Here is a 124077-nt window from a genome sequence, read left to right as displayed (position 1 = left end):
CAGCCCTGTGCTAACATCTGCCAATCCTCCTCTTTTTTTGCCGAGGAAGACGGCCCTGGGCTAACATCCGTGCCCATCTTCCTCCACTTTATATGGGACGCCGCCACAGCATGGCCTGCCAAGGCAGTGCGTCGGTGCGCGCCCGGGATCCGAACCAGCGAACCCCGGGCCGCCGCAGCAGAGCGCGCGCACTTAATCGCTTGCACCACCGGGCCAGCCCCACTCTCTGGGTAATTCTCATGTGCGGCCACAGTTGAGAACAATTGCTCTAAAAGCAGTTTGGCAAAGTATTTTGCATAAGAATCACTTGGGGATCTTGTTAAACTGCAGGTTCTGATTCATAGGTCTGAGGTGGGAGCTGAGATTCTGCACGTCTGACAAGCGATGGGGCTGGTCCTGGGCCACACTGGGGAGCAGGGCTGTCACCCCGCCCTCTAACCTGTTCCCTTCCAGAACAGGGAGTACTCGCTCTGAGCCCAGTGGCATGACTGTTCTGGCTTTTAGAGTTTATATTCTAGTTGGAAAAGATTTAATAAGCATGTAAACAATTTCAAATAGCGATTAATGGTTTGAAGTAAATAAAATAGAGTAGTGGGATGAGGGGTGTGTGTGGCCACTCTAGCTTTCAGGAGGTAAATTTTTAGCTTTCGGCTTTAAGAGGCCTACACGGTGAAGATGTGGGGAAAACGTGCTCCCAGCGGAAGAGGGGACACCAAGGGTGAGGTTCTTGAGGCAAGAACAAGCCTGGCAGAGTAAGGAACGGGTGAACAGGGAAGTAAGAGAAGAACTGAGAGAACACTGATGGTCACAGTAAGGAGCTCAGATTTTAGTCTACCTGTAATTAAAAGCCACAGTAGGGCTACAGCAGGAGCGTGATGAATTCTGATTTACTCTGAAAAGATCACTCACTGCTGATCTAATTTTTTGATAGTTTTTCACAGCATCATTTAACTGCTAAGGTTTGGTCTCCTACACTTCCTTTGCTGACTTCCCCTCTCAGACTCTGAAAAGAAAGACAAAGATAGGTCTTTAGGTATAAGAAAAACCAAGGAATCATTTTTATTTAGAGGAAAGTCAAACTCAGAACTAAGCATTTCAGAGAAGCTAGGGTGGAGTCTCTGCCACGGTGAAAAGCAGGCAAGGGCTCGGGGATGCTTCCACTTCTCTGGAAGCTCCTATTGGACGACTTCGATGGATGGCGTCAGCAAACTTTAACCAACTTTCAATCTGTAAGATCCTAGGCAGCAATATGATCTATGATCTATCTATCAAGAAATAAAGGGCCGTGGGAGGAAAGAAGGAGCCCAGTGGCTCCTTTTCTACATAAAAGACCTGCCCAAATATGAGACTGCTTCTATGGGGTCAGTAAAAAACCAAGTCAGAGATCAGGATTCTGAGCTATTGCAAAGGAATGAGCCAACGTGAGACTTCATTTTTTCTTCTTTCTTGCATTAATACAATTCCAAAAAAATTTCAATCAACACCTTTAGCACAGGAATCTGTCAACCAAAGAACTCTTAAAATGTATATAAAAGGATATGAGCTGAACCTGACATGGGGCCTCATCAGGATATAGGGTTAATTAGCAGTTACTCCCATTAAGAAAATCTGAGGGAATATATGTACCCAAATGTTAACAGCAGTTACCTCTGGGAGCTAGGATTAGATGAGAGAGACAGAACATGGTACCTACTGCTTCTTAACCCTAAAAAGTAAATCAAGAGAGTAGTAGGGAAAAAAGACAACTTCAGGAGAATTTAGCTAGATGACACAATTTCTCCCAAATCAGAGGAAGGCTTGGCCTCTTGGTTAAGTCAATGTTTCCTTAAATGTGTTTTGCAGATAATATAAGAGTATATTATTACTCTTATAAGATGCTTCATTAAGAAATGAGGTTTTTGTTCAAGTAAATGTGTGCAATACAATAGCTGATAACATCCTGGAACCACGCTGGGTGTGGTAGGCCGAATAATGCTGCACCCAAATATATCCATGTCCTAATTCCCAGAACCTATAAATGTTACCTTATATTTGGCAAAAAGAGACTTTGCAGATATGAGTAACGTTCAGGATCTTGAGATGAGAGATTATTATGGACTATTCAGATGGGCCCTAAATACAATCGCAAGTGTCCTTATGGGGGGAAGAAAGCGAGGCTTGACTACATAGAGACAAAGAAGGCAGTGGAAGCAGAGAGAGATTTGAAGATGCTAAGGTATTGGCTTTAAAGATAGAGGAAGGGGCTGTGAGCCAAGGAATGCCGCTCTAGACGATGGAAAGGCAAGCGAAAGGATTCTCTCCTAGAGCCTCCGGCAGGCATGTGGCCCTGCCAACACCTTGGTTTCTGCTCAGTGAAACCATTTTGGACTCCTGACCTCCAGAACTGTAAGATAATAAACATGTCTTGTTTTCAAGTCACTAAGTTTGCGGTAAATTGTTACAGCAGTCACAGGAAACTAATACTCAGTTAAGTTCCAGGAACTAGGGAAGGATTGCAGAAAGCACAAGACTCAGAGTCCCACATACCTAGGTGGGAATGCTGCTCCTCAACTGACTGACTTGACTACGACCAAGAGTTCTCCATCTCTCTTTCTGCATCTGAAAACCAGGGCTAGTATCCTCCTTATGCTTAGTGTGAGTACTGAATGAGAAAGGATGTAGCAGTAGGAACACAGTGAGTATTCAAATGTTGGTTCCCTTTCCCCTGCTGTTTTCGCTTTAGCGGAATTGCCAGGAACTCATCTTCTCCCAGATAGCTGCCACCATTTAAGTCACACGAGGCTCCCCTAGACGTGGGTGAGACATTCTGTTGGCCTTGCTCAGTATCATATATGTGCCTTCTGCAAATAAACACCAAGAGAGGTTGATTCAATTGTTCTCATCATCTGAAACTATAGTATTTGCCCAACATAATACATAAATAGATGTAGGTCCAGTAACAAGAATCAACCCTTATAGCTGACTACTAAATTAGCTTCTGTGATGGTTAATTTTATGTGTCAACTTGACTGGGCTAAGGGATGCCCAGATAGCTGGTAAAACATGATTTCTGGGTGTGTCTGTGAGGGTGTTTCCATAAGTCATTAGCATTTGAATTGGTGAATTGAGGAAAGCAGACAGCCCTCCCCAATGCGGATGGGCATCATACAATTGGTTCAGGGACCAAATAGAACAAAAAGGCAGGGGAAGGGTGAATTCACTCTCTCCTTGAGCTGAGACATCCATCTTCACCTGCTCTGGGACATCAGCACTCCTAGTTCTTGGGCCCTAGGACTCAGACTTACACCACCGGCTCCCTGGTTCTCAGTCCTTCGGACTCAGACCAGATTACACTACCAGCTTTCCGTGGTCTCCAAGTGTGCAGGTGGCAGATTGTGGGCCTTCTCAGCCTCCATAGTCACGTGAGCCAATTCCTATAATCAATCTCTTCTTAGACACATCTATCTATCTGTCTGTCTATTTATCTATCTTTCTATCTATTCTATTGGTTCTGTTTCTCTGGAGAACCTTGACTAATACGGCTACTGATATAAACCATTGCCCTGAAAGGAAGAGAAGGGGCCAGAGTGTGGGCACAGCAACAGTCTGAAAAGTCACCGTGGTCTGACAGCTCCTCAAGGACAGGGTGCTTATAGGGTGAGCAAGAACATGGAGCCTAAACGTTTACATGCGCCATCAGAAGTTCATGGCAGCAACCAGAGCTCACTCTTGTGGAGTTATTGCAAAGAAGGTCAAGTCCTCTGCCTTGTATGTTTAACTTCAGCCCTATCCTGTGTCCTACTATAACCTTGAGATGTGTTTAGTTTCAAAACATCAAACTGAAAGGATTAACTGTGATTTATTTAACATCAGTATACTACAGTAGCCAACAAATAACGTGTACATTTAAAAGGTCACTGTTCTGTCACAAGAGAGCATGCTGTGGTTCAAGGACTGGAGACAGGCTTCCTCCCCCGCAGCACTGGATGGAAACCAAGTGCTCACTCTGACAAGTCAACATTCACACAGAGCTGACCCCGTCCACTATCTAATCCCCTCTATCCCAACAGTCGGCTTTCTCAATAGAATGACAAGGGGAGAAAGCTTAAAAAATGTCAGGGAGCAGAAATCATCTCTCCTGATTCCACCAGGGCCCTCTAAAGGAATAAGTTCTCTCAAGGAAGCTAGAGAATGAATGTCGTCAGTGGGTCAAATCTGTGGAAGAAGTATAATCCCGGTCCCTCTCTCTGTCCTCCAGAAATGTGTTACTGGCTCTTAAAGATTTCACAGAAATTTGCTTTGAGGAAAATCACAACTTTCTTGATTAGTATCTAAAAGGCACTTATGCACATTTTCAATTAGGAAGATGATTGAGCGATGAAGAATAACACTGAACCATTCTCTTAATCTGACTGACCAAAATTCTGGATTTAAAATGGCACGGATTTTAAATGGCACTGCCTCTGTCGAGAGCTGCTTCTCATTAGTCGACAGCCTGGCCATGTTGACTGGCTCCACTGCACGTTTTCAAAAAGCAGATTCCACATCACCCATCTCCACGCACACAGTCTTTAGTTGTGAGTAATATTCGATTGTGACATGGCCATTCTCTCTGCCAAACCCTGAAAGGAAGAGAAGGGGTCAGGATGAGCCACCACCGCCAATAGTCTGAAAAACCACCATGATCTTCAAAGACAGCCTTTGCTTCTCAGGGCTGGAGAAGAACACAGCACCCAAAAGTTTTGGGATAAAGGCCTCAATTGCATATATTATCTGTGGAATTAGAAATGGGAAAAGTGACCCTCTGGCTCTTGGGGATAGGGAGAGGGAAACATCCAGGTCTCATTTCTTAGCAATATGAATCTTAACTTCAGGTATTTACCACTCTAGGTTGAGGTCTGAACATGTTCAGACTTTCTTTTATAATTTTCTTTCTTTATTTATTTATTTCCCCCAAAGCCACAGTAGAGAGTTGTATGTCATAGCTGCACATCCTTCTAGTTGCTGTATGTGGGACGCGGCCTCAGCATGGCCAGACAAGCCGTGCGTCGGTGCGCGCCCGGGATCCGAACCCGGGCCGCCAGCAGCAGAGCACGCGCACTTAACCGCTAAGCCATGTCGCCGGCCCCAGATTTTCTTATCAAGCTTTAAAGCAGTCTCTACAACAATCAACCCGATGCCTTTGAAAGTTGGTGTTAACTTAAAACTTAACTCTACATAATAGGCTTATTAAGCTTGTCTTGCACTAAACCTGTAAGAGCAGCCTGCTACTCACACCCTGCCACTCACGCGGAGGAGGGACTGTGCAGGTCCCTGAGATTACTCCAAGTCCCAGACACTGCCCAAATGCTAGTCACATGTTGAAAGGACAGCATCTCATGCTTGGCCTCTCTTGTGCACCCTGCCCCAGGGTTAGGTAGGCTCCGCCTCTTCAGGGCAAGGCCCAGTCCCCAAAAAGGCATACCCCTAAGGAGCACCATTCAAAAGGTGACATGCACAAAGGTCGGGGCAAGGCCTCGTTGTCTTTTATTCCTTCCCAAGTCCTCTGACACAGAGCTGGCTGGGCATATTAGGCCAGGTACTGCTCTGCAGGTCTGGTCTTCTTTCTGTCTCTCTCTCATCCTGTGTAGCCATGTCTGTGAGCACGGACCTGAAGATTCAGATTTGAGGGAGGGGAAGCTGGCCGAGGAGGCCTCACCGAGGCCTAAGCTGCAGATTCTCAACAAAAATTCCCTGCACTGAGGGTTATGTGTTAATAGAACAGTGCCCTGGTTCCCACTCTGCATCTGGGCCTGTGTGTACAGCTCCTCTGGGTACCCAACAGGGACGAGGATGATCAGTGGAGTATGATTAGGGAATGCCAGGATAATACTAAACAATATACCAGATAATACTGCCACATTAACACCCACCATCTCATCAGCATTCATCAGGGTTTATATGTTTGCCAACACTGTGATGGTCACAAATATTTGCGAAGAGAGGTCTGACTCTTAGAATGGTGCCTCTACAAGGTCCAAACCAATTTCCATACAGAAGAGTATGAGAAATTAGTGAATACTGACAGGCAACAAACTCCAAAGAAAGAACCTCAAAGTAATGGCTATATTCCTGATGCTTCAAGTCTCCTCCTAATATGCTAGACTTATAAATTTGCCATATTTTGGTAACATGTCTGATTGTCATTACTGAACGAATGAAATGAATGGGCAGTGGCTTCAGGAAAACATTCCTACATGCCATCTAGTGTAATAATAATGACTATAATTGATTGTTGGATGTTAGATTAAAGGATTTTTACTAATTTGGCATAATAGAGAAAACAAATTAATATACCCTTTCTGAGATATTACTTTAGAGACACTTCACCTCAACTGAATCTACAAACTCCACAGTGGATGGTGATGAGCACCCTGGTATGGAACCTCTAGGAGTGGTTTTATGCTTACAATGATCACAGACTGAAGAAAAAGTAATCTGACCCACAAGATAAACCTTTTTGAGGTGTATATCAGCAGTTCACAAGCCAGGCTACACATGAGAACCTTCTGGAGAGCGTTTGAAAAAAAAAAAGATGCTTGGCTTCCATCCCCAGAGACTGATGCAGTGAGCCTGGGGAGGACCACGAACCTATATTATTTCCCCAGGTGATTCTGATATACAAACAGGTTTAGGAACCTGGTCTATAAGGACTGAATTATGACAAGTAACGCCAGAGACCCGGGTTTGCTTTGACAATTCCCATCTCCTCACCTGATTTCTTATATCCACCAAAAGGCAACTCCACTGGGCTGACATTATAGTTGTTAATGAAGCACGTTCCAGCCTGAAGCTCAGCCGCCACTCTATGAGCACGCTGGATGTCCCTATGAAGGAAAACAACTGTGTTGGTTATTCATAGTTTCTTTTGCAACTGCTTTAACAGGAAAAGTTAGACTGCCAGTTCTAAGGGTCTCAAAATATTGCCAAATTCTTATTTCTTCAAAATGTGTTTCAAAATCTTGTGCCATCCAGGCAAAATAGATAAGAATTTGAGTTTTACAATCTCACCCTACAAAATAAGCATCCACAAAATAAGTAGCAGTAATAGGATGCCAAAAAAATTTAATGGGGGAAAATAGTCTTTTCAACAAATAGTGCTAGAACAACTAAATATCCACATGCAAAAGAACAAAGGAAGATCCCTCTCTTACACCATATACAAAAATTAACTCAAGCAGAGCACAGACCTAAAATGTCAGAGTGAAAACCATAAAACTCTTCCAAGAAAACAGGAATAAATCTTTATGACCTTGGGTTAGACAAAGACTTCTTAGACATGACACCAAAAGTAACAGATAAAAGAAAAAAACAGAATAGACTTTATCAAAATTAAAAAAATTTGTGCTGCAAATGAGACTATCAAGAAAGTGAAAACAGAACTCACAGAAATGCAAATCAAAACTACGAGACACTACTTCACATGCCCTATGATGGCTAAAATCAAAAGGACAGACAATAACGAGTGCTGGCTAGGATGTGGAAAAACTGGAGCCCTCATATATTGCTGGTGGGAATGGAAAACGGTGCTCCCACTTTAGAAAACAGTTTAGCAGTTCCTCAAAAAGTTAAACACAAAGTTACTGGGACTGGCCTGGTGGCGTAGCGGTAAAGTGCGTGCTCTCCGCTTCTGGGGCCCAGGGTTCGCCAGTTCGGATCCCGGGCGCGCACCAACGCACCACTTGGCGAGCCATGCTCTGTCTCATATAAAGTTGAGGAAGATGGGCACGGGATGTTAGCCCAGGGCCAATCTTCCTCAGCAAAAAGAGGAGGATTGGCATGGATGTTAGCTCAGGGCAGATCTTCCTCACAAAAAAAACAAAAACAAAAAACATAGAGTTACCATAAGATCCAGCAATTCCACTCCAAGGTATATACCCAGCAGAAATGAAACATATATCCACATAAAGACTTACACTCAAACGCTCACAAGAGCAGTATTCATAATAGCCAAAAAGTAGAAACAATCCAAATGTCTATCAACAGGTGTAGCCAAAAAGTAGAAACAACCCAAATGTCTATCAACAGGTGAACAGACAGAAATGTAGTATTATTCATACAATGAAATATTACTCAGTAACAGAAAGGAGTAAAGTACCGATACACTACAACATAAATGAACCCTGAAAACATTATGCTAAGTGAAAGAAGCCAGTTGCAAAAGGTCACATACTGTATGATTCCATTTACATAAAATATTCAGAATAAGCAAATCTATAGAGACAGAAGGTAGATCAATGGTTGCCAGGGACTGGGGGTGGAGAGAATGGGGAGTGACTGTGAATGTTCTTGAGATGATGAAAATGTTCTAAAATTAGATTTGCTGCCAGCTGCACAACTCTGTAAATATACTAAAAACCACTGAATTGTACACTTTAAATGGGTGAATTGTATGATATGTGAATTATCCCAACAAAGCTGTTTAATACAACAGCAACAGCGTATGGGAGTTACCCTCCTTTGTGCTGGCCTTTGTCTGTATTTCAGTCGTAAAGCAAAGCAAAAGCAGAGACTTAACCCATTCAATCCTCAAATCTGAAAAGCAGCTCCCCACAGAGGATTTTTAGGGCAGTGAAACCACTCTGTAAGACACTATAATGGTGGATACATTTCATACATTTGTCCAAACCCACAGCATGTGCAACACCAAGAGTGAGCCCTGATATAAACTATACACTTTGGGTGGTTACGATGTGTCAATGTAGGTCATCAGTTGCAACAAATGTACCACTCTGGTGGGGGATGTTGATAGTAGGGGAGGCTATGCATGGGTAGGGGCAGGGGGGATATGGGAAATCTCTGCACCTTCTCCTCGATTTTGCAGTGAACCTCAAACTGCTCTGAAAAATAAAGTCCACTAAAAAAAAAAAAAGCAGCTCCTCAATCTTTGAGAAGCTACTACATCAAGTCCTTAAAGGAGGCTTGGGTCTTCCTTCCCCGGTTCCTGATCACAAAACTACAAAAAAATTTAACTCTGTATATCACCAAAGAAACAGCATAATCCCAAGGGTAAAGCAGTCTTAGAAAACTGCCTGCTACAGCCAAAGACTAATCCAAGTTTATAAATAATCAAGCCATCTGCAATCATTTTCAAAGAAATTTCGCTCCCAAATCACTTTCTGCTTTTATTATAGTGGTTAAAGTTTATGTACAAACACATTACTTACAATAATTAAAATCGGAAACAGCACCCTAAATATACAACAATAGATAAGAGGCCTACATGTGTTATAATGCATTCCAACTAAGAACTACTATAAAGCCACTAACAATCAAGTTTTTGAAGAATACTACCCAGTATTTATATGCTTACAGGTTTCTAAATTCCTTGCCAGGTATGTTTGTAATAGGCAACAACTCGATACTCTACATAGATTAGAATCTTAAATAGTTATCCAATGAAGAATGAAAAAAGGTAGACTTTTCATCAATAAAGTTTATACTTCAATTTAAACTCAATAGCAGTGTTCTCTGGCCATTCAGGGCTAACTAGAAAATGCTACTTTGGCATCTTCTGACTTGACTGAAGCAAACAGAAAATGCAGTGAGGCAAACTCCAGTGAGGGAACCAGATAAACTAAATATCCAAGCAGATCCTGCAGCCCCATTTCTTCAAAGCTGCTTGGGGTGTCCTTCCCCACATACCTGGTGAAGACACCAGCTGCTAGTCCAAAAGTGGTATCATTGGCTCTTTCCAGAACCTCAGCTTCAGTGTCAAATGATAAAATGGACATCACTGGTCCAAAGATCTCTTCTTTCACACAGGTCATGTCATCTCTGCAATTAGCTGCAAACATCATAAAAAACCAAACATCAGTGAAGGAATTATTCTTCCCGGCACTTGAAAATGTCATCTTGTTCATAGCAAACAGTGAAACACACAGCTTTAAAGAAATGTCCATATGACATTGCCAGTGTGAATATAAACTGGAATATCCTTTCTACATGGCAATTTAACATGTATTTAACATGTATTACAGAGCCATAGCCATTCTGTGGCTTAAATCCACTTTTCTGAATTTATCATAAGGAAATAGCTAACCGGGTAAACAGGGATGTATATACAAGGACTTGCATCACAATATTACCTATAATAGTGAAAACTAGCAGCAACAAACTAAACATTCAAAATAAATGGATGATCACATGAATCATATATATCTCAATGATGAACTTTTATGAAGCCTCTAAAAGTAATGTTTTTGAAGAAAATTTAATAAGTAAATGCTCATGATAAAACATTCACTGAAAAAGATACAAGCTGCATATGATATTGCCCCAATTTCTGTTAAAATGTTACACGATTAATATTTTTACACTTTTCCACATTTTCTTAATAACTCTGTGATATGATTAGAATTAGAAACAATATTATAAAAAAAGAAAATCCAATATTTAAACACAAACAGAAATAATTGAGGGGGTGTTCACTTTTTACGAAAATGTACTTAAGTTTCTTTAAGTGGCTAATTCCCTAAAATGATTTAATTCACACTTGACATTTTAAAATATGCGTATCTAAAGAAGCTCTTATATGTCGATGTCCAATACCGAGCCCCAGTGATTCTCAAGGGAGTGGTGCATTTATTTGCACTGCAGCTGAAAGACAGCTTATCTCAAAGCTGGCAATCACTGCACCGAGTGAGACACGTTGCCTGTGAGGTTGTTATACACGTAAACAACGTGGAGGCAGAAAAACAGCTTGCGACCCTGCCGTCAACACCAGCTCTATATTAGCTGAAGTCTACAAACCAGCTACCCACATATTTACCAAGATGACGAGTCTAAAATCTCTTGAGCTTGTGTACACAAAGTAAGAATAGCACACTGGTCACCCATGTGTTATTTGGGGACATCTAAATTAAATTTAATTAATTAATTAATACCTAAATTAATATTAAGTAATTCTTAGGTTGTGTTTAAGGACAGTGCCTTATGTTCCAATTCTTTGAAAACCAGTAATCCACATATAATTTTTAGGAAAACCGTTAGCCAGAATGTTAAATTACTCAAGACAATTCATTACCCAATTAGTCCCTGAAAATATTTTATTATCTTATACCAGTTGATGATACCATATGGCTCTGTGTGCAGTGAGTTCTAGGTTGGAGAGTCAAATGAGACGAGGGGATAAAGTAGCAGCAGACATGAGAACAGGAAAGGCTCCTGCCTGACACAGAACACTCACTGTATTTTAGGCCCCAAATTTCAACTAAATGAAAGATCTAAAGATCTAGACTCTGAAGTCATTTCCAAACTTTAATGTGCATAAAAATGAATTGGGGACCTTTTAAAATGCAGATCTCGGGCCAGCCCCGTGGCTTAGCGGTTAAGTGCGTGCGCTCCGCTGCTGGCGGCCCGGGTTGGGATCCCGGGTGCGCACCGACGCACCGCTTCTCCGGCCATGCTGAGGCCGTGTCCCACATACAGCAACTAGAAGGATGTGCAGCTATGACATACAACTATCTACTGGGGCTTTGGGGGGAGAAAAAAAAAAAAGGAGGAGGATTGGCAATAGATGTTAGCTCAGGGCAGGTCTTCCTCACAAATAAATAAATAAATAAATAAGTAAGTAAATAAATAAATAAATAAATAAATAAATAAAATGCCGATCTCTTGGTCCCATCCCCTGAGAGTTACACTGAGGGGTCTAGGGCAGGGACCAGGAATGTGCCTTTTTAACAGGTTTTCCAAGTGATATTGACACCATAGACCACAAAGCAGGCTTTCAGACTCACTAGAATAAAGTTAAGGTGGTTAGCTCTCTGTTCTTTGCCTCAAGTCACAGCTTGTTTAAAAATAACTTGTTTTCCTAATTGTAAAACACATGTTCTCTGCAGAAAATCTGTAATATTCAGAAATGCACAAAGTACAATAAAAATCATCTTTAATCTCAGCATCCAGTGAAATCTACTATTAATATTATGATGCATGCTCCATTCTTTCTTTTTACTATGCACATATTTGATTTTTAATAGATTTAGGATAATTTGATATAATTATTGTTTGACCTATATTTTTTATTTAAAAATATATTGTAACCTTTCCTATTCATCTAGTAACTACAAGCTAATCCATAGTATGGGTGGTGGGTTCTCGGCTTTTCAACCTTAGTGGATCTTTCCTTGGCAAGGGGTAAAGGCCAAACTGCATCAAATATCAAGTGTTGAAAACTGACACATTTATCAGCGTAGGGACAAAAATCAGCTAAATCTACCTTCACGATAAGATAAGGTGTAAGGAATTATACAACATAATTCAATCTATATATAGTTTTCTTCTATAATTAATAACCATTGTTTTAATTTTATAATAGTAATTATAATAATTTTATAAATATTATAGTATAAGTGTATAATTTAAAGATTTTTTTTTTTTTTTTTTTTTTTATTTTTCCCCCAAAGCCCCAGCAGATAGTTGTCTGTCATAGCTGCACATCCTTCTAGTTGCCGTATGTGGGACGCGGCCCCAGCATGGCCAGAGGAGCGGTGCGTCGGTGCGCACCCGGGATCCGAACCCGGGCCGCTGGCAGCACAGTGCGCGCACTTAACCGCCAAGCCAGGGGGCCGGCCCTAAGTGTATAATTTAAAACTATAGTTTTTTAAGCCTACAAAACTACAGTATTTTATAGGGGTACTAACATACATTATAAAATGATGGAGAAAAGCACGAGAATGACAACAACCATGTCTAGAACAGTAGTCCCCCCTGAGGTAGGAGTGAAGCAAACGCGTTTGAGGACAGAAGGATGACCATATACTTGATTGTTCAAATTGGGAGATTTTTAAGATTGAAAGGAGGTGCTAAAAATTATTAAATTACATAATTTTTAAAAATATTAACATTGACAAATTATTATTATATAGGTGACCTATGGCTCAAAGAAAAACACGTTCTTTACTAACTTTCTTAAGAAATGAAATTCATGACAATTTTTTTTTTCTGGTGAGGAAGATTGGCCCTGAGCTAACAGACTTTGCCGATATTCCTCTTTTCTTTTCTTTTTTTTTTTTTTTGCTGAGGAAGATTAGCCCTAAGTTAACATCTATGCCTATCTTCCTCCATTTTGTATGTGGGACACCGCCACAGCATGGCTTGATGAGTGGTACGTAGGCCTGCACCCAGCGTCCGAACCCGTGAACCATGGGCCGCCGAAGTGGAGCATGCAAACCCAACCACTGCACTGCTCGACCAGCCCCCATGACTTAATTTTTAATCAAACACGCACTTTCATTTTTTTGAGCTCCTTGCTTCCAAAAAAACAGGTGAATACCCAATGAGTCCCAGGTAAACTAACACACATTGTCATCCAAGGGGAGGGGCGGGCACACAGGAGGCTTCAAAGGTAATGGAGGTACCTTTGAAGGTAATTTCTACCTCTTAAATCTGGGTAGTGGGGACACACAGTTTGCCAACCCTTGCTTTACACATATACATAGTTTATAAATATTCTTTCATATCTGACATTTAATTCAAACTGTTTAAAAGCAAACAAGAGAGGGGCCGGCCCGCTGGCACAAGTGGTTAAGTGCATGTGCTCCACTTCGGTGGCCCGGGGTTTGCCAGTTCGGATCCCGGGTGCACAATGACACACTGCTTGGCAAGCCATGCTGTGGCAGCATACCATATAAAGTGGAGGAAGATGGGCACGGATGTTAGCCCAGGGCCAGTCTTCCTCAGCCAAAAAAAAAAGGAGGATTGGCAGATGTTAGCACAGGGCTGATCTCCTCACAAAAAAATAAATAAATAAATAAAATAAAAGCAAACAAGAGGAGGACATACTTAATATACAAGGTCTCATGTAATATCCATCCTTTAATTTGGGATCTTCAGGTACATACAGGTCTCCACCACACAACACTTTAGCACCCTGTCAAAAAACAAAAAAATGTAAGAAAAATATGATGTATATTTTATGTTAAACATACAACCCTCAAATGCATTTCTGAAATGTTAAGTGTGTCCTGAACAAATGCATATAGCAGTCCTCCCTTATTTGTGGTTTCACTTTCCTTGATTTCAGTTACCCGCAGTCAACTGAGGTCCAAAAATATTAAATAGAAAATTCCAGAAATAAATAATTCATAAGTTTTAAATTGCACACCATTCCGAGCAGCATGATGAAATCTCACACGGTCCTGCTCCATCCCACCCAGGACGTGAATCATCCCTTTGTCCAGAGTATCCACTGTATACGCTACCTGTTCATCAGTCACATAGTAGCCCTCCCGGTTATCAGACCGACTGTCACAGTATAGCAGTGCTTGTGTTCAAGTAACCCTTATTTTACTTAATAATGGCCCCAAAGCACAAATGTAGTGATGATGGAAATTCTGATATACCAAAGAGAAGCCACGAGGTGCTTCTTTTAAGTGAAAAGGTAAAAGTTCTTGACTTCATAAGGAAAGAAAAAAATCACATACTGACGTTGCTAAGATCTATGGTAAGAACGAATGTCCTATCTGTGAAATTATGAAAACGGAAAAAGAAATTCATGCTAGTTGTGCTGTTGCAACTCAGGTATATATAGGAAAAAACTCAGCATTCATAGGGTTTGATACTATCCGCAGTTTCAGGCATCCACTGGGGGTCTCAGAACGTATCCCCCGCGGATAAGGGGAGACTACTGTACTTAGTCTCTCCAGTGCAAATATAAAGCAGAACACTGCTTAGCACACAGAGAGCCAAGTGGATATTAACATGAAAAGGGCATACTGCAAGGAACTTAGGAGGATTTACCCCAGCTCCTCGCCCCATCCCATCTCCACTTTCTCACCTGCTCCTTTGCCACTTTAATAAATCCAAGGACTCGCTCCAGGTGTGGTCGGTTGATCAGGGGACCCATCCTCGTATCTTCCAGAAGGGGATCTCCAATTTTTATCCTTTGGGTCTGTTTCACCACTTCCTCCGTAAACTTATCAAGAATTTCCTTTTGCACAAATACCCTTGTGCCATTACAACAAACCTAAAGGACAGACAAAAATTTATATGTGTGTAAGGAGGAAAAATGGGAAAGGGGGAAAAACCCAATAGCTTTAAATTTAAAAGAGACAGTATACTTTTTTAAAAGGTTAGTCCCATTTCTCAAAATTATCCCCATACTGAATAGGACCACACGTGTAATTGTGGACTTACCACTCTGCAATCACAAACTGTCTGCCCTTTGAGATAAAAGTTATATCTTTTTGTTTGGTTAAATTTTCTTAAGGCCATTAATAGATCCATATGACCCACAGGACTTCTCCTAGTTCCTCATATCAGCTGCTCAATTTGGCTGCATATTTAGGAGTAGGAAGTGAGAGTGGGAGGGGAGTGAAGCGTAAAAATAGATTAAAAACTGACGGCTTGAGCCTAATAAAAACCCGAAGCACTTCAGAGTCAATGTCTGTCTCTAAAATCACAAATTATGACTATTTAGACCCTTTCATAAACATGAACATAAATACTGTTCAAATGCTATCAGAACAGTAGAATAGAAAAGAAAATCCAGAAATAGATCCAAGAACGCATGGACATTCAGTTTACGGTTAAGGTAGAATCTCAAACCACTGGAGCAAAGATGAACTAGTAACAAATGGTGCTAGAACAACTGGCGGAAAATAAGATACAAATCTCACATCAAACACAAGAATAAACTCTAAATGTTTCAGACATCTAAATACAGAATATCAAACCAGACAATTACCGAAAGAAAATACAGGTGAATTCCTCTATAACCTAGGGGCAGGAAAAGGTTTTCTAACTAGTACTCAAAATCTAGATGCAATGAAAGAAAAAGAATGATGAATTTGACGAAATAAAATCAAAAATCTTTTGCCTGACAAAAACACCCTAAACGAAGCCAAGACAATTGACAAACTGGAAGAAAATATTTGCAATGTGCATCACAGATAAAGGGTAGTATCAGTAATATTTAAATAACTTACAAAAATAGAGGGAAAGTCAAAAATAATAGTATAATACATCAAAAAGTGAACTTTACTATATGTGAACAAGAAAAAGAAAACTTTAAAAAATTGAGAGAAATGACCAGATGTTCAATATAAAACTGGACAAAAAGTATGGACAATGTACATACATACACACACGTAAGTCGTCCTTACACCTAGAAAAGATGTTCAATCTCATTCATAATTACAGAATTGAAATTAAAACTACAATGAAATACCATTTCTTACCTCGCGAGGAAATAGGCACACATATATTGTTAACAGGCAGGAACACAAATTGGTCCAACCCATTTGGAGGAGCATTTGGCACAATCTTACAAAATTACATATGCACTCAATGTCAGTAATCATTAGGGAAATACAAATCACAACCACAGTGAGACACCATTTCACATCCACTATGACAGCTACTATCAAAAAAACAGAAAATAACAAATATTGGCAAGGATGTGGAGAAACAGGAACCCTTGTGCATTGCTGGTGGTAATGTAAAATGATATAGCTGCTGTAGAAAACAGTACAGCAGTTTTTAAAAAAATTAAACACAGAATTACCATATTATCTAGCAATTCCACTTCTGGGTATACAGCCCAAAGTAGTGAAAGCAGGGACTTGAACAGATATTTGTACCCCAATGTTCCTGGCAGCATTATTCACAACAGCTGAAAGACATAATAGCCTAAAATGCCCACTGGTGGATGAATGGATAAAGAAAATGTAGTACACACACACAACCGAATACTATTCTGTCTTAAAACGGAAGGAAATTCTGCTACATGCTACAACATAGATGGACCTTAAAGACATACTGCTAAGTGAAATAAGCCAGACACAAAAGGACAAACACTGTATTATTCCACTTATATGAGGTACCTAGCACAGTCAAATTTATATAGACAGAAAGCAGAATAGTGGTTACCAGCGACTGGGAGAAAGGGAGAACGGGGTTATTGTTTAATGGGTACAGAGTTTCGATCCCGTAGGATGACGAGTTCTGGAGATGTATGGTAGTGATGGCTGCACAACACTGTGAATGTACTTAATACCACGGAACTGTACACTTAAAAATGGTTAACATGGTCAATTTTATGTTATGTATATTTTACGACAAAAAATGGCCACAAAAAATTACATATACATTTACCACTTCTAGGAATTTACTCTGAAAGTATATCGCCAACAATATGAAAATACACATGCATGAGGTTATTCACTGCAGCACTGTTTGTAATCACAAAATACTGGAAACAGCCTCAATGCCCACACAAAAGAGTAGTTGGATAAATTATAACAGCTGCACAATGAATTATACCATGCAGCTGTAAAAAAGAATGAAGAAGTTTTCTACGAAATGAAATGGAGTGATTTACAGGATACAGTAGGTGAAGAAAGCAAAGCACAAAAGAGTGCCTCTAATAGCTATCTTTTGTGAGTAAGAAAGAGGGGAAATAAGAAATATACAAGTACTTGCTCATTTGTGTAAAAAGAAACTCAGGCAGGAAAATCAGAAACAAATTAGGTTGGCTACGTACAGGACGTGGATAGGAATGGTGAGAAGAAAGAGAATGGGATTGGGGTAGAAGGAATGGGGAGGACTGCCATTTCTGTGTGCCTTTTTTGTAAAATTCTGACATTTAGAACCATGTTAGTATTTCACCTAATCAACATAAATAAATTTTTAAAATAAGCCAGGATGGGGGAAAATAAACCCAAAATGAAATACACATAGAAACAAATTTGTTATTTAAAATGAATATCATAACCATATTGCAGGGGTGGCAAAAGAAGAACTAACCCAAGTAACTTATGAACGTAGAATTTTAACTATAGTCATTCACCACATGATGATGTTTCGGTCAACGACAGACCACACATACGACAGTGGTCCCATAAGATTAGTACCATATAGCCCAGGTGTGTAGCAGGCTATACCATCTAGGTTTGTGTAAGGACACTCTATGATGTTCACACAATGATGAAATCACCTAACGATGCATTTCTCAGAACGTATCCTCGTCGTTAAGCAACGTATGACTGTATACCCCTCAGACTAAAGACAAAAAGAACTGAAAGTCTTTGAACTCTAGTCAGAAGGCTTATTTTTCACAGAGGTGTAGGTTCACAAATCTGAAACTATTATAAATGGGATTGAGCAATTAAATACATATATTGTGGATAATGGAAGCCAAATTTCTGTCAGAGAAGGAAATTATAAACGTGAAAGGGAGGAGGCTAAAATAAACTCTGTAGTATTGGAATGATTGGAAATATCTGTATGAACTTGAGGTTATTAATATAGACAGATACAGAAATAGATGTGTATGGGGGGGTGTGTGTGTGTGTGTTTATCCACGTACATACACATATGCAAACGTATTTCCTAGCTCTGGCCTTTGAGAGGGCCTAGAAGCAGTGATACTCCAGTAGCAATGAATATACCTGGCACCCAGATCTTGGTTTTGAAATACTGTTTACCACCAAATGGAACCAGGGCTCCTTAGAGAAATGGCTGATTCCGAGCTTGGCCAGGAAGAGTACAAGATGTGTCTAGAATACCTTGCTGTTCTAGACATGTGCCAGGAAGTAAAAAAGTGCTCAAAGAATAACGATATATCAAAAGGTCACAGAAAGGCGCTCCCACTAGCAAAATCTGCAATTATTTGAGCATCAAAATAAATAATGATAGTAATGGGTTATAACCCACAGAATAAAATAGGAATCTATGGGTCCATACTGACATAAATAAACTAATGAAAAACAAACAGGGAGAAGGGAAAGTTCTTTCTTACAATAGATAGTGAAATAAATAAATGTAGAAGGAATAACAGAATTGCAAAATCACCATTTGGTGACCACCATAATAAAAACTGTTTCCAGCAAAAATCATCAAAGGATGTTAAAAGTGGTGGGTGAAAGTTTGATGAGAACAGGATAGTCTCGCACTATCTCCATGATACTTATTAACCACAAAGGAAGAAACAGTAACTTTGCAGTCAAGACACAACCTAAGCAAGTGATCAAAGTTAACACAGACAAAACACTGCTTTTGTGCTGTTTTTGCCAAAAATGCATAACCTGAATCTAATCAAAAGGAAATACCAGACAGACCCAAAATGAGGGATATTCCACAAAATAAATGACCTGTACTCTTCAAAAATTGTCAAGGTTCTGAAAGATAAGAATGACTGAAGAATTGTTCCAGAGTAAAAGAGATTTAAAGAGACATGACACTAAATGTACTGTATCTTCCTGGATTAGATCTCGGACCAGAAAAAAAAACTGTTCTCTCTACTAAATGATATTAGTCAAGCAAATAGGAAAATGTGAATAAGGACTGTGGATTGAGTAATATTACTATGTTAAGTTATTGATTTTACTGAGTGTATTGTGCTTATGTACGAGAATGCGCCTGTTTTCAGGGAATACACATAAGTATTTCAAGGTTAGGAATCTTATGCCTGCAACTTTCAAACAGTTCAGAAAAAATTTAATATGCATGTGTACACATAGACAGATAAACAGAAAGACAAAGTGAATGTGACGAAATGTTAACATTTGAGGAACCTGGTTCAAAGGTTCAAAGGGAATTCACTGTATTATTTGTGCAACTTTTCTGTAAGTCTGCAATTATTTCTAAATAAAAAACTTTAAAACAGGCTGTTGGATGAATGGGTGGAGATTCTTTTTAAACTATTTCCCCAGACAAGTACACACCTCGCCTTGTGTGAGGAAGTTGGCCATCAGTGCCCCCTTCACAGCATTCTCCATATCACAGTCTGAGAAGATGATCAGTGGAGATTTGCCTCCAAGTTCCAAGGTGACAGGCTTGATTCCTTTAGCTGACATCTCTATGATCTTATAGAACAAGAACAAAAGCATTCAGAAGAAGTTTAACACAAATGAGATGACATGCTAGGTTAACTAGACCCTGAGCTTCCACAGTCATCTTGAATTATGAAGCCTTGTTCTTCTCAATACACTCTGCCCTTCGTCTATTTAAAATATTCTTGGGCCGGCCCCGTGGCTTAGCGGTTAAGTGCACACACTCCACTGCTGGCAGCCCGGGTTCGGATCCCGGGCATGCACCAACGCACCGCTTCTCCGGCCATGCTGAGGCCGCGTCCCACATACAGCAACTAGAAGGATGTGCAGCTATGACGTATATACAACTATCTACTGGGGCTTTGGGGGAAAAAAAATAAGAAAAAAATAAATAAATTAATTAATTAATTAAAATATTCTTTTCTGGGACACTAAAGAGAGTCCACAGAACTGCACTTGACATTCTGAAGAGGGAATTCATTTTAAAAATACTGTCAATTCACCTGACAGTCATGGGCAGAAACTCTTTTGAATTACTGTTCCTGTGTTCAAGGCTGCCAGTGCTCAGAGCACAAATTAAGATCAAAACAATGAATCTGAAATAAACTGAGAAAACACTCTTCTTTCTGAGGTGGCTGCTATAGATGAGGTAAGTCATCAAACAAAAGAAGTGGCCGCCTGGGCCCTGCACTCTCAGACACAGGGAGGAAATGATGACTTCCATCCCCACCGGGCCTAACACCAGTCTGCTGCGCCAATCATCCCCAGTGTGTTCCCCTCCCCCCTTCACACTTTTAAAGTACACTTCAGCCCTTTGCCCAATAATACCTATAGACCCCTCCCAGAACAAGGTAGGTAAGATCAGAAGATAAGCCTCCAACACATACTCTGGGTAGGCCTGACACTGCCGTATCTAGATGCCATTTGTGTTAACCTATACTGGGTTTATCTTCACCTTTGTGCCAGTGGGCACACTTCCAGTGAAGGAGACTTTGGCCACATCATGATGCTGACACAGAAACTGGCCTGTGGCAGCCCCTCCTTGCACCACGTTGAAGAGCCCAGGAGGCACACCAGCCTCGGTATAGATTCCAGCCAGCAGCAGTGCAGACACAGGCGTGAAGGGAGAAGGTTTAAAGACCATGGCGTTACCTGGATAAACCCAAGACACAAACACAGAAAGACTTTCTAAGACTGGTGATCCCCTGAGGACAGAGCTAGAGGACAAGTCAAGAACAACTCCAACTGTTTCCTGTCCCCCCATCAAATCCTGGGCCAAAAATGTTACTAATAAGTGAAGGTATCTTGTTCTTCCCACCTTGGTTTCTCTCATTAAACAGACCCCAAGCCACACACTTGCCCGGTCTCAACCACTGACACCTTATGCTTGCACATCTAGACCTTTTCACATGGATCATCCCATTTGGCACTCGCCACAGCAGTATGAAGAAGGTGTGATTAGCCCCATTTTATAAAAGTTGAAACTGAAGACCAGAAAAGTTAACTAATTTGATGAGAGTCCCCAAAGCTAGTGACTTAATTCTACCTCTCCTCTATCACACAGGAATATGCAAAACGAAGAAGAACATGAAGTGGCAAAAAGAAAAAAGCTACGTTTCAGTACAGTGTCATAATAGTAATGCTTTTTTAACCTTACAGTTTTTTTCTGAGATATAATAAATCATCTTTTCCCACAGATTCTTCTCTTTAAATAGGATGAGAAAACTTTTTAAGTCAATCAACCAAAGCTTCTCTGATGGAAATCTTGTTCATCATCTCTCTTAAGACACAAATGAGGGAGGAAGTTTGTCTTCTGCTTTCTAAGAGTCAAACTTCTGGGCTACCTCTACACGGAAGTTCATGTCCAGAATTCTTGCCCAGAAAGGAAGAGAACTTACGAGTAGCACAAATCTAATTCGATTTGACAGTAAAAAAAATAAGACCTCCAATATCAAAATTAATGTTCTCCTCTCCACAAACAAAAATAAATTAGATAAATAAAAACAGGAATATACAGACATGATCTGTGTGCATGACCTACACAGTAAGCTTCCTAAGGGGCAGGGCAGGAATGAAACCATGCCCTCTGAGGCTCTGTATGGCCAACGCAGGCCCCTTCTGATGTGAAATATACGTGTCGGGGGAGAGGGAGGTGAGGGAAGGAGAATGGATGGCTCACCAGTGGAGGAATAATTCATTCTTACCACAAGCTAAAGCTGGAGCAGACTTCCAGCAGGCAATCTGGAAGGGGTAGTTCCACGCTCCTATGCCCACACACACGCCGAGTGGTTCTCTTCTGGTATAACCAAAGGATCCGCCTGGGAGCTGGATATGTTCACCTAAGGGGAAGAGAGGAGTCAAGAAGAATGCAGTACTGCTTTCCTAAGACTTCACCAACCCCTGTACTCCAGTCGAGCAGCCTCCTTGCTGCTCCCAGTACAGCAGGCTCCCCTCGTCTCCACTCTCTTGTTCATTCTAGTCATTCTCACACTGCTTCTGCACATTCTCTCCACATAAAGAATCCTATCTAGCCTTCAAACCCATGTCCATTCAACTTAATATAATTTTCCAAAAATCTACTGAGCGTCCAATAGGTAACCTAGATGAAATGAAATGGAAATGATGGGAGACTCAATAGCAGAAGAGTCTGAGGACCCCAAAACCTCAGACTTCTGGCTCCCCACAGCCCTCCTGGACCCTGCTAAGCCATCCAACATGAACTGTTGTAAACTTCATAAATAGTCAAAGAAAATTTCTTGCTAAATAGGTAAAACTAGTAAATATGATGCACTCACTGATTCTTACAAGAACTGGTTTCTCAACAACTTGGTCTAAAGCTCAGGTACCAGGCTAGGTGCTTCATATACCTTATCTCATTTAAGCCTTATAATAATCAAGGAGATAGGGATTACTATCTCCATTAAATAGGAAAGATAAAGTAACTCCCAGGGTCACCCAAGCAGAGAGTGATGAACCTAGAATTTTAATCCAGGCCTGTCTTAAACCCAAATCTTTACCCTTCACCATTAGGCTTTGCTCTTCTGCCTCCTTGTCAGCTGCTCACAGAAGGCCAGGCGAGGGCTTACCAGCCATGGATCCAGCCAAGCCTGCATAGTACTCCAGGCACTGCCAGGAAACGTCAATGTCCAGGCGGGCCTCGAAGATGGACTTGCCATTGTTGATGGTCTCCATGGTGGCGATGTCATCCCTCCGTTCCTTTGGGTAAAACAGAAGACTAGATTTAAGACGTATTACCATACACCTCAACATATTCAACACTCAAACAGAATACACTGCCCAATTTTAAAAACAGAAACAGCCTGCATTTTAAATGAAAATAAAAGAAATGGTAGGGTTACACTTGGAAGAGAGATAAAAGCTTATTGCTAAACAGCAGCCCTGTTCTCCCTCTCATGTTAATTGTCACGGATTTAAGACCAATACCTCATTTCAAGGTCCGTTAGAAAAGGCGAGTTTTGAGAAATGAATATTATATATGTATATGTGTATAAATATGCATATATATGTGCACATATGCTTTCATGTATACAGTAAGAAAGCACAGTCCTTAGGGAAATTACACACAATAGCCAAACAATTAGCATTTAAGAGCTTATATACATGCATGGCTTTAACTCACCCAAAGAAAAGTCATCACTAAGCAATTTTAATTATCTCAAAATCATAAGATAATTATTTTCTAATGCTCATCAATTCTCTTTTCAAATACTGTTTCCGACTGTAGCCTACACAACTTAGAGACGCTAGAGATGGTCCAGGGAACAACGAAAGGGTTTAGGAAATTAGACCTAAAAGAAAAGCTAAGTAATGCCTCTTTTACCAACGACGACGAAAGAATTGAATGTAAAGAATTAAATATATAAGAAATAGATATTTGCTCTTATGGATCTAATTTAAAATAAATATTAGGGTCAATATCTGAACATACATATAAGATGAATCAAACAATTGACAGGAAGAAGCATTCTCTTCTTAAAACCGATAAGCAGCAAGGCTGACCAGAAGCAAAATGAAATGGCAACAGAAATTAACACAAGCATCTACCCACAGTACAAATCTCAGAAAAGACGGGAGTAGGCAGATAAAAATCAATATGAACTATAGGCAAGGACAGTTTGATAGTGACATTTGGAGATGCTCTATTTCTACAAAGACCAGAGGTATAAAGTGCTTTGATTCATTCATTCCACATTCATTACTAAGGAAAAAAAGTATAGAGCCAGTCTCTGCCTTCAAAGAATTTACTTCTAAAACAGGAAGTTAGTAAGTTCTAAATAAATTACTAAATAGTCATGTTCCTTCAGAAAGGATAATTTTTTCACATTCAAAAGGGGTCTAGGGCCAGCCCCGTGGCTTAGCGGTTAAGTGCGCGCACTCGGCCCGGGTTCGGATCCCGGGTGCGCACCGACGCACCGCTTCTCCGGCCATGCTGAGGCCGCGTCCCACATACAGCAACTAGAAGGATGTTCAACTAGATGTGCAACTATCTACCGGGGCTTTGGGGGGAAGAATAAATAAATAAATAACAGAAAAAAACAAAAGGGGTCTAAATTAAATTGTCTTTTAAACTCAACTCACTTTGTCTTTCCCTGATTCTATACTCACCAAAACAACCCTTTAACAATTAACTTGTTTCCCAGTTATACTGATACCGGAAACAGGGTACTTAGAGGGGAAACAAGCATCAGTTCTTAAACCAGGTATAAATTCTTCCCCATCCTTGAATTTGTTGAGTACGATTAACATGAAACAGTTTTCCAAAGGCGGGATCAACCATGAGCGGCTTAAACTTCATTTCTAGAATGCAAGAGGGGAACTAGAGCCTAAAGAGGAAGTAAGTACCGATTCATTAACCGGCATGAAGAAATTCATGGAACAGTATACTGCATTCCAAACACACGAAGAAATATTAAACTGGCAAAAGTGAAACGCTGCTGGCTTCCATGTGACACAAGATGAAGACAGGAAGTAACAAGTGAGGATCACTGCAAAACCTTGGACTATTTACTAAGAATAGGAAGTTTTATTTTCTTGAGATTTTTTTTTTTCCCTTGGTAAACAATGGATAGGCAATTAGCTTTGAGGACTATTTCAAGGTTTCAACTCTCAGAGAAAATTCAATTGACTGGCTGGTCTCTTGAGATTTTTCCTGTCTCATTCTATCATCCTTTACCTTCACAGAAAAGGTCTTTTGATATATCATAAAAAGATCATTAAAAATGTCCCTGACAAAAACTAACAAGGAGTCCAAGTGGGTCTCTACCAAGTTAATATTGCTTTAGGGAAAATGGGATTCCTTTACCCTCCTGGAATTAGGAGGGCAGAGGGAGAAGGGGTAAAAAATATACATTTCCTGCCCTAATACTACAAGAGCAATCACAGAATAAGATTGTCCACCACACCACGTAGTGCTACAAGTATTTCTTGGGAAACACGTGCCTTGTGTCTAACCCTGTCCTCCTCTATACCACCCTCCTTCACAACGTGACCCAAGCAGGTGTCCACCTGGATAAAAGACAAGAAACAAAGGGCAGGCGCCTGGCCTCCCGCCTTCACTTCACACCCCTCAGCAGGCCCAGTGTCTAGTTTTTATAAGATAGCCATATGAGCAAAGACACACTCATCAGAACCCTGACAAGCCCTAAGCCCCTGCTTGCTTCAAGAGGCAGAGCTGAGTAAGAAAGTCACAGGCTTCAAAGCCTAACAGACCAGCTCTTACACTTCCTAGTGACATAATACCTTAGACAAGCTATTTAACCTTTCTGAGTTTGCTTCCTCATTTGTCAGCTAAGTAAAATAACAGCTACATTTCAAGATGTTTTTGATAATTAAATACAATTATGTATGAAAAGCACTTTGCACATAGCAGAAATTTTTTTAAAAAGGTAACCCACTTGTATTCAGTACTAACTGCATAAAGCCTTACACCTGCTTACAAGCAATGGACAAGCGTTTGTTTCACCTTTGATAACTTCACAACCTTCACTAAGATCCTTTACTCTGGTCTCCCCACCGTCCTGAAGTGTGCTACACATTCTCCTTATATCTAACTCATTTTCCCCTTCGCCCTCAGAGGAGCAACGTGCTATTGGGAGAGAAATAGGGAAAATAATTGTTTTATGGGAGTAATGCTAAATTTCAACAAAGGAGAAAGGTTATCATCAATTATAGTCTAAGGCTCACATCCAACATAATCAATGGAGATTTCAAAAACGAAAAAAGGGAGAGAGGGAGGAAAGAAAGAAGGAAGAAAGGAAGACAGCCAGGCAGGCCATTTGCTCAGGGACATTAAGAGTCTGAAGGGCAAAGAAAGCAACAAACCAATAATAACAATACAACCTATTAAATGCTACAGATATAAGTTTGTGGGGCAAGAGAAACAAAGGAAAAGCACCAAACTCAGCCTAGGAAGGTGAGGGAAAGTTGGCTAAGGATGATGAAGCTGGAGAACCCTCCAAGGAGCACAGTATCACAGCACGTACAAAAGTCTGGGATGTGAGGGAACACACACGGCAGAGGAAGAGGAGCCGGTGGTGCAGGACCACTAGGGCTCATGGTGTGCGAGGAGGTGAAGGAGACGAGGCTGAAGAAACAAGGGTCTGATCCAGAAGGGCCTGATGGGCCATGTAAGGAGGGGTGGGCCATCGGCAGTTTTACCCAGGGAGTGCCGCGATCAAATGTGCACTTTTAGGAAGATCCCTCTGGTGGTGGAGTAAAGACGGACTGACCCAGGGTAGGGCTGAAGGCAAGTGGATATTCTACACACACAATCTTTTCTTTATGTAAATAGTGTTGTCATAGTTTTAAATAACATCTTCTCTCTCCTTTTAAGCCAAACAATAGCTACTCTCATAAGGAGACTCCAAGGGAGAAATGATCGGGGCCTGCCAGTAAGATCTTTATAATCTGGCAAAAGTACCAAAAGACTCAGAGTAAAAAGGAGAACATAAGACTAAAGAACATACAAAAAAAATGTTCATTTTCACTAGGAATCAATGGGCTTCCAGCTAAGGTGGAGTAACAGGGACCAGATTTACCCTGTGCTGTAAGCTACTGAAAACACCAAATACAATACATGAAACAACAATTTTCAGACACTGGACATCAGGCAGCTCAGGACAGTGATCCCTGAAGGAAATAAATGAAGCGAGCCTTACAACTGCTCCATCTTACTGCCTGGAAAGGTCACAGAGCAGCGAGGAAGCCTTAGGTGGGGTGCAGCAGACACCCTGCATTGAGGAGACAGGTTGGGAGATTGGGGAGTGTATGATCATGACAGTCTGCAAGGCTGAGCATGGGGAAGAAGAGAGTTGCACAGAAAGAGAACCGCAGAGGTCCCCGTACTGATCAGCGTGAGGAAACTACCCAAGGCCAAGAAAAGAACTAACCAAGAAGAGAAGGTGAAAAAAGTCCCCAGAACTCACATAGGGCCAGGAATAGTTCATGTTCCACCAGCCAGGTAGAGAAAAACCTCACTAATACACAGAGCATCGGATTAAGTATTCAGAAGGGTACTCAGTAGTGGGGCAAAATTAGCTGCTCTGGGCACACCTAATAAAGGATAAAAAGCAAGCCTCACAAGGATCACACTGATTCCAAGTAACTTCACTGTGTCCCAGAACACAGCTTAAGAATATTTTTTAGGGGCCAGCCCGATGGTGCAGTGATTAAGTTCACATGCTTCACTGAGGGCAGCCCAGGGTTCGCAGGTTCGGATCCCGGGCATGGACCAACACACTGCTTGTCAAGCCATGCTGTGGCGGCATCCCATACAAAGTAGAGGAAGATGGGCACAGATGTTAGCCTAGGGCCAATCTTCCTCAGCAAAAAGAAGAGGACAGGCAATGGATGTTAGCTCAGGGCTAATCTTCCTCACACACACACACAAAAAAAAAACAGAGGAAGATTGGCACAGATGTCAGCTCAGCGAAAATCTTCCTCAAGCAAAAAGAGGAAGACTGGCAACAGATGTTAGCTCAGGGCCAATCTTCCTCACCAAAAACCAAAAAGAATATTTTTTAAAGTACAAGAATATTCAGCAACCAATAACATAAAATTCACGATATCTAGTGATCAAAAATTATCAGGCATGCAAAAAGTAGGAAAGTTATATAACAATTAACCAGGAGGAAAAACAAATCAATAGAAACAGATCCAGAAATGACAGATGACAGAATTAGTATACAAGAAGATTAAACGTTATTATAACTACATTCCATGTGTTCAAGGAGGCAGAGGAAAACCTGAGCATGTTAAGCAGAGACATGGAAGATATAAAAAAAACACAGAAAGACCCAAGGTGAACTTCTAGAGATGAAAAATACACTGGATGGGATTAACAGCAGATTGGACACTTTGAAGAAAAGACTGGTGAACTTGGGGCATAACAATGGAAATTATACAAAACAAAACAGAGGGAAAAAAACTTGAAAAAAAAAAAAATGAACAGATGGGGCTGGCCTAATGGTACAGTGGTTAAGTTTGCACACTCCACTTTGGCGGCCCAGGGTTCTCGGGTTTGGATCCACGTGGACCTACACACCGCTCATCAAGCCATGCTGTGGTGGCATCCCACACACAAAACAAAGGAAGATCGGCAAGATGTTAGCTCAGGGCCAATCTTCCTCAAGCAAAAAGAGGAAGACTGGCAAGAGATGTTAGCTCAGGGCAATCTTCCTCACCAAAAAAAAAAAAAAAAAAAATGAACAGAGCTGGGCCGACCCCGTGGCTTAGCGGTTAAGTGTGCGCGCTCCGCTGCTGGCGGCCCGGGGTTCGGATCCCGGGTGCGCACCGACGCACCGCTTCTCCGGCCGTGTTGAGGCCGCGTCCCACATACATCACCTAGAAGAATGTGCAGCTATGACAAACAACTATCTACTGGGGCTTTGGGGGGAAAATAAATAAATAAATAAAATCTTTAAAAAAAAAAAAAAAAAGAACAGAGCATCAGTGAGCTGTAGGATAGCTTCAAGCAGTTCATTATCTGTGTAATTGGAGGTCCTGAGGGAGAAGAGATAGAAGAGGGGGCAGAAAAAATATCTGAAGAAATAATGGCAAAATTTTTTCCAAATTTAATGAAGCTATAAATTTACAGATTCAAGAAGATCAATAAACCACAAACAAAACAAATGTGAGAAAAACTGCATCAAAAGACATAATAATGAAATTGCTTAAAACCAGTGATAAGAAAAGTCTTAAAAGCAGCCAGAGGGGAAAAACACATTACATACAGAGGAACGAAAATAAGAATGACAGGAGACTTCTCTTCTGAAACAACACAAGCCAGAAGACAGCAGCATAACATCTTTAAAGTACCGAAAGAAAAACTGTCAACCTAGAATTCTATACCTAGAATCCTTTGAAAAATGAAAGCAAAAGACTTTTCTGACATACGAAAGCTGAAAGAACATGCTGAAGAAATTTCTTCAAGCAGCAAAAAAAATGATACTAGATGGAAATCTGGGTCTACTCAGAGAAATGAGGAGCAGTAGAAATGGTAAAAATGTGGGGAAATCTAAAATATTTTTACCTTATTTTAAAATTCTTTAAAAAAAATAATTGCCTGTGTATAGTAAAAAAAATAAAAATAAAAAAATAAAAAGGAAGAGGTAAAGAACTGTAGATCTTGATTAACTAGAAAAATCACTAAAAGAAATACCTGAGGGCTATGACTGTAGGTTGTGGTCAGAGGATGGGATTTGCTCATTATGGAATAATTTTGGGTGAAGGCAGAGCCAGGGCATGAGTATCAGACAGCAGCTTTACAGAAAGGTAGTAATACACCTTTGACTAATAAAATAATATATAGATCTTAAAGGAAATGGGGAGGGGCGAATTAAAAGGAAAAGAAAATATCAGACAGAATCCATTTCAGAGCAAAAAAAATTATTAGATATTATTCAGGATAAAAAAGTCATTTCAGGGCTGGCCCGGTGACGCAAGCGGTTAAGCGCGAGCGCTCTGCCACAGCAGCCCGGTGTTCGCCGGTTCGGATCCCAGGCATGCACCGATGCACCACTTGTCAAGCCATGCTGTGGCGGCGTCCCATATAAAGTGGAGGAAGATGGGCATGGATGTTAGCCCAGGGCCAGTCTTCCTCAGCAAAAAGAGGAGGATTGGCAGATGTTAGCTCAGGGCTGATCTTCCTCACACACACACACACAAAAAGTCATTTTATAATCATAAAGGGGCCAATTCTTAAGAAGAGACAACAACTCTAAATGCTTATGCACTAGGAAAAAGTAAAAGACAAAATCAAAATAAATTATCAGCTTTGTTATCACTTTTGGTCTATCAAATTAAAAATAAATTTTTAACAATAGAGGAAAACGCTTCGTTGGGAGAAAATTCTCCATGTATACTTTGACATTTCTGCGTGATCCAGGCTTTCGAAGCAAAGGACACTGGCAAGCTGATTGAAAAGCAAAGGCCTTAGAAGGCAGAGCTAGTGTCTCCCCATCGATAGAGACTCGGGAGAGATGTGGACATATAAAGCTCTCTTCTTCCCATCCTGGAGACATTTGCTTACATTCCAGGGTAATATACCTAGTGACACCTTCCCCCCTAACCCTGGAAGAGATTTGCTTCATGAGTAATCTCTCTCTCCAGAGGAAAGGATGGGCAGATGTGACAGCACCTCCTATATAGCCTGAGTCTCGTAATTTTAGGGCTCCTCTCCTGCTGTGCAACCCACAGTGTGCAACAGGGTAACACTTGGCTCTTACTGCATCACCCCGTTAGGACTGGGGCTCAGAAAACTAGTGCCAAGGTATTGCTCTGGCTGCTGCATCGTGCTGTGAGTAATAAACCATCTCTTTCTCTAATCTAGAAAGCCTCATGTCTCCTGTCAGAATACAGATACACCTTTGCAAGTAGGGTAACTCTCACTCTTCACAGTTTCTGATTTAACACTTATGAGAAAAAAAATCACCACAGTCCCACCATCAGAGATATTCATGATTCATCTTTTGGTGTATATCCTTCCAAATTTTCTAATTTTTTGTAATAAGCATCTAACACTTTTTGCTTTTTTTTTTTTTATAATTTTATTTATTTTTTCCCCCAAAGCCCCAGTAGATAGTTGTATGTCATAGCTGCACATCCTTCTAGTTGCTGTATGTGGGACGACGCCTCAGCATGGCCAGAGAAGCAGTGCGTTGGTGCACGCCCGGGGTCCGAACCCGGGCCACCAGCAGCAGAGCACGCGCACTTAACCGCTAAGCCACGGGGCCGGCCCTACTTTCGCTTTTTAAAACTGCAAAAAGTTTAACTTTGTTTTTTAAGAGGGATACATCTAAGAATCTATGAAATCTTCCCAGGCAACTAAGGTACAAAATAAACCTGAAAAAGAAAGACAAGAGTCATCAGAGAAAAAATAAAAAGAAACAAGGACGAATAGTTAAAAAGAAAAGGAGACAAGCTACAAAGGATACATTATAAGTCAGACAAAGATGGAAAAGAAAAACCGCCAAGGTGAGGTCACCAAGAGCCAAGATCCAGACGGGAATTACTGAATGAAATGTTTTATATACCAAGGTGAGCACATGGAAACGTTTTTTGATTTCATTAGGTATAACCTAATAGTGCATAAAGTGTAACTGCAAGTAATCACCAAGAACCCTCAGAGCAATGCAAGAGGACTCTGCTGGAAGAGAATAAATTAAAACATACCCTTATTATCCTGGCAGCCTCCAAGAGGACTCGACAACGCTCCATGCCAGATTTTTGACTCCATATTTTAAAGGCAGCCTTTGCCTCTTGAACAGCCAAATTTACTTCCTTTTCTCCAGAACAGGTGAAAGTAGCTATCACTCGGCCTGTAAGGATGGGGAAAGTCAGTTTTCTCAAACTGTTGCCACACACTAAAGTATTTCGTATCCAAATTTCCTTTTAGTAATCCCCTTCTTGTTTCTAAGTATGGTTTGATTTAGTAACCACCCCTATACCAGCAGTTCTTAACTCTATTTTGGGGTCATTGACCCCTTTAAGAATCTAATAAAAGTTGCACACTTCTCTCCAGAAAAATGTAGTTAACCATATCACAGAATTACAGAGAGATCATGTTCCTTGCCCTAAGCACACCATGAACTTCGAGTTAAGAATCCGTGACCTCATCTATTTTATTTACAGCTGGGTTTACTAACATTAACTTCCTATCAATTATTTTCCAACTTTCCTTAACAATGTTTGAGAACGTCAGGAGTCTTGCAAAATCAAAGTTGAAAGTACTCAGTCTCCTGGGTTATGAACTCTGACTTTTAATCCCTGGTCAATGTTCTATATAGGCTATATCAGACTACTAGTACTCGATGAATATTGGCTAATAAACAGCAATATCAGGAAAACATATCCTAAAAGCAAGAAAAATTTTTTCTCAAATATAAAAAAAAATCCAGTCTCTCCTTTTCTTACTCCAACCTTATTCCCTATCCCTATTCTGTGGCAAAATATGAAATGATCAGGTCTTCTAGACCTGAGAGTTGTGACTGACTCTACCAACAAAAACTCCTTAAGTATGTAAAGTCAGCAGTCCCTTTCCCCCTCCCACAACAACTCCTGGGGCTCTGCATTTTCCAGAGAGATTTCACAAACCTGCAACTTCTGTTACAAACTTGAAGAGCCAGTTGGTAAAGGCAGTGGCTAAGGATCACACACATTGTAGGTAATTAAAATAAACAGCATTTTTTCTTTCTCTTGTATCAGTATGCGGCTGGGAGACAAAGAGACTGTCTCCTCCTCAAGGAGAGCGGGGAGATCTCTGAGGCCCTGCCTGCTCTGACAAGTGACTGCTCTCTGGTTTAGTATGATGGGTCAATCCTAAATTCTCCAGTTCTGGTTTGCACAAAACATTTACATTTTTCTCCCCACAAATATTCCATAAAACTCTGCAAAACAAACACAAAACCAAATCAAAACAAAAACCACTTTCTCCTTAGCTTTGTGATCTTCAGAGTTCCCAGAGCAGATCCAGGGCCTAGGGTGCTTGGCACACACTAAGCACTGGATAAAAGTAGGGTTTCTTTTCCCTTTCCCAATTCTGATTCATGTACAGAAATATTTTAACACTAGGGGACGGCAACAAAGCCTCATTCCTGCTCATTAGAATCTTCTGTGTGCGCTCCTCCGTTCTCAGCACAATGTTTATTTTCACCCGCGTCCTTCTGGAAATCCTCTTCCACGCACACGGTTGAAGACATTACTGCAGTCCTAGCTTTAAAAAGTAATAATTAACAAAGGCACAACTTCATGCACCAGAGCTTTGCGGACTCGCTGTTAAGGCCGTTGTAAAATTACCCATAACGCCACCACGCAACTCACTAGCTTTTCCAGTTTTCTACGACTTCCTTCTGGTCCCTGTCCACACGCATCGGTGCTTGCACAGAATCGTCAGCTGCCTACGCAGACAACTTGACACTCTACACGGCCACTTACCTGCGTTCAAGAAACGTCTGCTGAACGCACCACACGAAGGTTCAGGGCGGAGAATACGCGCACCACTGCGGCGGGGGAGCATCCAGCCGCGCCCGCCCCCGCCCCTACCCCGGCGCCCCGCCGCGTCCCCCGCCCCGCCGCCCCGGCCCCGCCGCCTGGTCTCCGTCCCGTTACCGGTTGCCGGCTCGAACGCCTTCTCGGTGCCGGAGGAGTCCACCGGATCCACGCGGCCCCCGCCGCGGTAATTGAGCGGCTGCGACACGACGAACGTGCCAGTTCTCATGGCGGCGACAGGAGCAGACCGAAGAGCGTGGAGAAGCGGGGAGAGCACAGCCCCACCAGCGCGGAGAAACATGAAGAGCCAAACGCGAGCCGAGATGCAGGGGCCGCGGGGAGGGGAGGGGCCGGCGGAGGGGAGGGGAGGGGGAGGGGGAGGGGCGGGGCCGGCGGAGGGGAGGGGCGGGGCCGGCGAGGTGGGAGGAGGGGAGGGGAGGGGAGGGGCGGGGCCGGCGAGGTGGGAGGGAGGAGGGGAGGGGAGGGGAGGGGAGGAGGAGGGGAGGGGCGGGGCCGGCGAGGTGGGAGGGAGGGAGGGAGGGGAGCGGAGGGGAGAGGGAGGGAGGGGGAGGGGAGGGGGAGGGAGGGGGAGGGAGGGGAGGGAGGGGAGGGGAGGGGCAGGGCCGGCGAGGTGGGAGGGAGGGGAGGGGGAGCGGAGGGGAGAGGGAGGGAGGGGGAGGGGAGGGGAGGAGGGGAGGGGGAGGGGCAGGGCCGGCGGGCCGGCAGTGCCAACGGCGAGCTGCGGAGCGCGGAGCTGTGGGGCCAGAGTTAAGGGGCCTCCAGGCCAGGGCGAGGCCTTCCGAGGCGGGGTCTGGCAGACTTTGGGGGCGGTCACTCGGCTCCTCCGCGGTTCTGGCCAGGCCCTCGCTTAGCCAGAAGGATGGGGCGACACCCCGGGTCACACACACACACACACACACACACACACACACACACACACGCGCGCGCTCTCTGGTTCGATCCCCTGCATTCTCTCTCTCCCCTCCCCCCCCCCTCCCCCGGGGCGGGGAGGAAGGGGTTGACACTTTCTTCTTCCAGATCTAGTTGCATAGTACTTTACAAGAGTTTTCGGGTACATCATTGCATGTAATCATCTTAGGATCCTACTCTTGATCCTACCTCCTAAAGAAAGCAGAGGATTAGAGTGCCAGGAATATTACTTTGGGGGTTACTTCTCTCTTAAGCTACCATTTCTTCATATGTATAATAATACTTTTAAAAGGTTACTGTAAAGATCAAGGGAAAGACTGTCAAGGAGACATAACGATATTGTGATGTGAAACTGCTTTTTAATTCTAAAAGAGCTATGTAAATGCTATTAGTGACAAATAGTGGCACCAACAGAAGCCTACGGTACAGGGTATAAAGAGCAAAGTCTTCGTGAAAAGGTGTGAGGAAGAAAGGCCTTCTGTACCGCCACTTGGAGGCATCCCAAGGTCCTGGTCAGCTAAAGGAGCTTGCACAAAAGCAGTCTTGTTCATTTTTCTAACTGAACTCTCATGCATCTGTAGCAGAGACTTTTATGAACAGAAATTAATTGGCAATTTGGACATTCTGTTATTTCCTGCAGGCTTATTTCTCTTTCTCAATGTTCCTTCCTTTACCTGCCAGCACAGTACGAGGGATGTGATTTTCAAGTTTAGAATAGAAATAAACTACTCTGGTCAGCTTTTCCAGCATCCTATACCAATTTGTTAGCCCTCTCAATGCTACTGAGATTTGTGGGTCTTAATCCTCAAATGGAAACAGCAGTTCTCAAACTCAGAACACCTGGGGCCAAACTCGGCTACTTACGTTTGTTATTATCAGCGATTGGAAACAGAATTGAAACATATTAGGAGTTGGTGACCAGCCCTGTAGATCTCCAGGATCATTGGAGCAAGAATGGTCATTTATGTGTACAGAGACCATACATCGCAGATTTTGGGGGGCAGTTCCTATTTATAATGATCTGCCCCAACAAATGCATTTTGTCAAATCATGACTCCTGATGTTTGTTTAAAAATGTGGTCATGATGTGTGTTGATATAATTAACAGATTATAAAAATGACAAACCTCCTCCAAAATATCTAGCTGTTCCTCTTACTTATCTGTACTTTTATTATTAGTGTTATTAGTATATTACTATTAGCAAAACACAATGGTACCCAGCCAGGTTCATTTTTGCCTGTGGCCCAGAAAGCTGATGAACGAGATTGCAGCAGAGAGAGGATTTAATCATAAGGCAGCCGAGTGAGGAAACGGAAGAACAAGTCTCAAATCCGCCTCCTCAAAAATGGGGACTCAGGGATATTTATAGGGTAGGGGGGCAAGGTAGTCTGAAACGGAGATAGATGATTAGAGGCGAGGAGAGGTGAGGTAATTGATGATCTGCACAAGTGTAGTCAACCTTCATGCCTCTTCATAGGACGCATGTTCACAAAATAGTGGCGTTAGTGTGATCTGAGGGTGGAGTTTTTAGCCTCTTGATGTCAAAAAGGTCACTTGTCCAGCATTTGCACAGGCCCAGTTGATGGGTTGGTGGTCTGAACCAGCCTGAACTGGACAAGGGGTCCTAATTCCTGAAAAACAGCTCAAACATCCATTACAATAGTGACCTGGGTGCCAGGGAGATGTTATCTGTAGGAACCTAGTGGGAGTCAGAGAGTATATTGCCTAAGCAGCACAGTTAATGATGGATGGGTAAACAACTAAAAGCTATAATTAGTAACTGCAAAAAAAAATTTAGTTATTAACTACCTAATCATCACTGGCTAACTGTTTACCAGTTTCACCAACATGTAGAGAGAGCTTTATAGGTTGCAAAGCCCTTTCACACTTCTTTTCTCACTTAATGCTCATAATAACCCTGTGAGAGAAAAGGAGACTGACACAGTCTGAGGTAGGAGTAACCATGTGGCCCTTTCATAAATATCTCAGTGGCAATTCTGCAAGATAGGTTTCATCATTCTGTGTGCAGTTGAGGAAACTAGCCCCGAAAGGTTACGTGCTCCCCCACAGAGGACCTGGGATTGGAGTCCAGCTCTGTGCAAGTCTAAAGCAAATTTCTTCTTACTACAACCAGGCCTAGATGTTGTCCCCATGAAGGTTGCCATAAAAATTCACTCTTATTTGGGTGGTCATTTATCAAAGAAAAGGGGGGTTTGAAACTCATAAAGCTGGCCCTGGAGAGAAGATTTAAAGGATTTTAAGTTTCCTGGGAGGAGCTTGTTAGCAATCCTCCCAAAGTTGCTGAGAAGATGCAGAGGGTGTGGGCCAGGTGTCTAAGTTCAGGGTGAAAATTCAGAGACAAAATGGGCCACGAGGAGTGGAAAGAGTGTGAAAGAGAAGCGCACCTGAGAGGGGTGCATGTTGGAGGGCAGAGGGGGGAGAAAGGCATCAAAAGGAAGGAGTGGATCATTGCTACAGGGGGAGGAGAAGCTAAAGAAAAACTGCCTACCTCACAATTTGCTTAAAGCCAAGCTTGGGTGCCACTAAAAGCCCTTCCATTTCCTTCCCCAAAGAATGGAGGTGAAGAAGAAAAGCAGGGGCCGGCCCTCTGGCATAGCGGTTAAGTGTGCCCGCTCCACTGCTGGAAGCCCGGGTTCGGATCCCAGGCGTACACTGATGCACTGCTTGTCAGGCCATGCTGTGGTGGCATCCCATATAAAGTGGAGGAAGATGGGCATGGATGTTAGCCCAGGGCCAGTCTTCCTCAGCAAAAAAGAGGAGGATTGGCACAGATGTTAGCTCAGAGCTGATCTTCCTCACAAAAAAAAAAAAAAGAAGAAGAAGAAAAGCAACTGGAGGGGCCAGCCCCGTGGCTTAGCGGTTCAGTGCACGCACTCTGTTGCTGGCAGCCTGGGTTCAGATCCCGGGTGCGCACTGACGCACCGCTTGTCCGGCCATGCTGAGGCAGGGTCCTACGTACAGCAACTAGCAGGATGTGCAACTACGACATACAACTATCTACTGGGGCTTTGGGGAAAAAAAGGAGGAGGATTGGCAATAGATGTTAGCTCAGGGCTGGTCTTCCTCAGCAAAAAAAGAGGAGGATTAGCATGGATGTTAGCTCAGGGCTGATCTTCCTCACAAAAAAAAGAAAAGCAACTGGATCCTCTTCCTCCATCTCCAGGCCTCTCAAAGGAGGGAGCCCTTGGGAACCCATCCAGGGCCCTTCACTCCCCCCTCACCCCCAGACTTCCAGCGGCCAGACTGTTGCTTTGGTTTAGATTCATCATTAGTAGTACTCGATTCTTGGATACATCTTCCAGAAGGAAAAGAAAATGTCTTTAGGGAATAGTCAGCTCTTAGTCCATCTTCTAGAACTACACTAAACATACACACACACATTTTTATTTCCTGGATACAACAATATGTCTATTACTCTTATAATTCCTTCAATGAGGAAACAGAAAACCATCCACACAAAAAGACAGAAAGAGGAAAAATTATTCAGAATCCTGTTCTTGCCCATATATTTTTTGTGTGTGTGTGTGAGGAGATCAGCCCTGAGCTAACATCTGCCAATCCTCCTCTTTTTTTGCTGAGGAAGACTGGCCCTGGGCTAACATCTGTGCCCATCTTCCTCCACTTTATATGGGACGCCGCCACAGCGTGGCTTGCCAAGCAGTGCGTCGGTGTGCACCCGGGATCCAAAACAGTGAACCCCGGGCCGCCGCAGCGGAGCACGCACACTTAACCGCTTGCGCCACTGGGCCGGCCCCATGTTCCCACCCATATTTACAGGGACTTTCTTTTATAATAATTTACAGATTGCATTCCATTTTAAGTCATTCTTCATATATAGAATATAATTTTCTCACTCAAGGTCTAACAGGTTTCCTGATCCAGGCACCCTGACATTAGGATTAGGTCTTTAAGGAATATTTGTTGAATGAACAAATGAAGAGTAATTGAGTCGGTGTTATAGATCTGGATTTGGACATCATCACCCTGATGAGGATGTCCCCTGAAGCTAATTAGGTATGTCTACTTGGAGAATCCAGTCTTTTTCATTTTCAACATATTTTTCAGGGTGCAATAGTCATATTTTCAAAAATAGGTTTCATTTATAAATCTCAAATAGTATGAAACAGAGTAAGTGAAAGTGGTCTAAAAATTGGAAAGCACTATACAATTGTTATCATTATAACCATAATAATACGTTCATAGTTTGCAGTGCCTTACTGTTTTATTCAAATGCAAATCACAGTCATTGACTTTGGAATTTGTCCTTGGAGCTAATAATCCCAGGAAATGGAAGACTACTTATTGCCAGAAAACAGCAACCTTGTCACTGTAGCCGAGTCATTGAACACAATGACAAGGGATTCAGGAAAAGAAAGAGTAATTTTTAATTTTGCGGGGAAAATGAGGCTGTGGTGGGCTTGTGCCACAAAACCCACAGTCTTCCTGAACTGCTAATAGCTAGGGTTTTTAAATGGAAATCCATGAGAAAGAATGTGTTGTATAAGGTTTTAGATAGGGGAGGGGGAGCTGTGGCTTTGTAGGTCGGAGCCTTTTTATCAGCCTGCCTTTTTATCAGCCTGCGTTTGGCCTTATGAGGCTGTTTGCTGTTTGCAGGGCGGAGGATGGTGAGATAGGGCAAACTGCAGCAGACTTGTCTGTCTCCATGATGAATGGTGGATTTTGGCACCAGGAAGCCAAGGAGTTGGGATCTGGGTAGCCTCATCTTCTTGATATTCTCTGGATATCAGTTTCCCTGTAACAAAACTTCTAAGGAACCATAACTGGCCAAACTTCAGTGTGAGCCCCAGCATGAGGCCACCTGGGCTTTAACAATTTGTAACTTCTATTTGCTTGTGAAACTCAGGGATACAAAGGTTAAAAAAAAACAATATTTACATGTGAATGTAACTTAGAGAAGCAGGGAAGGGAGATGAGTGCTTTTGGTTTTAACCCCATATGTGCTGGGTTTAACATAGAGGAACTAATATCAGGGCTGGCATCATACTGACCTTAGAGAAAAATTTAGAACCTATTTGTATCTAAGAGACCAGAGTTATATAGGAATTGGGTCAATTCTTTTAGATGTATAAGATGTATCAGTTGTTGTGTTAAGTGTTTTTTGCTAGAACATAATAGAACTTTGATTATCTGCATGTATATAATATGTAGTCACTTAAAAACAAAATTTAAAAGCTATGGGGACGGCACCATGGCATAGTGGTTAAGTTTGTCGCATTCCACTTGGGCAGCCTGGGTTCATGGGTTCAGATCCTGGGCACGGACCTACACCACTTGTTAGCTATGCTGTGGCGGCGACCCACATATAAAGTAGAGGAAGATTGGCGCAGATGTTAGCTCAGGGCTAATCTTCCTCAGCAGGAAAAAAAAAAAAAGCTTAAACAAGGACATCTCTGTACTATTTTTCCAATTTCTTGAGAGTTTATAGTATTTCAAAATAAGTAGTTTAAAAAATTAAACAAGGGGGGCCGGCCTGGTGGCGCAAGCAGTTAAGTGCACCTGCTCCGCTGCAGTGGCCCGGGGTTCGCCGGTTCGGATCCCAGGCGCACACCGACGTACTGCTTGTCAAGCCATGCTGTGGCAGCATCCCATATAAAGTGGAGGAAGATGAGCATGGATGTTAGCCCAGGGCCAGTCTTCCTCAGCAAAAAGAGGAGGATTGGCAGATGTTAGGTCAGGGCCGATCTTCCTCACACACACACAAAAAAATTAAACAAGGGAGGACCAGCCCAGTAGCATCGTGGTTGAGTTCGCGTGCTCCACTCCGGCAGCCCAGAGTTCGCAGGTTCGGATCCCGGACATGGACCTACACCCTGCTCATCAAGCCATGCTGTGGCAGCATCCCACACACAAAATACAGGAAGATTGGTACAGATGTTAGCTCAGGGGCAATCTTCCTCAAGCAACAAGAGGAAGATTGGCAACAGATGTTAGCTCAGGGTCAATCTTCCTCACCAAAAAAAAGAAAAACAAAAAACAAGGAACACATGCTCATTATTAAAAAAATTAAAAGTAGAGATTTTTTTAAAAAGAAAATTAAAACAATTATTTTACTACCGAGAAATAATGTTAATAGCTAGCCACCTATTGCATATTACTGTTATACTTTACTATGTTTTACTTTATATTATCTCATTTATTCCTCCAAATGAGGTAGGAACTATTAACCCCATTTTACAAATAAGGAAACTGAGGTTTGGCAAGATTAAGTAATTTGCCAGAGGTTAGATAGTAAGAGATAGAGCTGAATTTGCTCACGTGGCTTAATTGTTTTCTCATGACAGAATCCTAGAAGTGGAATTGCTAGGTCTAAGGAAATGTTGTAAATCTTTTGAAACCAATTTACAGGCAGCTTTTTTTTTTTAAGTTAGAGGTATTGAGGTATAGTTTACAATAAAATGCCCTCATTTTAAGGGGACAGTTCAATAGTTTTAACAAAGGTGTACACCCTTATAACCATCACCTCACTCAAGATATGTGGGCAGTTTATTTTTTATTATGAGAATGTGTAAATATTAGTCACCATTGAGCCAAGTAGCATATTTTAATTACATTTGCTTTATTGTACAATTTTTTTGTTTTTCCTGGAGTTTATAATTGCTTCTAATTTTCATTTGTTTACTTTTCTGTAAACACTTGACTAAATCCTTCCACACCCTCTAGCAGTTCTGTAAAACAATGCTCCATGCAATTTCTACATGGTCAAACCTATTAGACAGTGTGTTTGTTTTGGTTTCCCTTGAAGATATCCGTGTTGAAGCCTTCTGACCTCATTACCTACTCTGGACTGCTTGTCCTCTCAACCTGCTGCCCTGCTGTTGCCCTAGGACTCCCTTTGCTGTCATCCTAAGCATCCATTCCCTGTGCCTCTGCCCTGTGGTATCCTGTTTCCTGTCTTCCATGTCTTCCTCTTTCTTGGTGTACTTCCTTATTTTAACAAAGACATCTTTGAGTAGTAACTTCTTGAGAAAGGATACAGGGAAGGTAGATTTTTTGAGATTGCCTGACTGAAAAATATTCATTCTCACCTCATACATGATTGATGATCTGGGTAGTATAGGTAAGTCTAGAATTCTAAGTTGAAAATAACTTTCACTTAGAATTTTTAAGGTAATACTCTATTATCTTCTAGTTTACAATGTTGCTATGAAAAAGTCCGATATGCAGGCCATTTTTCATCTGCCTTTCTTTTTTTTTTTTTTTTTTTTGGTGAGGAAGATCAGCCCTGAGCTAACATCCATGCCAATCCTCCTCTTTTTGCTGAGGAAGACTGACCCTGGGCTAACATCTGTGCCCATCTTCCTCCACGTTATATGAGACGCCGCCACAGCGTGGCCTGACAAGCAGTGCGTTGGTGCGTGCCCGGGATCCAAACCCGGGCTGTCAGCAGCGGAGCGTGTGCACTTAACTGCTACAACACAGGGCGGGCCCCTCATCTGCCTTTCTAACAAGCATTTTTGGAGGACCTGCTATGCACTAGATATTGAATTAGATGTTGGGAGTATACAACAAATAAATCGGAATAAGTCTTACTTATTCAGTAAGTACTTATAGTAGTCCTGAATATATAAGATAGTATTATCTTATATAGTAAGAACTTAGTCAGTAGCTGTTTGTGTAGCCATCTCCAAGATGGCCTCAGATAATCCCTGCCTCCTGGTATTTACACTTTTGTGAAGTCTCCTCTCAACCTGTACCAGGGTTGGTCTCTGTGACCAATAGAATATGGCAGAAGTAGTGGTATGTCACTTCAGGGATTAAGTTATAAACGACATTCCTCCTGGCCACTTTCTCTCTCTGATCACTTTCTGGAGGATGCCAGCTGACATGTTGTGAGGTTGCTCTGGAGAGGCCCACGTGGCGAGGAACTGAGGCCTCTTGCCAACAGCCACACTAGTGAGTTTGGAAGCAGACCCTCCAGCCCCAGCCTTCAGATGATGCCAGCTCCAGCCAACAGCTGGACTGCAACCTCCTGATAGACACTGAGCCAGAACCACCCAGATAAGCTGCTCCTGGATTTCTGACTGAACAAAGCTGTGTGAAATAATAAATGTTTGTTGTTGTCAGCTGTTAAGTGTTGGGGTAATTTTTTTTGCAGCAAAAGATAACTAATATACTATTGAATTAATTGAGGTCTTTATGGTTCTCTGCCTTCAAAAAAATCATATCTGTGGCTTTTTTACAAGGTAAATACATTTAATAATAGTTTATTTCAACCTTTATGTTAGTCAATGTCCTTTAGAAATCCATTTCAAAAGTTCTATTCATCTGTTCATTTAACAGAATTTTATTGTATGCCAAGCGTGAAGTTAATAGTGATGAATGAAACAAACGAAGTCCCTGTGCTCAGGAAACTGAGATTTGAGTAGGGTAAGATAGATAATAAACAGGTAAACAAATAAGTAAATATGCAATTACAAATTTGGAAAATGCCACCTGATATTTATGGAAGTAAATGAACAGAGCAGTCTGGCAGAGGAGGTGATGATTAAGCTGAAATTGGAAGCAAAAGAAGAAATTAGGCAAGGAAAGTGTTGAGGGCAGAGCATTCATGACAGAGAGGACTGAATGCATGAAAGTTCTCAGATGAAGAAGAGCTGAGCATGGTCTAGAAACTACTAAGAATCCAGGGTGAGTGAAGCATAGCCAGGATGGATGAGAGTAGCTCAAGGCAAAGCTGGAGGATAAACATGCCAGCCATGGAGAGGAGTCTGGATTTTATCTTCAAAGCAATGAGACAGTCATCAAAAAATTTAGCAGGGTAGTGACATGATCCAACATAAATCTTTAAAAGCTTACTCTGCCTGCTGTGTGGATAATACATTGGAGGGGGCAAGGCAGGAAGGGAGCAGAGTAGGGACCTGATTAGGAGGGGTTTTGCAGCCATCTGCAAAGAGGTGATGGTATCCTGGACAGACTGGAGTAGCAGAGAAGTGAATGAATCCAGGATATATTTTAAAAGTAGAAATGGTAAGATGATAATGGATTGGATGTGGGGGATTTAGTGTTGGATAGGGTAGAATAAAAAAGGTTATATATTGTGATTTATGTTAGAAATTTTCCAAAGCACTTTCACTCAACCTCTGCAGAAGAAAGACAAGAAACCAGATTAAAATTTCAAACACCAGAAATTTCAGTGCAAGTTTTATAGTGTTGTATAAAAGATTAATTCTAATGGACAATAATTTTGTAAAATAGGATTCATTTTCCAGTTTTACCTGAAGTTACTAACAATAGGTACTATTTATAAATTATCAACATCTTCTATCTGGCATGTTATAACTTTCTTTGATTATCTAACATGCATCTCCCAAACCTTGATCTCCATACAGATAATAAGGTTTACATTTCAGACAGGTAACAAAGGCTTTGTAGTAAAACACTTACTTTGAAAAGAGAGTCCTTATCTTTTATACCTTGAATAGCAGAAAAACATAACTGAAACATCTATCCCTTTTGATAAACAACAGAGAACAATTAATCTCACCATGATTAGGCAGAAAATAAATTCTATGTTTCTCTCTGAATTAATTAGATTTCAGGTTTGGTTGCATCACCAAAGCAAAAATAGCAGTGGCTTATATAAGAAAGACATTTATGTCTCTCTCATATAACAGCCCATGCTAAGCAGTCCAGGGATAATATGGTGGCCCTAAAGTGTTAAGGACCCAGACACCCTCTGTCCTATGCTCTGACATCCTCACATGTTAACTTCTCCATGCTCCTTCAAAGGCCATTCTCATTTAGCTTCTGATAGAAGAGCTTCTGACATACTGAGACATAGCTACCATCTTTCATATCAATAACAGGCATCCCAGGTGATTCTAATACAAGCGTCCTTGGACCACACTCAAAACAACTAAGCACTATTTCCCAAATTATGTCTCTCAGAACATTGATTTTTCAAGATGCTCCATATAAAAAAGGATTACTATATCCTCCTCTTGGAAATCACAATGATCGTGGGCACATTTAGAGCTCAAATAAATGCTGCAGTAGAGAAATCTGTGCAATGTTATAACCCATGATTTTCCAATTTATTTGAATGCAGCACTGTTTTTTTCAGGTGACACCCATTAACCACACTGGGAAATACTGTTTTAGAGTCAAAAGACTAGACTGTTTTGGGAGACTAGACTGTTCAAGTTTATCAAGTAAGGGAATCTTTAAATACAGCAATCTCAGTTGAACAGTGAGAAGAAGCTAGACTATAAGTTATAGAATGAACCAGAGGTGGAGTGGACACAGTGGATGTACAACTATACTTTCAAGAAGTATAGTGAAAGGAAGAAAGGTTCAATATAATTTCAGGAAGAGGGAGAGCTTGCAAATCCAAGAGAAAGAAGGAATAATTGATGGAAAGTCCCAAAGGAAGCAAAAAAAGAAGTGGCACCAAGAGAATAAGTAAAGATGTGAAGAGAAGTAATACTGGTCTTCTTTTCTCAAAAAAAGAGAAAAGGTAAAAATATGGGTGTAGATATATATGTTTGGAAGTGAAGGAGTGTAGCTGAAAGGGAGCTGTTTTTCTCTGTGAAGTAGGAAACAAAATCACCTGCTAAAAATGAGGAGAAAATAAAAGGGTTTTAAGCTTCAGATGGGAGATAGTTACAGGAAATCAGAAACATTGCTAACTAAGAATTAGTAAAAAGGTATTGAGCAGAACTCAATTCTGAGTTGCGTATTGAATAGATCTTTCTCCATCCTGACTCAGTGGCCCAGGAGCGGAGAAAGCAAGTGTTTGGATTCATCTAGGGTTAAGGATTGATGGGGCAGGTAAAGAGGAACCAGGGAAGGAAGGCCCTTGTGAGAGTGTTATTGAGTGATAACTTTACTGGGTTGGTAAGAAAAGGAAACTAGAAAAAGAAAACCACGGGGAAAGATTAAGGTTTGAGGTTTCTAAGATGAGGAAGAGCGGAAAGGATAATAGGGTGTGTTCAAATGAGAGTTCTCTGTGCAACATTTCAAAGTTTTAAGTGGTGATTAGATCGATTCATGGGAACGAATTGCTGGAGTGAACCGGAGGCAAAGGTTGCTGCAGGAGAGGATATCTAGGAATTGTAAAGCTAATTGACAGGATGTATGATGTAGTAAAATGAGCAATAGTTATCCTCAAATTTTGTTCTGTCCCTTAATAACAAATGAATTTGAACAAGTTGCTTCACCCACTCAGCCTCTGTTTCCTTATTTTTTTTTTTAAAAAAAGGGAGAAAATAATACTTATCTTGTAGGAGCAATATGAGAAGACAACATATGTAAAGTATCTGGCACAGTGGGCTCAATAAGTGGCAGCTGTTATTATTGGGTTGGACAGCTATGAGGATTTTATAGATGCCTGGAATGATGGCAGAAACAGGATAAAGAAGACAAGAATAGGGCAGGTGATGATGTCCTCCCTGAAGCCGAGGAACTGACTTGTAGGTTGTTAAAGGAGAGTGTCAGGATCTGAGAGACTGCTGAAGGGGTGGATTTTAGGAGTTCTCACCACATGCGCACGCACACACACGAAAAGAAAATGGTAACTGTGAGGTGATGCATATATTCACAATTATTTCACAATGTACATGTATATCAAAATATCAAGTCATACACCTTAAATGTGTACAATTTTTATTTGTCAACTATACCTCAATAAAGGTGAGGAAAAAATATTTGAGAGAACCCAGCCAATGTTAAGTCCCAGACTGTGGTACTTTCTTATGCACTCTCCTCCATAACCTCATCTGAAGTGGGTGTTGAGACTTCTGCTTCCAATGATGATGGAATAACTAGGACAAGATATACCTTCCTGCCTTAAAAAACTAGGAAACTGGGCAAAATATAGGAAACAACAATTTACAGATATTGGACAACAAGTAACACAGGACGGTGACCTCTGAGAGAAGAGAACCAAAGTGAGCCCTTCAAGTTTCTCAGCTGTCTACCTAAAAAGAGTTTCCAGGCCACAGCACAGGAAGAGGAAACCCGAAGAGAGCCCAGCCACCTTTCTGAACTGAGGAGACGTAATTCAGAGTTCAAGAAGGTCAAGGGGGCTAGAAGGGAAGGAGCTATACAGAGAGAGCTTTGGAGATCTGCAGGGAGTCCTGTGATTTGAAGGCTGAGTACTGATCTATAGTACTCAGTAGTGAGGAAACTCGTCAGCACTGAGGGAAAACCCATCAGAAAAGAATAAGCAGAAAAATCCGTTGAGCTCACATACGACTGGGAATTGTTTGTGTTCCCACCAGCCAGAGTGGAAAGACCTTGTAATACAGGGCACTATGTAGGGTCCTCAGACGGGTATTGCCTCAATAGTGGGGCCAAATCAGCCCCAGGCTAGTGGCTGCTCTGTGTCTGTCATAACAAAGCTTAACAGCAAGCCTCAGAAGGATCAAATCAATTCCTGTGCCCCAGAAGAAAACCTCCCAAATATTTAAAAGAATACAACAAAGTTCAGCACCTAACAAAGTAAATTCACAACGCCAATCAAAAATTATCATGCATGCAAAGAACCAGGAGGAAAATCAGTCAAAAGAAAGACCAGAAACCACATAGATAATAGAATTAATAGACAGGGATGTTAAAATAGTTATTATAAAGGTACTCTGTAGGCTTAAGAAGGTAGAGGAAAGCATGAACATAATGAGGAGGAAAATAGAAGATATATAAAAGACCCATATCAAACTTCCAGAGATTAAAAACATATCTGAAATTTAAAAATACACTGTATGGGATTAACAGATTAGATACTATAGAAGAAAAGATTAGCGGATTGAAGACATAGCAGTAGAAACTCTTAAAATGAAACACACAGAGAAAAAAGCCTGAAAAAGACAATGAACAGAGCATTAGTGGGCTGTGGGGCAATATCTAGCGACCTAACATATGTGTAACTGGAGCCTCAAAAGTGGTGGGATTGAGAGGTGGAAAAGACATAATGGTCAACATTTTTCCAAATTTCATGAAAACTATAAATTTACCAATCCAAGAAGTTCAATGAACTTCAAGCAGATGATACTTTAAGAAAACTACACTAAAACACATCCTAACTGAAATACTAAAAACCTGTGATAAATAGAAATTCTAAAGTAGGTACTAAGGAGTATGCCTTCTTCAAGGACGATTCAGCTTTTACAGCCTGATGACTGCAAGTCTGGGAGCCCAAGATTTGTTTTATTTTAACAAAGACTTTTTTTAGACCAGGCTTCCTATGGTTTCTTCAGGAATACTCTCACTTCAAAAACTTACAAGGCATTTAATCTATTTGCTTCTATCCAGTTCCACATGCCAGGGGCCACACCCAGAGTTCTCTTCTGGACAGAGTCCTTAAGCCTGTTTCATTACTTTGCTTCCTTGCCCCGAAGCTTCTCTTTCTCAATTTAGTGGCAGCTGCCTTGAAACCATCTGAAACAATTGGGCAAGACTGAGATGAGATCTTTGTCTGCCTGAGATGTCTTAATGCGAGGCTTCTGAGCTACAAGTCTTGTCTCTTGCTATTGATGCTATTGAAGCAGTTGGCTTTTCAGTATCTAGAAGGTCCCAAGTTTCTGGTCTCTTTATTCCCTTCTTATGCTTGCAAACCAGCAGATTCTGGTCTGAGCTCGTCTCTTTCTTGTAATACCTAGCTAAAAACAGCAAGCAGCAGCCAACTCATATATGCTGGCTTGTTCCAACCACCATCCCTAGCACAATAGGAATTGTGCCTGCCTTTCAAATTACCACAGCAACAGTTCTACCAAATGTTCTGCCATGGCATAAGAGGAGACTCCACTTTTCAGCCAGGGATATCAGTTCCTAACCTCTTTCTATGCATCTACTAAGCCAATACCTATATTGTAGGTGTTTGTGTTAAATAGCACTCTACTTCAAGGTACCGAGTTCTGTATTAGTCAGAGTACGTTAAACTAGTTTATTAAACAAATCCAAAATGTAATAGCTTGAACACAATAGAAATTTATTTACTACTTACCTAACAGTCCAGGGGCATCTAGGTTAGGATGCTCAAGATCTGTGGGACCAGGGGCAGGGAGGAGAGTGCTCTGCTCCACGTAGTTACTGACGGGCTTGGGATGTCATCTTCAACACATGGTTCCAGGGATGCTCTTGGTGTCACCCTTCCAATCATCCAGAAAAGAAAAGGCGCAAAAAGATGTAATGGGTCGAGCATGGAAGTGGCTCATATCACTTCTCTTCCTGTACCAGTAGAAAGAACTTAGTTGTATGGCCACACTGCATCGCGACTTATAGTTAGTTAACTAGGAGAGCTAGTATGGATTTTGAAAGACAGCTCTCCATCTCCACCACAGATATTCTAATAGTGTTCTCCAGAGAAACAGAATCAATGGGATATATTTATATAGACAGAGAGAGTGAGAACGAGAGAGAGAGTTCAAGGAATTGGTTTACACAATTGTTGGGGCTGGCAAGTCTGAAGTCCTTGGGGCCGGCTGGCAGGGGGAAATTCAGGTAAGAGTTGATGTTGCAGTCTTGAATCCAAATTCTGCAGGGCAGCAAGCTGGAAACTCAGGCAGGGTTTCCATTTTGCTGTCTTGAGGAAAATTCCTTCTTATTCGGGAAACCTGTCTTTGCTCTTCAGGCCTTCGACTGCTTGCATGAGGCTCCAGCCACATCATGGAGGGTCATCTGCTTTACTCAAAGTCTCCTGATTGTAAATGTTTATCACATCTAAAAAATACCTGCACATAAACATCTAGAATGGTGTTTGACCAAACAACTGAGCACCATAGCCTAGCCAAGCTGCCACATAAAATAAACCATCACAGACACTCGCATATTAACGGTGGCTATTTTGGAATAGGCAGTAAAGGAAGGAGTAGGAGGACAGCATGAGGGAGAGAAGCATAGATTTTTGCTTTTTTTTTTTTGTGAGGCGGACTAGCCCTGAGCTAACATCTGATGCCAATCCTCCCCTTTTTTCTTGAGGAAGATTGGCCCTGAGCTAACATCCGTGCCCATCTTCCTCTACTTTATATGGGACACCACCACAGCATGGCTTGACAAGCGGTGCGTCGGTGCGCGCCCGGGTTCCGAACCTGCGAACCCTGAGCCGCCACAGCAGAGCGCACGCACTTAACCACTTGCACCACCTAGCCAGCCCCAGATTTTTGCTTTTTTTATACCCTTATAAATATTTATACTTTTACCATGTGTATATATTACTTTTGTGTGTGTGTGTGTGAGGATGATTAGTCCTGAGCTAACATCTGATGCCAATCCTCCTCTTTTTGCTGAGGAAGACTGGCCCTGGGCTACCATCTGTGCCCATCTTCCTCCACTTTTATGTGGGATGCCACCACAGCATGGCTTGACAAGCCGTGCGTCGGTGCACACCCAGGATCCAAACCGCAGGCTGCCGCAGCAGAGAGCGCATGCTTAACCACCACACCACCAGGTCGGTGTATATTACTTTCTTTTAAAAAAAAAATTGTTATTCTTAAGAAAGGAGATAAAATTTTCTAGACTGATGATATAAAAGAAGAGAGCCTTTTTGAAAAACAGAGGATGAGGCAATGGGTGGCTAAGAACGTGTCAACCCTGCCTCTTTGCTCTCAGATAGACTTCCCTCAGAGAGTCAGGAAAAGGCAGCCTCTACTCAAGAGGGTTGTGAATTACCATGTATTATCAGATATACTTGTGTAACTGTATCTATATTTCCCTCATGTGAAAGTCACGTGTTTAGTTAAAGTGGCAGGAATATTCTGTGATAAAATTGAGGATGTAGCAAAATCTCAGCAAAGACCAGGGGCTGCAGAGGACTCAGTGGAGAGAACTAAACCCCAGAGGAAAGGTGCAGCAGGGAGGAGGGATGGCTGGGCTGGATGGAGATGTACAATAACAGGAAGGACAATGGTGAGGTGACCAGCAGGATAAGGGGCACAAGAGGGTCGAAAGGTATGCTAGAGAGACCCTCCTGTGTCCACCTGCTCTCTTGCTCTTCTATTTTTAAGGTTAGTTGCCATGTTAAGAGGGAAACAAATCTTTTTGATTGTTGTTTTTCATGAAAGGATATTGAGAGGCTTGAGGAGTGGCAGAAGGAGAGTCTAGGAATAGAAAAATGTAATAATACCTGCTGTGCGTTTATGAGGTCTGTGTCTTCATGCTCAACCACAGGGAACCTCCCGTTGGCCCTATTAGAGTACCCATTCTAGAATCTTCTCAGTGTGTGGTCCACTCTCCCTGCCTCCCTTCCCCTGTACAAGTGGCTCTAAGAACAAAGCGCTTCATTCCCCTAAGGAATGGGCAGGGCTGATTATCATCACTAGGTGGCACACGCACGTAAGCAGTGGGTCGAGTGGGCTGGAGAATAAAGTTAGAAAGCTAGAATAAGCAAACCCATACTACAAAGAAGGAATTCAAGAATGAAGTCCACAGATTCCAATATCTATTGCATTTTTTAAATCTTTACCACCAAGTTGCCTTTTCTCGTGCCCCAATACTTGAGGCTGGATACTTGGTCATGACAGAAAGAAATATCCTTGCACCAGGTGGCAGCAAATAGCAAGATACAGAATAAGAGAGGCTGCCGACCCACCAAGGGCCTGATTGCCCCCTGAGGCAGCCCATTTCTACCTTGAATGTCCTCTCTAAATCATGGTCCATACCCCTTAATATTTGTATCCTACCCAAAAGCCATTTCTCCTTTTCCCAGGCTTGCAGAGCCCCGATTTTGCTGCAGTGTCTAATTCCCCCTATATAACCATAAATCATGAGTAGACTAAGCCACCCAGGGTTGTCTTATTCCCCTTGGCACTGAATGGGTTTTGGGTTGGGCATGTGACCCAGATCCAGCCAATGAGCACTGGAGAGGCTGGGCATCTGCTGGGAAAAGATTTCCTCGCTCTTAAAAAAAAGCCCCAATAAAATAAGAGCCTTCAATCGTTTTCCCACCAGTGGGGAAAATAGGTTTGCCTATTTTCTATGGGCAAACCTATTTTCTATTTTCTATGCCTATCTTCCTTGCCTAGCAAGGAAGAGTTTCATCAGAAAGTTAGGGAGGGAAGGAAGAGTATCCTTTTTTCTCAATGGGTCGGGGAAGTGGTGAAAAATATGTGGATGCTCCTAAGTGTGGATAAGCTGCCCTGAAGCCCCCATGCAGCTTCAGAACTGAGTCTGAGTAGTGGCTGATGCCCTCTTCTCGCTCCTTCCTCCTCTATTCTCCCAGTCTCTCCTAAGGTGGGTAGTGGGGAGGATGCTGCAAGGGCCCCAGGCAGCCTCAGTACTGACTCAGAGGAGGCTGAGCAGGGGCCAAGCCCGAAAGAGCTCTCCTTGCCCCTCCCCTTTTCTAGTCTCTTCTAAGGTGCACAGTACGGAGAGACCCAGCTGTGCGGCCCCAGGTAATCCATGGGCCCAGATACCAGAAATTAGCTCACTGACTTACTTAAGCTACTTCTTTAGCCTTTAAACAAATCCAAGTTCCTCTCATCTAAAAATAACAGTTCCTTTCCGCTCTACTCACACCTTCCTCTAGCTGCAGACCTATATCTTTCCTTCCTTTAGAACCAGGCTGTTAGGAAAATAGCATATCTGCTGTCTATACTCCTTCAACTCACTTTCACTCCCTAACCCATCGTAATCTCTCTACCACTCTAATGAAACTGCTTTGGATAAGGATATTAATAAGCTCCATATCGCCAAATCCAATGGATACTTTTCTGACTCATTTTAAGTTTTTTTGGTGGCATTTCACACTGTTCACCATTCATTCATGTGTTCAACAAATATTTATTAAGCCTCTACTATACACCAGGCATTGTTTTAGGTGCCTCAGATACATTAATGAATAAAATAGTCTCAAATATCTGTCTTCATGAAGCATATACAGTCATACATGCTTACCAACAGGAATACGTTCCGAGAAATGCACCGTTAGGTGATTTTGTCGTTGTGTGAACATCACAGAGTGTACTTACACAAACCTAGATGGCAGAACCTACTGCACACCTAGGCTATGTGGTACCAATCTTATGGGACCTCTGTTTTATATGTGGTCCGTTGTTGACCGAAACATCATTATGCAGCACATGACTGTAGTGTAGTGGGAAGAGACAGAAAAAAAAGTAAATTAATAAGAAAACTATATGGTACATCAGAGTGTGTTAAGAGAAAGTGTTATGCTACATCAGAAGGTGTTATAGAGAAAAGTAAAGCAAGAAAGATAGAGTGCTAGAATGATCTGAATGTGGAGTGTTTTAAATAAAGGGGCCAGGGAAGGCCTTGCTGACATGACCTTTAAGCCAAGGCCTGAAGGAGATGATGGAGAGATCCATGCAGAAATCTAGGGGGAAGACTTTTCCAGGCAGAGGGAAAAGTAAGTGCAAAGGCCCTGAGGTAGACTGTGCTTGGTGTACTAGAGGAACAGCCTGGAAGTCCCTTGTGTTGGGATGAGTGAATGGCAGAGAGAGAATAGTAGGGGATGCTGTCAGAGAGTAAAGAGGGGAGGAAGGCATGGGGGAATAAGCACATCTTACAGGGTCTTGTAAATTCTTAGAAAAGACCTTGGGTTTTTCTCTGAGTTGGGAAGTGTTATGGGTTGAATTGTGTCGCCCTGAAGAAAGATATGTTGGAGTCCTAACCCGCAGTACCTCAGAATGTGACCTTATTTAAAGATAGGGTCTTTACAGAGATATTCCAGTAAAAATGAGGTCATTAGGGTGGGTCCTAATCCAATATGACTGTGTCCTTGTAAAAAGGAGAAATTTAGATACAAAAACAGACAGGCACGCAGGAGTACGCCACATGAACACTGGAGTTATGCTGCCATAAGCCAAGAAACTATCAGAAGTTAGGAGAAAGTCCTAGAACAGATACTTCCCTAGCATCTTCAGAGGGATCATGGCCCAGCCGACACTTTGATCTCAGATTTCTAGCCTCCAGCACTGTAAGACAATAAATTTCTGGCGTTTGAGCCACTCAGTTTGTGGTACTTTATTACGGCAGCCCTGGCAAACCAATACGGGGAGCCAATGGAGAGTTCTGAGCAGGAGAGTTACACAATCTGGCTCACTTTTTAAAGGAATCATACATCCTTGCTGTGTGAAGAAAAGAGCGGCATCAAATGGACCAGTTAGGATGCTAATGCCATAACCTAGGTGAGAGGTGATGGTAGGTCAAGGTGGTAGTCTAGATAGAGGTGATGAGAAAAGCAAAGCCAACAGAATGTGCTGATAGATTGGGTATGGGGAGTGTGTGTGAGAGAAAGAAGAACCAAGAGTGCCCACATCTTGAAACGTTATTCATCTTCAGCTCACGTAGCCTCCTTTTCTCCTGGGTTTTCTCACTATTTCACGGAGGCATCTCTGCCTCTATTTTTCCTTTAAATCCTAACATTCCCCAGGATTTGGTCTCCTTCCTTCACAATCTGTAGCTTCTCCTTGTAGATCACAGCCAAACCTATGACTTCAACTTTCACTTGTAGTCTGATGACTCCCAAAAGCATAACTCCATCTTTCATTTCCCTTTGAGCACCAGAAACATATATCCAGGAACCCCTTTAGGCATTCCCACCTAGCTATCCCATAAAAGCTTCTTATATTTCCTTCATTTTTTCTAAAATTGGTCTCATTATTTTTTCCTCAAAGCATGTTCCTCTCCTCCTGCAGTGTACCTGGAAAGTCCAAAGGTGGCTTCAGCTGCAGGCATAGTTAGATCTAGGGGCTTAAACCATGTTGTCAAAGCCCTCTTTCTCTCTGCTCTACTTCCATATGTTCATTGGATTCATTCGCTGGTTCTCCACATTTATCAGGAAAGATGGTTAATGGTTCAAGCTTATATGTTTATGACTCTTAATACAAAAGGATGAGGGGCTGGCCTGGCATGGTGGTTAAGTTTGCATGCTCCGCTTTGCTTTGGTGGCCCGGAGTTCGCAGGTTCGGATCCCAGGCACAGACATATGCACCGCTTATCAAGCCATGCTGTGGCAGGCGTCCCACATATAGAGGAAGATGGGCACAAATGTTAGCCCAGGGCCAATCTTCCTCAGCAAAAAGAGGAGGATTGGCAATGGATGTTAGCTCAGGGCTAAGCTTCCTCACCAAAAAAAAAAAAAAAAAAAGGATGAGAGGCCCTCTTTTTCCTAGCATCCACATCTCAAATATCAGAGTAGTTTTGTTTGACCCTATACCCAGCCTGGAGTCCGATCACTGGAGCCAGGAGGGCAGAGCATTCTAATTGGCTAGCCTTGGTTATATGCCCATCTTAGGAAGAAGAGACAATGTGATATGATACACCACATGGAGTTGGGGAGGTATGGCTCCCTAAAGGAAACTGCTTTCAGAAGGAAGAAGGTATGTTGGGCAGCCAGTAACAGCAGAGATATACTACAGTCACAGTCAGATTCTCTCACAATGATTATTTAGAATACTTAATTTTTGTAATTATGTGTTCATTTGACCATTTGTTTGACATCTACTTCCCCCACCAGACTGGAACTCTGTGAAAGTGTAATTATGTATATTTTTGGTGACCACAGCATCCCCCGGCACACCGTAGGTGCTTAATAAATATTTGATGAACTAATGGCCTCCTAACCTGTCCAAACGCTCGCCTTTTCTAATCTATGTCCACTGTGCCACCAGAGTGACCTTAAAATGTAAATCTGATCATGCAACTTCTCTGCTTGTATCAGTGGCTTCTTGGAGATTTCAAACTAAACCCCTTAGCATGAATAGGCCTCATCACTTGCCCATTCCTCACGTGTCTCCAATCATCCTAAACTACCTAGTATTGCTTGCCTCCTTACTTTTTTGTATGTTATTCTTTGTCTCCAATGCTTTTCTTCCAACTTTTTCTCAGTCAACCCCAATAATCTGGCTCTTGTCACGTCTTCCAGAAACCCTGATTGGATTCTGTTAGATATACTCTTCTATGCTCTTATAACACATTATGTTCATCTCTACTTACCATCCTTTGTTGATTCATTCAAACGCTGCCCCATCTATACTTTAAGCTTCTTGAAAGCAAGGGTTTTGTTTTACTCATTTTTGCTGACCAGTACCCCAATGCTCCCCAAACAGAATCAACGGTCTCTTTCTGTGTAGCTACCTCTACTGCAATATACACCACAGTCATTAATGTTGCTCATCCTTCTCCTAGAGGATATTGACTATGTATTATTAATCCCTGTGCCCAGCCGGGTGCTGTTGAGTTGCTCTGACGTGACTGAGAAGAATCATGATGGGGAGGGGATATTCATACTGTTAGAACTTGAAAGGATTTAGTCTTACCAGAATTATGGAGATTATGACCTCTATATCTGTAGCCATGTAATTTTTTGAAAGCAGACACGATAGTACTTCATGTTATTTTGAAGTCTTCTGGGTGCTTTTTAATCTTCATTGTGCATCAATAAATCCTATCTACTGAGATAAGCAGGAAATAGATTTATTATTTATTTTTCATTGGAAGAGAAGATATGATTTTTAATTAAATTATCTAGTGGACATGGGGTACAACCAGGACTAGAAGAAAACGAAATTTGTTCATCTGTTAAGTCTAGCACTTTATCAGCAAGATTTTACTAGACAAAGTTAAAGCTTTCAGACAAACGAACTTTAGAAAAATAATCTTCTAGATACAACCTAGAGTCATTACAAATTGACGATCTGGGTTCTTCCTGGTTCTGCCACTTACTGGCGTTTGATCTTGGACACACCACTTAAAATCTCAGAACCTGATTTATCATATGTAAAATCAGGATAATAAGAAAAAAAAATCCTATCTACCTTATAGGATTGCTGTGTTTTAAAACGATCAAATGCTTTCAGTATGCCAGGTATAGTATCAATTGCTCGATATAATCCGTCAAAAACACTACGAGGGAAAAACCAATTTAGCTTATGTGACTGGAACCAGTAATTTGCAGGTTAATTTGAAAAGTCAATTACAGAGTAGAATCAAGAAAAAAACATTCATATGTATTCAAATTCATAATCAAATTCAAATACAAAGTATTCAGATACTTTTAACTTAAAACATACAAATATAGACCCACTTTTGATGTAGGGCAAAGGCTTTTTCCTTGAGTATGAGTCTACTGTTCAGAGTCCCACTGGTTTTTTTCCACACTAAACCCAAACTCTATCACTTCTTTTTCTTTTTCCCTTGATTTATCATAACTGGCTCATTTATTCTAAAGAATTCTTATCTTTATTTTGTTTTCCATGCATACTGTTTAGCAGTAATACAACAGAATCAAACATTAGCAACTCAAAGCTTTCAAAAATTGGAAGAATTTAAACAGAATTTGTGGTGATGAAAATTCCATGTTTCATGGTGGATGCCTTCCTAAAATAAAATTTTTTTTTAAATCAAAATTAAAATTTAAAACCAAAATCTGATTTTCAGTTTTGGTTTCTTTAATGTGGAATGTGAACTAAAACACTAAGAAAGAAGATGAGTGCTGAATCTTTCTAAATTTTTATTACTTTTTTCAGTCTGTTATTTCACCCACATATAAGTCAAAGCAATTATTTTTAGCAACTTGCTTTTGTCATTCCAAACCATTCAAATTAGTTTTTATAGAAGAAATTCTTTTTGCATTCATATTCCATTAATTTACATAACACTTAGTCAATTTATATAATTAAAATTAACAAGTAAAACAAGTAATGTTATATAGGCCACTGGTGGGAGATGCAAGTGCATAAGCATGGCCGAGAGCATTCAGTGTGCTGTGGGCATGAGTCAGCATGCTTTTCAGAGGGAACTGAGAGAATCCATCTGAAGACTCGGATAAGTGGATGTTGGATAAGGGAATTCTGGCTGGAGTATTAATCCCATTTTCCAGATGAGGCAATGGAGGCTTAGAAAGTTAAGAGACTTACCCATTTTTAATAAGTGACATATATGAAAAGCTCAAACAGATATACAGGGAGGAGAATCTACATCCAGGCATGTAAAGGTCAGAGAAAACTTTATGAGGAAGTGATGCTTGAGCTGAGTCGAGAAGGTAATAGGACTAAATCAGGCAAACAAGAGGAAGAATATTCCAGGCAGAGAAAACAAAGGTAGTAAAGTCCAAAAAGAATGTGAAAAATACAGAATTTAAAAAGTAAAGCTGCCTGTCTAGAGCCTGAGATTATAGGGGGTGGGGGTGGAGAGAGGCTGGAGGTCTAGACTGGGATGATTTTCTATGCTAAAAAGTTTAAATTTACTTAAGGGCTACTGGGAGCCACAGCACAACTTTTCTTGGAGGAGCAACAAAATTAGACTTATATTTTAGAAAGATTATTGCCATAAGAGGATGGGTGATGGACCAGAGTAAAGAAGACTACTGGGAGGCTATTGCAGGGAAATTAAGAGGACAGTGATGAGGAACTGAATGAGTTGGTTTCAGTGATGTGATGTCCCCACCAACTCATGTGGTATTCTCTTCCCACTGGGTCTTCTCCCTTTATCCAACAAATGTGGAGAAGAATAAAGGAACAATGTCACTTTCTGCCATCCCCAATATTGGCTTAAAATAAAATTGTTTCTGGTAATATTCTGTACCTGCCCATCTTTCCATACATTTTGGTGCTTATGAGTGGGGTTACACCTATAAAAGAAGTGTGATAATAGGTAGTCAGGTGCCCACTGTAGGTTAAATATGCCTTTGTGGGCTAACCTAGAAACCCATTAAAACATTATGTCATTTTTATAATTATAAAGTAAAATTAAAGAGCATGCCCTAAAAATTGAAAACAAAATCAAACAAATGTAAATGTATAACCAGTTGGTGGCATAAACTCAAAGAAGAAACTATTCCAGGTAACTTGACATCTCAGTAATTTGTGAACCCAGAATGGGATGTATCTTAAAGAATACAAAAAAAAAACCCCCCAAAACCCTTAAACTATTTTCGGCAATCATTTTGTTGGTAGAAATGTTGGTATTGCTATTCTGAGGCTTTTGGGTTCATATTGTGGGATTATGTCATATTCTATTTCTATCATTCCTGGTACTGAAAACCGGAACTCTTAGCATGGGATAAAAGAGACACAGATCAAAGAAATTAAATAAAAATTTTGTGGCCCTGAATTTAAGTGTGGAGTAACTGGTATAAATTCATGATGTATTTTATCTTAAAACCACAACAGCAGCAAAACACATTACCTATCTTAATCTACAAAAAAGGCCTGGAAACTTAGTAAGCCGTCTCAGTGAGCATCCTTAGTGCTCTGACTGCAGTCTCCAAATACCATTTTCCCAGTAAACAGAACCAGGCCTCCTTGGAGAAAGTGTTGCTTTCAGGTCAGGTAGGAAATATGAGATGGCCCTGGAACATCTTGTCATATCACTTAGCAAGGATGTTACCAATGACAACTAGGGTCATGTCAAATGGACCTGGGAGCCAACTTAAAGAGCCTCTCACTGGCTAAAAATGGGACAATTTGAGCATCTACAAGAAAAATAATATCAGTGAATTGAAGTGAATCATGTTTAAATCTATGAACTGCCAGCACACACACACACACACACATTGTTCACCATTAGAGGATACTAGTGAACAATTCATTATTTTGAAAACCAGACAATCAAGCATTTATTCTGCCTTTCCTAAAAAATTTACCACTCTGTAACCAAACAGTACATGGAGGGGAAGTTTCTATCTATAGTGGTATTTTACCTAATAAATGAAGAGATACTAGAATTGGCGTATCATCATTTTTCAATCCCTAATTAATTAATGGATCAAAAGCTGCTAACATTACAAAAAGAGACAATGAACAGTATGTAAAACAGGCATGCAGTCAGCAAAATCCAAACTGAGGGAAACTCTACAGGGTAAACAATGCAGTTTCTTCAACAAATAAATTGCAAGGGAAGAAATGAGAGAGAGATGGTCGGGAACTGAAACAGTGGCCTCCAAACCAGCAGCATTAGCATCACCTTGGAACTTAGAAGTGCAAATTCTCAAGCTCCCCACAGACTTAGAAACTGGGGTGGAGCCCAGCTGTGTTTTAACAAGACTTTTAGGTGATTATGATGCACTCTAGTTTGAGAACCACTACAACTGATCAGAAGAGATTTACAATGCTTATCAACCAACTGCAATATATGGTTGTCTTATTTGGCTCCTGATTAAAAAAAAAATGTAAAAAACTTTGACATTTATAGACAATTGATGATATCAAGGAATTGTCAATTTCTTTAGGTGTGTAAATGGTATTGAGATTATATATATGTTTGAAAGCCCTGAAATATTTACAGATAAAAGATATGATGCCCAGAATTTGCTTCAAAGTAATATAGGAGGGATAGAAGCAGGCAGGGGTAGTCATAAGATTGGCCAGGAGCTGATAATTGTTGAAGCTGAATAATGGGTATCTGGATGTTCTTTATACTATACTTTTTAAAACTACCATTTATTTTTGAGATTTTTTTCCATTCTAAAAAGTTTAAAAACTCAAATAAAGAAGTAAACTAAAACAAAATAAAGGATTGCAACTTAAGCAGAATTAATCCAGAAAAGGAGAAAGTATATGGTACTTTTACTTACATTGAAGGGCAGTATTGAAATACACAAAATAAGTAAGTATATTGAGAAAATCCTCCTACATACTAGTATGTGGCAAAATGAACTTGATTGGGATGTGAGAGAATTCTGGATGTTCATCAAGGGTCACTGTAAGTCCCTGACCCCACTGAAAAGGATGACTTACACGGGAGACGAGGGACCTCAGTGTGGTCAAGGGCATATGAGTACCCACCCACATCTGCTTTCCAGTTTCCAAACTGGTTTAGATTTTGGAATGCTATCTGTTAATAAATTCAAGTTTACATGCATTTTTAACAAGTTTACTACTTTAGCATATTATGAGTGCCACCTGAGTAGCCTAATGCAGATATTAATAATGCTTGCTTTTTTTTTTTTAAACTAGAAAGGGGACAATCTATCTTTTACATAGGCAAAGTAGCCAAATCACGTGTTTTGAGAGATGTTCAGACACTTCTCTGGCTTGAAATGTCACCTCCAATGATTCAGTGATGGTCTGGATGTAGGGTGTCGTCCAAATAAATTGTCTTGAAAACTTTTCAGGGCAAGTAAATAAAAAAAAACCAAAAGTAACTGTGAGGCTGCATAGCCCTTAACATCTCCTTGAATTTACATTCTTGTGATGTGATAGCTTTATTTATTCTGTAATACATCCTTGCTATTGTGCCCTTTTAGGAATAGGGTGAATAGATGTTCTCTCTCCTCCTTCCTTCTCCCTTTTTACTCCTCCCTCTTATTCACCTTCTTCCATTGAAACACACCTTATGAAGATCTAGTCTAAAAAAAATCTGATTAGAAAGCACTAGCTTCAAAACCTAAGGGGGGGCCAGCCCCATGGCTTGGCGGTTGGGTACGTGCTCTGCTGCTCCACTTGGGTTCGGATCCCGGGCTCGCACCAATGCACCGCTTCCCCGGCCATGCTGAGGCTGCGTCCCACATACAGCAACTAGAAGGATGTGCAACTATGACATACAACTATCTACTGGGGCTTTGGGGAACAAAAAGGAGGAGGATCAGCAATAGATGTTAGCTCAGGGCTGGTCTTCCTCGGCAAAAAGAGGAGGATTAGCATGGACGTTAGCTCAGGGCTGATCTTCCTCACAAAAAAAAAAAACCTAAGGGGCTGGGTGGTAGGATGGACCATAAATCCTCACTTTACAAAGGTAATGACAGAATTTTGAGTGTGGTTCCTTCTCTTTTTATGCTTTATTTTAGCTATTCCAACATTTCTGTCATCATTGTTACCATGATTGTCATTTTCCTCATTAACATCTTTAATTATCATTTTGCCTGGAATAGTCAATGACATGGAGAAAAGACCATTAGAAATCATCACCATCCATGATCAGGCATCCTTTCTGATAAAAGTACCCTTGAAATAGGGATTTCTGTTCCATTTCATCTGTTTTTATTGAGCTTTGCTGTGTTCCCACCCATGTGACTGTTTTGAGGAAACAAGAACAAAAACTAAGACCAAGCCCCAACTTTAGAGTTCACATACTCGAGCTGAGGAGATAAGGGAAGGTGATGGGAAGAGAATCACCACATACCTATGGGGAGGCTGTAATATGACATAGCATTTGAGAGCCTGGATTACGTGACTTTAGACTGCTTGGGTTCAAATCCTGACTTTGCCACTCACTAGCTAAGTGATGTTGAACAAGTTACTTAACCTCTCTTGCCTCAGTTTCTTCATCTTTTAAATGAGGGTAAGAACAGTAATTACCTTATGGAGTTGTCTTAAGATAATTCTTAAACTAGAGAATCCATAAAACACTTAAATTTATCCATATATTTTATCAATTTCTGTGTTGACCACTCTTTCTTATATCCCCTTGGAATTCATTTTTGTCTCTGACATATATCCTTTAATAATTCAATTACCTTGGATTTTGTAGCTCTGAAAATACTGCCCCCAGTTTTGCCCCAATCGTATACTTTACCTGTGCATAAAATTCTAGGTTGATAATTATTTTCCTCAGCTTTGAAGATATTATCCATCCCGCTGTCTTCTGGACTTTATGCCACTGAGAAGTTTGCTGTCAGTTTAACTGGCTTATTCTGCAAATAATGTGTCTTTTCTCACTGGTAGAATACACGCACCTAAGACTACTGATAAATATCTATATTTATTATGAGAGTTACCACTCCAAGTACACAGGATTTCCAATTCCATGGACGAGGGGGGAAGATCATGGTATAGGTATCCTCTCATCCTTTACAAAGGGGCATGGCAGGGACTGAAGGCCATTGTGATTAAAAGGAAGCTCCACAAGATTAATCATATATAACTCTAACCTTGCCTTCAGGGGAGAACTAAGAGTGCCTTTGCAAGAATCCAAAAGATTGTCCTAAGGTATGAAGGGAACTGCTGGAAGACCCTCATTTTTATACTCCACTGAGTTACTACTTTCCTTTTCTCTCACACTTTCCAATTCCTATAACAGAACAACTCTGTATTTTGAGTATATGAGGCAAATATGATAAAACAGTACATTAAAAACTTTTATTTTAGCTCTTCCTGGCCAATGTTTACCCTTATGTTCATATTACTAAAAGCATGTATCTAGAAATACAGCAAAACAAAACAGATCTCTCCTTGTAGATGAAATAGCTAAAATGTTGGCCTCTTTATTGATCTCAGGTCATATATTTGGCTTGAAGAAAAACACACAACAAATAGTTCCAATTAATAGTTACAGAAACTAAATTTTTCTTCCAGATCTCTAAATACTCATGGAGAACCACTTCCATGGTACATGGCACACAGCACAGACTTGAGAGGCGGTCCCACAGAAAATATTCATGTAAGCGAAACAAGAAAGATGCTATTTGTTTCTCATTACATAAATATCAACTGAACTTATCTAATCAAGACACTTATTTTAAAAAAATTAATCTGTGATCCAAAGCACTATCATGTTTGTTGGGTGCCATCCTTATGTGAATCACATCCAAAAAGTCTAGAGATAACTCAAAACTAGAAAGTCACCCATGTGCTAAGGCTGCCTATGGCTCTTGCTACAAAGTAATTGCCAGTCTGATTTGAATGGCTAAAAAGAATGACAGGAATTATGGGTTTCTTCTTGATTTCAAGAGAACTTTCCAGAAGGAGGTGGAGGACCAAGAAATCCACCTGCCTGCTTGGTGGCTGCTCGCGAAGGGGCAAGGCCAAGAATCTTCTGGATGTTCTGTGAAAGAAAACACAATAAGAGTTGGGTTTTAACATGAGATATAGGGAAGAATGTTTTACCTTAATCTCATATGAAGAAAAGCCATACAAATTAAAAGCATCATTATGACCAAAATAGGATGATTACTACTAGGTTATTTTTTAAAAGGCCTACAACATTACAAAGATCACAGAGCAGTAAAAGCCCTCTTACCTGATGGGACATTGGTCTATTAACCAAAGAAGCTGATTTTTTTAAGTGGAGAATCATAATAAGTAGGTAACCTTTTGGGGCCACCACTTGTCAGGCCATGCTGTGGCGGTGTCCCACATAAAGTAGAGGAAGATGGGCATGGATGTTAGCTCAGGGCCAGTCATCCTGAGCAAAAAGAGGAGGATTGGCATGGATGTTAGCTCAGGGCTGATCTTCCTAACCAAAAAAAAAAAAAAAAAAAAAAGAGGTAACCTTTTATTTTAATACAAAGCATATAAAGTACATTCAGTAGCTATTTCTTGTAGCAAGGCCTTTTCTTTGAGTATGGTACCATAATTTAGTCATTATGGTACCATCTGAGGCTGCAACTGAAATATTCAGTTTCAATGTCTTCAAAGTGGTGAGAGAACAACTTAGGCTCCTGCAAAGCAATCTGAGTCCAGAATCCTCCTAGATTTTTAACACCTCTCCTCGTCTTTTTCAGTTGTCTCACTTATATCTAATTCAGTAGTTTTTTTTTTTTTTTTAGAAACTCACCTTTATTAAACTAGTTTTCATAATACAACTATTTTTATACTCAGATTTCATCAGTTACTATAAATTAAATTAAATTACATAAATACAACAACAAGTAGAACTAGCATAAACAGTTTGGAGATAAACACAATCGGCTCTTGGAAGGCAATGACTCAACTGGCGGGAGCAGACAGGTGTAGGCATACTAAAGAGCAGTCGTGAGGGGACAGTGTGATGTGGGGATTAATCGGTATGCTTTAAAGAGGGAAGGGAAAGGGTTTATGAATGTGGAGAGGTTACGTAAAGGTCAGTTGTTAAGATTTTGTCCAGCATTTAGAAGAAGGAAAAACCTTAAAGATCATCTAACTATTCTTGTTCAATTACTTCACTTTATATTTGAGGAATTCCAATTAAAATTCAGAAAAGTATGACGGCGTGTCCAAAATCAAAAAGTTAAATGAAGAGCAGAGTTAGAATTAAAACCCATGTGTTTTGATTCTTGATCTAATGGGTTCTCTTACACTGTACTTCCTATGTTAAAGCTCTGGTCTTCAGAACAAACTCCCCCCATGGTAGGCAGCTTAGCATGTATGCATCCATTCATTCAACAGTTATTGAGTACCTATTGTATATAAGGCACTATGAAAATACTCATATTCAGGCTTCTCTGAAGTATACACTGCCCCGATCCTTCATCATTAAGAATGATGACTGCCACAGATGTGAGTGTTTATATTTCTGAGATAACACTCTGTCAGAATATAACAGAACATTTAAATATGAAGACACAACTATAAGAACTCATTTAACTTATATTTACCATAAAATACTTTATTTATTTACATTTGTTTATTAATTCATTCACTTACAAAACTATAGCTCAAGCTTTACTTTAGAAAGAAATCTGAAAACAAGTAGACAAATCAATCATTAGTAGATCAGGCTACCTCTCCTTAGTAAAGCTGAAGAATGTATTACTTTTATAATAAAAGTAGCTCCTTCTTGCCCACCTCTAAAAATCCACTGCACAAAGCAAGAAGACGACCAAATAATATAATGTCACTAATTTCCAATTTCTTTTATATAATCAGTAAGTATTTCCCGACCACCTACAATGGTATCCAGCATTAAGCAAGGCATATGGGAAACTGCTTTAAAGATAAAATTTTAAATAATAAGACATTACAGAATTAGCTGCTGATAAATACATTTGTCTAGTTAACAAATACAATAATACAGTCTAGACAAAATATACAAGGGATCCTTGCTCCGTTATTTTGTAGAGACAGGGGTCAATTAAGTGAGCCCTTATCATTTTAGATAAAGACCAGTGTAAAAACTTCTGATGCCATTTAAATTACAGGTTTACTGTGACTTTAAAAAGACATCTGAAAAAAATAGGAACTGTTTTGAAGGGCAGACTGTTGACAGTCTCATTTATGAATTAAAAACATATAAACGACTACTGAACACAAGCCACTGCTCTAGATGGGAAACAGCTCTAACAGCAACAACCACACCAGCAACACAAATGTTAAAACGGAGGCACTTTAGTAGCCAAGGCCGAAGTCCATGGAAATCCAGGCAACTCTACACTTTGTTCTCCTTGTCACAGGCTCCTTTTGGGAACATTAAATTAAGTTTAACAAAGTTATATTACTCAAGTATTTCTATTTTAATAAAAATATTCTGCATTTACTGCATGCAATCTTATCCTTTAGTGAAATTCTAAACAATCTGTTTAAATTTCTGTAGTCTCACAAATGAACCCAGGTCTTATGACGGTTTTTCTTAGATAAAATTTCCCCTGCTTCCCTGTCAGTGAAGTCTTTTCCTCTAAAACACATGGAGGAACTAACTGATGGTCTCAAGATGCAAAAGACCTAGGTAAAGGACTAGCGGTCACTATTCTGTCCACAGTAGTAATAACATCCTACATTTCTATGCACTTTAAACTTTGCAAATAGTTCTAAGGATCAGATATCTCCTTAGTTATCCTCGCTTTTCAGATGAGAAAGTTGAGGCAGAGAGAGATTACAAGTCAGGACGTGAACTGACATATAACTCAAAGTACAGTTTTCCTCTATTAAACCACATCTCTCTAACAGATCTTTATCTCAGGAGTAAAAAATTGTGTAGCAGGCCTGGCCTATAAAAAAGACGACTGTGTAAGCACACCACAGAAAAATAGATAAGTTATATTGCTAAGTGAATAAATACATATAAATCAAAACCCACAGAAGGTACAACCCAAAGAGTGAACCTTGGGGCACAGTGGTTAAGTCTGCATGCTCCACTTCTGCAGCCCGGGGTTTGCAGGTTCAGACCCTGCGCGTGGACCTATACACTTATAAAGCCATGCGGTGGCAGGCGTCCCACTTATAAAGTAGAGGAAGATAGGCACGGATGTTAGCCCAGGGCCCATCTTCTTCAGCAAAAAGAGGAGGATTGGTGACAGATGTTAGCTCAGGGCTAATCTTCACCGCAAAAAAAAAAAAAAAAAAAAAAAAGAGTGAACCCTAATGTAAATTATGGACTTTTGATGATAATGATGTTGTCAGTGTAGGTCCACTGATTGTAACAAATGTACCACTCTGGTGCAGGGTGTTGATAGATGGGGAGGCTGTGCATATGTGGGGCATAGGAGGTAGGCGGAGGATAGGGGATATGTGGGAAATCTCTGTACCTTCCATTCAATTTTGCTGTGAACCTAAAACTACTCTAAACAATAAAGTTGACAAAAAATACATATAAAGGCTGTAAGAATATATGGAAAAATAATGTTGTATTAATGATAGTTGTATACTCTTTTCTCATTCACTGCCTCCAACTTTTTGAAATATTGCTAAACAGGATAATTTAAAGACAAATATTTTCGTCAGTGGTACCTCAAAGTGCTAGGTATTGTTCTAGCACTTTACATATATATTCTCATTAAATCCTCACAACAACAATGAAGCAGGCTTATTATTATTCTTATATGCAGATAAGGAAAAGGAGATCCAACTGTCAGGCTTAATTCAACAAATACTTGCTGAGCATCACACTGTGTAGCAAGTACTTTTATATAATATATTATCTCCTTTCTAGCTTTCAATAACCTCATCCATTAAACTTGAACTGGCTGCTTTCCTATACTCTCTTAATTCTCCTCCAATTTTTGAGGTCTACTTAATTAGCAAGATTTAGTTTAGAAATGCAGGCATACCTTGTTTTATTGTGCATTGCTTTATTGCTTGTCACAGATACTGTGTTTTTGACAAGACCCTCCACCAGCAAAAAGACTATGACTCACTGAAGGCTTGGATGATGGTTAGCATTTTTTAGCAATAAAGTATTTTTTAATTAAGGTATGTACATTGTATTTTTAGACATCATGCTCTTGCACACTTAGACTACAGTATAGTGTAAACATAACTTTTATATGCACTGGGAAACCAAAAAATTTGTGTGACTTGCTTTAATGCAATATTTGCTTTATTGTGGTGGTCTGGAACTAAACCCACAATATCTCCAAGGTATGCCTGTATGTATTTTGCTGAAAGACAGGAGTTTTAATATATTATAAAAATGATATGGAAGAACAAAATATAAATGCAAAATATAATAAGATGTGGTAAGGTTTTGGAAAAATATAAAACAATTATTTTGAATTTCTGTTCAGTCCTATGTAATGGGGTAAAAACTGAAGAGTGTATGTCAGAAGGGAAAAACAAAGGAAAAACATTTTCCCATAATCATGCCTTCTATTGGCAGGAAACCCAAAAAAATACAACTACAGGATTTGCGTTCCTTCCTCTTTGGGAAGGATAAGAACCGGTGATCAAGAAAAGGAAGTTGTTGGTTGCTAACCAGATATTTTGGGAAGACCCAGGTCACTGGTAATAAACACATTCTGCTAAATTTTATCCCTTAGTCATTTAGCTAAAATAACTCAGCCATGGCAATCAGTTCACTCTTTGTTAGTTTCTCTGGCATCTGGCAGCCAGCCTTCGCTTCCAACTGATTACAACTTCTCGTCAAGTTCTCATAACATAATCTTTACTATATCCATAAAGCTATGTGTAAAATCCAAACACCTCAGATGGCCCCATCCAACAGTCCCAGGGTTTTCACATTACATCTGAATAGGCTGTTTGGGAGAATGATGTAGATATTAAATATTTACCGAAAAAAATGACAGTACAAGACTGGTGGAGCTGAAATATTACTGGATTAGCAATCAGAAGATTTGAGTTCCAGTACTGGCAAAGTAGGCAAAGGGACAATAGGCAATGTCCTTTCACTTTACCAAATCTCAATTTACTTACACTTGAAAGAAGGGGGCTCATTAGATCAATTGTTTTCAGACTCTTTAAGCCACAGAATCCTTTCTTGAAATAAAATCCCTGGGCCAGCCCCGTGGCTTAGCGGTTAAGCGCATGCGCTCCGCTACTGGCAGCTCGGGTTCAGATCCCGGGCGCGCACCAACGCACCGCTTCTCCGGCCACTCTGAGGCCGCGTCCCACATACAGCAACTAGAAGGATGTGCAACTATGACATACAGCTATCTACTGGGGCTTTGGGGAAAAAAAAAAAAAGAGGAGGATTGGCAATAGATGTTAGCTCAGAGCCAGTCTTCCTCAGCAAAAAAAAAAGGAGGAGGATTAGCATGGATGTTAGCTCAGGGCTGATCTTCCTCACAAAACAAAAACAAACAAACAAAAAACAACAAAATCTCATGTGAAAACCCAATACAGAAAACAGATAAAATAGGGTTGGGGACCTGACGCCCCCTGCCGGGGGGGCCGTGCTTCAAGCTTTCCCACCAAACACCTTCAAGGAGCCACAAGTCCCCTCCAACATTTTAGAATGTGTCTATGTTGTAACAAATTATATTGCAGACTCCAACACATATCTCCAAAGTGGAAATCAAGGATTAGCACATCAAATTCGTACCAGAGAACCCATACAAGGCATATCAAAATACTTTGCCCTCAGAAAGCCAAAAGTGTGAAAGAAAATAAAATCTACCTATTTTTATCACTGTCCTGAGCACATATACAGGTGAAGGAGACAATGACAAATTCTCACTGATACTTTTTCAGATTATAGTCATACATACATTAAGTTATACATTAAGATGTAGGTGATGAAAGAATAAAAAGATAAGAAACTCTTTCTTCCACTTTTCCTCAGAACCACTAATCCTTTTTGCTGTCAAAGAAAAGAGAATTCTGTTCATAGCTTTTACAGTCATATAAATTTATAAGAATAAACCATTTTCCCCTTAGATTTAGAGCACTTTATACAGAGGAGACCATCATTTACTCAATCTACCAACTGACTCATAATAAGGGAAAAAAAAAAGCAAAAACCTTAATTTTAGGAGTTCAGGAAATTTCCTTTTATTCTTGAATTCCATCACTACCCTGGACTAATTTAACACCTCTGATGGAAGCTGGCAGACCTGCCATTTCCGCTGCTACAAATTCACACAAAGCAAACAGTTGTGATGTGAAGGTCAAGGCAACTAATCATTTATCACTAAACATTAAGGAAGTAAACAAAAGGAGAAAGATAAAAATGAGAAAAGGTAATTAGATTTATTTTCAGTTGATATGACCTATCACCATGTGTCAATCTGTGAAAAGAAACTTTGTCCTAAATTGGGCTGGGAAACAAATATTAGTTTTAAAAATACTCCAAAGTGGCGGGGGAGGTTAACAGATTTTTTAAAAAGCGTCACCTTAAGAACAACTGCTAACATTCTATATCATTGTCATCTGATAATCATAACATGATGAGGTTGTGCACTAAACCCCATTTCACATCTGTGAAAACTGAGACTCAGAGAGGTTATATGACTTTCCCAAGGACACTCAGCCAGTAAGTGGCAACAAGATTCAAACTTCAATGTTTTACCTCCTAATACTATATTTCTTCAACCTTACAATGCATTCTACCTCTCTCCCCAGCATTTAAAGTTTCTGAAGGAGGAATGTGTCTTCAAATCTATTATATGATCAGTATAGCATTATTTCTGCTTTTCCTTGAAAACTCTTAAGTCAATGGTGAATCATATAATCAATAACATCCCAGAATGGGAAAAAATATGTAATAGATGAAAACCAGACTCACAAATACTTATATGAACTAGTAATATGTCATAAAACTGCCTTCGTTTAGGTTTAAGTTTAATTTTTGTTCGCTCTGCTTCTACTCTGAATGATCAGTATAATAGAAATAATTTTAAATGTACTTCTACACCTTCATATTTAATAACGATTTTTTTAAGTGAAGCTATAGGTGGGGAAATTAACTTTTTTATTTAAAAAGAAACATAAGTTTCATGAGGGCAAAAACCATTAGATGTCAGTTTTGTTTACAACTGTATATGAGCACACAGCACAGAGCCTGATACAGATACGTGCTCAATTTTGTTGAAGGAATAAATGAACAGATGAGTCTACCAAGGAATTATTAATAATGTGATAATCAGTTCTCTTAAGGAGGGGGGAAAAATGCCTGAAACAGATAGATACCCTTAACTCAATCTAATATTAAACGTCCACCATAATAAGGGGGCATTATTGTCATGAAGTGACAGAGCTAGCTGGTTTAATTACACCATCACTCACATTTAGTAAAGGAAGTGGATTCTGGTAAATACTATTGAGATGTTATTAACACTTACATATGTACATGTAGTCATGCTCTTTCACAAATAAAAGACTTTAAAAACATAAACTCAGGAAACCAAGTGATAAAATACCTAATCACTTCACAGCAATTAAACTGGTGAGACTTTAAAGACACTAATAACAGAGATGTTTCTCATTCTCCTAGATGCTATCTTCTAATTTACTATAAGAAGACTTCCTCATTAAAGCAAACAAGGCCACCCTCATTGCTGGAGGTAACTTGCGTAAAATGTACATTGTTTTTACACGTCTAGCATGAACACTAAACCTCAGTGAATGAAATTATGGTTTTCAATCACTGAAACAAAAACATGAGAAATTACTTGTATCCTTTAAAAAATGATCCCAAGCTTGGGGCTGGCCCCGTGGCACAGCGGTTAAGTGCGCGCACTCCACTGCTGGCAGCCCGGGTTTGGATCCTAGGCGCACATCGACGCACCACTTGTCAAGCCATGCTGCGGTGGCGATCCACATAAAGTGGAAGAAGATGGGCATGGATGTTAGCTCAGAGCCAGTCTTCCCCAGCAAAAAGAGGAGGATTGGCATGGATGTTAGCTCAGGGCTGATCTTCCTCACACACACAAAAAATAAATGATCTCAAGCTGGTAGTGAATTGAAGCCTTAAGATTAACAGTAGCAGGTAAAATGGTGGAGTCACTGTGGAAAATGGTGTAGTGACTCCTCAAAAAATTAAACATAAAATTACCATATGATCCAGCAATACCATTTCTGGGCATATAACCCAAAAAAGTGAAAACGGGAACTCGAACACATATTTATACACTCATCTTCATAGCAGCAATATTCCTAATAGCCAAAAGGTGGAGGCAACCCAAGTGTCCATCAATGGATGAATGGATAAAAAAATGTGGTATATACCTACATTGAAATATTATTCCGTCTTAAAAAAGGAAGGAAATTCTGACACATGCTACAACATGGATGAACCTTGAAGACATTATGCTAAGTAAAATGTGCCAGTCACAAAAGGACAAATATTGTATGATTCTTCTTATATGAAGTCAAATTCACAAATATGAGTAGTCAAATTCACAGATACAGAAAGTAGAATGGTTGTCAGGGACTGAGGTGAGGGGAAAATAGAGAATTAGTATTTACTAGGTACAGATTTTCAGTTTGGGAAGATAAAAAAGTTCTAGAGATGAACAGTGGTGATAGATGCACAACAATGTGAATGCACTTAATGTCACAGAACTGTACTGTTAAAAATGGTTAAAATAATAAATTTTATGTTATGCCTATTTTACCATAATAAACAAAAAAGATTAATAGCACTGGAATTACCAAATACAGGAAACCAGAAAGTAGCTTTTGGGCATAAGAGAGGATTGGCTTGAGAATTCCTGAGGAAAACTGTTACAATGGGCAGTGGCACTCCAAGTTTAAACCCTTGAGACTGTCTAGGTATAACATATATGTTCTGACCCACTCCTCCATATTCTTTTACTCCAGGCGTTCAGATCACATTGCTTAGCCCACTCTATGACACCAGCACATGCCAAAAGACCTGACTATCTAAACAAGGTGTGAGGAAAGGAAGAATGCCCCCAGTCAAACCCTTGTCACTGCAATCTGACCAGACTTTCAAATTTCAAAGACGAATTTAGGTAGGCACTCCAGAGAAAATATTAATACTAGGCTACTGACAGGGTTTCATCGTATTCAAACACACACCAGACTCAAGAACAATCATTCAGCTCATTGCATTCTTTCAACTCTCTGGCTTCTTAGTCTTTGAAAAAAGGGGCAGGCAACCTGTGATCTTAAATGAATCCATGTTTTCCTGTTTTCTCTCCTAAAACATCACATAATAGTTGGCAAAGTAGAGGAGGGTAAAGAAAGAGTAAATAAGGTACACCAGCATAAACTCCAAGTGAATTGACCTATGGTTTAAATGTAAAGAATGAAACCACAAAAGTATTAGAAGAAAACAAGGATGAATTTCTTTATAACTTGGGAGTGGAGAAGACATATCTAACCATAACTCAAAATCAAAAAGCCATAAAAGACTGATAAATTTGAGGGGAAAAAACCCCCTAGTAAACAAATAAAATTTTGCATGGAAAAAACCATTGTAAGTAAATCTGAAACACAAATGACAAGTTGGAAAAATTATTTGCAACTTACAGCACACAGAGAGGGGCTAATCTCCCTAAATAGGGCTAAAAAATAAGAAAAGGACTAACAACTCAATAAAGAAATAGGCAAAAGCATATACAGTCTCTCATTTAACAATGAAAGAAAAAATATATAAATAGCTCTTAGACAAATAGAGATGCTCAATCCAAATGCAAATTAAAACTACAATGAGATAGCAATTCCTACTTATCAGATTGATAAACACCCAAAAGATTGACAATTTCCACTGGTGAGGCTAGGGTAAACATGTACTTGCATACATTGGTCTTAGGAGGAAAAAATGGTATAACCCCAATTTGCCAAGTTTATAAGTTTATATTTCGGTATCTACTACTTGTTTAACACGTGCTTTCCAGGCGCATACTACGTACATACAAAGGTACTTTAAAGTATATAAAGACAATTACAAAATCACTACCTTCAAAGAGCTGGAGAGGACAGGAGAAGAATAGAGACAAAAACAACAAACAGATAAAAACAAATTTTAAAAATCCTGTAATATTAGGCAGAATATGACCAATCATAACGAAAACTTGAATCATTCTATTTTACTCTCCTCATCACTCATTCAACTTTACAACCGAAAACAAAGAAAACAATTCTTTGTGTTCTCTTAAAATTACTTTACGCTACAGTGCATATCTGAAACCAAGTGGCCTATTTCTTTGAATAAAAATGGCCTTGGGGGCTGGCCCAGTGGCAAAGTGGTTAAGTTCCTGCGCTCTACTTTGGCAGCCCAGGGTTGGCAGGTTCAGATCCTGGGCACAAACCTACACACCGCTCATTAAGCCATGCTGTGGCAGCATCCCACATACAAAGTAGAGGGAGACTGGCACAGATGTTAGCTCAAGGACAATTTTCCTCAAGCAAAAAGAGGAAGATTGGCGACAGTTGTCAGCTCAGGGCCATTCTTCCTCACAACAAAAAGAAAAAAAGAATGGCCTCAATAGGGAAATCATAGTATAGTCTATAGTTTGAGTTTCTGAAAGCCTCATATTTTATGACTGCTCATTTCATAGGCATCTACATATTCAACTCTCATGTAACCTAAGATCCTAAAAAGCAAATAAACAACAAAACATGGAAATTACAGGCTAACAAGCATTTTAATTCAAAGAAAAAAGCATATACTCCATAGTTAACACTTCAAACGTTAAGGTATTTCAGAGTAGATATAAATTCATAATCCTCCAGTACATAAGCTAACAATCAATGAGGAACAGGACAGAAACCATTTGCAGTTAGTAAAATAAAAATTATAAAAGTAGGCCATTTCAAAAAAAGTAGGTGATTTTTCGAAGATTGTGAATATCTTGGAATACTTTGTTTAGAATTTGAATAATATAATTATCTGCCCAAGATAACCATCATTCAGGATGCTGCAACAAGTTAGAACTCAACATTGACCTTGGGGAAGATAACCGTATACCAAAAGAATAAATCTTTCAAATACAACAGTTTTACATAGCTATGCAATACTATAGCTCTTATATACATTTTTCCTATTAATATCAGTGCATAGAACTGGACACATGGAAATCAAATATATAAGTATACATTCTCCTTGGCTCACAACAAACACATTGATTTTTTTTTTTTTTTGCTGCCCCCCTCTTTTGTATATTCAATAAGCAATTATTTCATTAAGCTGTACCACTTTAGGATCTGTATATGTCCCTATTTTTAACATATTGTACACTCTGGCTCTCAGGGGATAGCATACCATGGCTGGCCCACTGCCTATTTTTGTAAATAAAATTTTGCTGGAACACAGACACACTCATTCATTTACATATTGTCTATGGCTGTTTTCATATTATAATGGCAGAGTTGAGTAGTTGTGACTGAGACTGTATGATCCAAAAAGTAAATACAAAAATATTTATTATCTAGACATTTACAGAAAAAGTTTGCTTACCACAACGAAACAAAACAACAATCATTATGTTCTCTTAAATTTACTTTATGCTACAGTGTGTATCTGAAACCAAGTGGCCTATTTCTTCGCATAAGAATGGCCTCAATGGGGAAATCATAGTACAGTCTATAATGTGAGTTTCTGAAAGCCTCATATTTTATGACTGCTCATATCACAGGCATCTACGTGTTCAACTGTCATGTTACCTAAGATCCTAAAAAGCAAATAAAACAACAAAAAAAAACAAAATAGGGAAAATAAGCATTGCATTCCTGATAAAATTAACTGCTAGACATATACCTTACTACACTTTTCTGAAATAACCGAAAGGAGTTTAAAGACCAGCTTGGGCTGAACTTCCTCAATGACCATTCTTAATGTTTATTTCATTGTTAAAAATCTACAGTTTCAGATGGTGATTTCTAGGTAGCAAGTCCAGGTAGCAGTACAAATGTTGTCTCTAAAATGACTACTGTGAGCCATCATAAATGAAGTAGTAACATGTGCACCTAATTAAAACAGAATTGCCTTTGTGGCTTAAAGTAGAATGTATACATCACTGTGTTTTATTAACATTCTGACTCAAGCTACAATTTAAACATTTCAGAATTAGACAATTAAATTTAAGAGCAATATTCTATAGAGATCAATGGACCTCTGCTAAACCAACAAAGAGATCTGTGTTGTCATTGTCTTGGCTTTCACCTTTGGATAAACCGAAATGCTTCATGACAGAGACATTTGCAAAAGGTATAGTATACACCTCAGCTCCACAAGAATACAACTTCCTGGTGGACATATGCACTTAGCTATTCCACAAACAACTCAAATAGCACGTCTTCTAACCAAGCTACTCTTCTTTGTTTTATTCTCATCCTCACAGTGAAATACTCTGCATTTGGTTACTAAAGCCAGAAATCTGGGAGTCACCTTAGTCTCTCCTTTGTCCCCTCACATTAAATCAATCACTAAGTTCTCCTGGTTTTCCTCTATGTATTTCTCAACTCTGTTGCCTGCTTTTCATTCTTCATATCATTGTAATTGTTTAGAACATGATATTTTGCTGGACAATTGTAACAGTCTTAGTACTTCTGCATCTAGTCATGCCTCTCATTACATCTATCCTTCAAAATACAGTGTCAGAAAATGATTCCAGGAAGCCTTGAAACTTCGTTGCATTTAATACGCAAAAGGAGGAGGTGGGAGGCATTCAGATAGAAGGAAGAGCATTCACAAAAAGTAAATCTGGGTGAGTGGAATATGGAAACAGTCAGGCAAGCAGAATGGTCAGAGTGTTGTATTAGTGGGGATGAGATGAGAGATGAGGTGGGGAAAGCATTAAGCAGTAAGATCATGAAGATCTTTGTGAGCTTCAAACTATAATTCCATTTCCTACGGATTCTCACCTGCCAGGCTAACCAAAAACCTGCTGCCATAGACAGTATTCAAAAGAAGTAAGACAAATCTGAAAGAATCACTTATGTAACAAATAGTGAAAGAATCATGTTCACCTTTACTGCATGTGCCAACCTCCTTACTGCAATGCCTGCTGAATGTTCAAAAACTGAATAATGCCCTGAAATATAAAGATTCTTGAGCCAGAGACTTAATGAACTTTCTTAAAGGCCCATCTCAAAAGCCACTTCATTCTCTAAAGCTTTGTGCCTGAATCTTCTCCCACTAATTGAATGTTATGTCTCTCTTCCAGGCTCTCACAACCCTCAGCTCTCACTTTTTTTCACTATGAATGTCTGATCATTATGTTGGCCAAATGTAAATCCCATAACCCAGATTTTATCTCCATTGTGAATAACTTAAAATCCCCAAATTATTACATGTACTTGTGTTCCTGAAGTGCCAAAAGGCACTGGTGTACACTAAAGAAGAAATGGTACTGGGAAGACCAAACCCACTCTTTACTTTTGTACCTTTAGATAGCTGCAATGAAAAAGGAACCCTAGAGCTCTAAGAATGGGATGTGGAAACCATGTTTGGTTTCATGGCTACTTTCCATCCCTAAGGATCAGTAATCTAGACCTATACACATTTAAAACAGCTTTAGACGATACACTGGAATTCTAAAATGAGCAACTGAAAGATTTCAGTAGCAACAGATAGACACTTCCAGTATTACAGAAGTAAAAGCTAATTTAGGGTATGAGAGCAAGGAAGGATATACATATTAAATAGCAGAAGTGGTCACTCACCTGTCGAATCGACATGGTACACAGAATATACAGGAAGATGAAGGAACAGTCAGTGGTGTCATCCCCCAGCAGATTTCGATGAGACAGCCCTTGGATATAGGAAAGGGGGGTGAAAGGGAGCTTTGCCACCACTCTACCATCAAATCTAAAAAGGAAAAAACAAAGAATTGTTATTTTTGGAAGACTGACAAGATTCTTAGTTCCAGAGATGAAATCTGGGACAGAAATAGAACGTTAAGTCTCTTGATCTCTAAAAAACAAAGAAAGGATGATATTCTAAAAAGAGACCTGAAGTACAAGGATGTAAGGAAAGGCCTAGATTTTTCCATCAATCTTTTTCTAAACCGGTGATTCTTAATTTTTTCAGTATCAGGACCCCTTAACACTCTGAAAAATTACTGAGGACCCTAAAAAGTTTTTGTTTAGAGGTCATATCTATCAATATTTACTGTTCTATAAATTAAAACTGAGAAATGTTAAAATACATACTAAATCATTTAAAAGGTAACAATAAATTCATTATATGTTAAATATTTTTAGGGAAAATATACTTTCTAAAACAAAAAAGAAATTAGTGAGAAGAAAGGCTTTGTTTTTTCTCATCTCTTTAATGTTTTATTTAACAGAAAACTGCTGGATTCTCATAGCTGCTTCAGTATTCAGGCTGTTACAATACTACACATCATGAAGCCCCTGGAAAATTCCACTGTACATTCATGAGAGAATGAGAGTAAAAAAGGCAAATGATGTCTTAGAATTATTATGACAATAATTTTGACCTCAAGGACCTCCTCAGAGTCTCTGAGACCTCCAGTATCTCCAGTTCTAAAACCACTGTTCTAAACCATGACACCAACAAGATATGATAAACCCTCTCTTCCAAGACTCAAAGATTCCCAATATACACATTGAACAGGATAAATGTTTCTGAATAGAAATTCATGGAAAATATAGTAGTGAATAAAAAAAGTAGATTACTAAATTGTATACACAATATACTGAGATAACTTTTAACATACTTTTAGTGTTCGAAAGTAATTCCTGTAATTTTTTCTAAAAAAAAAAAAAGAGATGTTTCTAAAAGAGAAAAGCTTACAAAAAAGCTAGAAGAAAATACATATCAGTGTGTATATTGAGATGCTAGGGATATAAGCTTCTTTTATACTTTTCTACGAATAAGTTATAAAATCAGACAATAATAAAAATTAATGTGATTACAGATAGTGATACTTTAACCATAATACTAGAGACTTATATAACAGTATCGACTAAATTACCCAAATAAAGCCTTCAGTTCCAGTTAAAATGGCTAGAAAATTCCCTCTTAGAAAAGCACTTGGTATTTAGAATGTTTCTAAGGAGGGAGAGAGAAAAGAGAGGTAGCAATACCATCTTTGTCTCTGGGAAAAAAATTCCAAAATATCCAGATTAACTACTGTGGTTCTAAAGAGCTTTTTATACAACTGTACTCCAAAGAATATAGGATAGAATGAATCTGACATCTTCTATATGTATGATTGTCCACTTACTACTTCCAATTGCCTTCCTAGTTTATATTTACACAGGCAAAGGGCTCAATCATGAAGTGACTTTACCTGTATATGACAAATATATTTAAAGATCTGCTTGAAGTAATCATTGCCATTCTTTTCTACTAACCCAACAAAAGCAAAACAAAAGTAGTAATTTTTCCAGGAGGAGATATTTCCATTGACTCACAAGAAGTATTAAATGCAGTTGTCCAAATATTTTCTAGTTATATGCCATATACAGTATGCTGTTCAGGTCTGCCACTCAGACTATCCTTTTGTAGAGTTAAACTGTGAGAAGAAGGGATGGAAAAGATATAGTCCAAGATATTTACTCCCTCTTACTGCTAACGTACACAACCAACAAATTCATCTTATGTAGTCATTTTATTTTTTGTTATTTTCAACTTGAAATTGTAACCAAAAAGAAAATCTTTTAGAACTAATAAACCAATTCAGTCAAGTTTCAGGATACAAAATCAACATACAAAAATCAGTTGCATTTCTATACACTAACAATGAACTATCTGGAAGAGAAATAAAGAAAATAATCCCATCGACAATAGCATCAAAAGGAATAAAATACCTAAGAATAAATGTAACCAAAGAGGTGAAAGATCTATACACAGAAAACTATAAGACACTGATGAAAGAAATTGAAGAAGACAAAAATAAATGAAAATATATCCATGTTCGTAGATTGGAAGAGTTAATATTGTTAAAAAGTCTATCCTACCCAAAGCCATCTATAGATTCAATATAATCTCTATCAAAATTCCAATGGCATTTTTCACAGAAATAGAAAAAACAATCCTAAAATTCATATGGAACCATAAAAAACTCCTAATAGCTAAAGCAATCTCAAAAGGACCAAGCTAGAGGCATCACATTTACTGATATCAAATTATATTACAAAGTTACAGTAATCAAAAGTATGGTACTGGCGTAAAAACATACACGTAGAGGGGCCGGCCCCGTGGTGTAGCCCTTAAGTGCGCACGCTCCGCTGCTGGCGGCCCAGGTTAGGATCCCGGGCGCACATCGACCCACCACTTGTCAGGCCATGCTGTGGCGGCGTCCCACATAAAGTGGAGGAAGATGGGGCACGATGTTAACTCAGGGCCAGTCTTCCTCAGCAAAAAGAGGAGCATTGGCATGGATGTTAGCTCAGGGCTGATATTCCTCACAAAAAAAAAAAAGAAAAAAAAACCAGACACGTAGACCAATGGAAAAGAACAGAGAGCCCAGAAATAAACCCACACATATATGGTGAACTAATATTTGACAAGGGAGCCAAGAATACTCAACAGAGAAAGGATAGTCTTGTCAATAAATGGTGCTGGGAAAACTGGATATTCACATGCAAAAGAATGATATTGGATCTGTATCTCACACCACTCACAAAAATTAATTCAAAATGAATTCAAGACTTAAACGTCAGTCCTGAAACTATAAAACTCCTAGAAGAAAACATAGGGGAAAAGCTCCTTACACTGGTCTTGGCAATGATTTTTTGGATATGACACCAAAAGCACAAGCAACAAAAATCAACGAATGGGACTACATCAAACTAAAAAGCTTCAGCACAGCAAAAGAAACAATCAACAAAATGAAAGGCAAACTATGGAATGGCAGAAAATATTTGCAAACCATATAATCTGATAAGAGGTTAATACCCAAGAGCTATAAAAAACTCATACAACTCAAAAGCAATAATAATAACAATCTGATTAAAAAGTAGGCAGAGGATCTGAATAGACATTTTTCCAAACAAGACACACAAACGGCCAAGAAGTACATGAAAAGGTGCTCAACATCATTAACCATCAGGGAAACGCAAATCAAAACCACAATGAGATATCATCTCACACTTATGAGAATAGCTATAACAAATGCTGGCAAGGATATGGAGAAAAGGAAACCCACATGCACTGTTGGTGGAATGTAAATTGGTACAGCCACTATGGAAAATGGAATGAAAGTTCCTCAAAAAATTAAAATAGAACTACCATATGATGCAGCAATCCCACTTCTGGGTATATATCCAAAGGAAATGACATAAATTATTATCTCAAAGAGATATCTGCACCTCCATGTTCAAAAGCATTATTCACAATAGCCAAGACATGGAAACAAACTAAGCATCCACTGACAGATGAATGGATAAAGAAAATGTGAGACAGACATATTTGCATGTACACAATGGAATATTACTTAGCCATAAAAAAAAATCCTGCCATTTGTGACAACATGGATGAAACTTGAGGGCATTATGCTAAGTGAAATAAGTCAGAGAAAGACAAACACTGTATGATATCACTTATATGTGGAATCTAAAAAAGCTGTACTCATAGAAATAGAGAGCTAGATCGGTGGTTGCCAGGGGCTGGGGGGGTGGTGGGGGTGGTGGGAGAAATGGGGAGATGCTGGCCAAAGGGTACAAACTTCCAGTTATAAGATGAAAAATTTCTGGGGAATCTAATGTACAGCATGATGATTATAGTTAACAATACTCTATTATAAACTTGAAGTTGCTAAGAGAGTAAATCTTAAATGTTCTCACCCACACCACCACAGCAACAAAATGACAATTATGTGAGGTGAAGGATGTGTTAACCAACCTTATTGTGGTAATCATTTCACAATATATACACTGTACACCTTAGACATACACAATGTTATATGTCAATTATATTTCAATAAAACTGAAAAAAAAGATTAAAAAAAAAGGAAACCCTTTATGTCCTGTAAGTTATTCATTTATGTGAAACTGAACATCTATTACGCATGAGACCTTAAACCAGCCACAAATATGAAAAAAAAAGAAACTTTTGAATATTCTTACTTTTAATGAATTAATTACACTAATTCATTCAGTTAGTCTCCAGTTCTAAGAGACTAGAATTTTCATTAATTAATTCAGTTGGTCTTCAGTTCCAGGAGACTAGAAGTTTGTCATAGGAATAGCTAAGTGAATTGGTGTCTAGCTTAATAAAGAAAAGACTTAGGGAGAACAGGAGAAAGGTGGGAAGAGAGAAAGAGCTTATAATAGGTAAATTATTTAAGTGCACTTACTCCCTGTGATTCCAGAGGACAGGAACACAACTGATGAGTAGAAGTACAGGGAGGCATATTTTGGCCCAGTAAAAGGAATTACTTTTAAGTCTTAAAAAACTACTCAATAAAAGTATGTTATCTCAGAAATGATCAAGCTCCTCATTGGTGAAAATAATTAAACAGACGATGGAAAATTATCTACTAGAGGTATTATTGAGAGGATTTCTGTATTTGGACAGAAGTTACATGTTAAATGACTTTCAAAGTCTCTTCTAATTCTAAGATTATAATGTTTCAGCTTAGGGAAATGATCCAGAAAAGAAAACAAAGAGAAATAAATAGCTAAATCCAGTGCCTCCTATTGCTTCTCTGGCAATCTGGGACCTAAGTCCTTCCCATTTTAGTCGAATCTTAGGCATTTTTCTTAAAATCTGCTGGCTGTCAACAAATTTTAAGACTAAATGGGATATTAGAGATAGCTGGGGTGGTGGAGGAGAAAAGGGATGAACAGGCAGAGCACAGAGGATTTTTAGGGCACTGAAAGTATTCTGTATGTACTATAATGGTGGACACATGTCATTATACATCTGTCCAAACCCACAGAATGTACACCAAGAGTGAACCCTAATGTAAACTATGGACTTTGGGTGGTTATGATGTGTCAATATAGGTTCACCAATTGTAACAAATGTACCACGTTGTTGGGGGATGTTGATAATGGGGGAGGCTATGCATGTGTGGGAGCAGGAGGTATACAGGAAATCTCTGTACATTCCTCTCAATTTTGTTGTAAACCTACAACTGCTCTAAAAAAATAAAGTCTTAAAAAATGAATATAGCACTTGAATATATAGTAAAACACATATTACATGAACCTCCACCAGTATTGTAAAACAAAACAAGCAAAAAGCTACTGATTGCCAATGTTCTGAATAAGAAAGTTGACAAAAAGAAAATAGTATACTCAAGAACAAAGAACAGCCTTCCTTCCCGCCAAGAGTAGAATTTTATAAGAAGCCTGAATATAATGAAGCTTTTCATACCATTTTCCTCCTGAAGATACTATATTTGATTTCTTTGACTTCTATAGCTTGGAAAACCTATACTATAAGAAAAAACATCTAATAACATTTTATCTTGTACTGATGAACTGCATAAATAGGCATTCCAATATTGGTCTAAGGCCCAATAACTTAATCACCAAATATTTGTTGAGTACTTAATTATATGGTACATGCTTATAAGAAAATGGCCCTTGACTAAAGAGCTTTAAGAACTAAAAAATAAAATGAAAATACATTAGACATTCAGTGCTAGATGGTTTATGCAAGTGATAACAGTATGAAAATTCAGCAGAGAAAACATATGGGGGCTCTGCTGACTAGGAAAGTTAATTTGGTTCCCCACATTCTCTTGTACATATTTTTGAAAACCTCAGTCCTCTAAAAATTCCATAAACATCAAAGTAGTAATAAAGGCATTCTCTTCATCTTGTTCCCATCTTTATTGAATTATCTTTAATATTTTGTTATTAAGTATTTAACCCTCTTCTGGTTGTTCTAATTCAATTCAGGTTAGAACTAGAGGCAAGTGGGAGAAGAAGGGAGAGAGAGAAGGAAGGAGGGGGAAATTTGGGAAGAATGAGACAAATTATTTGTCTCTTCATATGATTATCTATCTAGAAAACCAGAGAATCAAACTAAAACCCACTACAACCTCTTAAGAGTTCAGCAAGATGGTCCGTTAGAAAATAAAATCACAAAAATTGGTAACCTATTTACATATCAGTAGTAATGAGCTAGAAAATATAAGATCTACGCAATACTTATTTGAAAAGAAACTAAAAAGTAGATAAAATAGACTCAGCAGAAATATTATGTGCCCGGATAAGAATATTAAAAATTATAAAGGTGTATAATATTTCAAAATTAATGTATAAATTTAGTAAAATTTCAATCAAAACTCAAAAGGAATTATTTTAGAGGAACTTGACAAACAAGTGATACTAAAATTCATGTGAAAGAATAAGTATCTCAGGAACAGCGCACAGTGCTGTTAGAACAGAACAATTAGTAGACAGTGATAAAAAATAAAGTTTAAAAGACAGGCTGTGCCAGAGCATGGAATGCCATGAAAACCAACTTAAGGAGTTTGGACTTAAATCAGTATTCAGAGTGGCAGATGGTAAGTATGGACTTTAGAGTTAGACAAGGGTTAAATCCTAGCTTAAAGTTAACTAGCTTTGAGACCTTGGGCAAGTTAAATAACTTGGAGTCTCAAAGCCTCATCAGTAAAATAAAGATTATAATCCTTATCTCAGAAGGCTGTTAAGATGAAAAGGGTAACATATGTAAAGGGTTTAGTATAGTGCCCAACACACAGTTACTATTCAATCAGTAGCAGACGTTATTAGGCAATGAGTAACATGCTTTTGAGGCTGGTTGACTTAATATTGTTGTGACAGGAGATGCTTGAAGGAGGGAAAGCAGTTAGGAAGCTACTGTGATACCCAAGGTTAAGAAGCAATAGCAGAGGGGAAAAAAGGAAATGAGCTGAAACTAGGATGGAAGCTGGTGCTAGGATGGATGACAAAGGGAGAGAGAGGAGGGAGGAAGAGAGGGAAGGAAGGAGGGCAGGCAGGCTGGCTGGCTGGGTGACTAGACAGATAAAGAAAGGTAAACAGGAACTGTTAACTGATGTAACAGAGTGTTGATAGTGTTGATAACTCAGTGTTTAGCAATAAACTTGGGACAGGGTGGATACACTATAAATGTTTGCTGAAAGAAAGGAAGGAGGCGGGGAACAATAAAGATTTCAATTCCAGATGACTAGAATTGACTACCACTGAAAGACACACACATATCAGGAGGAGTGCTGCTTTGGCAGAGAATATGATGGATTCCAAGTGAGTTTCAAAAACAATTTAAAGAGAAATAAGCCTCTCCAAGGTCCAAAGATAGGCTGTTCTGCAACCCAAGAAAAAGGTAAAATATAGCTGAGGTAGGGTGTTATTGCGACAGAATCCCCCCTACCACCCTTTTTAGAGAGCTCTCTATAATGGACCTTCTACAAATTACAACAGCCCCTATATAGAAAAGAATAGTAAAATTTTAACTGGCAGATCAATACTTCCTATATAGATGTCTAGTCTATTCTAAGGCAATAAGCAACTTGAGGGCTTAGACTGGGCAAGTTTCTTCTGCCTCCACACAGTGTGAGGCACCAAATAATGGCATCCAGCTTTTTGAACTGAATAAATATTTTTAAAAAACAGTTGAAATATTCATGTCTTATATTCACAGAAAATTGAAAACTGGAGGGAGAAAATCAAAGGAAGAAAGGCAAATGAGAATCATTATTAACTCAAGGGGTAAAAAAACACATGAAATATATTATATTTTGTGGTTGTGTGATTCCATGATTATAATCAAATATATTAGCTTCATTTAATAACTAAACCAACTAGAGATTCAAATCAAAATTATACGCCAAGGTCTTGTTTTAACCACAAGAAAGTATCGAAGAGCTGGCAAATTCTACAAAGGTGATCTAACATTAACTCCTACTATAAGTAATGAACATAAGCCAAGATGATTCATTTCCATGTTTCACAACTTAGTTTACAAGTCCAGACCTCTCCCTACTCAAATATAATGTCAACACTCTCTTGTATTGAGATCATAGTCTTCGAAAATTAGATTTATATTACTGACCTGTCAAAAGGATATACACAATTTTGTATTATTTTTTATGAATACTGTCAATAGGTTATTTAATACTGAAATAACCAGACTCGCAATATTTTTTGCTGGGATTAGCCTGTCTTATTACGAGACCCTCTGAGCTATCGTGGGTTAAAATAAAATACGTCCTAAGAATCTTTAGAAGACATTTTCATCAACTAGACTCAGACTCTCATAGTTTGAAACTTTGGTTTCACTGCAGTTGGTTCACTAGTATTTTCATAAATGAACCACTGGTATCTTGGAAATCAATAATTGTCACTCTCAACTTTTTGATTCATGTTTCAAATGAGATCAAATTCTTACTTCAGAATAGTACAGATATCCTGACAGAGGGGAGAGGGTTGTGTATCTATAAATATTTATTTACTTAATAAATATCTATCTATGCCGTGAACCCTAAGGATATAAAAACTATTACGTGTAAGTACTATGAGGAATTTATAGTCTATTAGAGGGACACATAGATAATAAGTTTGGTAAAAGAAGAATCAGGAAAAGTTTCATAAGGAAGTAACCCTTAACCTGAGTTTTGAATGATAAAAAAGTATTCCCCAGGTAGGGGGAGAGAAACTCACAGATATTAAAGTGTGAAATAACCTGGGCTTGGAGTCAAAAAGGACTTTTCAGCAAGAAATGAATCAGAAAATGTAGACAGGTCAAAACCAGGGAAAGTTGAGACCTACTCCTAGTGGTCAGTGGTTTTCCAATGGGGTTGGGCATCAGAATCAATTGTGAGGCTTTTAATTCAGAAGCCTAGGCCACAACCTAATCTTATTGAGTCAGAATCTTTAAGTGTGGGGTCTGGGCCTGAGTATTATGTTTTTAATTGTGGTAAAAAGAAAAGTAGTATAAACGTTTCCATTTTAACCATTTTTTTTTTCATAATCATCCTTGCATCATACTATTGTTGTGAAGCTTAAATGAGATAAGGATTGGTTATTTTAATTATAAAAGTATTGTTTTTTCCTACTCGAAGTATTCCTTTTCTACGTGACAACTTCTAACTCATGTTTTTTTTTTTTATTATTATTTTTTTATTGATGTTTTAATAGTTTTTAACATTGTGAAATTTTGGGTTGTACATTTTTCTTTGTCCATCACCATATATATGACTCCCCTCACCCCTTGTGCCCACCCCCCACCCCCATTGCCCCTGGTAAAAAAAAATAAACATTTTAACCATTTTTAAGTGTCCAGTACAGCAGTGTTAACTATAGGCACATTGTTGTGCAACAGATCTGTAGAACTTTCATCTTGCCAAAATGAAACTCTATACCTATTGAGCAACAACTTTCCATTGTGCTCCTGAGGATTTTTTTAAAGCTCCAGAATGGTTAAAAAAACTTAAAAGCAATCTACATATTCAACAATAGGGAAATAGTTAAATAGAATATGGTAATCCATGCCATGGGATACTATACACCAGCTAAATAGAATGGAATAGATTTGGAAGTACTGATAAAGATTTCTAAACCTAAAGTTAAATAAAAAGCAAGATGCAGGGCCGGCCCCATGGCTTAGCGGTTGGGTGCGCCGCTCCGCTGCTGGGGGCCTGGGTTCGGGATCATGGGTGCGCACCCGCTGATGCACCACTTCTCTGGCCATGCTGGGGCCGCGTCCCACATACAGCGGCTGGAGGGATGTGCAGCTGTGGCATGCAACTATCTACCGGGGCTTTGGGGGAAAAAAAAAAGGAGGAGGATTGGCGATGGATGTTGGCTCGGAGCTGGTCTTCCTTGGCAAAAAGAGGAGGATTAGCATGGATGTTAGCTCAGGACTGATCTTCCTCACAAAAAAAAAAAAAAAAAAAGCAAGATGCAGAACAAGACATAGAGTATGATATCGCTTAAGTAAAAAAAACACAAGACTTAGAAGGACAGATTACCTGTTAACATTTGTTTCTTTTTTTATAAAGAGAGGACTATTAGAGTTTGGAGAAAGGCAAAAGGTCACTTTCACTTTTTTTTATTATATGCATCTTTAATTGTTTATTAAAAATATGACACTATTTTTTTTTTTTTTTGTGAGGAAGATCAGCCCTGTGCTAACATCTGCCAATCCTCCTCCTTTTTTCGCGGAGGAAGACTGGCCCTGGGCTAACATCCGTGCCCATCTTCCTCCACTTTATATGGAACGCTGCCACAGCATGGCTTGCCAAGCAGTGTGTCGGTGTGCACCCGGGATCTGAACCAGCGAACCCTGGGCCACCGCAGCGGAGCGTGCGCACTTAACAGGATGCACCACCGGGCCGGCCCCCTGACACTGTATTAATATTCCCATTTTAAGTGGAGAAATTAGAAGGTTATACTATAAATAACTTGTAGAAGGTCACCCATTTAGTAAATGGGGGAGAAGCCTGGAATTTTAACCCTTATCATCTTAAGTCCATCCTTTTTTTTCTTTTTTTGTGAGGAGATCAGCCCTGTGCTAACATATGCCAATCCTCCTTTTTTTTTTTTTTTTTTTTTTTTTTTGCTGAGGAAGACTGGCCCTGGGCTAACACCCATGCCTACCTTCCTCCACTTTATATGGGACGCTGACACAGCATGGCTTGCCAAGCAGTGCGTCGGTGCACGCCCGGGATCCGAACCAGCGAACCCTGGGCCACCGCAGCAGAGCATGCGCACTTAACAGGATGCACCACCGGGCCGACCCCCTGACACTGTATTAATATTCCCATTTTAAGTGGAGAAATTAGAAGGTTATACTATAAATAACTTGTAGAAGGTTACCCATTTAGTAAATGGGGGAGAAGCCTGGAATTTTAACCCTTATCATCTTAAGTCCATCCTTTTTTTCCTTTTTTGTGAGGAGATCAGCCCTGTGCTAACATATGCCAATCCTCTTTTTTTTTTTTTTTTTTTTTTGCTGAGGAAGACTGGCCCTGGGCTAACACCCATGCCTACCTTCCTCCACTTTATATGGGACGCTGCCACAGCATGGCTTGCCAAGCAGTGCGTCAGTGCGTGCCCGGGATCCGAACCAGCGAACCCTGGGCTGCCGCAGCGGAGCGCGTGCACTTAACTGCTTGCGCCACTGGGCCGGCCCCCATCCTTTCTTTTTAATAGACTTTATTTTTTAGAATAGTTTTAGGTTTACAGCAAAACTGAACTGAAAGGACAGAGTTCTCATATACTTCATACCCCCAAACAGCCTCCTAAACAATCAATATCCCCCACCAGAACAGCACGTTAATTACAACTGATGCACCTACACTGACACACCATTATCACCCAAAGTCCATGGTTTACATTAGGGTTCACTCTTGGTGTAGTACATTCCATGGGTTTTAATAAATATATGACACATATCACCATTAAGTATCATACAGAATAGTTTTACAGCTCTAAAAATTCTCTGTGCTCTGCTTATTCATCTCTCCCTCACCCCTCTCCCTAACGCCTGACAACTGCTGATCTTTTTACTGTCTCTATAGTTTTGCCTTTTCTAGAATGTTATACAGTTTGAATCATATGGTATGTAGCCTTTTCAGATGGGCTTCTTTCACTTAGTAATACGCGTTTAAGGTTCTTCCATGTCTTTTCACAGCCAGTAGCCCACTTCTTTTAGCACTGAATAATATTTCATTGTCTGGATGTACTACAGTTTATTTAGCCATTTACATCTTGGTTGCTTCCAAATTTTGGCAATTAAGAATAAAGCTGCTACAAACATCTGCGTGCAGGTTTCTGTGTGAACATAAGTGTTCAACTCATTTGGGTTCACTTTCACTTTCTATTCTCTATTATTCTGTATTGTTTGAATTTTTGAGTAGCGTTTGTGTTTCACTAGTGTAAGAAAATTATTTTAAAAAGCTCCATATTTGATTCTGATGCACACTCTTGGTTAAAACTTACGGCATAAGCTTTGGGAAGCTACTGATATAGGATAAGTAAGTCATTTCTAATTATCAGGGAGAATATTGTTTATTCACTATCTGGTATTGACAATGGCTAAGAACTTGATAAAACTGGAAACCAAACACCAAAATAATTACAGATGAAACAAGATTTAAATATAAAAATAGGAGAGAGAAAAAAATTCTATAATCTGGTATGAGGCAGCAAAGAGTTAACAGATTTGACATAAAAGTTAATATTTTCCATATATTTCCAAAAAGAGAGATTAATAGCCTCAACAGATGAAGAATTCTTGAAATAATGAAATAAAAACAGGGAGAGAAGGAAGACATGAAGTAGAAATTTAGCAATGGAAAAATATAAATACATGAAAAGATGCTAAACTTTACAAGTAATCAAAGAAATGCAAATTTTAAAAAGAAATATTTCCCAACTATTAGATTGGCAATTATTAAAGACACATAATTACCAGTGATGACAGATAAATGGAGAAAGACCACTCACAAGTACTGATGGCAATAATACAAAAATATAAATTAATGACACCTTTCTAGATAACAATTTGTATCAAAATTTTACCCAAGCAATACTTCTGGGATATACCTTGAGGAAAAAATAAGTATACACTGGTGTACACACTATCTGTGAATATTCTATATAAAGACTAATAGAAGATTAGTTAAATAAATCAGGGCACATTCATTCAATGGAATACTTACAGACTTTAAAAAAGAATATGTTAGAGCTATATATATTGTATTTTAAAAATTATCACAGGGAAATACAGCAAGTTACAAAACAACAATCTTTGTGTATAAAGATTTATATATACAAATATCTAAATGCTCATATACATATAGAAAAAGTACAAATCTTGAAGGATGTGCATTATATTTGAGGAAGGCAGAGTCACTTTTACTTTATATTTTATATATTTATGTATTATTGGAATTTTTCCAGTGAGAATGTATTACTTTAATAATTAAAGAAAAAATGTAATAAAGGAGAGGTTCCACCTTTGGGGAAAAAGATGGCACTGGGAGAAAAATTATACTTGAAGCAGATGCCTTCCCAAAGAGCAGCCTTTCAGACTTAGTGTGTGTGTGTATGTGGGTGGGTGTGTGCATGCTGGGGGAGATTAGAAGATTGTTTATCATAATATGTTCATAAACAATATTATGAAAGAGAATCACATGAATATAAAGCAGCATTATTACTGGCAGAAACGGCCACAGTTATTTCTTAGGCTATTTCATTAGAATTCAACTGTATATAAGACTAACGAATAAAATAAAATGCTGAACTTTAAGCAAAGCAGTAATCACACAATAAAGCCAAGGCCAACCAGAATAGCTACACACACACACACACACACACACACACACACAACACTAACCTATAAAAATATTATTTAAAAAACCAGAAGTATGAAAAAAATTAAGTAGAGATGAGTACTTAGCCAGCTCTATACTGTCCAAAATGCGACAATTTAAGAATCCTTGAGTATTTGAGTTGCACCAAGGAAGCTTACTAGTTAACTATAAAACCTTTCAGTGTTTGGTTTGCCTGCTAATTCACAGTGAATATGTACCCAAGAAATGAGAGAAGGCATGGCAGAGTGAAAAAGAGTATTGAGTTTAAAATTATAAGACATGGGCCGGCCCTGTGGCTTGGTGGTTAAGTGCGCGCGCTGCGATGCTGGTGGCCCGGGTTCGGATCCCGGGTGCGCATCGAGGCACCACTTCTCCGTTCATCCTGAGGCCGAGTCCCGCAAACAGCAACTAGAAGGATGTGCAGCTACGACATACAACTATCCACTGGGGCTTTGGGGGGAAAAAATAAAATAAATAAAATTAAAAAAAAAAAATTATAAGACAGAAATCATGAGACTTCTAGATATCTTGGGCAAGTTATTTAATCTTCAAAAAGTCCCTTTCAGCTCTAAAGGTCTGTGATTTTAGTAATCATTAGTTAGGTGGAAATTCTGTATTAAAACCATTTTGGACAACCCCCTCTAGTCCCTCACCTAAGTAAAAATAACCACTCACTTCTGTCCCCCTTCTGTACCTCATGTACACAGATTTCTATTATAACATCCATCAATGTATTTATCTGTCTTTTCGTCATGTCATTTTCTTTATAATTTTTTGATATTACTGAGGGCAGGGGCCACATCTTGTTATATTCCGAAATCTAGCACAATGTCTGGCACAAAGTAGGCACTGAACATGTGGGGAGGGAAGAACTGACTGGAGCTAGAGGGGAGGTTCAGGGAGAGGGAGAGAGACAGAAATGGAGCCGGGGAGGAAGAGTAGGAGAAAGAGAAGGAAAAGAGGAAGTGAGGGAAATTCTAACTCGTGTAGGATGGTTTAGGTGAGCTTTGAAAGACAATAAATGACTGCTTGTCACCTTTGGATACTTTCCCAGCTTCTGTCAAAAGCAATTCCACAATTACTCAGGCCTGCTATATGCTAGTTTAGACAACAGTAACTTACCATATGATTAAACAAGATTATAGTTGCTAAGACTCTATTTTAGGAGTCGAAACATCTCTATACGACTACCTTCATTTTGAAGCAGAATGCTAGTAAGCAACTTAAAAATACAGGAAACATATTAAATTCTTTTTAGAGGCCCCATAATACCTTAGTCTTTGTGTTGTACATAAAATATCCTCACTGTTAAGAGGGTGAAAAAGTTATATAATTGTATTTTATCAAAATTAAATGTCCTTGATTTTGGTAACTGGATTGAGGTTATGTAAGAGAATGTCCATATTCTAAGGAAACACACATTCTAGTAATTATGGGTAAAGGGGCATGAAGCCTACAACATACTCTCGAACGACTGAGAAAAATACATAAATCCTGTATATGTGAGTACATATACGATATGGAGAGACAGAGAAAAAGAGAAAGCAAATGGGGCAAAATGTTAACAATTGTGAATCTGGATAATAGATATACTATTCTTGTAACTTTTCCATAAATTTGAAATATCAAAATAAAATATTATCAAAAAAGTTAATTGCTCACACATAGACTCACATAGAGCAATAGTTAGGTAAAATCACATAAAAGGATACTCACATGGAATTGAACATTCCCATTAGGGCAGTAAAACAAAAGCCAATTGCAAACATGGATTTCATTCGAACCTATGAGGAGACCAACAAATTGTAATTTCACATTAAAGAAAAATCACCACTAAAACACACCCCAAAAGTTTTGGTTTCATGTCATTTTTAAAAGGCGCTCCTTAGCAAAAAGCTGTTTATTGGCTAACCCACCCTCCATCTCCACGACCTCTTCTCTTGCTGCCTTCTGATGAATAATATTGGGGTGGCCATGTAACCCAATTCTGGCCAATGAGTTATAAGGACAAGTACTGAACGGACTTCTAAAAGGGACAAACTTGGCCATATTGCTCATTCTTCTTGCCTGAAGGTAAAGCGCCATCAAATGACCAAAAACCTTAAACGAAGGATGATTACCCTAAATCCTTGATGACATTACTGAGCAGCCACACCAGCCAAGGACTACTAACCTCTGGACTTCTTTAGCAGATAAAAAAAACTTTATCTGTTTATGCCATTATTAGTTAGGTATTCTGTTACTTGCAGCTATCTTCTTTATTAATTACATATGCCGTAAAAGTGTAAATACACAAAAGATTATAAAGATATAAGATTAACATTGTTATATCTGGATGATAGGTTTATGGGCAATTTTTCTTTTCTTCTTTCTGTCGTTTCCAAATTTGCTACGGTGAACACGTAATAATTGTATGACAGAAAAGAAAAGCTATTTTCAAAAAAATGCACTTCTAAATTATAATCTTTCTAATTAATAAGAATTTCACGAAACAGGAGATAGAGAAATATAGCAAAGGTCTCTCGGTAAGCAAAAGACAACTGTTGTACAGTTTAGATGTCCTATATGAAATATACAGAAATTAAGTAGAGAAATTAGTCAAGCCTTATCATTAGCCTATCTATGCCTTAGAAAGACATTCTTGAACAAACTCTACTCTTTACAAACAATGAGTAAATGGGTAATGAAATCACTTTCCCTTACACTTTATGGTTAATGCCTGATACTCACAACAAAAGGCCTCTTAAAGAACAAAAGACAACAAAGGCCATCCATAATGCTCCAGCTTCTATATTGGGATTACCCAGGTCACCATAAACCCAAAGATTTAGCCTTAACATAAGGAAGAAAAGAAAATAAACATAAGGGAGAAGCTAATCAAGAACTGTGTGAAAAGGACAAATTATGACCTTTGAGACAGCCTAAAAAAGCTATTCCTGTTACTAAAATGAAGTTTAAGCCCAGTAGCATATTTTCCGTTTGGTCCAGGAACAGTCATTTATTATTATTTATTTTTTATAGCCTGCATAGACTATAAATTTCTGAAAAGGTAAGTGCAGTGTACTTTATGCAAATCAGGATCTTTTGCTAAAAAACATTATGTGGTTTACCATGAGCTTATATTTAGGACTCTTACCATTGACAGATCTCTGTTATTATTCTTCAATTTCTCTTCTTGCCTCTCTGAAAAGAATTAATAAAATGGTTAATATACACAGTGCTGAGCAAAAGGCAGATGTTAAACTGTTATGATTGGTGACTATAAAAGCACTTCTGTCTCAGTATCATTTAACAAGATGAGCTGATTACCTGACATATCGTAGACTTTGTACTAACAGAAAATTCACATGCAGCAGAGCACCAAACTATTTCAATTTAAATAAATAAAAATCTTTAAAGTTTAACTTTAAAAAATTACCTCTGGTATTAAGTGTCTTAACTCTGTACCTTAGGATATACTCTTACATTACATCGATGCGAATTGTTAATCAGTTGATTCATAAGCGTAAACATAATGATTATACTTAAGTTTCAAATATTTATTATCCATTTATGTTGTTTCCCCTCTTTCAGTTTCTTTAAGAGAGCATATAGTCTAAAAATTAAAAGTCAATTAAGACGAATTTAAAATTCAGGTTCTCTCATATTACAGTCTAATCAATCCAAAAATAAGCATAGTTTTATGGTTAAATCACTTAGAAAGCTCCAAAATTTGGCCTATATTTCAAGAAAATTGTTATATAAACAGAACTCAAATTGCTAAAGAAGCCTCAACTGTATATTAAAGCCCTATTTACCGTATTCCATCAACATACGGGACTTCATTGTACCTATGAAGAAACTGAGGCCCAGCAAAGGGGAAGTGACTTGTCAGAGACCACACAAATATTTTATGGCAAAGCGAGGACTAGAACGCAAGTTTCCCAGCTCCCAACCCAATGATCTCTACATATACTATGCTACTGTTTTCTTTGATCAGGTATTTTATCACCAGGATTAATTTATTCAACAAATACTCATTGGTTAAGTAGACTATGTGCCAGGCACTCTTCTGAGCACTAGGGATGAATGGAAAAAACACACAAAAATCTCCACCCTCATAGGAAGATTATGAAATAAAAATATAATATCTTCTAAAATAAAAAATATACCATTGGAATATATTAAACTGGTGTGCGGGCTGGCAACATTAGGCACGTAAAGAAAACGAACGAGAACAAGCCTACAGGTAGATTGGCTTGCAGACTGAACTGCAGTTTCCAAACAGTGCATGGCAGGATGAATATATGATCCCTTGACCTAAACTGCTGCTCTCTAGTTTGTTCTCCCTGGGAGGAAAGGATACAGGCAGGAGGGAATGGAGATGCTGAAGATATACCGAAGAAAATAAACAAAAAGGAATGGAGCTATGGTCTGTGTTGGAGGCTAGAGCTTCTTTTCTACCTGAGCAGTCCTCTTACAATGTAACAAGACTTTCTTAAATTGGAGGGTTGAGGAATGGGGTAAGAGATGACTAGAAGGTAAACAGGCATAAAACAACTAGAGGGGGAAAGGGACTTCCACTAAGAAATGAAAAGAAAGGTATAAAAAATCATCTATGCTAGAAACCTTGGCATATCCTTGACTCCCTACTCTCTCAACCAACCAAACACCAAGTCCTATTAATTATACCTCATAAATATTTATGAAATCCAACCCCTCTCCTCCTCCTTACTACCATTTCCTTAGTTAGGATTTCTAACACCTCTTACTTATATTATTTCAAATCTCCTAACAGGTCTCACTGCCTCCAAACTTGTTCCCTCAAATCCATCTTCCACATAGCTGCCTGTCAGATACCTAAAAGGCAAAACTGACCAATATTATGACACTCCCCAGCTTAAAATCCTATGGCTTTTCATCCCTATAAGATTATGCTTCAATATCACTTGCAAGTCCTGTATCTAGCCCCTGCTTAGTTCTGCAGCCTCATTTCCAATCACTCCCATGAATTTTTATGTTCCTACAACACCAAACAACTTTAAGTTCCTCTATATATGATGCTTTTCTATCGATTCAGTGTCTTTGTTCATAAAGTCCTTTCTACCTTGGGTGACCAAATGTCCCAGTTTTCCCTGGACTGTTCCAGTTTTAGTTCTGAAAATCTCACATCCCAAGAAACTCCTCAGTCACAGACAAACTGGGATGGTTGGTTACTCTATTTCTACATAGAAAGTTTTATAACATCCTTATCCAACTCCTTCCTGGCCAGCCCGTACTCAACTTTTAAGCCTCAGCTCTTGTATTACTTCCTTTTGAAAATCTTGATTCCTTAGGCAATATTATTCTATAGAACTTTCTATAATTATGAAAATATTCTGTATTTGTGTCAATATAGTAGTCACTAGCTACATGGGGCTACTGAGCAATTAAAATGTGGCCAGTGTGATCGAGGAACTAAAATTTTAACTTCATTTAGTTTTAATTAATTTAAAATTTAAATTTAAATAGCCAAATGTAGCTAGTGGCTGCTATATTGGACTATGCAGTCTTAGACACTAGATTCACTAGAAGTCCTTTCTTTATGCTTGCAGAATATTCCAAGCACATCTCTATCATTATACTCACTGAGCTTGTACATTCTGTTATAATGATCTGTTTTTGTACCCATCAGCCCAACTGGATGGCAGATTCCTGGAGGGCAAGGACTACTATGCTTTCTTCATCTTTGTATACTCAATGACTGGCATGTAGTTAGTTGCTCAACATTACAGTATATGCTCAATATTGTTTCATGAATGAATCAGCAATATAATAAAAGCTTATCTGAAGATATAGTATACCAAAAATCACTTTCCAGGGAGAGTAGTGCTTTATGATAAAGTTGGTAGCCTGAAGAGGCAGAAGAGACACAGAAAGGCTGAGAGCAAACTAAAGTGACATAGTTTTTCTGAAGATCCATTCCATTTTTTTAAAATTATGTCTAAACAGAAATTGTAACCATAAGTATTGTCAAGATAGACTGTATGTATACATGGCTTAATAAGAATATAGCAGCACAGGTTTATGATACGTACCTACACCATTGTGCACGATTCTTGAAGATTTTTCAATTCAAATTGTTATTAAGTGCCTACTATATACAAATAAAGTAGGCTTAGTTGGTTTCAAATAATTCAGAAATAAGTTAAGGTTCACTTGGTCTTGGAGGGGGTAAAAGAAACAGAGTCAAGTTTCTTAGATGTTTGCCTTCACTCCTGCCTCACTCTGACACACTTACGGCATGGCACTAACAGCTATACGAGATCTAGTTAGATGGTACAGTAGAGGAAGCTAGGACTAATTCTCAGCATAAGTATTTTACTCATAGGAAATTAACAGCTGATTGTGTCTGAGGCCACTTAAAAAGTGTATATTATATGCTCCAGTGATTTCACTTTTTACTAGGCACTATTCTCAATAGAATAGAAAAAAAAAGATAGTAGTATATAAAAACGTCAAGTTGGTAAAAAAAAAAAGATATCTCTGTAAAGAAAGGGACAAAAAGTAGAATAGAATAAAGGAACAACAAGCTAAACAGATATATTTAACAGGGAAACATAACCACAAAGTTTCATCTGAAATAAACTTGATCTGTCTAGTTGGCAGAAAATATTAAGATGCCTCAAGAGGCATAAACATTATAAAAACAAAGAACTTAATATTAAAAAGTCCTAGACAAGGAAAGAGTCTTCAGAAATCCAAAAACACCGATATGGGAAAGAGCAAATTTGATCTAATGGAAATGTTACCAATAGGAAACAATTTCAGGTACTCCTCAAGTTATGAACAATAAACTTGTAAATATCCCCATAAAGACACAGTTAGGGGGCCGGCCCGGTGGCTAAGTCCGCGTGCTCTGCTTCGGCGGCCCAGGGTTCGCAGGTTCAGATCCCAGGCGCGCACTGACGCACCGCTTACCAAGCCATGCTGTGGATATATAAAGCAGAGGAAGATGGGCACGGATGTTAGCCCAGGGCCAGTCTTCCTCAGCAAAAAGAGGAGGATTGGCATCGGATGTTAGCTCAGGACTGATCTTCCTCACACACACACACAAAAAACCACAGTTAGGTTTATATACCTCCCCTTCTCCCTACTAATCCCCTAGACTAATGATACCTTTAAATGGCTGCTGGGAGAAATGCCTAATCTAAAGTCTTCCCATTTTCATTTTTCTCCAGTCCAAGCTCAGTTAATTGCATCTCAGATGCTCCTATTCTCTCTCTCTCTCAATACTCACATTCTCTTTTACCCCCTTCTTTTTATAATTTTGCCTCTTAGAAAATTATCAAATTCCTTCTCTCTTTCTCTTCCATTAAGACTATCAAACCCAGACTCTAATAATTGCTAGGCAAAGATTTGTTCTAATTATTCATTCTCATTATTTTAAAATATAAGATTCAAGTTTTGCAAGGAAATTGCTAGACACAACGAGAAGTGAAACGTTTAAGTCCTTAAAAGTACTTAAAACATTTTAGAGTTTCTATCTCTCATCTTCTGATGAAATCTACTCTTCTTTAAGTCTCAATGATTTAAATAAATTTTTAAAAGTCATTTCATATCCAATTTTGCTTTTAATTACCAGTATTACAAAAAAAGGACAAAAATGAAAACAAACTACTGTTCCAAAAAATAAAGTTTTTATGTTTTATTATGGGTTAAATAAGTTTATGAAGACTAGTTTTTCAATATAACCACCATGTGATACATAGTTTATATGAGAATAATCCAAGTTCTAATAAACTGTATTGAAAAAAATATTTTTTTAAAGAACTTTCCCTTAACAAGAAACTTTATTTCCCAGGTGAATAATTTCTAGAAAAGTCACATTAGTAAGTAAAGTAAGTGCAAACAATTTATTTTGAAATGATAATTTAAATTATTAGCAGAGGGCCGGCCCTGTGGCTTGGTGGTTAAGTGCGCGCGCTGCGATGCTGGTGGCCCGGGTTCGGATCCCGGGTGCGCATCGAGGCACCACTTCTCTGTTCATCCTGAGGCCGAGTCCCACATACAGCAACTAGAAGGATGTGCAGCTACAACATACAACTATCCACTGGGGCTTTGGGGGGAAAAAATAAATAAAATCTTTAAAAAAAAATTAAAAAAAAAAAAAATAAATAAATAAATAAATTATTAGCAGGAATTCAATATTTTTGAGCATAACAATTCATGTAATTATGAGAATAGTCTGGGCTGAGATGATGCAATAAATGCTAGATATTCTACTGCTTGAAATGCATAATTTCTAGTATCCCAAATAGTTAAGAGTATATTGAAATAAATAAAAGTGATTGGCTTTCTCTATACCCAGGAGTGTAACTTAGCCTTTAACTGCTATCAGTTAACTAGCATAAATCTTCTCAGAAAGTGGTCTCTTGGCTCCAGTAAGGTACGGAAGTCACTGTCTCAGTCTTACATTATTTGCATCTTGGTGGTGTGTTACTTAAAGAACTATAGCTGGTGAATCTCTCCCCTAAGGTAGAGAGATAACTCAGCATCTAGGAGCCCAAGACCTCCAAGATGGTTGTGCTGTCCAATCTCTTTCAACTGTTATGTTGACATCAGGAGGGTGAAAATGTGTGTCTAAAGCCTTCTATACCTTCCTTGAAGATCCAGAATTTAAAGGTGTTGAGTGCTGGAAATAAATAGTATATGTCATTTAGTGTTCACTTGTGTGAACTCTACTTTATGCCATCCAGAACCTCAGGATTTAATACAGGGGAGAATCATGCTTCAATCCCTCCATTTGGAGGAAATTCTATGCACCCTCTTACTACTGAACTTTTGGAATATAACCTCTGTGAAATCTGAGGAAATTTCATGGAGAGAAGAAACTGGAAATATGAAGAAGATACATTTATATTCTAGAATGATTTATTATCCAAGATGACAGACAGAAGATTCTGTCTTTAAAAAAAATTAAAATTCTAAAAGGGAATACACCAATTAAAAAGAGGCTATATTTCTTGTAGCTATTGGAATAAACTAGCAATGATGACATCCCTTCTGACCACAGAATGAACAAACCTCAAGTCAATCTATTAATTTGATGGCATTAGGCTTTGTACAAGATAATTAATTTATCTAAGAAAGGAACATTTCATCATTTACCTTATTCAATAACTAGTGTCTTTTCTGTCAAAGAATGTAAATCAATTAAAGCACATAGTAGGCAACTGGGTAGTCTGATCCAACCAATAGTTTGGGAGATGAACAACATTTTCAAATAAGGAAGAGATGATCAAAATAACAGATGCTTCTCTAGAGATGAAAAGAATTAGGTACCCCATGGCAGTTCTACATTTTGAGTTGTCTTGAAGGGAAGACCAATTAATAATATACCCTTGAAATTTCAAATAGATTTGGAAATGGAGAAGCAAAATTTAAATTCTATGTCTGATGCAGCCTTCTTTTATGGAAAATCCAAATAGCATAGATAAAGACCTAGAATGAATATATAAACTCAGGGCTGCAAATAAATTAAATTTCAAAAATGTCCTCCCATATTTCTAAGTCACTAAGAAAGGAGATACCCACCCCCCTCAGTCAAGCTTCAGAATGCCTGCCCTCCCTTCCACAGCGACCTTCTGGGCATATCTGCCTCTCACCAGAGTCTTTGTTGAGGGTCAGCCTTGTGAAGATTCCTAACATCCCCTGCCCTGCCACTACTGACCCAAAAGGCAGCCAATCCATAGGCTTTTCCATGACCTATGGTGCAAAAAGATGAGCTGAGCCAATCGGATTCCTTCTTTCAGGAGTTTAAACCAGAAAATCTTGGGAAAGTAAATCAATTAACCATGGAAGTTGAAACAGAAAAATTACAATATAGTACTGGCTCTCAAACTTTAGTGTGTTGAAGAATGATCTCTGCAGCTTGTTAAAAAAGCAGACTCCTGGGTCCCACGTCCAGAGTCTGATTCAGTAAGGTCTGTGAGTAAGACTTGGAACCCTTCATTTTTAACAAGTATCTCAAGCAGTTCTGATGTAGGTGGCCTACAGAGCATATTATGAATAATACTGATATAGAAGGAACCCTAGGACACAAGCCAAAGGGAGGTAAAGGGAAAAATTAAATGCTGGAAAAACACTACAGAGAAAGTGCAGAAGCTGAACAACAGAAGAGAGAGAGGTATATATAACCGTGGAGCTTTAAAGATAGTGGAGCCCACTGTCTGGCTTTACCTCAGGGCTTGCTCTGCTTGTAGCACTTGCCTGAACACGGTTCCTGCCTTCCTGTAACCAGCTGGTTCAGCTTTTCCTGAGTTTTGGATCACATATATCCTTAAAATAAATCCCTCGTTACTTGAGCTAACTTGAATGCGGCTGCAAGAGCTAAATAACATTCATGTATCAAAAGTAAATTAGTTCCTCTTCTATGAGAGGGAAATGTAAAATAGCCAAAACATCTGCTCCTGAAATTAAGAATGGGAAACAATTAAAATCTTCAGTTCAGATGCAAAAGACACTTTGGTTTCAAATTAATAGCTCTACCCAAGACCATCATCAAAGAGCTTTGCCTAATGAAATCAACGACATTTTGCTTCTCTGAAACACTGAATATTGCTGACCTCTCCCCTCTTACTGAAAACTCTCTTCTTTTAGTGCAGCAGTATCATTCTTTGTAGTCCGACCATTACCATATATATTTTTGTAAAGAAGCTCAAATGGGGAATCTGAGCAAAGGGAAAGTAAGGGTTGCATAACAACAAAACTGTAGATAGGGTCGATACACAGAAATACGTTTAATTGGTCCTATAAAGTTGCTAGAGATGAAAAGCAAATCTGACTCTATGCTCATTAGCAGCTGGTTCAAAGGGGAAAAAAAAACACCTGTTCAAGTACAGTGTCCATAAGATCAAAATAAATCAATTATTTATGAGAATCACTGCTTTTCTTGACATTGAAAACTAATAGAAAGTTTCCATAATTTCTCATCAAAAGAGCATCATGTGATGATGTAGACAATGTCCTCAAAAATATTCCATAGTAGTACTACAATAAATTGTATCTGGCTGAGTTTTTCATGCCATGCCTAATAGTACAAATGTCAACATGAAATAGAGTAGAAGCAATTTTACGAAGTCCAAAATAATGCAGTTTACGTTTACAGATTTCTGATAGTCTAGCTTAATCTACAAGCAAAATTTACAAATCTAGGGAATGGACAGGTTGTTTGTCTTTTAAGCAACTCCTAATAAATATTATGTCTTGTGACTCCTGATAAGATTTCGATAAGCAATTTTTCACACATATTATTTCTTTTAACTTCTGATTTTTTTTGGTAAGCAAACAATTCAAGGTTGCATTCCATGTTAAGATAATTTAAAAAAAATTTTTTATTGATGTCCTAATAGTTTATAACATTGTGAGATTCCAGTTGTACATTATTATTTGGCAGTCACCATATAAATGCACCTCTTCACCCCTTGTGCCTACCCCCTAACGCCCTTCCCCCAGTAACCACCAAACTGTTCTCTCTGTCCGTGTGTTAGTTTATATTGCACACATGAGTGAAGTCATACGGTGTCTTTCTCTGTCTGGCTCATTTTACCATGTTAAGATAATTTTAAATTTTGATACTTTGTGTCGTCAATTTAAGGGCAGAGGGTAATCTGTCTTCCGTTTTTACAACTTTCCTATCCTTTATAGCAAAGCTACTTGAGAGAACTGTCCATGTTCAATGTCTTTACTTCCTCACTGTCCATTATCTCCCTAATCTATGCAATCTGGCTTCTGTCCCCCATCATGCCAGTGAAATCACTTTTGCTGAATCACTAATAACCTCCATTTTGCCTCTTGGACATTTAACAATACTTACACTCGAATCCTTCTCGCCCCTGAAACTCTCCCCTCAACTTGTGTGACACAACTCTTTTCCAACTTCTCTGGCAATACTTTTTCAGAGCTCCACTTCTTCTGCTACTTTCTTTAAACGTCTACGTTTCCTCAAGACTCTCTCCATCCTCAGCCTTCGCTTTTCTTACTCTAGATGGTCTCCCTATGTGATCTCATTTACCTTGTGGACTCAATTACTACTTACAAGCAAATGATTCTAAAATCTATTTGTAGCCTTTATCTCTCTGCCAGCTTCAAAACCATACATCCAACTGTACCAAATATTTCCACCCTACTGTCACACAGGCACTTCAAATCCAACATGTTCAAACCTGAAATCATCTTCTCTTTTCTTCTCCATGACAATCTGCTACTCTTCCAATATTTTCTCTCCAAATCAAAAATCTGGGGTTCTTCCCAGACTCGTGTCTCTCCATATCCTACATCTAAACAGTCATCAAGTCCGCTTACTTCCACCTCCTCTATATCTGTTGAATCTGTACCATCTACTCCATTTCCACTGCCACTGCCTAAGTTCAGATTCTTGCCATTTTTATGCCTGGGATACTTAACAAGCTTCATGATTTCCCTACCTCCAGAATGATCCCCTCTCCAATTTATCCTTCAAACTATTGCCAGAGTTGTCTTCCTTAACACTGGATGTCACTCCCCTGTTTAAATCCCTTAATGGTTATGGGAAGCCTTCTGGATACAAGTTAAACTCCTTACCTTAGTTTAATTTATAAGGATTTTATGTACTAGGCTCTACTTATTTCTCTAGCCTCATCTGCCTATACTTTACACATACCTTCTTCTATTTGTTGTACTAAATTATTTATAGTTCCAGGCATATACCTTGCTATTTGATCCCTCTACACTTTGGCACATGTCTATCCTTCTGCCTGGAATGCAAAGAGCTTAAAAACGCGGATTCTAAAGTCACAAAATGACCAGGTTCAAACCCCTTCTCTACCACTGACTTAATCCCATCATAGCACTGAATGAGCAAGAGCAAGTTATTATTTTTTTTGTGTGTGTGAGGAAGATCAGCCCTGAGCTAACATCCATGCCAATCCTCCTCTTTTTGCTGAGGAAGAGTGGCCCTGAGCTAACATCTATTGCCAATCCTCCTCCTTTTTTTCGCTTTTTCTCCCCAAAGCCCCAGTAGATAGTTGTATGTCATAGGTGCACATCCTTCTGGTTGCTGTATGTGGGTCGCCGCCTCAGCGTGGCTGGACAAGTGGTGCGTCGGTGCACGCCCGGGATCCGAACCTGGGCCGCCAGTAGCAGAGCACGCACACTTAACCGCTAAGCCACAGGGCCGGCCCCAGGAGCAAGTGAATTTAAGCCTCAGTTTTCTCTTCTATAAAAATGAGGTAACACTGTTCACTACCACATACACTGGTTAAGAGAATTAAAAAATATGTAAAGTGCTTACCTCAGTGTGATACAGATGGTAAGTGCTCAATAAATACTGACTAGTATTTTATTTATTTATGTTTTTATTTAGCTAATTCACACTAAAGCTTCAAGATTCAGCTACAGCATTATCTCTTCAAGAAAACCTGATCCCCTAGGTTGATTTGGATATCCTTTCTCTTTACTTCTATAACACTCAGAATATACCTCTACAAAAGTATTTACCATACTGCACTGGTCTGTTTTCCCTCTCTAGACAGACCTTCTAAAGACAGATTTTTTTTCTACTTTGTTTCTTCAGTGCCTACAAGAGTGACTGACACATACAAAGTAGATGTACCATAGCATCTTGCCTCAGAACTAAATGAGTAGGCCACTTAAAAACATCTGATACCCCTACAGTAAACTGAAAAGCTTTACTCAGAATAGGACATTGGCATAGTCCAGCCTGGTAGAATTCTCTCCTGGGATATAAGAGCAGTAACCTAGGTATGGAGACATAGTTTCTGAATCAAATACACAATTTCACTATTTTTTCCTGATTTCAGAATCAGGAAGCATCACAAAAGTATGACTACAAATCACATCTAATCATTTATAAATTGTCTTTTTGGAACAGAATTATATTCTGTAATTAAATTTTAAATTACACTGAAAACCCAAAAACATCGTTATTTTTCAGACTAGATAAAAATTATTAAGCAGAAAATTTCCTACTCCTTGGTAGATTTCCATCACCAGTGAATTCCCAGTAGGGAAGCCATGGCAACAATAAATACAAGTAACTCAGACTTAACTGGAAATAACCATCTCAGATATGAAAAACAATACACTTTTACCAACTATGCCAAGAACCCTCAGCCAAGCTCAAAAGCCACAACCGTGAACGTCATTTTACTAAAACTGAAATTTCAAAGCTAAGAGCAAAAAGGAGCAATTGCTTGACCTTGTCCTATAAAATGGCTGAGAGAATCAAGTAAGACAACGTATACAAGTGCTTCATAAACCATAAAATTATACAAACATGAGTTACCATTATCAACAACTTTATTATATTTTCATCATCTAAGAATTTACTTTTTCCAAGAAAATCTAAATTTTTTATACCAATAATTCATCTTACCTATTTTCTTTTTTTGTTGTCGACCAGCTGACTCTGTTATTGTTTCCTTCTTCTTTTCCACTGTAAACAACACAGTGACACAGTACATATTAATTATGCATTATGCTATAGAAACAAAATGTACTTTATCAAAGCTGAACCACTGAAAGAAACTTACAATAAAGTTACACATTCACTTTGATTACGATCATGATTAAGTCAATTGGTATGCTCCCATACCTGCTGACAGTAAACAGTAGACACAACATTCTAAGACTAAAACAGCAATATTAAAAGCATCATTAATCAAATACCCATAAAAGACTGAATAAGGACACAATTATAATCAAAACTGAGATGATATTCAGACCATCAGCTGAGGGTGATGCCTTAGACAGAGTCTAAGCACTATTTTCAAATTCTGCTCTCTCAGATAACAACGTAAATTGTAGTTCCATTCTCATGTTCACTACAGAAGGTAGCAATTCATTCATTCAGTTACTGGCTGCCTAAGTAACAGGCACTATTCTAGGTAGAAAAAAAAGATAAACATGATCCTTGCCCTCTAGAGAGCAACCTAGTGTGATCAGATAATCAAATAACAATTATAGTATAGAAAATTGGCAAGATAGACACACACACAGCATAGGAAGATCAGGAGAGCCAAAAGCGCTAAGACCAACATTTTTTGATGCATTTCAATTAATATGATGATAGACTAACAGTAAACTTTTGAGGAGGAATAGCATAATATATTTATATTTACTATCTTTAATCACCTACGAATGGACTAGGAATAGATATGTCAAAAATTACCTTTACTTAGTTTATTTATATTATTTGTTCCATATATTATCTTAGTGTACTTCCTTTACTAGCAAACAGTACATTACATGTATAATTTCTAAAAGTTGCATTAAAGAGAATTGGCAGGTAGGACACTTTCCATTAGTATAATAAGTATGCTGCCTGAATTCTAAAAGCAAAATTGGTATTACTGCTTTATCAAATAGATGTAAAATTCAATTTGATTCCAATATTGCAAATGAAATGATAAACTGCTGGCTAAAATAAAATGTGTCTGTGTGAAGATATATGTTGAATGTCTAAGTAACAGGTATTTTTCTAGGTAGATAAAAAAATAAAACACGTGGGGCTGGCCCAGTGGCGCAAGTGGTTAAGTGTGCGCGCTCCGCTGCGGCGGCCTGGGGTTCGCCAGTTCGGATCCTGGGCGCGCACCAATGCACCGCTTGTTAAACCATGCTGTGGTAGCGTCCCATATAAAGTGGAGGAAGATGGGCATGGATGTTGGCCCAGGGCTGGTCTTCCTCAGCAAAAAAGGGGAGGATTGGCATTGGATGTTAGCTCAGGGCTGGTCATCCTCACAAAAAAAATAAAAATAAAAAACAAAATAAAACATGACATATATAAATAGGAAGAAAAAAAGATTTAGAATGAACATACTAGTATGAGATCATAACAGGAAATTAAGTCAAATTCTATAAGATGTTTTAGAAATAACATTTTAACAGATAAAATGGACAGAAAACATTGAGTGTTTTACTCTTTATCACTACTGTTAACCAAAGAAATAAAAAAATATTTGTCTCCCATCCCGGAAGGACTATAACACAACCACTTAGCATTTAACCATGACTGCATAAAAAACAAGGGCAGGGCCGGTCCCGTGGCTTAGCGGTTAAGTGCGCACGCTCCGCTGCTGGCGGCCCGGGTTTGGATCCCGGGCGTGCACCTGCACACCGCTTCCCCGGCCATGCTGAGGCCGCGTCCCACATACAGCAACTAGAAGGATGTACAGCTGTGACATACAACTGTCTACTGGGGCTTTGGGGGGAAAAAAATAAATAAATAAAATCTTAAAAAAAAACACAAAAAAAAAACAAGGGCAAAAAAAAAAAGATAGATGGTGAGAGAATAGAAACACAAGATGATACTATGAACATTAATCTGGTCTTCTAGCAGACTGGATTGAGACTAGATAAATCTTTTCTACGGATAAGATAAATTAATCTAATGTTTTTCTAACCTCATGAGGTTGCGAAGAAACTCTTTTGTGTTGATATTTATTCACAGAAACTCACCCCATAACGAAGTAGAGATGTAAGGGTTGACAAAAATAAAAGATGTCTATTATGAAACACATTTTTGCTCATGACCTGGTATTGCTGCATTCTGAATTTCAGAGTTCTGTCAAACAGTTTATAAATTATTCTAAAAGCTTTATCCTGTTTCACTGCAAACAACAGAAATAATTCATACTTCAAATAATTTGTACTTAAATGTTCTCAAATAAATAATTTTGTTACAAGAATTGATTATATATACTTTAATAGTTCTCATTTACTGGAGCGCTCTTTCATTAGTCTATATTACAACAGTAACACAAAGAAAGGAGACCTGCTAATATTTAGAGCACATCTCTAAGTCTAGAGACCCCCTGAATCAACTAAATTGGTACTTTCTTTTGTTTTTGTAAGGAAGATTGTCACTGAGCTAACAGCTAACATCTGTGCCAGTCCTCCTCTATTTTGTGTGCAGGATGCTGCCACAGCGTGGCTTGACAAGCAGTGTGTAGGTCCGCGCCTGTGATTCAAACCCATAAACCCCAGGCCACCAAAGCAGAGCATTCGAACTTAACCACTACGCCACCGGGCCAGCCCCCTAAACTGGTACCTTTAAGAAACCATCTTTCATCAAAGGCCCTACCACTGTAGGACAGCTTTTTAGATAATACTAGTATTCTCCAAATAACGCCAAGGATTAGATCAGCATAAGAAAAGAAATCTACATCTAATGCTGATTCAAATCTATTTACATTTTTTTGTATTCCTCCAAAGCCCTACAAACTTTTCTTGCCTAGAGTCATATCAATTTCTGGATACAGAATGTCAGAAGAGATTATATATTTGCAGTCAGGACATTTTTTCAAAGAGGAAATGTACCTTATTTCTTTTTTTTTTGCTGAGGAAGATTAGCCCTGAGCTAACATCTGTTGCTAATCTTCCTTTTTTTGGCTTGAGGAAGATTAGCCTTGAGCTAACATATGTGCCAATCTTCCTCCACTTTATATGTGGGTCACCGCCACAGCACGGCTGATGAGTGGTGTAGGTCCATGCCCAGGATCCGAACCCGCAAACCCGGGCCACCGAAGCAGAGCATGCTGAACGTAACCACTATGCCACAGGGCCAACCCCTACCTTGTTTCTTCCTGTTAAATATCTCCCATGCTAAATATAATAGTTGTCCATTTGATTATAAATATCTAGAACACAGAATCTATGCCCATTCATCTTGTATTGCACTTACCATGGTAAACTCTATACCCAGCAAGCAATCAAATGTGTCAACTGATCACATAAATGAAAATAATACATCCCTACTGAGTTTTGATAGATTACCTAAAGTACAGGACCTAAGACCATAAGAAATACCATGAGAGTTGGCCTGGCGGCGTAGTGGTTAAGTTTGCATGCTCTGCTTTGGCGACCCGGGGTTTGCAGGTTCAGATCCTGGGCAGAGATCGACACACTGCTTGTCAAGCCATGCTGTGGCGGCATCCCATATAAAGTAGAGGAAGGCGGGCACAGATGTTAGCCCAGGGCCAATCTTCCTCAGCAAAAAAAGAGGAGGATTGGCAACAATGTTAGCTCAGGGCTAATCTTCCTACTTGGGCCCCCCACAAAAAAAAAGAAATACCATGAGTCATTCCAATCATCATCAACCTACCTCATACTTGTCTTCAAAGCAAGCACATTAAAAAACTATATTAAAAATTACAACTATATTCCATTGCTGGGAAGACGCTGGCATAGAGGTCTCTCAAATCACTTCCTCCCACGGACACAAAAAATTTACAACTACCGTTGGAACAATTACCCCTGAGAGAGAACTGGAAACTGGATAAAAAGAAGCCTCACAATGGACAGCTCTGACTGAGGTGGAAGAGGCAGAAATACCTTCCTGGAGAGGAAAAAGCCACATTCTAGCTGCAGCGCTTCACGGCTGGGAGCAACCTTAAGTTACGAAGCTTTTCCTGGAGGAGCGGGGGATCTGAGAGGGAAAGCTTTGCCAAAATAAGCAGCTTTTGAACTCAACCGAGTTTCTTGCACAACCGAGACGAGTGTTGTAATATCTGGCTTTGCTGGCTATTAAAAACAACGAGGAATACCCCCAGAAAAGCTATCAGATATAAGGTAAAGAAAAGCCTGCTCTTAAAAGGCCCACATACAAACTCACTCATTCCAGAAAGCAACACAAAATCACCAGAAAGAAAGACACACAGGGCCGGCCCCGTGGCTTGGTGGTTAAGTGAGCGCGCTCCACTGCTGGCGACCCAGGTTCGGATCCCGGGCTCGCGCCGACGTGCTGCTTCTCTGGCCATGCTGAGGCCGCGTCCCACATACAGCAACTAGAAGGATGTGCAGCTATGACACACAACTATCTACTGGGGCTTTGGGGGGAAAAAATAAATAAATAAAATCTTAAAAAAAAAAAAAAAAAAAAAAAGAAAGACACACAGTCCTTTGGTGAAAGAGACTCACTTGATAGGCTCTGGGCACATCTCAGGGAGGCAGGGGGTGGCTGGGACCACCTCCCCAGGGACTGAGACATTGGCAGCAGCCGTTACTGTGACCTAGTACAGGAGTGCCGACACAGATGCTGGTAGACGCCATTGGAGTTCTTCCCCTGGCCTGTTAGCGCAGAGGTTTGCCCCATCCACGAGGGCACCAATTTAATCCAGCTTAACCAGGGCAGGCAGCCTACACTAGGCACTGGCCCCACTCACCAGCAAGCCCTTGGGCAACTTGTGGGCCCACATAGGCAGGGTGTGTGGGACCTGTGCAGCAGGGTGAACGGGTCCGTTTCAGCGAGACGGGGCGTGCACAAAGGGCAGGACTGCGTTGACTGGATGTGTGAGCCTGTGGGCAGTGGGGTGTGTCAGCTGCAGCAGACTTGGGCTTCTCAAACAGCCACATAGGGGTTCTATCCCACCTTCCAATGCCTGAAACAACTGTGTGCTGCCACACCTGGGGCAGGCCCCACCCAGCTGCAATCCTGAAAGAGCTGACAAGAGCCTTGCAGGCTGGAGGCCTACAGCAACTGTGAGCCCCTAAGCCTAACAACCAGCCACACTGGGGGCCTACTCAACAGCAAAATAGCAGTAGGTGTGTGATATTAGACCTTGTAGCCAACTATGCTGGGGCTTCCCCCACCCAATAAAGTGACTAAAAGGAACAAAGCAGCTGCACACAGCTGAACCTTACAACCAGCTGGCCAGGGGGACAGCCTAGCCTCCCTGGGCACCTGCAGTAAGAGCAACCCTGCCACAACAGAAAGACACATGTAGCCCACACATGGGACACTCCTGGAACATTTGGAACTGGTGATGAGAGGTAAGCACGCTGCTGGGCCTCATAAGGCATCTCTTACATAAGGCCACTTCCACAAGATAGGGAGATATAGCTGATCTACCTAATACACAGACACAAGCACAGAGAAATAGGCAAAATGAGGAGAAAAAGGAATATGTTCCAAATAAGGGAACAGGACAAATCCTCAGAAAAAGAACTCAATGAAACAGAGATAAACAATCTACATGATAAAGAGTACAAACTAATAGTCATAAGGATGCTCACTGATCTTGGGAGAGGAATAGATGAACACAGTGAGAACCTCAAGAAAGAACTGGAAAATATAAAAAAGAACTAATGAGAACTGAAGAACACAATAATGGAAATGAAAAATTCACTAGAGGGAATCAGTAGCAGAGCAGATGATTCAGAAGAACAGATCAGAGAGCTATAAGAAAGATTAGGGGAAATCACCCAAGCTAAACAGAAAAAATAAAAAAGAATTAAAAAGGAAGAGGATAGTCTAAGGGACCTCTGGGACAACATCAAGCACACTAACATCCGTATAATAGGTGTCCCAGAAGAAGAGAGAGACAAAGGGGCAGAGAATCTATTTGAAAAAATAATAGCTGAAAACTTTCCTAACCTAAAGAAGGAAACAGACATCCAGGTACAGGAAGCACAGAGAGCACCAAACAAGAATGACCCAAAGAGGCCCACATCAAGACACATTACAATTAAAATGTCAAGAATTAAAGATAAAGAGAGGGGCCGGCCCTGTGGCTTAGCGGTTAAGTGCGTGCACTCCACTACTGACGGCCTGGGTTCGGATCCCGGGTGCGCACTGACGCACTGCGCAGTCTTTAGGTCCGGCCATGCTGAGGCGGCGTCCCACATAACAGCAACTAGAGGGATGTGCAACTATGACGTACAACTATCTACTGGGGCTTTGGGGAGATGGGGGAAAAATAAAAGGAGGAGGATTGGCAACAGATGTTAGCTCAGGGCCGGTATTCCTCAGCAAAAAGAGGAGGATTGGCATGGATGTTAGCTCAGGGCTGATCTTCCTCAAAAAAAAAAAAAAACAAAACAAACAAACAACAAAAAAAATATAAAGAGAGAATCCTAAAAGCTACAAGAGAAAGGCAACAACTTACATACAAAGGAAACCCCATAAGGCTATCAGCTCACTTCTCAGCAGAAATCTTACAGGTTGGAAGGCAGTGGCATGATATATTTAAAGTGCTGAAAAAAAAAACCTACAGCCAACAATACTCTACTCTGCAAGGTTATCATTCAGAATGGAAGGAAAGATAAAGAGTTTTCCAGACAAGCAGAAATTGAAGAAGTTTATCACCAATAAACCAGCCTTACAAGAAATGCTCAGGGACTTATTTAAGTGAAAAAGAAAAAACCACAAACAGGAATAAGAAAATTACCAAAAAAATAAATAAAATCACTAGTAAGGAAAATATACAGTAAAGGTAGCAGATCAACCTCCTATGAAGCTCATATGAAGACCAAAAGACAAAAGTACTGGGGCAAGCCCAGTGGCATAGCAGTTAAGTTTAGACACTCCGCTTTGGTGGCCTAGGGTTCACAGGTTCAGATCCCAGGCGCGGACCAACGCACCGCTTGTCAAGCCATGCTGTGGCAGTGTCCCACATAAAGTAGAGGAAGATGGGCACAAATGTTAGTCTAGGGCCAATCTTCCTCAGCAAAAAGAGGAGGATTGGCAACAGATGTTAGCTCAGGGCTAATCTTCCTCACACACACAAAAAAAAATAAAAAAAAAAAAAAGACGAAAGTTCTAAAATTATCTCTTTCCATGATAAGAGGGTAACAGACACACACACACACAAAGAAGTTAAACATGATATCAAGAACATAAAACGTCGGGGGAGAGGAGTAAAAGAGTAGAACTTTCAGCAAGAAGTCAAACTTAAAAGACCATGAACTTAATACAGATCGCTATTTACATAGGTTATTATACATGAACCTCATGGTAATCACAAACCAGAAACCTATAATAAATACACAAAAAATTAAAAGAAAGCAACTCAAACATAACACTAAAGAAAGCCATCAAACCACAAGGGCAGGGAGCAAGAGAAGAAGAAAGGAACAGAGAAGAACTACTAAAACACCTAGAAAAAAAGTAACAAAATGGCAATAAGTATATACTTATCAATAGCTACTTTAAATGTCAATGGACTAAATGCTCCAATCTAAAGACACAGGGTGGCTGACCGGATAAACAAAACAAGACCCACATAAATGCTGCATATAAGAGACACACTTCAGACCTAAAGACACTCACAAAGTGAAAGTGAAGGGATGGAAAAAGATACCCCATGCAAATAGCAATGAAAAGAAAGCTGAGGTAGCAATATTTATACCAACAAAATAGACTTTAAAACAAAAACTTTAACAAGAGATAAAGAAGGGCACTACATAATGACAAAGCAAACAATCCAACAGGAGGATATAACATTTGCAAATATCTATGCACCCAATATAGGAGCACCTAAATATATAAAGCAATTATAACAGACATAAAAGGAGAAATAGACAGCAACACAATTATAGTAGGGGACTTTAACACTTCTCTTACATCAATGGATAGATCATCCAAATAGAAGATCAATAAGGAAACACTGGCCTTAACTGACACATTGGATCAGATGGACTTGTAGATATATACAGAACATTCCATGCAAAAACAGCAGAATACACATTCATGTCAAATGCACATGGAACATTCTCCAGGATAGATCACATATTAGGATACAAAACAAGTCTCAATAAATTTAGGAAGACTGAAATAATACCAAATATCTTTCCTGACTACGAACAGTATGAAACTAGAAATCAACTACAAGAAGAAACCTGGAAAAGCCACGAATATGTGGAGATTAAACAAAACGTTACCGAACAACTATTGGGTCAATGAAGAAACGAAACGAGAAATCAGAAAATAGCTGGAGACAAATGAAAATGGAAATATGACATGACAAAATTTATGGTACACAGCACAAGTGGTACTAAGAAGTTTACAGCAATACAGGCCTACCTCAACAAACAAGAAAAATCTCAAATAAACAATCTAAAAGTGAACCTAAAGGAACTAGGAAAAGAAGAATAAAGCCCAAAATCAGTAGAAGGAAGGAAATAATAAAAATCAGAGCAGAAATAAATGAAATAGAGAGTAAAAAAACACAAGAAAAGGGGCCAGCCCAGTGGTGTAGTGGTTAAGTTCGTGTGCTCCGCTTCGGCGGCCAAGGTTCGCAGGTTCGAATCCTGGGCATGGACCGACGCACTGCTCATCAAGCCATGCTGTGGCAGCATCCCATATACAAAATAGAGGAAAACGGGCACAGATGTTAGCTTAGAGCCTATCTTCCTCACCAAAAAGAAGAAGATTGGCAACAGATGTTAGCTCAGGGCTAATCTTCCTCACCAAGAGAAAAAGAAAAAATTAATGAAACTAAGAGCTGGTTCTTTGAAAAGATAAACAAAATTGACAAACCTTTAGGTAGACTCATCAAGAAAAAAAGAGGGAAGGCTCAAATAAAATCAGAAACGAAAGAGAAGAATACAACAGATACATCAGAAATACAAAAGATTATAAGAGAATACTATGAAAAGCTATACCCCAACAAATTGGATAATCTAGAAGAAATGGACAAATTCTTAGAATCATACAACTTTTCAAAACTGAATCAAGAATAAATAGAGAATTTGAATAGACCAATGACCAGTAAGGAGATCCAAACAGTAAGCAAAAACTTCCCCCAAAATAAAAGTCCAGGACCAGACAGCTTCCCTGGTGAATTCTACCAAACATTCAAAGAAGACTTAATACCTACCCTTCTCAGACTCTTCCAAAAAACTGAAGAGGAAGGGACGCTTCCTAAGTGATTCCAGGAGGCCAACATTACCCCAATACCAAAACCAGATAAGGACAACAGAAAAAAAGAAAATTACAGGCCAATATCACTGATGAAAATTGATGCAAAAATCTTCAACAAAATACTAACAAATCAAATACAACAAGACATTAAAAAGATCATACACTATGATCAAGTGGGATTTATTCCAGGGATGCAGGGATGGTTCAACATCTGCAAATCAATCAACGTGATACACCACATTAACAAAATTAATAAAAATCACACGATCATCTCAATAGATGCAGAGAAAGCATTTGACAAGATACAGCAACCATTTATGATAAAAACTCTGAATAAAATGGGTATAGAAGGAAAGTACCTCAATATAATAAAGGACATATATGACACACCCACAGTTAATATAATATTCAGTGGAGAAAAACTGAAAGCTATCCCTTTAAGAACAGGAACCAGACAAGGATGCCCACTTTCACCACTCTTACTTAACAAAGTATTGGAAGTCCTAGCCGGGGCAATCAAGCAAGAAAAATAAAAGGGATTCAAATTCAAACAAAGATGTAAAATTGTCACTAGTTCCAAATGACATGATTTCACAATAGAAAACCTTAAAGAATCCACCAAGAAACTATTAGAAATAATAAATGAATACAGTAAAGTTGCAGGATACAAAATCAACATACAAATATCAGTTGCATTTCTATACATTAACAACGAAGAAGCAGAAAGAGAAATTAAGAATACAATCCCATTTATAATTGCAACAAAAAGAATAAAATACCTAGGAATAAATTTAACCAAAGAATTGAAAAGACTTGTACACTGAAAACTATAAAGCATTGTTTAAAGAAACCAAAGAAGACACAAAGAAATGGAAAGATATTCTGTGTTCTTGGATTGGAAGGATTAACATAGTTAAAATGTCCATACTACTAAAGCACTCTGCAGATTCAAAGCAATCCCTATCAAAGTTCCAATGACATTTTTCACAGAACTAGAACAAAGAATCCTAAAATTTATATGGAACAACAAAAGACCCCAAAGAGCCAAAGGAATCCTGAGAAAAGAGAAGAAAGCTGGAGGTCTCACACTCCCTTATTTCAAAATATACTACAAAGCTACAGTAATAAAACAGCATGGTACTGGCACAAAAACAGACAGACAGATCAATGGAACAGTATTGAGAGCCTAGAAATAAACCCACACATCTGTGGATACCTAATTTTCGACAAAGGAGTCAAGAACATATAATGGGGAAAGGACAGTCTCTTCAATAAATGGTGTTGGGAAAACCGGACAGTCACACGGAAAAGAATGAAAGTAGACCATTATCTTACACCATACACAAAAATTAACTCACAATGGATTAAAGACTTGAATGTAAGACCTGGAACCATAAAATTTCTAGAAGAAAACATAGGCAGTACGTTCTTCGACATCAGTCTTAGCAGTATATTTTCAAACACCATGTCTGATGAGGCAAGGGAAATAAACAAAATAAAACAAATGGGACTACATCAAACTAAAAAGCTCCTGCACAGCAAAGGAAACCATCAACAAAACAAAAAGAACCTAGGGCCGGCCCCGTGGCTTAGCGGTTAAGTGCGTGCACTCCGTTGGTGGCAGCCTGGGTTCGGATCCCGGGCACGCACCGACGCACCGCTTCTCCAGCCATGCTGAGGCTGTGTCCCACATACAGCAACTAGAAGGATGTGCAGCTATGACATACAACTATCTACTGGGGCTTTGGGGGAAAAAAATAAATAAATAAAATTAAAAAAAAAACAAAAAGAACCTAAAAATTGGGAGAAGATGTTTGCAAACTATATATCTGATAAGGGGTTAATATCCAATATATAGAAAGAACTCATACATTTCAACAACAAAAAAACTAACAGCCCAGTTAAAAAGTGGGCAAAAGATCTAACAGACATTTTTCCAAAGAAGATATACAGATGGCCAACAGGCATATGAAAAGATGTTCAACATCACTAATTATTAGGAAAAGGCAAATCAAAACCACAATGAGATATCACCTCACACCCATCAGAATGGCTATAATTAACAAGACAAGAAATAACAAGTGTTGGAGAGGATGTGGAGAAAAGGGAACCCTCATATACTCCCGGTGGGAATGCAAACAGGAGTAGCCACTATGGAAAATAATATGGAGATTCTTCAAAAAATTAAGAAAAGAACTACCATATGACCCAGCTATTCCACTGCTGGGTATTTATCTGAAGAACGTGAAAACACCAATGCATAAAGATACATGCACCCCTGTGTTCACTGCAGCATTATTCACAGTAGCCAAGACTTGGAAACAACCTAAGTACCCATGAAGGGAGGAATGGATAAAGAAGATGTGGTATATACACACAATGGAATAATACTGAGGTATAATAAAAGATGAAATCTGGTCATTAGCCACAACATGGATAGACCTCGAGACTATTAAGCTAAGTGAAATAAGTCAGAGGGAGAAAGTCAAATGCTGTATGATCTCACTCATAAATAGAAGATAAAACAACAAGAACAACAAACAAACACGTAGATACAGAGATTAGATTGGTGGTTACGGAAAAGGAGGAAGGAAAAAGGGGTGACTGGACACACGTGTATGGTGATGGATGGTAATTAGTCTTTGGGTGGTGAACATGATGTAGTCTACACAGAAATCAAAATATAATGATGTACACCTGAAATTTATATAATGCTATAAACCAATGTTACCTCAAAAAAAAAATACAACTATGGAAGCTTTGCCTAGCAACTACATTACTTTGCATTTAGGTGTAAAGTGAAGGAGACAATTTATTTTCATAATGCAGATAATCAGAGACAAAGCAATTAGTGTGGCCACTAAAGAAGCTCCAAATCTATAGAGAAAATTCATATTCATATAAATATTTAAGGTATGAGAATATTCACTCAAACAAATTTGAAGCTAATTGTGTTTCGTATTTCATAAGACTACTAAATGATACATGTGACATGAAGAAATTTGTATATGGATGCCATTGCATGCTGGCTAGCTACTTTATGATCATAGCAGAACAATTTCTCACAAAGAACATATGTGATGTTATACTACAGAGTCAATTTATTCAACTCACTTTTATGAAGTATCTAATCTGTGCCAGGCACTGTGTTAAGTGCCAGAGATACAATGGTCTTTACCATCACAGAAATTACACTTTAGTTGGGGAGCAGACATTATTTTAATAATCAGAATCATATATAGGTAAAATTGTAATTATAACAAGTTCTCTAAGAAGGGGTATATGGATAAATTGGAGCCCATGATAGGAAGATTTGACCCTGCCTGGGAGACTAAATAAAGTTTGGACATCTGAAGGATGAGTAGAAGTTTACTAGACAAAATGAGAAGGGAAAATTATTCCAGGTAGAAGGAAAGCCAATACAAAGGCCCAGCCCCAGAGTAGGAAAAAGCAAGACTAGTCCAGAGAACGGAAAAAAGGCCTGAGTGGCTAGAAAATAGAGAACAAGGAAAAACATGACACAAGATACGGTTGGAGGGGAAAGGAGGGAGGCACCAGATCACGCTGGACCTTGTAGGCCACACCTTTATCCTAAAAGCAACGAGAAGAAATTGAATGTTTTAAGAAGGCAAGTAACATAATCAGATTTGTGTTTTTACAAATTATTCTAGATGTACTGTAGGGAATAAATGTGAGTGGCTGCAGGTAGACCAATGAGAAGGCTATTGCAGTAAATCAAATGAAACATGATAGACATTTAGACTAGGTGGTGGTGGCAGAAATGGAGAGATGTGGAAAGACTGAAAACTATTCAGGAGGACAATAGTAACGGGTCTTGATAGCGGACTGCACATACAGGGTGAGAGAAGAAAGTATTCAAATCCATAAATATTTATTAAGCATTTACTATGGGGCCAATCACTGTTCTAGGTGCATGAGACACACCAGTGAACAACAACAACAACAAAAAAGAACCCTGCCCGGGTGAAGTTTCCATTCTAGCAGGTGGAGGTTAACATCATAAATAAGTAAATCATATGGTATATTAGAAGGTGATAAGAGCCGTGGGGAAAAACAATAGAGCAGGGTAAGGGTGATCAGGATCAGCAGCGGTACAGGGGGTGGGCAGGTTGCAGTTTTCAATAAGGTGGTCAAGTTAAAACTCACTGAGGTGGGTCGGCCCCATGGCTTAGCGGTTAAGTGCGCATGCTCTGCTGCTGGCGGCCTGGGTTCGGATCCCAGGCGCGTACCGATGCACCGCTTGTCCGGCCATGCTGAGGTCACGTCCCACATACAGCAACTAGAAGGATGTGCAGCTATGACATACAACGATCTACTGGGGCTTTGGGGGAACATAAATAAATAAATAAAATTATGAAAAAAAAAAACTCACTGAGGTGAGCTTTGAACAAAGATTTGAAGAAGACATGAGGGTTAGCTAAGAAGATATCAGAGAAGAATATTCTATTATTAGAACATTAGAAAGCCATCAGAAAGGTCCCAGCACAGGAGTGTGGCTGATGTGTAATGAGGAAAAGAAAACAAGTCAGTGTGGGTGGAGTAGAGTGAGTGAGAGGGAAAGAATATCGGATCGGTAACAGGGGGAGCTCTGTAGGCCACTCTAAGGACTCTGGCTTTTCCTCTGAGTGAAAATGGAACACCATCATAGGGTTACGAACAGAGGAGGGACATGATCTGACAGGCTTTTAAAAGGGTTTTTCTGGGCCAGCCCCGTGGCTTAGCGGTTACGTGCGCGCGCTCCGCTATTGGCAGCCCAGGTTCAGATCCCAGGCACGCACCAATGCACCACTTCTCCGGCCATGCTGAAGCCGCGTCCCACATGCAGCAACTAGAAGGATGTGCAACTACGACATACAACCATCTACTGGGGCTTTGGGGAAAAAAAGGAGGAGGATTGGCAATAGATGTTAGCTCAGAGCCAGTCGTCCTCAGCAAAAAGAGGAGGATTAGCATGGATGTTAGCTCAGCGCTGATCTTCCTCACAAAAAATAAATAAAAAATAAAAGGGTTTTTCTGGCTGTTATCTTGGAAACAGACTACAGGGAGACAGGAACACTTGTTGGAGGCTATTGCAATAATCCTGCAAAAGATTATGGTGGGTTGGACTATGGTAGTTATCAGTGTGATGAAAAATGGTCAGATTCTGGATATATCTGAAGACAGCCCAACAGCATTGGATGTGGGTAATGAGAGAAGAGAAGATAACTACACAAGGATTATGGCCTGAGCAACTGGAAGGATAGAACTGCCATTGACCAAGATCGTGAAGGCTACAAATGAAGCAGCCTTGGAAGTGAGAAAGAAGCGTCAATTTGGACTTGTTGGGTTTGAGATGTATAGTAAACACTCCAGTGGAACTGACAAACTAATAGTTGGATATATGAATCATGCATTAAGGAGAGAAGGCTAGGGATATATTTGGGGGTTATGGGCAAATAGAGCAGCACATAAATGAGTTCACTAAGGGAGTGAGTGTAAAGAAAAAAACAAATTTTGGGTCACCCCCAACCACAGGAAGTCAAGAAGAGGAACCAACAAGAAAAGTACAAAAGAATGACAAGCAAGATAAAAGCAAAACCAAGAGAGTGTGAAAGCCAAATGAAGAAAGCGTACCAAGGTTTCTGACTTGCACTATTGGAAGCATGGAGGTACCATTTACCAAACAGGGAAATCCTGGAAGAAAATCACATTTGTGAAGGTAAAGCTAATAAGGTTAGTTTTAAATATGTTGAGGTGCATTATCAACATTGAATAAGTGAAGGAACAGTTACTTAGTTTAAAAAGCCTGAGTTTGGTTTCTAATTCTTTGTCTTCTCTGTAACGTTAGCATGTCATTTAACCTTTCTGAGTCTCAATCTCCTCTTCTATAGAGATGATAATATTTATACAACTGACCACAATGGTTGTTTTGTGGATCAAATGAGATATTGTAAGAAAAAAAACTTTAAAGTCTTATGAAGGCATAAAGAAAAGTCATAGAACACAGAAAATCATATGAATTTTAAGATGTAAAAGTTAGATTTAATCTTTATAAGGTAGAAAAGAACACTGAAAGCCAAATCAAGCCTATAAGGAACCATTCACACGATACCTCTAGTAGCCTCCTCAGCTGTGTCCTGTAGAATTCCTGTTTTAATACAAAGACAACAAACTCTACTTGTTCTTAACCTTTTCCTCAAACACTCCTTCAACCTCCTCACTCAACCAAAACTTGGCTTACCCCTGAAGATACCACTTACCTTGATACAATCATAATGACCTGTTGTTCTCCAAACACACCTTACTTGTTAAAATTTCCATATTTTTGCTCATATGCTATTTCCTTTCCTGGGAATTCCTTCCCCCATCTCATTCTCTACCCAAATTCTAACTATCCATGGAGGACTGCCAGGCCATCTGCATCACAAAGGCTTCCACGGCCCCTCACAACTGAATGAGATCTCTTCTTTAGAACCACCACAGCACATAACGTGCACCTCTCACTGTAGTTTGTACTACATTTTGCATAAATACCTTATATTTCTAAATAGAGTTCAAGTCGGATTCCGCCTTGTATTCCTGTAAAGTTTTTGTATCAGTTGGTGCTCCTAAAACATTTACTGTGAACATGCACTCAATGAGCTTGATACGTTGAAACTATTTCTAAATGATGTTGCCACACTCACATTTCTTACTCTGCTTTTCCACTTCCGCCTTCAGTCGCTTGTACTTGTCCGTCCTGTAAACCAGGACCCAGGTTATACCTGAAACATTAAAAGCAACATGCTAATAGAGAAATGTTTGGAAAGGTCACAAAAAGCTGTTATTAGTGGTTGGGTAAGGAGGGATTTCAACTTTTTGCTTTATATTTACCAGTAGTTAACTTTTTGCAAATGCTAAGACAACGGACTCTTCAACCAAAACAACCGTGGCAAGATATGAAGGTGTCTACACATATGCAAGTGAAAATCTACCCTAGACCAAGAAACTTCGGTAATCGATTCCACACCACCCCTCCCCCTCCTGTCCAGGAGTTACCCCGAGATTCCCTGGAGTAGGTGACCCCTGCAAGCAAGCAAGGCTCGCGACCTCTCCCTTGGTGGCGCGAGGGACCCCGGGCCTAGGATCCCTCCCCTCGAGGTCCGGTCAAACGTCAGAGAAGCAGCCGCTCTCACCCTCGGCGAGAAGAGCCGTGCACACGGAGATAAAAACGATGAGCAGCGTGTCCGCGAACATGGTGCTCATCTTGCACTTCCGTCTCTGCACTCCCACCCGCCTGGGGGGAAGCACTCGAGAGTCAGGGAAAACGAAGCGACGACGACTTCCCGAGATTGCAGGACCACTGGGCAACACTCCGACTCTGACAGATTGGAAGTCACACTTCCGCTTCCGGGGCACGGCGCCGGAAGAGCTCGCTCCGGAGCGTCGCGTGGCCGCGTAAATCTAGCAGAAAGCAAGCCGTAAATCTGGGCTGGGGGGGGGCTGACGCTCAGGCCGAATCTCGCGAGAGTTGGAACCTGAGCGGGTGAGACCGCATCGCGGCGCGGGACTTCCCCCGGCAGCGTTTACTCGCTGGGCTGCTCTGGCGTGCCTTCTTCTCGGCCGGAATGCAGGTGTTTGGACGCGTCTGCGCTTCTGCCTGCGCCCCACTTCTAAGGCCGATTAGATCGTTCAGGCTAGGCTTGCGGTAAAGTAGGAAGACTGACTTCCGCAAACGCGTACAGCACGTACTGAACGCCTGTGTTTAGGGGCAGGGCCACGATTTGGAGCCGGGGACACAAAAATCAGCTAGGCGTGGGCCGCTGGCTTCAAGGAACTCACGTCCTAGCGGAGGAGAGAAACTTGTGCGCACGGTGTGATTAAGGTTTTAATTGAGGTATGACCAGACTGCTGCGGTGACCCAGTGGAGGGAGTGGCCAGAGACAGCTAGTGAAAGGAACTGAAGCAGCGACGTGGGGTAGGAGTGCTTCTGGAGAAAGCAAAGACCTTTCTAGGCAAAGTGAAAGGCGAACACAGGCATGCTTAAAAATACGTGGTGTGTCACAGAGCAGTGAGCGGTGTGTCTGGAGAAGGAGTCATAAACCCAGATGCCTACAGTGGTCAGATATAAATGATCTCATGCAGGTTGCGCATAAGAAAACGGTGGGAGGTAGTACGATGAATAAGGGAGCATTAACTTCATCTGAAAGGAACAGTTGATACTCACGTCCGACCAATTTCCTGGGAGATTGAGCACCCAGTTTCCAATATCTTCCCATTTATAGCTGGTAACTCGTGAAAATTAAAAAATGCTGTGTAAGTTAAAGAAAGTGCCTCAGCAGCTTGGTTTCAGCCTGTGTAGAGGTTTTCAGCTTTTTCAGACAGATTATGTGTGTGTGAGTGTGTATGTGCGTCTGAAACTCTGGAAGCTGGCTGAACTGTCTCCCCATGACTTGTGCTTTCTATCATTATTTCTTTTCTCTTAAACTCCAATGCACTTTATTTATAGCTCTCCTGTAACACTACTTTTGGCCTTTTTTATATATATGCGCATTTCTTGTCTCCTCTTTAGACTTGGCAGCAGAGATCCTGTCTCCTTTTAACAGACATTGAGCTTCTTCTATGTGTCAGGAACAGTAATAGGCACTGTAGGGTCAGAATGTGTGATTAAGATACTATTCCTGACTGAAGCTGCTTCTTGGAGATTATACATTATAATAAAGTATAATAGAGGTATTTATAAAATGGTATGGGAGTAGAGATGAGGGCAAGATTGGTTCTTCCTGGAGGAGTTGGAAAGGCTACACGTTTGAGCTAGACCTTGATTTGAGTAGAAGTTCAGTTAGGGTAGGTTTTTAGTCAACCCTTTATCACCTCTGGTAAATGTTGAGGTGCAGTAAGAGCATGACCTTTGAAGTCAGACCTGGTTTTCAATTCTGGCTTTGCCACTTGATTGACAGCAGTCCTTGAGCATATTGTTTAACATCTGTGAGCCTCAATTTCCTTATCTGCAAAATGGTGAGAAACACACTAGCTGCATAAAACTGTTATGAAGAGTAAATGAGAAAGAGTGTATTACAAAGCATTTAAAGCTGTGCCTGGCACACATAGTCCATCAAATCCAACACCCTATTGATTGTAAGATGCACCATTATTTTATATACTACTAAGAAAGAAAATAAACAACTAATTAAACCATGACACACCATTGATTGTAAGATGCATCCCATTCAGAGGTGTTAAAATGTGAAAAAAAAAACTCTTACAATCAATGGAATACTGTAATAAAAAACATTGCAGTTATTCCTATGTAAATGTTTACTGCAGAATCATGGACTGCTAGGATAACATTTCCTTCTCTAGAGCACAATATCATGACCCAATGCCCCTTGTTGAAGAACAGTGCTAGAGGCAAGTTCAAATAACACCTTTACTACATTCTACCAGATTCCTTTATCATATTTCCAAGTTTTCTAAGCTCTCTGTTATACTAATTTTTATATTTCAAAGTTTTCCCCATGAATACCGCCCTCCAACTGTCCTGCTCCACTTATCCTGCTCCCATTTCTCTGACTACTACGAGGCTTTTCTCCTGGGACTTCCTTTTACTGTTCTCTAGGGTAGGACTCACTATTTCCTGAACCCACCTCTTCTGCCGTAGTTTATACTTTATGTCGTGGTACAACCTTAGGTAACTTCCTGTCAAAGGTAAATGGGAGCTAAACCTTCAATATTCTTACATTATTAGTAGTATTGGTAATAGTAATACTGTTCTTTAAACAAATGTTCAGTACTAGGCTAGGCACTGTAAAAGATTGTGAGAAATTGTGAGATCATGAGAGAAATCCCTACTTGTAACTGAGGTGTGAAAGGATATATATGGGCTTTAGGTTTGAATCTTAACCCCTCTACGTGTAAGCTATATTACTTTAGCAAGCTATTTCTTTCTTTAACCACCCCCCCTTTTTTTTAATCTGTAGAGGTGAAAACACCTACCTTCTAGAATTACTGTGAGGTTTGTATAGATTGACAGCAAAGTTCTGGAGTCAGATAACCTGTCTTCAGATCTTGGCTTCACCACTCAACTGGATATGCAATTTTGGGCAAATTATTTCACCATGCTGTGTTTTGCTTTCCTTGAATATAAAATGGCATAATAATGATAGTACCTAAGTCCAAAAGGTTTTATTTATTTTTTTAAAGATTATGTGAATAAAGTGTTTAGAACTGTATCTGGCTCGTAGAAAGGGCACAGTGTTCACTATTA

General features: G+C 39.5%; 2 protein-coding genes across 3 annotated transcripts; both read right to left on the bottom strand.

Moving 5' to 3' along the window:
• Positions 1-3819: 3819 nt before the first annotated feature.
• On the bottom strand, positions 3820-33640 carry ALDH9A1 (aldehyde dehydrogenase 9 family member A1). 2 transcript variants are annotated; one of them, XM_004424848.3, is made up of 11 exons: positions 33417-33640; positions 31482-31627; positions 22877-23006; positions 21995-22129; positions 20746-20942; positions 19683-19823; positions 14795-14983; positions 13801-13888; positions 9664-9805; positions 6733-6845; positions 3820-4601 (listed from the first exon to the last, which is right to left on the bottom strand). In XM_004424848.3, the coding sequence occupies exons 1-11, from the start codon at positions 33595-33597 to the stop codon at positions 4507-4509; spliced, it is 1557 nt and encodes a 518-aa protein (XP_004424905.2). In that variant the 5' UTR covers positions 33598-33640; the 3' UTR covers positions 3820-4506. The 2 variants fall into 2 exon arrangements, with proteins under 2 accessions (XP_004424905.2, XP_087296192.1); XM_087440066.1 differs by lacking the exon at positions 33417-33640 and adding an exon at positions 33129-33265.
• Positions 33641-62348: 28708 nt separating this feature from the next.
• Positions 62349-121193, bottom strand: TMCO1 (transmembrane and coiled-coil domains 1). Its single transcript, XM_004424850.3, has 7 exons — positions 121007-121193; positions 120518-120595; positions 104568-104627; positions 93309-93355; positions 91889-91956; positions 76608-76752; positions 62349-62928 (listed from the first exon to the last, which is right to left on the bottom strand). The coding sequence occupies exons 1-7, from the start codon at positions 121074-121076 to the stop codon at positions 62830-62832; spliced, it is 567 nt and encodes a 188-aa protein (XP_004424907.1). The 5' UTR covers positions 121077-121193; the 3' UTR covers positions 62349-62829.
• Positions 121194-124077: the final 2884 nt, after the last annotated feature.

The sequence above is a fragment of the Ceratotherium simum genome, chromosome 2, assembly GCF_057802395.1.
Source record: "Ceratotherium simum simum isolate JZ-2026a chromosome 2, ASM5780239v1, whole genome shotgun sequence".
NCBI lineage: Eukaryota > Metazoa > Chordata > Mammalia > Perissodactyla > Rhinocerotidae > Ceratotherium > Ceratotherium simum.
The sequence above is the reverse complement of the archived record's forward strand: the minus strand, read 5'-3'. Positions and strand labels throughout refer to the sequence as shown.

Bases quoted from the DNA above. Each gene is read 5' to 3' on its own strand.
- ALDH9A1 (XM_004424848.3), bottom strand. From the start codon at position 33,597: ATGTTTCTCCGCGCTGGTGGGGCTGTGCTCTCCCCGCTTCTCCACGCT. The intron at 14,984-19,682 runs GTGTGTACTTGT...TCTGTCCTTTAG, and splicing joins ACTTCCTCACACAAGGCGAG to GTTTGTTGTAATGGCACAAG. The intron at 6,846-9,663 runs GTATGTGGGGAA...TTTCCTTCATAG, and splicing joins GCAGCTGGTGTCTTCACCAG to GGACATCCAGCGTGCTCATA.
- TMCO1 (XM_004424850.3), bottom strand. From the start codon at position 121,076: ATGAGCACCATGTTCGCGGACACGCTGCTCATCGTTTTTATCTCCGTG. The intron at 104,628-120,517 runs GTGAGTGTGGCA...TGTTGTTTACAG, and splicing joins GGAAAAGCAGAGTAAGAAAT to TGGAAAAGAAGAAGGAAACA. The intron at 91,957-93,308 runs GTAAGAGTCCTA...GTCTCCTCATAG, and splicing joins ATAACAGAGATCTGTCAATG to GTTCGAATGAAATCCATGTT.